We start from the raw sequence: 144179 nt of genomic DNA on the forward strand, positions 1-144179 counted from the left end.
CATTAGGATGGATACTACTTTGTGTAGGATAACAAAAGCAGTTTACTTTCAGTAAGTGACCATCCTGAAGAAAAACCACCTACCAAGAAGGTCCTAAAACCAGTAAAAGTAGAAGACATTAGATGTGAAGTTTCGTGCGGACCACCACTAAAAGAGCTGAGGAGAAGTGCCTTCCACAATCAGAACAAAAATTGAGACTAAATAAAGACAGGCAATTTAGATTATTTGAGAACAGCACTGTAGTACAGTGGAATATTATGGAGACAGATATCCAGAGATGCAAATGACATTATAATGCAGTACACCCTGTGTAGACTGCAAAGTCCTGGCCACATTTTATCTCCAGGAGGAAGTAGCTGGGCCCTAAGGGGTTAGAAGGTTTTTGTTTAAGTCTGTATCACTGTGTGGGTGGGTAACTACTCCTCTGCAGACAGTAATAAGTAGCAGCATCTTCAGCCTCCATGGAGCTGATTGTGAGAGAATAAGAGGTCCCAGACCCACTGCCACTGAAGCGATCTGGGACTCCAGAAGCCAGCTTGGATGTGTCATAAATCCAGGGTTTGGGGGAGGTGCCTGACTTCTGCTGGAACCAGTGCATGTAGCTTACACTTGAGCTGGCACGGCAGGTGATGGTGACCTTCTCTCCTGGAGATGCAGCCATGGTTGTTGGAGACTGGGTGAGCACAATTTCTCCACTGGACACTATGACTAGGACAAAGTGACATAGACAGGAGCAGGGTTAGTAGACATAGAGATACAAAAATAATTTCATACCATCTAATATTCAGAATAAATTAAAAAAGTATATTTTAGACTCAAATTTCCCAGGGAGAAGAATTTTCATTGGATTCTTTGCTCATACTCCATGACCTCATTACCTGTGATACTGATTAGCAGGAGGCTGAAACTCTGCACCTGAAAATCCATTGTGTACTTGAAGTTTGGTCTCTGGCTAATTGCTGCTATTCTTATAAGTACATCTCTTTAAAACAACTGTGAGAGGTTTGTGGTTTCTGAAAATGAAGTATGCAAATAGCAAGATATAATCTGAGCAGTTGTTGGCTTATAAACATGTGGTCTGTTAACTAAGCCAAAGTAAGTTAAACCAGGACAATATCTATTTATTTGTAGTCACAACAATGATAAAGAAGGAAATTTCTGTTCCCTTTTTCCATTGTTTCAGGGATAAAAGCTCTGTACTACCTATATGTTTCCAAAAACATATTGATCCATTAATCAGTGGATGTTCAGTTGAGTAGTTTGAGGTATATTACTCTCATAATAAAGGTATAATAAGAATGACTGTAATGGTCACACAAAGCTTTATCTGCTTCTTGTTTTTTTTTGAATGCTGCTCATTAGTATCTAACCTACTGATTTCAATCTGTTCAGATGATCATTCACACAAAGTTAAAGGAAAAATATCCTTCAATTGTCATATGGATCACAGGTGAGCTGGATACATTTCTTCAGTTGTCAAGTACTGAGGCCATTCCAAGAAAGATAGAAAAAGAACACTCCCGATGAAATCAATGAAAACACTGGTACTGCTGGATTTAAGAGAACGTGAGGTAGAGATTCATGAAGATGCACTCAACTAAAACAACTTTGAACAGTCTCCATTCTCAGTGTTCACTGTACTGTGAGACTGATTCATTCATATTCTATTTATATTAACTAAAATATATGAAAGAACATTTCAAATAAATTACATTTTAGTTATTAAAAATTGTTAACAGATTAAGATGCTGTTATAAATAAGAGTGCTATGAACATAGTGGAGTATGTGTCTTTGTTGTTTTTTGGAGTATCTTTTGGTTATATCCCTAGGAGAGGAATAGCTTGTTCCTCAGGTAGTGGAATATCCAATTTTCTGAGTAATCTCCAGACTGATTAACAGAGTGGTTGTAGCAATTTACAATAATAGAAATATTGAGAGATTCTGGCCAAGAATTACTGAGTTCAAGGTAATTATTAATTCTGCTTTTCTGAGAACACAATTCTAACAAAATAGCTACTCTTCCTTCCAAAAAATGCATGGTCTCATCTCTCCTAGCATTTAGTAGCTAGTTGCTAGTCTTATTCTTGTTACTTCAGAATGAAAACTCTTTTGTTCTTTTTTGCAAATATGGGTTTTATATTTCACGAGTTAAAGATACTAAATCATCTTGGTTTATGCAATACAAATAAATTACCATATTGGTCAATGAACCACATTGTGGATAAAGAAAAGAAGGCCTTCATTACCATCACACTAAACCTGAAATTTGTGTTAGAAGCTGAGGAAAGTTTATAAAACAAAATAATGTTTATGTCTTTATTCTATTGAGACAGAAGGATAGAAGGTAATCTTTTTAGATTTATTTATTTTATTCTGTGTTTATGAGTAGTTTGCCTGCATGAATATATGTGCATAACATACTTGTTTGATACCCAAGGAAGTGAAAAGAAATCCTAAGGTACCAAGATACCCCAGTATTGGAGTGATAAATGAATATAGACTATCATGTAAATATCACCAATTGGGTACAGGTTTCTACAAAAGCAAGAAATGCTCTTTAATGCTAAGAGATTTCCTGATCCCTCAGAAATTATTAATAATTCAGTTTCCTCCAAGAACCATTAATATTATGACTGCATTGACTTTTATCTGAAGTAGGCAGAGATTGGAGATCTCATTGTGTGAAAAGGTAATCAAGAGCTTGGGAACTTATATTTTCCTTTCTTTTTTAAATTTAGTTGAATTATTTTATTTTACTTATTCACTTTCCATAGGGCTCTGTGTCCCCTCCTGCTACCCTTGCCACAAACCTTCCACCACAACACTTTAACTTTTCCTCTAAGCTTGTGGGGACCTGGTAAGTATCCCACATGAACTGACTCTTCAAGACTGTGATGTTAAGCAAGACAACCCAAATAGCAGAACACATCCCATGGTCCGGCAAGAGAGTTTGGAAAGTCTTCCCTCCAGCTGAGGTTCCAGCTTACATCTGCCAGAATGCATAAGATTGAAACTCCAGAAAAATCCCATGCTGACAATGTTTGGGGCCAGAGAACCTCCTTTATTTGTGGTGGGAGTTCAAACTTGTACAGCCATTTGGGAAAGCGATTTGGCATTTTCTCAGAAAACTGGGAACAGTTCTACTTCAAGATTCAGCTATACCACACTTGGAAATATATCCAAGAGATCCTCCAACATCTCACAAAGTTGGTTAACTACGTTTCTAGCAACTTTATTCATAATACCTAACAACTGGAGACACCCTAGATGTTCTTCAACTGAAGAATGAATAAAGAAAATGTAAATGTATACAAGGAAACACTGTTAAACTATTAAAAACCAAGACATCACGAATTTTCTAGGCAAATGGATGAAACTTGAATATACTATCCTAAATGAGGTAATAGTTTTCTAATATAACATGCATAGTATATACTCACTTATAAGCAAATATTACCCATTAAAACAGGTTCCATGCTACAGTCCGAAGGCCCAAAGAAGCATAACAATAAAGAAGACCAAACAAGGAAAAGTGAAACTTAATTAGGAACAAGGTGGCTGGGGTTAAATATTCATAAGAGGCAGATGGACCGTGAGATCTGGGACAGAGGGGTTAGGGACGGAAATAGTCATTCAGGAACACATATGAGGAAGGACAAAACTGATGGCTAGGTGGCCTTGAAATTGATTTGAAATCTGCCATTGAGAAGGGTGAAAAAGTCGGGGGATTCCCAGGACTAGACAGCGACATGAAATAAAGGAGGTGCCCAAGAATCAATGGAAGTGACCTTAGTTCATTTCTTCCTTTCAAATAAAAATCTTGGAAGCCAGAATTCTCAATGAAGTGTCACAAGGACATTTGCATACTTTATAATTTGACAGGGAGAGAATCTAGATTTATTATTTTCTAGCACAAACACATCAATGGGAAAAAATCTTTCCCCGATTCGTACCAACAACCAACAAGGTGGTTATTTCCAGCACCACTATCACTATTTTGACATAGCTATTTGTAACTGTGCCTCTGTAAGACTCATGAGTTTCAGTGTTTCATTCATATGATGCTTATGAATTATGGTCACCTTGAAATTATTTGCAGTAACCCAAATATATAATCTTTTGGCACAGCACTGAGATATCCACAGTTGAGGTGGATTTTAGACAGACTTGGGAGATAGTAGCTTGGTTATTTTAACTGAAGTGGAACAACTCACCCTCCAACTAGAAGGCAAAATATGAAGATTCTGAATGGAAAGGAGTAGTTTTTCAAAGATTGTCTCTACTTGCCCTCAAAACGTAAGGTTGAGATAATTTTGGACCCTCCTTTTTCTCTTTTTGCTTCTCTTGAGTTTATATTTTACACTGCCATAATCTTACTGCAGAGCTCATTAACTGCACTCCCTAATCTTGTATTGAGCTAATAATTTACCTCGTCTTTGACTTGATGCTGAATTCACCTACCACGTTGCTGTCACTGCATCTAACAATGGTGGATTATCCTTTGCTATCATCAGAATCCAGATTATTTTTATTCCACTTTTCTCCTACTCTTTTCTTTCTGCTGATACTGCATCTTCTGCTCCTCCTTTATCTTACTCTTCACCTTCCTCCTCTACTTTTTCTTTCCTCCTCCACTGCTTCCGTTATTCTTCTTCTTCTTTATATTATTCATCATGTTCTTTGTCTTCTATACTTTTTTCTTCTTCCCCACCTCACACCTTCTGCATGGCTACATCTTTCCTCAAGAATGTAAATGAACACAGTACAGTTCTGACTATGCTCTTTAAGGATAAAGACATTCCCTAAGTATTCCTGGATTTGAGATCTTGAGCTGAAATAGAATCTGTGATTCTAGAATATGGCAAGGAACATAGAATACACAATAGTTAAATGGAGAAAGGGTAGGAAACTTCATCCTTTCTGAAAACAGTGGAAACGTTAAGAGGGGGCAGAGAGCAGATCTATTATCTGAGGCATCTGAGAAATACCGTGGAGGAGAGTGTGAAATTGCAAGCTCATGCCATGGGATGTAAGAAAGTTCCTCATCCTAAATGACTTTGATGGAATTTTTGGAAATATCTTTGGTAAATGTATAGAGTCAATTGTAGCTGGATGACAGATACACATCTTCTCTATTACTGACAATTTTCATTTTTAAAAACACTTTTCATATTTCTCCAAAGAGTAACACTGAAACAAACCTAAAGTCAAGAAATTTTCTACTTAATAAACACATACCCACCCACCCTCAAAAAGTGAATAAAATTTCATCAGATTTCTGAGACGGTATCAGAAGGACAGTCACTAAACTTAATGGAAAAATAATCAAAATGCATGTACAGAAAAAAGAAATATTACAACTTCCACTCTCTTCTTCTTCGAGGATCCCACACTCATATATTTTTTTCTTCTTCTAATTTAATTTTTTTTACACTACAGATTTTATTGTCCTCCCTGTCCATCCCCCAACTGCTCCACATCCCATATTTCCTTATTGCCCTACTGCCCCTGTCCTCACGAGGATATCCCTATCTCCCATTTGGCACCCCATAAGACTTCTAAACTCTCTGGCATCTCCAGTCTCTTGAGTGCTAGGTGCATCTTCTCTGAAACAACTTAGATCCAGCAGTTTTTTGTTATATTGTGTTGGGGGCCTCATCTCAGCTAGTATATGCTCCCTGGCTGATGATCCAGTATATGAGAGATCTCAGGGTTCCAGGTTAATTGAGACTGTGGTTCCTCCTACAGTGTGGCCCTCCTCTTCAGCTTCTTTCGGCTTCTCCCTAATTAAACCACAGGAGTCAGCAGCTTCTGTCCATTGGTGGGGTGCAAATATGTGCACTTGAGTCTTTTAGCTGCTTGTTGGGTCTTTCATAGGACAATCATGATAGGCCACTTTTTGAGTGACCAAAAAGCCACAGTAATTATGTCAAGCCTTGGTGTCTACCCTTGAGCTGGTTCCCACTTTGGGCCTAACTATGGAACTACTTTTCCTCAGACTCCACTCCATTCCCATCCCTGTAATTATTTCAAACAGGAACAATTATGGATCAGAGTTTTGACTGTGTGATGGCAACCCTATCTGTTACTTAATGCCCTGTTTTTCTGCTGGGAACTGGCTCTATAAGTTAACTCTCATTCACTGTAGGACACTTCATGTAAGGTCCCTCCTTTTGAGTCCTTAAAGTTTCTCACCTCCCAGGTCTGTAGCACATTCTGAATGTTTCCCCAACCCCCTACCACCTGAGTTAGCCTGTTTCAATTCTTTCTGCTGGCCCTCATAGCTTCAGTTCTTTCCTTGACATAATATCAGATCATGTTCCCCTCTTCCCTCCCATCTCATTTCCCTCCCACTTCCCTCCTGCCCTTAAAATGATTGCTTTCTTCTCCCTTCCCAGTGGGACTGAGCTGTCCTCCTTTGGTCCCTTCAGCTTGATGAAATTTTTTAGTTCTTTGGGCTTTATCTAGGGTATTCTATCCCTTAATTTTGGCTAATATTCACCTATTGGTGAGTACATAGCATGCATGTACACTTGGGTAGAGTAACCTCTGTAAGAATAATATTTTCTTCGCTCTATCCATTTGCCTACAAAATGCAGGAAGCCCTCATTCGTAATAGCTGAGTTGTACGCATTAAGGAAATGAACCAAGTTTTCCATATCTATTCTTCTGCTGTGGGACATATGGGTTGTTTCTACTTCTGGCCATCACAAGTAAGGCCACTATGACCATAGTGAAACATTTGCCCCTGTGGCATTGTGGGGCATTTTTTGGGTATATTCCCAAGAGTGATATTGTTTTGTCAACAGGTAGATCTGTTTCCAATTTTCTGAAGAACCTTCAGATTGATTTCCAGAGTGTTTGCATCAGTTTACAATTCTACCTACAATGGAGGAGTGTTTACTTTCTCCATGTCCTCACCAACAAGTGTTGTTACCTGGATTACTTAAGTAAACTATCTTATCATCTGCAAATATTGATATTTTGTCTTTTTTCTTTCCAATTTTTATCCTTTGACCTCTATTATTTGTCTAATTGGTCTTACTAGAACATCAAGGACTATATTGAATAGATAGAAAGAGAGTGAGCATCCTTGTATAGTTCCTGATTTTAGTGGGATAGCTTCAAGTTTCTCTCCTTACCTATTCAATACAGTACTTGATGTTCTAGTCAGACAAATTAGACAAACAATAGCAGTGAAACGGATACAAATTGGAAAGGAAAAAGAAAAAGAGACCTAATATGAATCCAGTTCCAACTATTACACAAAGTAGAAAAGGAAGTAACATTACCCAATTAGTTCTTTGACGCAGGATAGTCCTAAAATTTGGAGAAATATCTCATATTCTTCCTACTTGTTTTCTATTCTATATAGTTGTGAGCCAACAGCTTGATTCATGCAAATTTTGACTTATATTGACTAATACTGAAACAATAAAATACTAACAGGATCAAATAACCTAAAATACAAATCAAACCAGACTCATGGGAAGTTACACAATTGTGTTGCAACAATCCTGTCTATTTTCAGACATTATTCTGGTTTTGTAGCATGTTACCACACTGTGTGCAAGATACCTTTGTTTTGTGGTCTGTCATGTAGATATATACATGTTGATTTGCAGTGAGGTAAGGCATATCTAGATAGAGTTTGAGATATTAAACTCACAAAAGCACAAATGAAGCCAATAGAGATGTATCCCATTCAGAGTATGTCTTGGTATAGATTCTTAATATGAACACCTGTTTCATAAATGTGATGAATCTTTTCTTTTGAAAATTTTGTTTTGTACCCAGTGTCAACAGCCATGGTAACAGAACAATAAAATAAGGAATTGCTCATTTTCCTATCTGTCATATCAGAAAGGTACTATTTAACACACATGGTGTGTGTTTGTGTGTGTGTGTGTGTGTATGTGTATGTCTGTGTGTGTATGTGTATGTCTATCTGTGTGTGTTTGTGTCTGTGTGTGTGTGTGTGTTTGTAAGTTTGTATGTGTAAATTATACATATAAAGTAAAGGAATTTTAGGTTATTTGGCCTTTCCTTTGATAAATAATTTTTCAGAACACTGATAGAAGGATAGTATTTTCTGTTATATCAGGCAACTTCCATGAGAAGGAGATTCAAGAAATTCTTTATCCCTTTTTCAGTCTCATGTGATATAAAGAGGAACAAAGAGCACAGAGCTGAGATGAAAATCGACTCTTGTTTGGAGAGGTCTATTCTACTCTAGGGAGTCTGTTTGTCCTCTGGTGAGGCAACAGTTTTAACTCTAAGAACTATGGAATCCCTAGGGGCCACTATGCAAAACACATTTAGTTAGAACTGGAAGTATATGGATATTCAGAAGACAACTTCTATTTCTATTCCTCTTCACTGTATTATTAGATATAACAAATTACACTTTCTCTAGTATACATGTCAAATTAGTTCATAGTGACAAAAGAATGAAACTGATTGGTTACATGATTGAAATATAGCTCACTGTAGACCCTCAGAGTTAATTGTAATAATGAATTCCAGGGGCATTTTACTAAACAATCTTAGAGTCATAATATAATAGTAATGAGGAACATATATATCTGTATAGATGTCTGAAGAATAAAAGTCACAAAGAGTAACTCTGAGAATTTATTCTTCCTTGATTAAATGGAGAAAAGTTAAAGGAATTATTTTGTATGTCACAATCTCACCTGAACACAAATGTAGCCTTAATTAATTATTTTAAGATGCATAGTGCATACTGGAGGAGTTACTATATAATACAAGACTCATAAAATTTCTTTTAAAAATGCAGTTTTTCCAAATAGTTTTTGCATCAAAGATCATTCACATCCAGTTATGATGACATACATCTATCACCCTAGAATTCTTAAAGGAAATTCAGGAGGATTACTGTTAATCTAAGAGTAACTTAGATTATGTTGTAATTTTTCAGGGTAGTAGGAAATTCAAAGTGATATATGTTGTCAGTGTTCAACCTCCTAAAGCATACCTTCCACCATGCCTTTTCCTTTGAGCTAAAATTTTTAATGAGATTCATTTTAAATCTGCATTCACTTAATCTCCCTTCTTCTTTTTAATTTTTACAATATGAAAATATCATTGTACTTTTCCTCCAGGAATCTGTGTGTTGAACTTCTTTCAGAAGTCTACTGCCAAACTTTTTGACACAACAGGAAGAAATAGGTAAAGATAAAGACTCTAGATATACAGGTCTTGTAGACTCTTTTGTAATTAACCTGTCTCATAGGTGAGCTAGGGTAATCTACATACCTGTGAATCTTGATTCCACATATAAATTCCAAAAGGATCTTGGTTTCTAACTCATCTCCATCGAGGATCAAAAGGAAAACTCTGGGGGATACTTATCAGTATCTTTCCACATGTTCATTTTATTCTAGTGGTGAACAGAGGACAGATTCCAGGACAAAGGGACAAATCTATTGTCATGTTTATGACAAAGAATTTTAAGAACAACACATAGAAAACATAGTCATACAGGCTGATGACATGAATAAATCACACTTGCTTACTGTGTTCAAATCCTAGGTTTCTTCTTGGAAACATAAATATTCAATTATTCACATCTCATATTAACAGAAGTTATTAAAGGCTCAAAATTGTGTGCAAAAAGGCAAAGTCTTCCAAAAGAACACATATTTTCAATGGGGTAGAGAGGAATCCTATGACTATTTCATTTTTCAGCTTTTATGTAGGTATATGCCTAGGAGTTTGGCTATTTGCTTGCTTGACATCATTTTGCATGTGATAAAAAGTATAGTACAACAATCTAAAGTCTTAAAACTAAAAGTTCCTAGATATTTCCTGTTTTATTATTTATTGAACATATTATATAGACAACTTTTGAACATTTTTAAGTAGGGTTCTTATCTAAAGTTTTATTTAGAAAGAAAAGAAACTGAATTCATTCTAAAACGTTGTTGAATTTATTTGAAAGAGTGAATTATAACTTCAAAGTATTATTCTATTTTTTGGCAGAGTATTTATCCTAATACTAATTTTTCAATTTTAATCACTTTTGGTGCCTTCTTACTCATTTTAGACTCTAATGCTTGAGCAGGATCTGAGCTTGAAGAAAATAAAATGAACACTAAAGTGGATGTCCACTTTTAGGTTGCAACCTTGCAAAAAAGATGAGAGAATCAAGAGGAAAAGAGCTCAATTCAAGAGTTTCTTCCCTGACATCATAGACGATCCTCAACTAAATGTCAGAACCTCTTAAAATTTTCAGATGAAGCCTTGGGCAATTGCACTTCACAAATAAAAAGCTGGAGATTTATTCCAGTTTGGTCAGCAGTGGACACTGTAATTTTTCACCACGCCCCATTTGCATCTCCCTGAACAACCACTTACTAGTGAAACATACATATAAACCTTACACTGTTCACCCAAAAAGATCACAAAATGTAGCATAAGCTAAAAGGTAAACTAGAATCCTATTGGTTTCTTACAGGACAAAGGTCACTGTGCATGTATTCATGAAAGGTCACACACACACAGCTACAACACAGTTCAACAGCTACAAGCATCAAAGCTCTAAGAGATAATGGTGAGTCAACTTGAAGAAGAAAACCATGCAGGGCCACAAACAAAATGATGGACACAGCAAGTTATCAAAATGGAACAGATGAGTGGATATGTCTGCATGCGACATAAAAGTGGTGTTAGAAATAATAGATTGACAATGAACAAGACAGCTACTTAACTAATAAAAACCCACTAGATATAGTTAAAATCTCAGTAGTCAGTAATACAGAATGTGGTTATTTGTCGGTTAAAAATAAAGACCTGCATTTTTGTAATACAATTAAAATAACAAGAGAAACTCATAGTTTACTTGGGGAAAGACAAGTTTACTTGGGGAAGTCTATGAATAAATAGGTAAATAAATAGTTGATATGTAGATGTGGAGACATTGTATTACAGCATATAAGAAATTACTCATTATCTTATAATTCAGTGTAAATTATGTTTAAATGACAATTCCCTCTATGGACTGATGATGTTACTTTAAAAAGCCATGGCATACTCAGCAAATTTTCTGTTTCAAAGTGTGGGAAACTTCCCTACGTACATCTCCAGGATGGCCTACGGGGCTCAAAGTATAGCAGGTTATTGCTATTGCTCTTTTCTGCCCAGCAAATGTTGATGGTAAGATTACATTGCTGAAGACACAGGAGACCTGAACAGACAACAATCACCTTTGAGACCTCAGAATGTCAATAATATTTACAGTAGTCATTTAGAAACATGTCTTGATAACATTAAGGGCATGTTTGTAGTGTCCCTAGGTTCCAGTGCAGAATTTTATGAGATATAACACTGTATAATTACATTGGTAGGTTTTGAATGAATTTTCAAGACTTGTGTCCAATAACTGGAGGTCTTTGTTTGGAACAACTTGGCTTTCGGTGTGTCAAATATAAAAATTAATTTATTCTGATATTGCCCATCTGCCTGAAAAAACTGGAAGAAAAATCATCTTTCTCCAGATGTTCTAATCTCTGACTCTCTTCATTTTTGAGTTAGAATAATTTATATATAGGGTAATGATAAATAATAACTGTCATGTGATTCTGTCATTGTATAACTTTTGAGAGCATCTATGGATGTTTCTTTCAGTGATCCGGATAACAGAAGACTCAACGTCTTCTTCTTTAACCTTCACTACTCATTTTTTCTTCTTGGTCATGAAGGGATATCTACCTCATAATCCCTCCACAGTTTTGACAGTTTTGAGAACCTCTTAGATTGTGATAACAACTCAAAATGGGGTTTCTCATGTATGAGAGAGACTTCTGATTGATTAAATAGTTTATGGTTTCTGGATAGAGCATAATTACCCCAAGTAACATAATGTTTTTCCTCTTTACTATAAATTATTTCTGCTCCATGAAGTAGCACAGTTTCGTTCCTTCCAAATAACAGTCTTGGAGGCTAGAATTCTCAGTGAAGTGTCACAAGGATATTTGCATACTCTTCCTGTTGACTGGGAGAGAAAGAAATTTATCGTTTTCTAGTTCCAGTGCATCAGTGGGAAAATAAATCTTTTCCTGATTTGTACAAACAAACAGCAAGGTGGTTATTCACAGCAGCACTATCACTATTTTGACATAGCTGCTTGTAACTGTGCCTCTGTAAGACTCATGGGTTTCAGTGTTTAATTCCTATGATGCTTATTAATTATTTTCACCATGAAAATACTTGCAGTAAACTAGTTAGATAAGTCTCTTTGCACACCAGTGAGATATCCACAGTTGAGGTGGATTTCTAGGCATGTTTGGGAGATAGTAGCTTGGTTGCTTAACTTAAGGGGGACAACTCACCCTCCAACTAGAAGGCATAATCTGAAGTTTCTTAAAGTATAGAAAATGTTTTTAAAGATTTTTTTTTGTGCTTGCCTTTGAAAATTATGGTTGGGGTAATTTTGGACTCTGTTTTTTCTCTTCTTTTTACTCTCTTGAGTTTATATTTTACCCTGTGCTCATCTTACTGCTGAGCTCATTATCTACATTCCCTCAACTTGTATTGTGCTAATCATTTTCCTTGTCTTTGCCATGATGCTGAATTCACCTACCATGTTGATGTCACTGGATCTACCAGTGGTAGATTATTCTGTGCTCTTAACAGAATGCAAATGTTTTCTCTTCCACTTTTCTTTCTTCTTCCTCATCTTCTTATTCTCTTTCTGGTGCTTCTGCTCCTGCTTTTCAAGCTTCTCTTTCTTCTTCTTCTTCTTCTTCTTCTTCTTCTTCTTCTTCTTCTTCTTCTTCTTCTTCTTCTTCTTCTTCTTCTTCTTCTTCTTCTTCTTCATCTTCTTCATTTTCTTCCTCTTTTTTCTATTCTCCATCTTCTTCCTCTTCTTCTTTGTCCATTTTGTGTTCATCCTCTTCTTTGTCTTACGTTTTTATATTTTTCTTCCCAACCTCACACTTCTTCTCTTCCTCTTCATCCTTCTTCAGTGTATGATGTGTATAAACATTATATGTATGTTTTACACAGTACACTTTAACAAGTTTGAAAAAAAGTTATCATATCTTCTCACGAATATTTGGAGCTCTAACTCAGATCATTTGGTTTTATGTTCTATGAAATTTATATATTAAGCCAGTTCTACAATCCCAACAACATTCTGTTATTTTTCTTCATTTAATTAAAGTTCAGCATATTTTATATACTTATATATTAGCAATTGAAATTGACAGCAAATGAAAATTGCCATAGAGATAGAGAAAGATAGACTAGTGACTGATCAGCATGATGTACTTTCTTAAAACTAAACATAAAATGATTAATGAAATAGTAATAGCGGAATCATTTACTGAAAGGAAGCTTCCCCAGCCAAGAAGAGAAGGTTTGTTGATGTGTCTACCCAATATGGACTTCATACCTTTCTTTTTCTCCAGAGAGACATGATCAAGAAAAACCTCACTTGACTCTTTCAGAATACGATTGAGTATACAATTGTGATTATCAGCAAAACAATCTTATATTTGGGGATCACCACAGTAAGAGGAACTGTATTAAATAATCACAATATCAGGAGGTTTGAGAACCTCTAGTATAGAGGAAGGATGAGGGAAATTACAGGAAGATGATATTAGTTCTCAATCGTTCTGGAAACAATTGATTCTGGAAGTCGAGGAATTAGTCGGAGGTTCACATTGTATACATTTTCTATGCTTGAAAGACAAACACACTTTTTATTATTTTACTCTATGTCTTTGTGTGTTCTGCTTGGATGTATATCTATGTACCACATTTATGTATTACACAAGGAGGACAAAAGATAGTGGTGGTACTCCTAGAACTAGCATTATAAATGGTTGTGTGCTGCCCACTGTGTGTTGATTGCTGAACCCAAGACCTCTGGAACAAAGCCAATGTTTTTAACTCATGATCATCTTTCCAGCTCTTGAAACAGAAAATATTGTTAAAATCACCAGCATTACTACTCACTCTAGGGTGAGTAATAGTAGAAAATATTGGTAAATGGAGAAGAGTGACAGTTATGATGACTTGGCCAAATATAAAAACTCAAACTCACATATGCAGTGCAGCCTATTCAGTGATTAATTAAGTATGATACTTGTATATTTTTTCCATGGAGGAACTGTAAATGAAATACACTTAAGATATATTTTAAAGATAGAGAAATAGAATAGGCAGTATTGATACTTGCCACTAAAATTGAAGACTAGCTTCCGTCTTTGTGACTTCCATGCCATAATGATTGAACTGGTTCCCTTATGTTGTCATCTGATGTACAAACAAACACACATGCATGCACTCACACACATACACACACACATACACAGACACACACACACAGACACACACACACAGAGAGAGAGAGAGAGAGAGAGAGAGAGATAATGAAATATTAATAAAATATTCAGTTTTGTCATAGTCCAGGATGGTTGGTATCCTATCCTATAGGTTTGTCTACCACATGTGTGCTGCTACATGTGCAGACTAGAAGGTGATACATCCCACTAAACTCTACCCTGAGATGAGGGTGAGCTGAATCTCCAACCTCATTCTCCATTCTCTCTGCAGTTTGAGTACCCAGGAAAACCAAGTTTGAAATTCTAGCTCCACATTTTTGCATCTCTGCAATTTATCTATTTATCTATTTATTTATTTATTTATTTATTTATTTATTTATTCATTTATTTATTTATTTACATCCCCAAAGCTTTCACTTCTTCATGTCCACCACACACAGGATCCCTCTACTGTTATGTGTTTCTCTTATGAGAAGGTGGGGCTCCCTTATGTATCACCACACTCTGTGTATCCTGTCTCTGCAGTATTGGGCATGTCCTTTCCCACTGAAGCCAGATGAGTCAGACTTGTCAGCCTATAGTTTCCAGGACAATTCTTCACATTAGTTGATCATGGACCTGCATGAAGACATAGCTGCATTTCTGTGTAATTTATATTATGACTTTAATTTCCAGGCTGATAGTGGCAAGTATGAATTCTGATAGATCCACTTACTCTGAAAGATTTAAAAAATACAATATATACAAAAGCATCACCAACAGAATAAGAAGATTATCTCAGAAGTTATAATATAACAAATCGATACATCAAACCAAAGAAATGCCAAATTGAAACGCTCGCTATGCAAAAGGACCCAAGAAATATGGGACTATGGAAAAACAAAACCTAAAAATAATAGAAAGAAGAAAAAAATAGTTTCCCAGCTCAAAGATCCATAAAATAATGTCAACAAGATAAAAAAAACCCTAATTTATGAAAGAGATGGATATAAACATATACTAAGCTTACAGAATATTCTTTACAATGCTCAATAATAATAAAAGGTCTTTGTTGTAACTCTTAAAAAGCAAGGGAACGACCTATATGACAAAGTTTCTTGTATCTACAGAAATAAAGTGAAGAAGAAATCCAAAGGTAAAAATATCTCCCATGATTATGGATCAGTAAGATTAACATAAAACTCATTGATAAGTGGATATTGGCCAAAACACTCAAATTACCCAAGATGCAATCTACAGACCACAGGAAGCTCAAGAAAAAGGTTGACCAATATTTGGATGCTCTTACTCCTTAAAAGAGGAAAAAATATTCACAGGAGGGGATATGGAAGCAATGTTTAGAGCAGCGATTCAAGTAAAGGCCATTCAGAGCCTGCCCCACATCTGGCCAATATATATACAGCCTCCAAAACTAGATAAGATTGATGAAACTAAAAAACGCATACTAAAAGGGACCGGATATAGATTTTTCCTGAGAGACAAATCCAGAACATATCCAATACAGAGGTCAATGCTAGCAACAAACCACTGAACTGAGAAAATTACCTCCTTGTGGGGAATTAGAGGAAGATTGAAAGAGTTTAAGGAGCTTGCAACCCCATAAGAACAACAATGCCAAGCAACCAGAGCTTCCAGGAACTAAGCCACTACTGAACGACTATACATGGACTGACCCAGAGCTACAACTGCATATGTAGCAGAGAACAGCCTCATAGGGGCAAATTGGAAGCCAAAGCCCTTGGCCCTGTGAAGGTTGGACATTCAGTGCAGGGGAATATGGGGTTGGGGGAAGTAAAGGGGATGAATGGGGGTAATACCTGTATGGGGCGAGGGGAGGGGGAGCTTATGACATGAAACTAGAAAAAGGAATAACATTTGAAAAGTAAGAAAAGAAATATATCTAATAAAAAATTGAAAAAAAGCCTAAAGTATTATTTCTCTACCTACTTCCCATCATATGATGAGACTATAGGGTAGGACTTTTTAATAGTAACAATGTTACCAAGGCAAGTACCTAATAAAACAAATTGTTGAATGTTCTATGTAGTTTTAAAAGAATGGCACCCTATTGGGGCGGTGTTTCCTTTTGTTGTCACATGGCTACCTGGGATTTGAACATTGCTCCTCCTACTCAGCATTCTTCAGGGAATAAAACTGATTCTATACAACAAGGTGTAGTAAAAGGTAAATACATGTAGTTAGAAATCAAGTTTCTGTTAAAAATGCAGTATTTCAGGTATCTTATGGAAGCTAAAAATAGTTGGCTGAACCACTGTAAGTTGTAACAAAGTAAGTTGAGGTCCTCAAAATCCCACAGACAACATCAAGACGCAGGCCGTTTGTCACATAAATGTTGATGAGATTTTTAAAAATTACATTTTCATAATAATAGCTCGCCTAACAACTTCATTGTAACCTATTCATGAATGCATGGATGAGTAGTCTCTCCATAGGTATATGGGTCTATAAAACAACTGATGAAATCAGTTGACATTCTGTTTTTTGTTAGCACTAAATTCTAAATGGCTAGGATGAGGAAACAAATAATCATCTTGTACAATTTTTTTCTTTTGTTCCACAGCCTTCTGGACACTGGAAACAAAAGGTCTCTGCTGAATGTTTCTATATTCTAATTGAAATTAAATTTATAATGTAGTTTCCTGAGATTCTGCATTTTCCAGATCTGCTAGTTTTAGATTCCCAGAAAGGAGACAGATTGCTAAGAGGAGATTCTGGATCTACAATCAAGATGGAATTTATTTTTACATGTTGAAATCTAAAAGTCTTTTATTACCTTACTGTCAATTTTCATCATTCTTTTAATCTGCATAAGAAGTAAGAATTTATTTGTGTTCTATCATAATAATTCTTCGAAATTATAATCACTTAATTTTCTCACTTCCTTTTTGTCCTTCCAGAAATTATTAACTACCCTCCCTGTGTAGGCCAACTACCACCCCCCACACACACTTATAAAGAAATATTTATAAAATATTCAGTTTTTTCTTAGTCTATGTATGGATGGTATCCTAGCCTGTATGTTTGTGTACCATATGTGTGCTGCTGCACATGAATGCTAGAAGAATAGTGACACATCCCAATAAACTCTACCTTGACATGAGTGTGAGCTGAATCTGCAACCTGGGTCCTATGCAAGAGTAACACATGTTCTTAACTGATGAGCCATGCCTTCCGCCCCATATCGTAAAGTATTTTATTGAAGAAAGATTGTTATTTTTGTATATAGACATCAAAATGCTTAATATAATAGGAAAAATACCAGTGCTGAGCTTTTATCTCAAATGATTTGAAACCTATTTGTATTTCTGAAATGTGTTCTAAGAATTACTTGAAATGAAAGAATTCCTCATGTAAATGTAAAAAAAAATACTTGTAAGAAGAGGTGAGGCATATTTTAATATTTACTATGGCTTGTGGAAAAATGGTGTTCTACCTAATCCTAATAAAACAGAGAAAAGGACTTTATACCTAAACATACATCCATTGCAATTTGGAAAAATCTACCAAAATTTATTTTATAATAAAATCTACCATTGACAGCAAATATCTGCAGTAACGTTACAGTAATCTGTTCTGACTTAAGACACTTAGACACAGAACAAGTGAATTGTTAAAATAAACCAGCCAACATCTGTCTCCAGCCCTGTCCAGGTAATGGTGATTTTCATGTGTCCATTTCACTTCTTAACAGTCTGGTCACACATAGGACTCAGTCCATATCAGGTCACAGCACAGACATTAAAACTCCCTCTCAGCTTTTTCTGATCTTAAGTTACTGCATCCCACGTAAAGAAGGATGTCATGGGAATCCATTTTACCCTTTGTAATCAGTGCTAACTGGAAATTCAGAGATGTCATTTCTACCATGATTGAACTGGTTTTATGTTTCCAATAACAGGTATGATATGTGACATTCAGATGACCCATTCTCATTCTTTTTTGTCTTCATCTCGAGGAGACAGTGTCAACATTATTTGCAAGACAGATAAGGATAAGTGATTGTTTAGCCTGGTATCAGCAGAAACAAGGGAATGTTCCTACACTCCTAATAAACCATTAATCTAGTGTGAAATCTGGAGTTCCTACAAGGTTTAGTGGCAGTGGATTTGGGACAGATTTTACTCTCACCATTATCAATCTGAAGCCTGATGGTGTTGCTAATTATTACTGTCAACAGTATTTTAGTATCCCTCCCACTATTAAATAAGCCATGATATAAACTACCAAAGAATGCAACAGAGTCTACAGCTGCCCCTCCTGTTTCCACCTGCTAATATTATTTCTCAGATACAGTCAAGCTGTGAAAGTTATTGTGAATTTAGTGATCAGTGACCCATAAAATATCCTCTGACCCTTGGTGCCTTCTTAGTCCCTTCTATCACAGCTGTGATAGAATTACTCAGGATGCCTTTAAGGAGATATATTAAACATGATACATGGTGATACATTTAAGATTATTATAATTGACTAAATCAATTTTGTAATTTAGTTCATGAGAGTACAAACTTTTTTAAATATATCAACCATATTCAAAAATATTCAAATATATACTTAATACTTTATATTCTTGTTTTCTATGTAGACCCAAAATTTAGTGGATTCATATGTGCTCACTGAGGATGAGTTGAGGTGACAGAACACTAGATGCACAGTACCATCTACTAGAAGTTTAGAATGCTTCTTTGAGTGGTTTTTATTTGTTTGTTTGTTTTTACTTTTTATTTTTCTTTTATTTGAATTTTATTTACATTTCAAATATTATTCTCTTTCCCAGTTTCCAGACGTAAGCCCCCTATCCCATCCCCCTCCTCTTCTATAAGGCTGTTCTTCTTCCCATCCAACACTCTTTCTGGCACCCTCCTGACATTCCTCTACACTGGGGATCAAATCTTTGCAGGACCAAGGGCTTCCCCTTCCATTGGTGCCCAACAAAGTCATCCTCTTCTGTACATGCAGCTATACCGTGGTTCAGTCTTTGGTTAGTGTTTTACTCCCTAGGACCTCTGGTCAACATTATTCTTATGGGGTTGTGAGCCCCTTCACCTCTTTCAATCCTTCTCTATTTCCTCCAACAGGGTCCTGTTCTCAGTTCAATGGCTTCCTGCTAGCATTCGCCTCATGACATGTTCTGACTGCATCTTTCAGGAGACATCTACATACGAACGAGTCCTGTCAGCCTGCACTTCTTTGCTTCATCGATCTTTTCTAGTTTTGTTGACTACATATATATGGGGCAAAGGTGGGGCAGGCTCTGAATGTTCGTTCCTTCACTCTCTGCTCCAACCTTTGCCTCTGTATCCACTCATATGAAGATTTTTCTTGCCCTTTCTCAGATGGAGTGAAGCATCGCACTTTGGTCATCTTTCTTTTTGAGCGTCATGTGTTCGGTAGCTTTAATCTTGGGTGATTAGAACTTTGGGGCTAATATCCACTTATCAGTGAATGCATACCCTGTGTTTTGTTTTCTGTGATTTTATTACCTCACTCAGGATATTTTCCATGATTATGGGAGATATGTCTATCTTCTGAGATTCTGTTCAATTTCCCAGGGTCTTCCTTATGGATCCTTTTCTTTGCTAGGTCTAAAGGTCAACTAACAGACTACGAAATAGATTTCTTGACAAATAATTACATCTTAATAACGTGCTAAATTCCCATCAATATCTTGACTTGCTGTGATGGCAACATTTTCTCCTAGAAATGCAGAAATGTAGCGTGTTAACTGTCTTTGAATATCATACCATGCAACTTAAATTGGAAAATTATAAACAAAATGTTACATAATTATTCCTGTTATCTTAAAAGATACTTTAAATTTAAATAAAATGTAATACATTTTATTGTAATTGTACATTTAAATATTTCCAATAATTTCTGTTTCTCTCTTTAGAATGATAAAATTTCCTTATGCATTTAATTATTGACAATAAGATATACGCAAATGGATATAGGAATACATAGATAGATAGATAGATAGATAGATAGATAGATAGATAGATAGATAGATAATAGTCTATTAGTTCTCTGTTGACCAATTTGTTTCTTTACTAGCAAAGTAATTACTTGTCATGAGAATAGAAAATTAATATGCATGACAGTCAATAGTTTGTTTTGTTTTGTTTTTTGAGACAAAATCATTTCAAGCACATATTAACAGGAAAACAGGGCAATGCAGTGAAAAAGAAGGTCTGTTAATAAAAACCCGAAGACACATTAAGATGGATACTTCTTTGTGTAGGATAACAAAAGCAGTGTACTTTGAGTAAGTGACCATCCTGAAGAAAACACACCTACAAAGATGATCCTAAAACCTGTAAAAGTTGAGAAATTAGATGTGAAGTTTCGTGCAGACCACCACTAAAATAGCTGAGGAGATGTGCCTGCCACACTTGCCTTCCACAATCAGAAAAGAATTGAGACTAAATAAAGGCAGACAATTTAGATTATTTGAGAACAGCACTGTAGTACAGTGGAATATCATGGAGACAATTATCCAAAGGTGCAAATGACATTATAATGCAGTACACCCTGTGTAGACTACAAAGCCCTGGCCACATTTTATCTCCAGGAGGAAGTAACTGGGTCCTAAGGGGTTAGAAGGTTTTTGTTCATGTCTGTATCACTGTGTGGGTGGGGTACTACTCCACTGGTGACAGTAATAAGTGGCAGCATCTTCAGTCTCCATGGAGCTGATTGTGAACGAATAAGAGGTCCCAGACCCACTGCCACTGAAGCGATCTGGGACTCCAGAAGCCAGTTTGGATGTTTCATAAATCCAGGGTTTAGGGGAGGCGCCTGACTTCTGCTGGTACCAGTACATGTAGCTTACACTGGAGCTGGCACGGCAGGTGATGGTGACCTTCTCCCCCGGAGATGCAGCCATGGTTGTTGGAGACTGGGTTAGCACAATTTCTCCACTGGACACTGTAACTAGGAAAAAGTGACATAGACAGGAGTAGGGTTAGTAGACTAGAGATACAAAAATAATTTCATACCATCCAATATTCAGAATAAAGAAAAAGAAAAAAGTATATTTTAGATTCGAATTCCCCAGGGAAAATAATTTTCATTGGATTCTTAGCTCATACTCCATGTCCCGGTTACCTGTGATACTGATTAGCAGGAAGCTGAAAATCTGCACCCGAAAATCCATTATGTACTTGAAGTTTGGTCTCTGGCTAATTGCTGCTATTCTCATAAGTACATCTCTTTAAAACAACTGTGAGAGGTTTGTGGTTTCTGAAAATGAAGTATGCAAATAGCAGGATATAATCTGGGCAGTTGTTGGCTTATAAACATGTGGTCTGTTAACTAAGCCAAAGAAAGTTAAACCAGGACAATATCTATTTATTTGTAGTCACAACAATAATAAAGAAGGAAATTTCTGTTTTCTCTTTCCTCTGTATTAGGGAGAAAAGCTTTGTTCTATAGTATTACTCATATGTTTCCAGAAACATTGATCCATTAAACAGTGGATGTTCAGTTGAGTATTTTGAGGTATATTACTCTCATAATAAAGGTATAATGAGAATGACCATCCGTAATATTCACAGAATGCATTATCTGCTTATTGGTTTTTCTGAATACTGCTCATTAGATATCTAACCTACTCATTTTAATCTGTTCAGATTATCATTCACACAAAGCTAATGGATAAATATCCTCCAAATGTCATATGGTGCCCAGGTGAGGTAGAGACATTTCTGCAGTTGTGAAGTGCTGATGCCATTCCGAGATAGATGGAAAAAGAACTCTCCCAATGAAATCAATGGAAACACTGGTCAGCTGGATTTAAGGGAACCTGAGGTGGAGATTTATGAAAATGCACTCATCTAAAACTACTCTGCACAATCTCCATTCTCAGTGTTCATTGTGCTCTGTAACTGATTCATTAATATTCTATTTATTAATAAAATATATATGAAAGAACTTTTCAAAGAAATTACATTTTATTTATTAAAAACTGTCAGCACCTTAATCTACAAAATCATGTATAATTTTGATCAAGAGTTTTACTTATAGCAAAGACTGAGGGATTGTGGCAGGACTTGCCTAAGCAGGAACTGGGAGGAGAGAAAAGGCAGATATAGGGTTAGAAAGTGAATAAATATATTTATTTTTTCTCTTTTTATTGGATATATTTCTTTATTTACATTTCAAATGTTTTTCCTTTCTTGGTTTCCTGTCCATAAGGCTCCTTTCTCCTCCTCCTCCCCCATAAGTGTGTACCTCCCAAAATCTCCTCCCTACATTCCCCTGCAGTTCGAGTCCAATCTTACAAGGACCAAGGGCTTTCTCTTCCACTGGTGCTCCAACAAGGCTATTCTTTGATATATATATAAAATTGTAGCCCAGGGTCACTACATGTATAGTCTTTGGGTAGTGGTTTAGTTCCTGGGAGCTATGGTTGGTTGGCATTGTTGTTCATGTGGGGCTACCAGTCCCTTTGATTCTTTCAATCCTGCCTCTAATTCCCCCCAAAAGGGGTCCCCATTCTCAGTTCAGTGGTTTGCTGCTGTCAATCACTTGTATATTGGACATGCTCTGGATGTATCTCTCAGGAGAGATCTGTATTCAGTCAATTTCAGCACGCACTTTTTAGCACCCTCAGTCTTATGTAGTTTTGGTGACTGTATATATATGGGCCACATGTGGGGCAGGCTCCAAAAGGCTGTTCTTTCAGTCTCTGCTCTAAACTTTGCCTATGTATACCCTCCTATGAACATTTTTGTTCCTGCTTTTAAGAAGGACAGGAAACATTCATATTTTGGTCATTCTTCTTCTTAAGCTTCCTGTGGTCTGTGGATTACATCTTTGATAATTCATGCTTTTGTGCTAATGCACACTTATCAAAGAGTGCATATCATGTGTGTGTTTCTGTGATTGGGTTACCTCACTCAGGATGATATTTTCTATTTCATTCCATTTGCCTATGAATTTCATGAAGTCATTGTTTTGGATTGCTGAGTAGTAATCCATTGTGTAGATGTACCACATTTTTTAATCCATTCCTCTGTTGAAGGGCATCTGGGTTCTTTCCAGTTTCTGGCTATTATCAATAAGAGTGCTATGAACATAGTGGGGTATGTGGTTTGTTGTATTTTAGAGTATCTTTTGGGTATACCCCCAGGAAAGGAATAGCTGGTTCCTCAGGTAGTAGAATATCCAATTTTCTGAGTAACCTCCAGACTGATTTCCAGAATGGTTGTACCAGTCTACAATCCCACCAACAATGGAGGAGTGTTTCTGTTTCTCCACATCCTCTCCAGCATCTGATGTTACTTGAGTTTTTTATCTTAGCCATTCTAACTGGTGTGAGGTGGAATCTCATGGTTGTTTTGATTTCCATTTCCCAGCTGACTAAAGATGTTGAAGATTTCTTTATTTGCTTCTCAGCCATTCAATATTCCTTAGCTGAGAATTTTTTGTTTATCTCTGTGCCCCATTTTTAATAGGTATATTTGGCTCTCTGAAGTCTAATTTCTTGACTTATTTGTATATTTTTGGACATTAGCCCTATATCAGATGTAGGATTGCTAAAGATATTTTCCCAATCTGTTGATTGTTGTTTTGACCTAATGAGAGTATCTTTTTCCTTATAGAAGTTTGCAGTGTTATGAGGTCCCATTTGCTGATTCTTGATCTTAGAGCATAAGCCATTGGTGTTTTGTTCAGGAACATTTCCCCAGTGCCCATGTGTTAGAAACTCTACCCTATTTTTTCATCTATTACTGTCACTATATCTGGTTTGATGTGAAGGTCCTTGATTCTCTTTATACAGGGTGATAAGAATGGATCGATTTGCATTCTTGTACATGTTGGCCTCCAGTTGAACCAGCACCATTTGTTGAAATTGCTATTCTTTTTCCAATGAATGGTTTTAGCTCCTGTGTCAAAGATCAAGTGAACATATATGTGGGTTCATTTCTGGGTCTTCAATTCTGTTCCACTGATCTATCTGCCTGTCTCTTTACCAATACCATACAGTTTTCATGACTATTGCTGTGTAATACTGCTTAGGGTCAGGGATGGTGATTTCCCCATAAGTTCTTTTATTGTTGAGTATAGTTTTCGCTATCCTGCATTTTTTTTGTTATTCCAGATGAACTTGGAATTTGCTCTTTCTATCTCTATAAAGAATAGAGTAGGAATTTTGATGGGAATTTCACTGAATCTATAGATTGCTTTTGGCAAAATGGCCATTTTTACTATATTAATTCTGACAATCCATGAGCATGGGAGATCTCTGCATTTTCTGAGATCTTCTTCAGATTTTCTCTTCAGAGACTTGAACTTCTTCTTTTTTTTTATTTTGGTTCTTTTTTTTCGGAGCTGGGGACCGAACACAGGGCCTTGTGTAGGCAAGCGCTCTACCACTGAGCTAAATCCCCAACCCCTAGACTTGAACTTCTTGTCATAAGGATCTTTCACTTGCTTGATTAAAATCACACCAAGATATTTTATATTATTTGGTTGTATGTCAATGCCTAATTTCTTTCTCAGCCTGTTTATATTTTGAGTAGAGGAAGGCTACTGATTTTTTTTAGTTAATTTTATATCCAGCCACTTTGCTGAAATTTTATTTTTATTTTTTTAATTTTTTTTCCGTTATCTTTGAATAAGGTCAAATTATCTTTCTATAGTTTTGAGTTAGCGTAGCCATGATGGTGTATGACTATGTCTCTAGATCTTCCTTAAGACTGACTTCTCATTTCTCTATTCATGATAATTTCTTCTGTTTTTATCAACAAAAAAAAAAAACAAATTAAGGACTCTATCAATAGATAGAAATATTGAGCGATTCTGACCAAGAATTATTGAGTTCAATGTAATTATTAAGTGTGCTTTTCTGAGAAAACTGTCTAACAAAATGGCTACTCTTCCTTCCAAATAATGCATGGTCTCATTTTTCCTAGCATTTAGTACTAGTTACTAGTCTTATTCTTGTTACTTCAGAATGAAAATGCTTCGTTCTTTTTTGTGAATATCGGTTTTATATTTCATGAGTTAAAGATACTAAATCATCCTTGTTGTTATCTAATACAGATAAATTAGCACATTGGGCAAAGAACCACATTGTGGATAAAGAAAAAAAGGCCTTCATTACCATCACACTAAACCTGAAATTAGTGTTGGAAGCTAAGGAAAATTTATAAAACAAAATAATATTTATGTCTTTATTGTATTGAGATAGGATATATAATCTTTTTAGATTTATTTATTTTATTCTGTGTTTAAGAGTAGTTTGCCTGCATGAATATATGTGCATAACATACTTGTTTGATACCCAAGGAAGTGAAAAGAAGTCCTAAGGTACCTACCATAACCCCATATTGGAGTAATGAATGACTATAGGCCATCATGTAAAAATCACCTATTGGGTCCAGGTCTTCTACAAAAGCAAGAAATATTCTTACATGTTAAGAGATCTCCTGATCCCTAAGAAATTATTAATAATTCAGTTTCCTCCAAGAACCATTAATATTATGACTACAATGATTTTTATCTGAAGTAGGCAGAGATTGGAGATCTCCTTGGGTGACAAGGTAATCAAGAGCTTGGGAACTTCCTTTTTCCTTTCTTTTTTAAATTTCGTTGAATTATTTTATTTTACTTATTCACTTTCCATAGGGCTCTGTGTCCCCTCCTGCTACCCTTGCCACAAACCTTCCACCACAACACTTTAACTTTTCCTCTAAGCTTGTGGAACTTGGTAGGTATCCCACATGTACTGACTCTTCAAGACTGTGATGTTAAGCAAGACAACCCAACAAGTAGAACACATCCCATGGTCCGGCAAGAGGGTTTGGAAAGTCTTCCCTCCAGCTGAGGTTCCAGCTTACATCTACCAGAATGGCTAAGAGTGACACTCCAGAAAGATCACATGCTGACAGTGTTTGGGGCCAGAGAAACTCCTTTATTTGTGGTGGGAGTTCAAACTTGTACAGCCATTTGGGAAATCGATTTGGCATTTTCTCAGAAAACTGGGAACAGTTCTACTTCAAGATTCAGCTATACCACACTTGGAAATATATCCAAGACATGCTCCAACATCTCACAAAGTTGGTTAACTACGTTTCTAGCAACATTATTCATAATACCTAACAACTGGAGACACCCTAGATGTTCTTCAACTGAAGAATGAATAAAGAAAATGTAAATGTATACAAGGAAACACTGTTAAACTATTAAAAACCAAGACATCTCGAATTTTCTAGGCAAATGGATGAAACTTGAATATACTATCCTAAATGAGGTAACAGTTTTCTAATATAACATGCATACTATATACTCACTTATAAGCAAATATTACCCATTAAATACAGGTACCATGTTACAGTCTAGAGACCCGAAGAAGCAAAACAAAAAGGAAGACCAAACAAGGAAAATTGAATCTTAGTTAGGTGGGGGAGATGTTAAATAATCATAAGAGGCAGATGGAGAGTGAGATCTGGGACAGAGGGGTTAGGGAAGGAAATAGTAATTCAGGAACACATATGAGGAAGGACAGAACAGATGACTAGATGGCTTTGAAATTTATTTAAAATCTACAATTGAGAAGGGTGAAAAAGTTGGGGGCTTTCCCTGGACAAGACAGAGATGTGAAATAAGGGAGTGGCCTAGGAATCAATGGACATGACCTTAGTTCATTTCTTTCCTTCAAATAAAAGTCTTGAAAGTCAGAATTCTCAGTTAAGTATCCCAAGGACAATTTGACTGGGAGAGAATCTAGATTCATTGTTTTCTAGCACCAGCATATCAATGGTAAAAAAAATCTTGCCCTGATTTGTACTAACAAACAACAAGGTGGTTAATTTCAGGCATCACTGTCACTATTTTGACACAGATATTTGTAACTGTGCCTCTGTAAGATTCATGTGTTTCAATGTTTCATTCATATGATGCTTATGAATTTTGGTCACCTTGGGATTATTGGCAGTAACCTAACTATATGATCTCTTGGCACAGCAGTGAGATATCTGCACTTGAGGTGGATGTAAGACAGGCTTGGAAGATAGTAACTTGGTTATTTTGACTGAAGTGGAACAACTCACCCTCCAACTAGAGGGCATAATCTGAATTTTCTGAACAGAAGGATTTCTGATAGGAGAAGGTTTTCAAAGATTGTCTGTACTTGCCTTCGAAACACAAGGTTGAGTTAATTTTGGATCCCGTTTTCTCTCTCTCTTTTTTTTTTTTTTTTGCTTTTTGAGTATATCTTTTACAGTGTCATAATCTTACTGCAGAACACATTATCTACACTCCCTCATCTTGTATTGAGCTAACAATCTACATTGTCCTTGACTTGACACTGAATACACCTACCACGTTGCTGTTACTGCATCTATCAATGGTGGATTATCCTTTGCTATCATCAGAATCCAGATTATTTTTATTCCATTTTTCTCCTCTTCTTCCTCTGCTTATCTTTCTGCTGCTTCTGCTTCTTCTGCTTCTCCTTTTTCTTCGTCCTCTACTTTTTCTTTCCTCCTTCACTGCTTCTTTTTTCTTCCTCTTCTTTATATTATTTGTCATGTTCTTTGTCTTTTATAATTTTTCTTCCTCCCCACCTCACACCTTCTGCATGGCTACATCTTTTTTTAAGAATGTAAAAGAACATGGTACAGTTCTGACTATGTTCTTCAAGGATAAAGACATTCATAAAGTATTCCTGGATTTGAGAACTTGAACTGAAATAGAATCTGTGGTGCAAGAATATGGCGAGGAACACAGAATACCCAATAGTTAAATGGAGCAAGGTTAGGGAACTTCATCATTTCTGAAAACAGTGGAAGCCTTAGGAGGGGGCAGGGAGCAGAATCTATTATCTGAGGCATCTGAGAAATACCATGGAAGAGAGTGTGAAATTGCAAGCTCATGCCATGGGATGTAAGAAAGTTCCTCATCCTAGATGATTTGATGTAACTATTTGGCAAGATCTTTGATAAATATAGAGTCATCTGTAGCTGGATGACAGATACATATCTATTATTGACAATTTTCATTTTTAAAAACACATTTCATGTTTCTCCAAACAGTAACACCAAATCAGTCCTAAAGTCAAGAAATTTTCTACTTAATGAACACATACCCACCCACCCTCAAAAAGTGAACACAATTTCATCAGATTTCTGAGATGGTATCAGAAGGACAGTCACTACCCTTAATGGAAATAATCAAAAGGCATGCAGAAAAAGAAGAAGTATTATAACTTCCACTCTGTTCTTCTTGGAGGATCCCACACTGATATTCTTTTTTCTCCTAATTTATTTTGTTTTTTTTTTTACACTACAGATTTTATTGTCCTCCCTTTCCACCATCCAACTGTTTCATATCCCAAACTTCCTTATTGCGCCCCTACCCGATCTTCACAGTCATGATAGGTCCCTTTGGTGAGTGCTAAATAACCACAGTAATTATGTCAAGCGTTGGGGCCTACCTTTGAGCTGTCTCCAACTTGGGGCCTCTCCATGGAACTACTTTTCCTCAGGTTCCACTCCATCTCCATCCTTGTAGTTGTTTGAAACGGGAACAATTGTGGGTCAGAGGTTCGACTGTGGGATGGCAACCCTATCTCTTACTTAATGCCCTGTTTTTCTCCTGGGGCCTGCCTTTATAAGTTAATTCTCCCACACAGTAGGGTATTTCATGTAAGGTCCCTCCCTTTAAGTTCTGAAAGTTTCTCACCTCCCAGGTCTGTAGTACATTCTGGAAGGTCCCCCAACTCCCTACAACCTGAGGTAGCCTGTTTCAATTCTTTCTCCTGGAACACAGGTCTTCAGTCCTTTTCTGAACACAATATCAGATCATCTTGCCCTCCCATCTCCTTTCCCTCCCTTTTCCCTCCTGCCCCTACAGTTATTGCTTTCTTCTCCCTTCTAAGTGAGCTGTCCTCCTTTGATTCCTCCAGCTTGTTGAACTTTTTGAGTTTTTTGGACTGTATCTTGGATATTCTCTCCTTTTATCTTTGGTAATATCCACCTATTCATGAGTACATATCATGCATGTAGTTTTGGGTTGAGTTACCTTTGTAAGAATAATATTGTCTTTGTTTCTATCCATTTGCCTTCAAAATGCAGGATGCCCTCATTCTTAATAGCTGAGTTGTACTATTTAAGTAAATGAACCAGTTTTTCTGTATCTATTCCCCTGTTGTGGGACATATGGGTTGTTTCTACTTCTGGCTATTACAAGTAAGGCCAATATGACTATAGTGAAACATGTGCCCCTATGGCATGGTGGGACATTATTTGGGTATAGTTCCAAGAGTCATCTTGTTCGGTACACAGGCATTTCTATTTCCAATTTTCTGATGAACCTTCATATTGATTTCCAGAGTGTTTGCATCAGTTTACAATTCCACCAGCAATGGAGGAGTGTTTACTTTCTCCATTTCCTCACCAAAATGTGTTGTTACCTGGATTACTTAAGTAAACTATCTAATCATCTGCAAATAGTGATATTTTGTCTTCTTCCTTTCCAATTTGTATCCCTTTGACCTCTATTGTTTGTCTAATTGGTCTGATTAAAACATCAAATAGTATACAGAATAGGTAGGGAGAGAGTGAGCAGTCTTGTATAGTTCCTGATTTTAGTGTGATAACTTCAAGTTTCTCTTCATTTAACTTGATGTTGGCTACTGGTTTGCTGTTTATTGTTTTACTATGTTTAGTTACAGGCCTGAGTTCCTGATTTTCCTAAGGATTTTAACATGAAAGTGGTGTTGAACTTTGACAAATGCTTTCTCGCCATCTAATGAGATGATTATGTGTTTTTCTTTTCCTTTGAGTTTGTTTATATCATGTATTACATTATAGGATTTCTTTATATTGAACCATCCCTGAATTCCTGGGATGTAGCTTACTTGATTTTGATGGATGATTATTTTGATGTCTTTTTGGAATAGTTTGCAAGAATTTTATTGGGTATTTTTGCATCATTATTCATGAGGGAAGTTGGTCTGAATTTCTCTGTCTTTGGAGGGTTATTTTGCGGTTTAGGTATAAGTGTAATTGTGGCTTCAGAGAACGAATTGGGTAATGCTACTTCCATTTCTACTTTGTGGAGTAGTTGGAACAGGATTGGTATTAGGTCTTTTTTTATTGGATATTTTGTATTTACATTTCAAACATTATTCCTTTCCCTGGTTTCCCTTCACAAGTCCCATACCCTCTACCCTACCCCTATCATCTGTGTTGCTGTTCCTCTTCCCCAAACACACACCACTTCCTCTTTCACCACACAGATATTCCCCAACACTCAGCAGGTCCATCTTTGGCAGTAGCAAGGGCTTATCCCCCCATTCGTGCCCAATAAGGTCATCTTCTGCTACGTATGCAGCTGTAGCCATGGTTCTGTCCGATTCTAGACTTTGGGTAATGATTTAGTTTCTGGGAGCTCTGGTTCGTTGGTATTGTTGTTCTTATGGTGTTGCAAGCTCCTTCAGCTCCTCTAATACTTTCCCTAACTCCTCCAATGGGGACCCAGTTCTCAGTTCAATGGTTTGCTGTTATAATTCATGTCTCTAAGCCATGCTCTAGCTGAGCCTCTCAGGACATGGCGGTATCAGGCTCCTCTCAGCATTCACATTTGATTCCATCAGGATTGTCTAGTTTTGTTGGCTGTATGTGTATGTGTGTGTCTGTACACACACACACACACACACACACACACACACATGGGCTGTATTTGTAAGTGGGGCAGCCTCTGGCTGGCCATTCCTTCATTCTGTGCTCCCAACTATTTCTCCAAATCTCCGCCTATGAATATTTTCCCCCTTTTAAGAGGTCTGAAGCATCTGCACTCCTCTTGAGATTCATGTGGTATGTGGGTTTTACCTTGGGTAATCTGAGCTTTTGTGCTAATATCCACTTATCAGTGAGTGCATACTATGTGTATTTTTGTGTGTGATTGTATTACCTCACTCCAGATATTTTCTAGTTCCAACCATTTGCCTATGAATTTAAAAAAGACATTGTTTTTGATAACTGCATAGTTAATTGGGTCTTTTTTGAAGAGCTGGGAAAATTGTGTACTATATCCTTCTGGTCCTGTGCTTTTCTTTAGCTTTTTGGTTGGGAAAGTTTTAATGATTGCTTCTATTTCTTTAGGTGTTATGAGACTGTATATATGGTTTATTTGATAATGATTTTACTTTAGTTCCCACTATCTGTCTAGAAAACGGTCATTTCCTCCAGATTTTGCAGTTTTCTTGAGTAGAGGATTTGTAGTAAAATCTGATGATTTTCTTTTTCCTTCCTATTCATACCTTATTTTATTAATTTGTATAATGCCTCAGTGCCATCTGGTTAATCTGGCTAAGGGTTTATATATTTTGTTGATTTTCTCAAAGATCCTCTCCTGGTTTTCTTGATTCTTTGTATAGTTCGTTTTGTTTCTACTTTGTTGATTTCAGCCGTGTTTTTGATAATTTCCTGCTGTTTATTGTGCTTGAATGTATTTGCTTCTTTCATTTCTAGAGCTCCCAAGTGTGCTATCAAATTGTTAGTGTGTGTTCTCTCCAGTTTTTTTTTTTTTGGAGCCACTCAGCTTAAGTTTTCCTCATAACACTGCTTTCCTTAGGTCCTATCAGTTTGGGTAAGATATGCCTTCATTTTCTTTAAAATATGAAGTCTTTTAATTCTTTATTTATTTCTTCTTTTACCTTGTTACTATTGAGTAGAGCATTGTTCAGTTTCTACGTATATGTGGGATTTCTGATGTTTTTTGCTGATGTTGTTGAAGCCTGAGTCTGATGAGACTTGATAGGATGCATGGGATTCTATCTATCTTCTTATATTTTGAGGCCTGTTTTGTGACTAATTATATGGTCTGTTTTGGAGAAGATACCATGAGGTGCTGAGAACAATATATAATATTTTGATTTTTGGATGAAATATTCTATAGATGCTTTACAAAACTGTTTGGTGTGGAACTTCTGTTAGTTTCACTGTGTCGCAATTTAGTTTCTCTTTTCATCATCTGTCCATTGAGCAAAGTGGAATGTTGAAGTCTCCCACTATTATTGTGTGAGATACATTATGTGCATTGATGTTTAGTAAAGTTTCTTTTATGAATGTGGGTGACTTTGCATTTGGAGACTAGATATTCAGAAATCTTATGAATTTACCTTTGATGAGTATGAAGTGTTTTTATTCAATTTTCGATAGCTTTTGGTTGAAATTCTATTTTATTCAATATGATAATAGCTACTATACTTTATTTCTTGGGACTATTTGCTTGGAAAAAAATTTCCCAGACTTTTAGATTGAGATAGTGTCTGTCTTTGTCAGGGGGTGTGATTCTTGTATACAACAAAATGCTGGGTCCTGTTTATATATCCCATCTGGTAATCTATGTCTTTTTATTAAGAAATAGATTTCATTGATTTCAAGCTATATTATGGATAAATGATTGTTCTTTCCTATTATTTTTGTTGATGTAGGTGGAATTATGTTTGTGTGGCTATCTTCTTTTGGTTAGTTGAAAGATTACTTTCTTGCTTTTTCAATAGTGCAGTATCCCTCCTTGTGCTGAAGCTTTCCATCTATTATCCTTTGTAGGGCTGGATTTGTGGAAAGATAATATGTAAATTTGGTTTTGTCATGGAATATCTTGGTTTCTCCATGTATATTAATTGAGAATTTAACTGGATGTAGTATCTGGGCCTGGCATTTGTGTTCTCTTTGGGTCTGTATGACATCTCTCCAGGATCTTCTATCTTTCATAGTCTCTGTTGAGAAGTCTTGTATATTTCTGATAGTTCTGCCTTAATATGTTACTTGACCTTTCCCCCTTACTTCTTTTAATGTTCTCTTTATTTTGTGCCTTTGCAGTTTTGACTATTATGAGATGGGAGGAATTTCCTTTCTGGTCAAATTTATGTGGCATTCTGGAGGCTTCTTGTACGATTATGGGTATCTCTTTATTTAAGTTAGGAAAGTTCCCTTCTATATTTTTGTTAAAGATATTTACTGTCCCATTAATTGCCAATATTCACTCACTTTTATACCTATAACCTTAGCTTTGATCTCATTGTGTCCTGTATTTTCTGGATATTTTGGAATAGGAGCTTTTTGCATTTTGCACTTTCTTTCATTGTTGTTTCATTGTTTTCTATGGTATTTTCTATCCCTGACATTCTCTCTTCTATTCTTGTATTCTCAGGTGTTGTTCTTCTGACTCTTGTTCTCTTTTCTAGGTTTTCTGTCTCCAGGGTTATCTTACTTTGTGATTTCTTTATTGTTTCTATTTCCATTTTTAGATCCTGGACAGTTTTGTTCAATTCCTTCACCTGTTTAATTTTGTTTTCCTATAATTGTTTCAGAAATATTAGTGTTTCCTTTTTAAGGCCTTTTACCCTTTTACCTGTGTTGTCCTGTATTTCTTTAAGGGAATTATTTATGACCTTCTTGAAGTCCTCTACCATCTTGATGAGATCTGCTTTTGAAAACATTCTTGCGTTTCTGATGTGTTGGTATATCCAGGACTTGCTGTGTTGGGAGAACTAATTTCTAAAGATGCCAAGGGACCTTGGTTTCTGTTGCTTATTTTCTTGCGCATATCTCTCAAAATATGATTATCTTTGGTGAGAGCTGGTCTTGTTGTCATTGACAGTTCCTTTTCCTTCCTGTAAGCCTGTGTGTCAGCAGTCCTCAGAGACCAGCTCTCTGGTGGGATTTGTGTATAGAGAGCTGTGGCACTGGGTCAGCTCAGGCCCAGTTGGAAACCCGAAAGATCCTTTCCAGATTACTCTGCATTCCATGTGTCTTGAGTGTTTTGGTCAGATACCTCAGAACAGAAGTAGCAGTTCCACCTGTACTATCAGTTTTGCCAGCATTCTTGGGAGACCAGCTCTCTCCTGGTGGGATTAGAGTACATAGAGCTGTGGCACAGGATCAGCTTCAGGACCTGATGGAAACAGGAAGAATCCTGTGAGATTGCTCCTAGGTTTCTCTGTCCTGAGTTGTCAGGGCAGGCCTCTCTGAGCAGAAATGGTGGTTTTACCTGTGTTTTCAGATTTGTCAGCATGCTTGGAGACCAGCTCTCTCCTGGTGGGATTTCGGTACAGAGAGCTGTGGCAAAGGGTCACCTCTGTGCACAGACCAATATTTCTCCTTTTTATCTCAAAGTGAACTTATTTCATGGAGACTTATTTGAGATTCCCCACTACTTAGAGTTCCTAAGTTTGGATCCCAAGGAAAGAGACAGTTTGTGAAGTATGGATTTTGGTTATATAATCCTTATGATTTTTTTTATGTATTTTCAAATGGAATTTTTATTATGTTATTGGTAATTTTATCATCCTTTTAATCTTAAAGATGTAAGAAATCAGTTGATTGCTATTATATTTTTGCAAATTATACCATAACAACATAATTTTCCCACTTTCTTTCCATCCCTGCAAATATTTGGATCTATGTTGCTTGTGTGTTTAAAATTTACTTTTTGGAAACTAATCTCTTTTTCTACTAAACATTTCCACTGCCCTATATCTCATATTAACGTATATTCACTTTGTCATTTCTAGTTCTTGGTTTTTTCCCATGTGTGAAGTGTGTATATGTGCTTCAACAGTAAAACACATCCAGTTCCATGAGAGAAATGGAAGAGAGTTGGAGCTCTTTCACGTGACTATGCTGTCTCACAAGTTTCTTGAAACCATAAACTACCATCTGTCTTTCACCAAATTCTTCACTAATTCATGCTTTCTCTATTCTGGGACCACCATTGGACCTCCTTAAATATCCCATGGAACTTCCTTACCTTTTTTTTTACAGCATAAGCATACAATGGAGCTCAGAGCCTGGTGTCTGATCTTTAAAATCATATGCATAGCTGCCTATCTCCTTAAATGTGAAAATGAACCCAATATTTATACTGCTTTTCGAGTATGAAGACATTCCCCATTAGTTCCTGCCATTGATAACTTTATTTTATTGGGTACCTGAACAGTTTTTGTGATGGTAAAATATGATAAACAACATATGGTAACCAATGTTTAAATGGGCACCCCTTAAACAGTTTCTTCATAGTCAATTAGGTGTCTGAACAGAATCTGTTATGGTAAAATATGATAAAGAACATATGATATTCAAATGATTATATGAATACCTTCTAAAAAGTTTCTTCATTTCTGAAAAGAATGATTATTCCAAGAGGGAGCTAAGAACAGAATCAGTAAACTGAGGTATCTATGAGGTACCAGGATTAGATTTGTGCAATTTTCAATGTCATGATATGTTGATGAAAAGTGGGAAAGTTCCTGGTCTTGGATTAGTTTGATCAATCTAATTTGACAGAGCATTGATAAATATAATCAGGCTTAGCTGGATAACTGATTTGTCCCTTCAGTCTTATTGAAAATTGCTCAATTTGTATTTTCATCTCCTTTTAATATTCATCCCAAAGCACCACTAAAAAATCATTAATAAGCAAGTTACTGTCAAGATACGGTAGAATATAGAGGAACCAGAAATTTTCTTTGTACCACATAAAGGAACATGTGGGTGTTTTTTTATTTGTGTGTTTGTTTGTTTTTTGTTTTAGTAAGTATACCTGATCTACTCTTTGTTTTGGGAGCCAACTTGAATGCTTCAGTATGTGGTAAGCCACAGAGATGAACATAGGGATTACCAAATCTGAAATAAGACATGTTCTTTTTCTACTTATTTCCATTTGTCCATAACACAGTAAAGTGCCCTGAAGATTTCTTAATAGCATGCTCCTACTGTCTTTAGGAGTCAGTGCTAGCCAGAACACACCATAGACAAAAGTGATATTGCTTAGTCATTGGATTCCTACTCTTCAGATTTTCAGGTGGAAGAAAAATGTACTAGGGATTTTTGCATTCTGGTAACATATGCACTGTTCGTGTATTCAGGGATTAGCCATGTGTATTTGTGATATATTTCCTATGTCAGGTGTGAGATGTTACATCCCAATAATCTACTCTCCCATCATACCTCTCCATAACTCTGAGACATAGTCCCAATCACTGATTGGCCCTAGTCTGGTATTAACAAAAACTCAAAGGAGATTCTGTCTCCATTCCAAGGCATTCCAATTTAAAACATTTTGTAAAGAGAGCCAGATTCAGTGGCAATCTATCTCAAACAGATTTCACTCCTATGATAAACAGCATGGAATTTGAGGACAATGCAACTGAATATCTCTCTCACCAAGGGTCAGTAGATAGAAGCTACCATACTTAAACTAGAACTGTCTCCAGTTGACAAACACGCAAAGGAAAATTCATTTTCTCCGAAGTCTTACTGGGTATATAAACCACAATTAAGGGTAGACCAATTGTTCAACAGTAGATAGCAATTCAAAATTAACTCAAGATGGTCTGTCTCATAAAGCTTTGTTGGTTTGTTTGTTTTCTTAAATGTATTGTACTTACATACTATGATTTATGATTATGTACTTTGGTTATATAATTTGTGTGAGTGTGTATGTGTGTGTGTGTGTGTGTGTGTGTGTCCATGCAAATGTGCTTCTTCTATTTTAGCTTTGTTTTTTTCATTTTGTTTTGTTTTTGTCTCTCTCTGAGAATTTTGGTAGTTTCTGGAAAGTATAGACTGAGAAAGCAATTCACAGGGTAAAGGTATTTGACTTCATATTTTCTTTGGCCATTTTTTCTTGTTCTGTCCTTCTGAACCCACTAAGAAGCATTAGATGCCACCCTTGGTGGATTGAAACCTCTGAAAATGTTAGGCAATGAGTTCTGTACTAGACCAATACTGTTGTCAAATATGTGCACCAGTAGGAACAATTGGGACAACACAGTGTTATACTGTTGCGTAGCTTGGTGTTTTATGTTAGACTTATCTCATTGTGTCAAACATGTTGACAATAATTAATAACATCGTCAGACTCTATACATTGATAGTGAGAGAATACTCCACACAAGATCTAGGCAACTCCATTTGCCAAGCAAGATGTCTCATACATTTGGAGATTGGTAATCTTCTCTGGTTTCTGCTGATACCATATTAATGAGCTATCAGTTTAATATGAGACCGTAGTATGAGAAATTATGGTGAATTTTTCACCCAGAAATTCAGAGAGGGAAGATCTAGTCTGGGTTGTCTGCACATCTCATATGGCACCAAGCAAAAAAAAATAGCCCACATGATTGAGCATTTTTTTTTAATAAAGGACATTTTCTGAAGAGCTGGGAAACAGTGACCTAAGATAAGCAAATACCTAACTGCTGTTCTAATTTAACTGGGCGCCAGAACAATAGCAGTCCCCTAGCCAAGTTAATGCAGTATCCTGAGTCCAGATGATTTCTGTAAGACTATGAGCATGCAAATTTATTGGGACTAGGCACAGCTACTAGCTCAGCTCATTTCACTAAGAACTCAGCAGGGTCCACCGCCCACAATTGTCTCCCACCACCAACCAGGATGTGAAAGTTTTTCTACAAAAACTATTTGAGTTTCTGGTGGCAGAAAGGAAGGACTCTCGTGTTCTATAAAAGCCCCATTTTTTAATAGTTCTAGGTTTAGTTGATACTCTCCCTATTATTTCCGAGAAATAGGACACATTCAGCATGGCACAAATATAAAAATATAAGGTGCTTTCTTTCTATTGTTCTATTTAAGACAGACACTGTTTATTATAGGACATTGTTATAATTTATGCAAATTAGAGGCTTCCTTCATGGTTGTCTGTCAAGACTCTTGGTCACTCTCCCTTTTATTTTTACTCTATCTTCCCTATATGCTTGAAGTGAAATATAAATGCTAATAACCTCCAGAGGCCTAAACAACACAGTGACATGTGGTTAACACAGAAGAATAGTATTCATTATGATCACATATTTTATCCAACTGGAAAAATTGTATTACTTCTCATGTTATAGTTCTCACAAGCTGCTTCCACTGTGGTCAATAAAATTCAGGGATTTTCTTCTTTTCCCTTCAGTTTCTAAACAGGATATTTTGTAGATCCCAGAAGCCATTGCTTCTGCTATCTGTCCAGTCTGAATATAAATCATTGTCTTCTGGGTTAGAGATCTTACAAGTCCATGACAATACTCTGTTCTCTAAACCTGAATATTTATGCCACCTCAAAATCCCTTTCAACTAACAGAAATAAATTGTCAATTTGAGTCACTAGAATTAGGGCCCAAACATTGTGAAACGAGAAAAATATGGCATGAAATATGGGTGCTTTTGATAAGGAAGTGCAGATTCATGTGTCCAAGGTATTTCCTCGCATGGAAATATAAGAAATTGTTGGAGTGTGATTAAGAGTGATGGGCAGAAGGGGCTGGGGATTTAGCTCAGTGGTAGAGCGCTTACCTAGGAAGCGCAAGGCCCTGGGTTCGGTCCCCAGCTCCGAAAAAAAAAAAAAAGAACAAAAAAAAAAAAAAGAGTGATGGGCAGAGAAGAATAATGTCATGGGTGGTTTCAATAGCCATGGCTCTTCTTAGTCACAGAATTCATAGAATGAAACTCTCTGTGTCCCTGTGTCTCTCTGTCTTTCTGTCTTTCTCTCTCTGTCTCTCTGCCTCTCTCTGTCTCTGTCTTTGTTTCTGTATCTGTTCCTCTCTCTCTTCCTGTTTCACTCTCTTTATCTCTATCTTTCACTCTCTCCTCTCTCTCTCTCTCTCTCTCTCTCTCTCTCTCTCTGTGTGTGTGTGTGTGTGTGTGTGTGTATGTGTGTATGTATGTGTGTGTGTGTGTGTGTGTGTGTGTGTGTGTACGTGTGTGTAGTTGCTCAGTTCTAAACAAGAATGTCTTGGGTATTCATCAGTATATACTAGAATCCAAAAATAGAAGGTTTCCATGTCATTGAAAGATTGGATTTACTATCAAGACAAGGAAAAGCAAGCCAAGAGCAAAGACAAACTTATTCCATATCCTTAGACTTCCAGCAAAACAGAAAGCCCAAATTAAATATATATTATTCTTGACTCGATATCTAGATCAAAGTAATGCCTTTTCATGTTTCAAAAGTCTGCACTGGAAGTAGATTCATCCAACTTTTCTTTATTTACATCCCAAATGCTGTTTCCTCAAAGTTTCCCCCTCACAGAGGCTCTCTTCACACTCCCCTGAGATTCAGGGAAGGTGGGATGCCCTGAGTACCTCCCACCCTGGAATACCAAGCCTCTGACAGATAACATGCATACTTTCTGATTTAGGCCAGACATTGCAGCCTTGTTGTGAACTGGCACTAAAGTCAGGCTACAGATTTAGGGAGAGTGTCTATTCTAGTTGTTAGAATTCCCACATGGAGGGGCTGGGGATTTAGCTCAGTGGTAGAGCGCTTACCTAGGAAGCGCAAGGCCCTGGGTTCGGTCCCCAGCTCCGAAAAAAAGAACCTTAAAAAAAAAAAAGAATTCCCACATGGAGACTGAGCTTCACTTCTTTTTTGAGGTTCCATTCCAGGCCATGTGAGCTTTCACAGGTCCAGTGGACATGACACTGTTGATTTTTGTGTGGAGTTCCTGTCCCCATCAGGGATTTCAGTCCTTCCCTCAGGTCTTTCATAAGAGTATATGACCTCTGTCCAATGTTTGGTTGTGGGTATCTGTGAATAGAAGTTAGACACAAACAAATCAAATCACCAAATTTAAAAACAGCATACATAAGCCCTATACTGGATGTTGGGTTTGTGAAGATCTTTTCCCAAACTGTAGGCTACTGTTTAATCTTGTTGAAAATATCTTTTGCCTTACAGAAAATTTTCAGTTTCAAGAAGTCCTCCCCCAAAAAGTCTCGTTCACTGGGGGTTCAGTCTTGGCAGGACCAAGGGCTTCCCCTTCCACTGGTGCCCTTACTAGGCTATTCATTGCTACCTATGCAGTTGGAGCCCAGGGTCAGTCCATGTATAGTCTTTGGGTAGTGGCTTAGTCGATGGAAGCTCTGGTTTGTTGGCATTGTTGTACATATGGGGTCTCAAGCCCCTTCAAGCTCTTTCTGTCCTTTCTCTGATTCCTTCAACGGGGGTCCCGTTCTGAGTTCAGTGGTTTGCTGCTGGAATTCGCCTATGTATTTGCTGTATTCTGGCTGTGTCGCTCAGCAGAGATCTACATCTGGTTCCTGTCGGCCTGCACTTCTTTGCTTCATCCATCTTATCTAGTTTGGTGGCTGTATATGTATGAGTCACATGTGGGGCAAGCTCTGAATGGGTGTTCCTTCTGCCTCTTTTCTAAACTTTGCCTCCCTATTCCCTGCCAAGGGTATTCTTGTTCCCCTTTTAAAGAAGGAGTAAAGCATTCACATTTTGGTCATCCGTCTTGAGTTTCATGTGTTCTGTGCATCTAGGGTAATTCAATCATTTGGGATAATAGCCACTTATCAATGACCGCATACCACGTGTGTTTTTCTGTGATTGTGTTACCTCATTCAGGATATATTTTTCATGAGCACAGGAGGTATTTCCATCTTCTGAGAACTTCTTCAATTTCCCATGATCATCTTTATGCATCCTTTGCTTTGCTAGGACTAGGTCAAACAACAGACAATGAGAAAGTTTTCTTGACAAATAATAATAGATTAATAATTTGCTAAAAACTTAGCAATATCTTGACTTCCTATGATGGCAACACTTTCTCCTAGAAATGCAGAAAAAATAGGCTGGAAACTGTGTCTTTGGATTTCATACCAAGCAACTTAAATTGTAAAATTGAAAACAAAATATTACATAATTATTCCTTTCTTATTAAAAGTAAGTTAAATATAATTAAATGTAATAAATTTCAAATGCAATTGTACATTTAAATAGTTTAAATGTTTCTGTATTTAGAATGATAAAATTTCCTTATGAATTTTATTGTTGACAATAAGGTATACACAAATGGATATGTGGATACATAGATAGATAGATAGATAGATAGATAGATAGATAGATAGATATAAAGAAAAATAATGTATAGTTATTAGTTCTCTGTTGCCTAATTTTTTTCCTTATTAGTGGACTGTTTCAATTCCTCTTCATGAGAATAGAAGATAATATGCATGAGTGTTGAGAGATTTTTTTTTATTGGAGAGAAAATCATTTCAAGCATATATTAACAGGACAATGTAGTGAAAATAAGGTCTGTTAATAAAAATCTGAAGACACAATAGAACAGATACTACTTTTTATAGGATAACAGCAGCAGTGTACTTTGAGTAAGTGACTATACTGAAGAAAAAACACATACAAATAAGATCCTAAAATCAGGGAAAGTAGCAGAAACTAGATGTGAAATTTCATGTGGACCACCAGTAAAATAGCTGAGAAGTGAAGTGCCTCCCACATTTGCCTTCAAAAAAAACAGAGAAAAAGTGAGACTAAACATAAAACAGGCAAAGTAGATTATTTGAGAAAAACACTGGCATACAGTGGAATATTGTGATAGTTATCCAAAGATGAAAATGACACTGTAAAGCAGTACACCATGTGTAGACTATTGCAATCAAACACTTGGCTGCATTTAGTCTCTAGGAGTAAGTTGCTGGGCCGTAAGGAGTTAGGTTATTGTTCATGTCTGTATCACTGTGTGGGCGGGGTACTACAACACTGCTGGCAATAATAAGTGGCAGCATCTTCAGTCTCCATGGTGTTGATTGTGAGAGAATAAGAGGTCCCAGACCCACTGCCACTGAAGCGATCTGGGACTCCAGAAGCCAGTTTGGATGTGTCATAAATCCAGAGTTTGGGAGAGGTGCCTGACTTCTGCTGGTGCCAGTTCATGTAGATTCCACTGGAGCTGGCATGACAGGTGATGGTGACCTTCTCCCCAGGAGATGCAGCCATGGTTGTTAGAGACTGAGGGAGCACATTATCTCCACTGGACACTAAGACTAGGGAAAAGTAACATGTGGGCAGTTAGTAGATATAGAGATAAAAAAGTACTTTCATACCATCCAATATTCAGAATGAAGAAAAAGAAAAAAGTATATTTTAGATTCAAATTCCCCAGAGAAAAGAATTTTCATTGGATTCTTAGCTCATACTCCATGTCCCGGTTACCTGTGATACTGATTAGCAGGAAGCTGAAAATCTGCACCCGAAAATCCATTGTGTACTTGAAGTTTGGTCCCTGGAAATTGCTGCTATTCTCATAAGTACATCTCTTTAAAACAGCTGTGAGAGGTTTGTGGTTTCTGAAAATGAAGTATGCAAATAGCAAGATATAGTCTGGGCAGTTCTTGGCTTATAAACATGTGGCCTGTTAACTAAGGCAAACCAGGTTAAACCAGGACAATATCTATTTATTTGTAGTCGCAACAATGATAAAGAAGGAAATATCTGTTTTCTCTTTCCTCAGTTTTAGGGGGTAAAGGTCTGTTCTATAGTATTACCAATGTTTCCCTAAAGACAAGAGTTATTTGATCCATTTAACAGTGGATGTTCAGTTGAGTCGTTTGAGGTATATTACCCTCATAATAAAGTTTTATCAAGATCCACTGTTTGTAATGATCACTGACAGCCTTATCTGCTTCCTGCTTTCCTGAATGCTGTTCAATAGATACCTCACCTACTGATTCCAATCTGTTCAGGTTATCATTCACACAAAGATAATGAAAAAAATATCCTCCAAATATGACATGGAGACCAGGTGAGGTCAGAGAGTTCCTGCAGGAAGTACCATCCCGAGAAAGATAGAAAAAGAACTGTCCCAATGAAATCAATGGAAACACTGGTACTGCTGGATTTAAGGGAACCTGAGGTGGAGATTCATGAAAATGCACTCATCTAAAACTACTCTGAATAATCACCATTCTCAGTATTCACTGTGCTCTGTAACTGATTCATTCATATTCTATTTATTAACTAAAAATATCTGAGAGCACTTTTCAAATAAATTACATTTTATTTATTACAGTTTATCAGCACCTTAATATCCAAAATCATGTATAATTTTGATCAAGCATTTTACTTACAGCAAAAACAAAGGGAGTATGGGAGGACTTGCATATGGAGGCACTGGGAGGAGAGGAAAGGCTGATATAGAGTTATAAAGTGAATGAATGAATTTATTTTTTCTCTATTTTTTATTGGATATCTTTCTTTATATACATTTCAAATATTATTCCCTTTCCCGGTTTCCTGTGCATAAGTCCCCTATCTCCTCCCCCTCCCCATAAGTGTGTTCCCTCCAATCTGAACCCCCAACATACTCCTTTAGTGGGGATCCAACCTTGGCAGGACCAAGGGCTTCCTCTTCCACTGATGCCTCTACAAGGCTATTCTCTGCTACATATGCAGTTGGAGCCCTGGGTCAGTACATGTATATAATTTGGGTAGTGGTTTAGTCCCTGGAAGATCTGGTGGGTTGGCATTGTTGTTCTTATGGGATTGCAAGTTCCTTAAACTCTTTCAATCCTATCTCTAATTCTCCCAAAGTGGTTACCATTCTCAGTTCAGTGGTTTGCTGCTGACATTCATGCTCTGGAGGTTTCTCCCAGGAGAGATTTATATCTGGTACCTTTCAGCATGCACTTTTTGCCTCCTCAATTTTGTCTAGATTTGGTGACTGTATACATATGGGTCACATGTGGGGCAGGCTCCGAATGGCCATTCCTTCAGTCTCTGCTCTAAACTCTGCCTCCATATCCCCTCCTATAGATATTTTTGTCCCCCCTTTTAAGAAGGAGTGGGAGCAGCTGCAGTTTGGTCATCCTTCTTCATGAGCTTCCTGTAGTCTATGGATTGCATCTTGATTAATTTGAGGTTTTGGGCTAATATCCACTTATCACTGAGTGCATACCATGTGTTTTTTTTTCTGTGATTGGGTTACCTCACTCAGGATGATGTTTTCCAGTTCATTCCATTTGCCAATTAATTTCATGAAGTCATTGTTTTTGATTGCTGAATAGTATTCCATTGTGTAGGTGTACAACATTTTTTGAGTTCATTCCTCTGTCGAAGGGCATCTGGGTTCTTTCCAGCTTCTGGCTACTATAAATAAGGCTGCTATGAACATAATGGAGCATGTGTCTTTGCTGTATGTTGGAGTATCTTTAAGGCATATGCCCAGGAGAGGTATAGTTGGACCCTCAGGTAGTGGAATGTCCAATTTCCTGAGAAAACTCCAGACTGATTTCCAGACTGCTTGTACCAGTTTGCAGTCCCACCAACAATGAAAGAGTGTTCCTCCTTTTCCACATCCTTACCAGCATCTGCTATCACCTGAGATTTTTATCTTAGCCGTTTTGACTGGTGTGAGGTGGAATCTCAGGGTTGTTTTGATTTGCATTTCCCTGATGACTAAGGATATTAAACATCGCTTTAAGTGCTTCTAGCCATTCAATATTCCTCAGCTGAGAATTTTTTGTTTAGCACTGTGACCCATTTTTTAATAGGGATATTTGACTCTTTGGAGTGTAACTTCTTGAGTTCTTTGTTTTTTTTTGGGGGGGGGGATACTAGCCCTTTATCAGATATAGGATTGGTAAAAATATTTTCCCCATTCTGTTGGTTGTTGTTATGTCCTAATGACAATGTCCTTTTCCTTACAGAAGCTTTGTAGATTTATGGGGTCCCATTTGTCGATTCTTGATCTTAGAGCATAAGCTATTGACGTTTTGTTGAAAAACATTTTCCCAGTTCCCATGTGTTTGAGACTCTTCCCCACTTTTATTTCTATTACTTTCTGTGTATCTGATTTGATGTGGAGGTCCTTGATCCACTTGGACTTAAGCTATGTACAGGGTGAAAAGAATGGAATGGTTTGCATTATTGTACATGTTGACCTCCAGTTAAACCAGCACCATTTGTTGAAAATGCTGTCCTTTTTTCCATTGGATGGTTTTACCTCCTTTTCAAAGATCAAGTGACCATAGGTTTATGGGTTCATTTCTGCATCTTCAGTTCTGTTCTACTGATCTATCTGCCTGTCTCTGTATCAATACCATACAGTTTTTATGACTATTGCTCTGTAATACTGCTTAGAGTCAGGAATGGTGATTCTCCCAGACTTTTTTTTTAATTATTGAGTATAGTTTTGACCCTCCTGGTTTTTTTGTTATTCCAAATGAATTTGTAAATTGCTCTTTCTATCTCTATAAAAAATTTAGTAGGAATTTTGATGGGGATTGCATTGAATCTGTGGATTGCTTTTGGTAAAATGGCCATTTTTACTATATTAATCCTGGCAATCCATGAGCATGGGACATCTTTCCATCCTCTGAGATCTTCTTCAATTTCTTGAAGTTCTTGTCATAAAGATTTCTCATTTGCTTGGTTAAAGTCACACTAAGGTTATTTCATATAATTGGGGACTATTATGAAGGGTGTCATTTCCCTAATTTCTTTCTCAGCTTGTTTATCCTTTGAGTAGAGGAAGTTTACTGAATTTTTGAGTTAATTTATACCCAGCCATTTTTCTTAAGTTTTTTTATTTTTTATTTTTATTTTTAAAAAATAGTTTTACATTACCTTAGGAAAAGGTCATATTATATTCCTATAACTTCAAAGTTAGCATAGCCATGATAAAACATGTTTTTTCTCTAGATCTTCCTTAAGACTTATTTCTCATTTCTCCCTTAATGATAAACTTCTGTTTTTATCAACAATTATGAAAAACAACTTAAGGACTCTGTCAATAGATAGACATATTGAGAGAATCTGACCAATTATTGAATTGTTGAGTTCAAGGTAATTATTAAGTATGGTTTTGTGAGCACACATTTCTAACAAAATGGTTACTCTTCCTTCCAAATAATGCATGGTCTCATTTTTCCTAGCATTTAGTAGCTAGTTGCTAGTTTTTTTTCTTGTTACATTGGAATGAAGAGTCTTCTATTATTTTTTGTGAATACATGTTTTGCAATACAAATAAATTAGCATATTATTCAATGAAAAAGAAAAGAACACCTTAATTATCATCACACTAAACCTGAAATTAGTGTTGGATACTGAGGAAACTTGATAAAACAAAATTATATGTGTGTCTATTCCATTGAGAGAAAAGGATATGTAATCTTTTTTTGGATTTATTTATTTTATTCTGTGTTAATGAGAAGTTTGCCTGCATGAATGTATGTGCATAACATACTTGTTTGATACCCAAGAAAGCCCCCCAAAAAAGCTTAAGATACCTAAGATACCCCAGTATTGGAGTAATGAATGACCATAAACTATCATGTAAATATCACCAATTGGGTCCAGGTCTTCTACAAAAGCAAAAAAGGCTCTTAAATGCTAAGAGATCTCCTAATCCCCCAGCAATTGTTAATAACTCAATTTCCTCCAAGAGCTCTTAATATTATGATTAAAATGACTATCATCTGAAATAGGTAGAGATTGGAGATCTCCTTGAGTGACAAGTGGATCAAGAGCCTGGGAACTTCTTGATTCCTTTATTTTTTAAATTTACTTGAATTATTTTTTGAATTATTTTATTTTACTTATTCCATTTGCCTCTGGCTCTCTGCCCACTCCTGCTTCCTATCCACAAACCTTCCACCACTACACTGTGACTTTTCCTCTATGCTGGTTGGGACCTGGTAGGTGTCTCTCATGTACTGGCACTTAAAGACTATGTGAGGCCAGGCAAGGCAGCCCAACTAGTAGAACATAAACCATGTGCCAGCAAGAGGGTTTGGAAAGTCTCCACCTCAGCTGAGGTTCCATCTTACATCTATCAGAACGGCTAGGATTGAAACTCCAGAGATAGAACAGGCTGACAATGATTTGGAGCAAGAAACACTCCTTCATTTGTGGTGGGAGTTCAAATTTGTATAACCATTTTGGAAATCGGTTTGGCATTTTCTCAGAAAGCTGAAACAGTTCTACTTCAAGATCCCGCTATACCATATCTGGGCATATACCCAAAAGATGCTCCAACATCTCACAAAGTTGCTTAACTATGTTAATAGCAATTTTATTCATAATGGCTAGCAACTGGAAACACCCTAGATGTTCTTCAGCTGAAGAATGAATAAAGAAAATGTAAATGTACACAATGAAACACTGTTCAGCTCTCAAAAACCAAGACATCATGAATTTTCCAGGCAAATCGATGAAATTTGAAAATATCCTAAATGAGGCAACATTTTTCTAAAACAACATGCATAGTATATACCCACTTAGAAGCAGATATTAGTCATTACATACAGGTATCATGTTACAGTTCACAGACTCAAAAAAAGCAAAACCATAGGGAAGGCCAAAACAAGGAAAATTGAAATTTAATTAGGAGAGGAAGTTAAAATAGTCATAAGAGGCAGATGGAGCAAGGGATCTGGGACACGGGAGTTAGGGAAGGGAATAGGCATTCAGCATCCATATGTGAAGGGACAGAACAGATAGCTAGATGCCATTGAAATTGAATTGAAATCTACAAGTGACAAAGGTGAAAAGGTGGGGGGGGCATTCCCATGACTAGACAGGGATGTGAAATAAGGGAGGTGCCGAAGAATGAATGGAGGTGACCATAGTTATTACTCACTACATTAGGATATGAAACCTGAATAGCCCATCTCCTTTAGCCAGACAGGAAACACAATGGAGAGATAGAGACACTAACTCATCTACAAAACTTTCATTCCCAAATTTATCCTGTCTACAGGTAATTTAGGCACAGGGGATGGAGCAGAGACTGAGGGAATGGCCAACCAACAACTGGGCCAAGTTCAGACACATCACATGGACAAACATCAATTCCTAACACGATTAATGATACTCTGCTACACTTGTAGACAGGAACATGCTGTCCTCTGAGAGGCTCCACCAAGCAGCTGACTCAGACAGATATAGACATGCATAGCCAAACAGTGGATTTAAGCTGGGGATTCTTTAGGAAGAATAGGGGAAGGATTGTAGGCCTGAAGGTCATAGGAACACCACAGGAAGTCCAAGAGAGTCAACTAACTTGTATTCTTGGATTTATGAGTTTAAACCACCAACCAAAGTATATTCAAATACTGGACTTATGCTAGCTCATGTGTAGCTTGACCTCCATAAGGGTCCTACACAACTTCTTGTTTTCTGATTTTAAAGCAATTGAATGTGTAAGACTGGTGATATTGACTGAATAGATAATGGAAATGGGGTACATTTACACAGCACTAAAAACAATGATTTTATGAAACTCTAAGGCAAATGGATGGACCTTGTAAATATCATCCTGAGTGTGGTAACCCAATCTCAAAAGAAAACACATGGTGTTTTGTAATAAGTGGATTTTTACTCTAAAGCTCAGAATATCAAACATAAAATTTACAGACCAGATGAAGATTAAGAAGAAGGGAGACCAAAGTGTAGATGCCTCAGTTCTTCTGAGAAGGGGTAATACATTACTAATGGGAAGTAGAGGGTGGGCGGGACTTGGGAGGAAGGAAGAAGGGGGAAAGGAAAAAGAGGGGCAGGATCAGGTATTAGAGGACACCAGAATGATATACAGGGACAGAAATTTGAACAGAACTGTGTTGCAAGAGAGGATGGAGACTTGGTGTAGCTATCAGAAAGTCCCAGATGCCAATAATGCAAGAGGCACCCAGGAACCAACAGGCATGAGGTTATCTGAAATGCCCAACAAAGGGGAGGAACAAACTGTAGAGGCCATATCCAGAGGTTAGGAATATACCCTGGTTGGAGGAAAGAGCCACCAACTCATCTCCAAATTTTTAACACAAAATGACTCCTGTCTAAAGGAAATCAAGAGACAAAATGTGGAGCAGACAGAAGAAAAGGCCATCCAGAGACTGCCCCACCTGGGGATTCATCCTATATACAGACACAAAATTCAAACATTGCTGCAGATGCCAAGAAGTGCTTACTGACATGAGCCTGACATAAGTGTCTCCTGAGAGGCTCTGTCAGAGACTAAAAAATACAGAGGCAGATGCTCGCAGCAAACAAGTGGGCTGAGCACAGGGACCCTAAAGGAGGAGTTAAAGAAAGGACTGAAGGAGCTGAAGGGGTTTCCAACCCCATAGGAAGAACAGCAAGATCAATCAACCAGACATCCCAGAATCCCAGGGACTAAACTACCAACCAGAGGGTACACAAGGAGGGACCGATGGGTCCAGCCACATATGTAGCAGAAGATGGCCGTATATGGCGTCAATAGAGGAGGCCCTTGGTCCTGTGGAGGCTCAATGCCCCAATGTAGAGAAATGCCAGAGTGTAGAGGCAGGAATGGGTGGGTGGTGAAGCAACCTCATAGAAGCAGTGCGAGAGGGGAGAGGACAGGAGGTTTCAGAGGGGAAGTCAGGAAAAGAGATAACATTTGAAATGTAAATAAATAAAATACCCAGTAAAAATAAATAAGTAGATAAATATTAAAAAAAAGAAAAAGAAACGCGTTTATGGGGTTTTAAACTCCTTCAGTTCTTTCAACCCTTTCTTTAATTCCACCAATGGGGATCCCTTCCTCAGTTCAATGGTTTGCTGCTATCATTCGCCGGTTCATTTGACCTGAAATGTAACTAAAAAAGAATCCAATAAAATATAAAGAAGAAAAGAAATGTGTTAGTGCAACCATCGACTGTTAAGTTAGCCAAAATGAAGACAGGTTTGCATAATGTGTGTTTTAGAGTGTAGAAGAAAATCTACACTCACAGTGATGCATGCCCAGAGTAGTGTGTTTAGGAAAAAAAAGTATTTTGACAAGAAGAGAATGGATTGGTTCTTTACTTTCAGTGGTTATAAGCAATGAAAAATAATGTACATAGATTCAGACACACTCACATGTATACCACATTCTTGTCATTATGAAATGGAAAAATATAGATGCTACCTATTCTCTCTGTTTTACTTTGAGGTTACAATTATGTAAAATGACATAGAACCTATTTATGGTAATGATAGTGGCAGGTCATTTAATATAAAGAAACAATATAACAAACTGTAGAATATCCGACATACTTTTAGAAGGAAGGCACACAATGAAATGATATTGTAATCCTATGGATGCTTTTGAGTTATAGATTCTTGCTACTGCTCAGACTCTAAGAATCATAGCAATAACATATACAATAGTATAGTAAGTTCTAAATATTTGCAATTTGAAATCAGGTTTCCCTTGAAAATGCAATATTTTGGTGACGTTAAATATATAAAATGTTACTCACCTGAACCACCAAATGTACTATTAATAAGTTGAGAAACATGATATTGAAAATCTCTATCATTTCAATACCAAATGAACATGTTTTTTATAGGTCTCATTGAAATTCCCCACCTTTACCAGTCCTACCTCTGATAGACAGCTAATAACCAAAATATAAAAAGAACACAAGAAGTTGGACTCCAGAGAGCCAAATAACCCTATTAAAAAATTGGGCACAAAAATAAAAAAAGAAAAAAAATTCTTAGCTGAGGATTATTGAATGGTCAAAAAACACCTAAAGAAATGTTCAACATGCTTAGTCATCAGGGAAATGCAAATCAAAACAACCCTGAGATTCCACTTCACACCAGTAAGAATATCTAAGATAAAAAACTCCGGTGATAGCAGATGCTGGTGAAGATGAGGAGAAAAAAGAACACTCCTTCATTGTTGGTGGGACTGCAAACTGGTACACTATGGAAATCAGTCCGGAGGTTCCTCAGATAATTGGACATTCAACTACCTGATTATCCAACTATATCTCACCTGGCATACACCCAAAAGGTGCTCCAAGATACAACAAAGATATATGCGCCACTATATTCATAGCAGCCTTATTTATAATACACAGCAGCTGGAAAGAACCCAGATGCCCTTCAACAGAGGAATGGATTAAAAAAATGTGGTACATTACATAAAGGAGTATCTATCAAAAACAATGACTTCATGAAATTCATAGGCAAATGGAATGAACTAGAAAATATCATTGTGAGTGAGGTAACCCAATCACAGAAAAAGACACTTGGTATGCACTCATCTTGAAGTGGATTTTAGCCCAAAAGCTCAAATTACCCAAGATGCAATCTACAGACCACAGGAAGGTCAAGAAGGATGCACAAAATGCAGATGCTCCCACTCATTCTTAAACGGGGAAAAATATCCATAGGAGGGGATATGGAAGCAAAGTTTAGAGCAGCGACAGAAGGAATGGATTTCAGAGCCTGCCCCATATGTGGCCCATTATATATATATATATATATATATATATATATATATATATATATATATATATATGTGTGTGTGTGTGTGTGTGTGTGTGTGTACAGCCACCAAAACTAGATAAGATTGATGAAGATAAAAAAATGGATGCTGAAAGAGAATGGATATAGAACTCTCCTGAGAGACACATCTAGATCTTGTCCAATACAGAGGTCAATGGTAGTTCCAAACCACTTAAATGAGAATAGGATCCCCTTTTGGGGAATTAGAAGAAGGATTTAAAGAGTTGAAGGAGCTTGCAACCCCATAAGAACAACAATGCCAACCAACTAAAGCTTCCAGGGACTAAACCACTACCCAAAGACTATACATGGACTGTCCCAGGGTTCCAATTGCATATGTAGCAGGGAATAGCCCTGTTGGGTCACCAGTGGAAGGAGAAGCCCTTGGTCCTGTCATGGTTGAATCCCCAGTACAGAGGAATATTGGAGGGACAGTAACGAGGATGGATGGGGGAATACACATATGGGGGAGGGGAGGGGATGGGGGTGTTTATGGAAAGGAAACCTGGAAAGAGAAGAACATTTGAAATGTAAGTAAATCCCACCAACAATAGAGAAGCATTCCTGTGTCTCCACATCCTTGTCAGCCTCTGCTGTTACCTGAGATTTTTATCTTAGCCATTTTGGCTGGTGTCAGTTGGAATCTCAGGGTTGTTTTGATTTGCATTTCCCTGATGACTAAGGATATTAAACATCGCTTTAAGTGCTTCTAGCCATTCAATATTCCTCAGCTGAGAATTTTTTGTTTAGCACTGTGACCCATTTTTTAATAGGGATATTTGACTCTTTGGAGTGTAACTTCTTGAGTTCTTTGTTTTTTTTTTGGGGGGGGGATACTAGCCCTTTATCAGATATAGGATTGGTAAAAATATTTTCCCCATTCTGTTGGTTGTTGTTATGTCCTAATGATAATGTCCTTTTCCTTACAGAAGCTTTGTAGATTTATGGGGTCCCATTTGTCGATTCTTGATCTTAGAGCATAAGCTATTGACGTTTTGTTGAAAAACATTTTCCCAGTTCCCATGTGTTTGAGACTCTTCCCCACTTTTATTTCTATTACTTTCTGTGTATCTGATTTGATGTGGAGGTCCTTGATCCACTTGGACTTAAGCTATGTACAGGGTGAAAAGAATGGAATGGTTTGCATTATTGTACATGTTGACCTCCAGTTAAACCAGCACCATTTGTTGAAAATGCTGTCCTTTTTTCCATTGGATGGTTTTACCTCCTTTTCAAAGATCAAGTGACCATAGGTTTATGGGTTCATTTCTGCATCTTCAGTTCTGTTCTACTGATCTATCTGCCTGTCTCTGTATCAATACCATACAGTTTTTATGACTATTGCTCTGTAATACTGCTTAGAGTCAGGAATGGTGATTCTCCCAGACTTTTTTTTTAATTATTGAGTATAGTTTTGACCCTCCTGGTTTTTTTGTTATTCCAAATGAATTTGTAAATTGCTCTTTCTATCTCTATAAAAAATTTAGTAGGAATTTTGATGGGGATTGCATTGAATCTGTGGATTGCTTTTGGTAAAATGGCCATTTTTACTATATTAATCCTGGCAATCCATGAGCATGGGACATCTTTCCATCCTCTGAGATCTTCTTCAATTTCTTGAAGTTCTTGTCATAAAGATTTCTCATTTGCTTGGTTAAAGTCACACTAAGGTTATTTCATATAATTGGGGACTATTATGAAGGGTGTCATTTCCCTAATTTCTTTCTCAGCTTGTTTATCCTTTGAGTAGAGGAAGTTTACTGAATTTTTGAGTTAATTTATACCCAGCCATTTTTCTTAAGTTTTTTTATTTTTTATTTTTATTTTTAAAAAATAGTTTTACATTACCTTAGGAAAAGGTCATATTATATTCCTATAACTTCAAAGTTAGCATAGCCATGATAAAACATGTTTTTTCTCTAGATCTTCCTTAAGACTTATTTCTCATTTCTCCCTTAATGATAAACTTCTGTTTTTATCAACAATTATGAAAAACAACTTAAGGACTCTGTCAATAGATAGACATATTGAGAGAATCTGACCAATTATTGAATTGTTGAGTTCAAGGTAATTATTAAGTATGGTTTTGTGAGCACACATTTCTAACAAAATGGTTACTCTTCCTTCCAAATAATGCATGGTCTCATTTTTCCTAGCATTTAGTAGCTAGTTGCTAGTTTTTTTTCTTGTTACATTGGAATGAAGAGTCTTCTATTATTTTTTGTGAATACATGTTTTGCAATACAAATAAATTAGCATATTATTCAATGAAAAAGAAAAGAACACCTTAATTATCATCACACTAAACCTGAAATTAGTGTTGGATACTGAGGAAACTTGATAAAACAAAATTATATGTGTGTCTATTCCATTGAGAGAAAAGGATATGTAATCTTTTTTTGGATTTATTTATTTTATTCTGTGTTAATGAGAAGTTTGCCTGCATGAATGTATGTGCATAACATACTTGTTTGATACCCAAGAAAGCCCCCCAAAAAAGCTTAAGATACCTAAGATACCCCAGTATTGGAGTAATGAATGACCATAAACTATCATGTAAATATCACCAATTGGGTCCAGGTCTTCTACAAAAGCAAAAAAGGCTCTTAAATGCTAAGAGATCTCCTAATCCCCCAGCAATTGTTAATAACTCAATTTCCTCCAAGAGCTCTTAATATTATGATTAAAATGACTATCATCTGAAATAGGTAGAGATTGGAGATCTCCTTGAGTGACAAGTGGATCAAGAGCCTGGGAACTTCTTGATTCCTTTATTTTTTAAATTTACTTGAATTATTTTTTGAATTATTTTATTTTACTTATTCCATTTGCCTCTGGCTCTCTGCCCACTCCTGCTTCCTATCCACAAACCTTCCACCACTACACTGTGACTTTTCCTCTATGCTGGTTGGGACCTGGTAGGTGTCTCTCATGTACTGGCACTTAAAGACTATGTGAGGCCAGGCAAGGCAGCCCAACTAGTAGAACATAAACCATGTGCCAGCAAGAGGGTTTGGAAAGTCTCCACCTCAGCTGAGGTTCCATCTTACATCTATCAGAACGGCTAGGATTGAAACTCCAGAGATAGAACAGGCTGACAATGATTTGGAGCAAGAAACACTCCTTCATTTGTGGTGGGAGTTCAAATTTGTATAACCATTTTGGAAATCGGTTTGGCATTTTCTCAGAAAGCTGAAACAGTTCTACTTCAAGATCCCGCTATACCATATCTGGGCATATACCCAAAAGATGCTCCAACATCTCACAAAGTTGCTTAACTATGTTAATAGCAATTTTATTCATAATGGCTAGCAACTGGAAACACCCTAGATGTTCTTCAGCTGAAGAATGAATAAAGAAAATGTAAATGTACACAATGAAACACTGTTCAGCTCTCAAAAACCAAGACATCATGAAATTTCCAGGCAAATCGATGAAATTTGAAAATATCCTACATGAGGCAACATTTTTCTAAAACAACATGCATAGTATATACCCACTTATAAGCACATATTAGTCATTACATACAGGTATCATGTTACAGTTCACAGACTCAAAAAAAGCAAAACCATAGGGAAGGCCAAAACAAGGAAAACTGAATCTTAATTAGGAGAGGAAGTTAAAATAGCCATAAGAGGCAGATGGAGCAAGGGATCTGGGACACGGGTGTTAGGGAAGGGAATAGGCATTCAGCATCCATATGTGAAGGGACAGAACAGATAGCTAGATGCCATTGAAATTGAATTGAAATCTACAAGTGACAAAGGTGAAAAGGTGGGGGGGGCATTCCCATGACAAGACAGAGATGTGAAATAAGGTAGGTGCACAAGAATAAATGGAGGTGACCATAGTTATTACTGACTACATTGGGGATATGAAACCTGAATAGCCCATCTCCTTTAGCCAGACAGGAAACACAATGGAGAGATAGAGACACTAACTCATCTACAAAACTTTCATTCCCAAATTTATCCTGTCTACAGGTAATTTAGGCACAGGGAATGGAGCAGAGACTGAGGGAATGACGAACCAATAACTGGGCCAACTTCAGACACATCACATGGACAAACATCAATTCCTAACATGATTAATGATACCCTGCTATACTTTTAGACAGGAACATGCTGTCCTCTGAGAGGCTCCACCAAGCGGCTGACTCACAAAGATATAGACATGCATAGCCAAACAGTGGATTTAAGCTAGGGATTCTTTAGGAAGAATAGGGGAAGGATTGTAGGCCTGAAGGTCATAGGAACACCACAGGAAGTCCAAGAGAGTCAACTAACTTTTATTCTTGGATTTATGAGTTTAAACCACCAACCAAAGTATATACAAATACTGGACTTATGCTAGCTCATGTGTAGCTTGACCTTCATAAGGGTCCTGTACAACTTCTTGTTTTCTAATCTTAAAGCAATTAAATGTGTAAGACTAGTGATAATGACTGAGTAGATATAGAAAATGGTGTACATTTACACAGCTATTAAAAACAATGATTTTATGAAATTCTAAGGCAAATGGATGGAACTTGTAAATATCATCCTGAGTGCGGTAACCCAATCTCAAAAGAAAACACCTGGTGCTTTCTAATAAGTGGATATTTACTCTAAAGCTCAGAATATCAAACATAAAATTTACAGACCAGATGAAGATCAAGAAGAAGGGAGACCAAAGAGTAGATGCCTCAGTTCTTCTGAGAAGGGGTAATACATTACTCATGGGAGGTAGAGGGTGAGAGGGACTTGGGAGGAAGAGAGAAAGGGTAAAGGAAAAAGGGGCGCAGGATCAGGTATTAGAGGAGAACGGAATGATATACAGGGACAGAAATTTGAACAGAGCTGTGTTGCAAGAGAGGATGAAGACTTGGTATAGCTATCAGAAAGCCCCAGATGCCAAGAAAGCAAGAGGCACACAGGAACCAACAGGGATGAGGTTAGTTGAAATGTCCAACAAAAGGGAGGAAGAACCTGTAGAGGCCATATCCAGAGGTTAGGAATGTACTCTGGTTGGGGGAAGGGGCCACCAACTCATCTCCAAATTTTTAACACAGAATGACTTCTGTCTAAGGAAATCTAGAGACAAAATGTGGAGCAGACACTGAAGAAAAGGCCATCCAGAGACTGCCCCACCTGGGGATTCATCCTATATATAGACACAAAATTCAAATATTACTGCATATGCCAAGAAGTGCTTACTCACAGGAGCCTGACATAACTGCCTCCTGAGAGGCTCTGTCAGAGACTAAAAAATACAGAGGCAGAAGCTCGCAGCCAAAAACTGGGCTGAGCACATGGACTCTAAAGGAGGAGTTAGAGAAAGGATTGAAGGAACTGAAGGGGTTTCCAACCCCATAGGAAGAAAGCAAGATCAATCAGCCAGACATCCAAGAATTCCCATGGACTAAACTACCAACCAGAGAGTACACAAGGAGGGACTGATGGGTCCAGCCACATATGTAGCAGAGGATGGCCATATATGGCGTCAATAGAGGAGGCCCTTGGTCCTGTGGAGGCTCAATGCCCCAATGTAGAGAAATGCCAGAGTGTTGAGGCAGAAATGGGTGGGTGGGGAAGCAACCTCATAGAAGCAGTGAGAGAGGGAGAGGACAAGAGTTTTCAGAGGGAAAGTCAGGAAAAGAGATAACATTTGAAATGTAAATAAATAAAATACCCAGTAAAGATAAATAAGTAGATAAATAGTAAAAAAGAAATGTGTTTATGGGGTTTTAAACTCCTTCAGTTCTTTCAATCCTTTCTTTAATTCCTCCAGTGGGATCCCTTCCTCAGTTCAATGGTTTGCATTCGCCTCTTCGTTTGACCTGAAATGTAACTAAAAAATAATACAATAAAATATAAGGAAGAAAAGAAATGTGCTATTGCAACCATAGACTGTTAAGTTACCCAAAATGAAGACAGGTTTGCATAATGTGTATTTTAGAGTGCAGAAGAAAATCTACACTCACAGTGATGCATGCCCAGATTAGTGTGTTTAGGAAAAAAAAGTATTTTGACAAGAAGAGAATGGATTGGTTCTTTATTTTCAGTGGCTATAAACAATGAAAAATAGTGTACATAGACTCAGATACCCTCACATGTATACCATATTCTTGTCATTATGAAATGGAAAAATATAGATACTACCTATTCTCTCTGTTTTACTTTGTGGTTAAAACTATGTAAAATGACATAGAACCTATTTATGGTAATGATAGTGCCAGGTCATTTAAAATAAAGAAACAATATAACAAACTGTAGAATATCCGACATACTTTTAGAAGGAAGGCACAGGATGAAATGATATTGTAATCATATGGATGCTTCTGAGTTATAGATTGTTGCTACTGCTCAGACTCTAAGAATCGTAGCAATACCATATACAATAGTATAGTAAGTTCTAAATATTTACAATTTGAAATCAGGTTTCCCTTGAAAATGCAATATTTTCGTGACCTTAAATATATAAAATGTTACTCACCTGAACCACCAAATGTACTATTAATAAGCTGAGAAACATGATATTGAAAATCTCTATCATTTCAATACCAAATGAACATGTTTTTTATAGGTCTCATTGAAATTCCCCACCTTTACAAGTCCTACCTCTGATAGACAGCTAATAACCAAAATATAAAAAGAACACAAGAAGTTAGACTCCAGAGAGACAAATAACCCTATTAAAAATGGGGCACAAACTAAAAAAAAAAAAATTCTTAGCTGAGGATTATTGAATGGTCAAAAAACACCTAAAGAAACGTTCAACATGCATAGTCATCAGGGAAATGCAAATCAAAACAACCCTGAGATTCCACTTCACACCAGTAAGAATATCTAACATAAAAAACTCCACTGATAGCAGATGCTGGTTAGGATGAGGAGAAAAAAGAACACTCCTTCATTGTTGGTGGGACTGCAAACTGGTACAAACACTATGGAAATCAGTCCGAAGGTTCCTCAGATAATTGGACATTCAACTACTACCTGATTATCCAACTATATCTCACCTGGGCATATACCCAAAAGGTGCTCCAACATACAACAAAGATATATGCATCACTATATTCATAGCAGCCTTATTTATAATAGACAGCAGCTGGAAAGAACCCAGATGCCCTTCAACAGAGGAATGGATTAAAAAAATGTGGTACATTACATAAAGGAGTACTACTCATCTATCAAAAAAAAATAACTTCATGAAATTCATAGGCAAATGGAATGAACTAGAAAACATCATGTTGAGTGAGGTAACCCAATCAAAGAAAACGACACTTTGTATGCACTCATCTTGAAGTGGATATTAGCCAAAAGCTCAAATTAACCAAGATGTAATCTACAGACCACAGGAAGGTCAAGAAGGATGCCCAAAATGCAGATCCTCCCACGCTTTTTTTTGAGGGGGTATAAAAATTTTTTTATTAACTTGAGTATTTCTAATATACATTTCGAGGGTTATTCCCTTTCCCGATTTCCAGGCAAACATCCCCCTCCCCCTCCCGTTTTTATGGGTGTTCCCCTCCCGATCCACCCCCCCATTGCCGCCCTCCCCACAACAATCTAGTTCACTGGGGGTTCAGTCTTAGCAGGACCCAGGGCTTCCACTTCCACTGGTGCTCTTACTAGGATATTCATTGCTACCTATGAGGTCAGAGTCCAGGGTCAGTCCATGTATAGTCTTTAGGTAGTTGATTAGTCCCTGGAAACTCTGGTTGCTTGGCATTGTTGTTCATAAGGGGTCTTGAGCCCCTTCAAGCTCTTCCAGTTCTTTCTCTGATTCCTTCAACGGGGGTCCTATTCTCAGTTCAGTGGTTTGCTGCTGGCATTCGCCTCTGTATTTGCTGTATTCTGGCTGTGTCTCTCAGGAGAGATCTACATCCGGTTCCTGTCAGCCTTCACTTCTTTGCTTCATCCATCTTGCCTAATTGGGTGGCTGTATATGTATGGGCCACATGTGGGGCAGGCTCTGAATGGGTGTTCCTTCTGTGTCTGTTTTAATCTTTGCCTCTCTCTTCCCTGCCAAGGGTATTCTTGTTCCCCTTTTAAAGAAGGAGTGAAGCATTCACATTTTGATCATTTGTCTTGAGTTTCATGTGTTCGATGCATCTAGGGTAATTCAAGCATTTGGGCTAATAGCCACTTATCAATGAATGCATACCATGTGTGTTTTTCTGTGATTGGGTTACCTCACTCAGGATGATATTTTTCAGTTCCAACCATTGTCTATGAATTTCATAAAGGCATTGTTTTTTATAGCTGGGTAATATTGCATTGTGTAGATGTACCACCTTTTCTGTATCCATTCCTCTGTTGAAGGGCATCTGGGATCATTCCAGCTTCTGGCTATTATAAATATGGCTGCGATGAACATAGTGGAGCACGTGTCTTTTTTATATGTTGGGGCATCTTGTGGGTATATGCCCAAGAGAGGTATAGCTGGATCCTCAGGTAATTCAATTTCCAATTTTCTGAGGAACCACCAGACTGATTTCCAGAATAGTTTTACCAGTCTGCAATCCCACCAACAATGGAGGAGTGTTCCTCTTTCTCTGCATCCTCACCAGCATTTGTTGTCACCTGAGTTTTTGATCTTAGCCATTCTCACTGGTGTGAGGTGAAATCTCAGGGTTGTTTTGATTTGCATTTCCCTTATGACTGAAGATGTTGAACATTTCTTTAGGTGTTATTCAGCCATTCGGCATTCCTCAGCTGTGAATTCTTTGATTAGTTCTGAACCCCCATTTTTAATAAGGTTATTTGTCTCCCTGATCTAACTTCTTGAGTTCTTTGTATATTTTGGATATAAGCCCTCTATCGGTTGTAGGATTGGTAAAGATCTTTTCCCAGTCTGTTGGTTGCCATTTTGTCCTAACCGCAGTGTCCTTTGCCTTACAGAAGCTTTGCAGTTTTATGAGATCCCATTTGTCGATTCCTGATCTTAGAGCATAAGCCATTGGTGTTTTGTACAGGAAATTTTTTCCAGTGTCCATGTGTTCGAGATGCTGCCCTAGTTTTTCTTCTATTAGTTTGAGTGTATCTGGTTTGATGTGGAGGTCCTTGGTCCACTTGGACTTAAGCTTTGTACAGGGTGATAAGCATCGATAGATTTGCATTCTTCTACATGTTGATCCCCAGTTGAACCAGTACCATTTGCTGAAAACGCTATCTTTTTTCCATTGAATGGTTTTGGCTCCTTTGTCAAAATTCAAGTGCCTATAGGTGTGTGAGTTCATTTCTGGGTCTTCAATTCTGTTCCATTGGTCTATCTGTCTGTCTCTGTTCCAATACCATGCACTTTTTATCACTATTGCTTTGTAATATTGCTTAAGTTCAGGGAGAGTGATTCCCCCTGAAGTCCTTTTATTGTTGAGAATAGTTTTAACTATCCTAGGTTTTTTGTTATTCCAGATGAATTTACAGATTGTTCTGTTTAACTCTTTGAAGAATTGGTTTGGTATTTTGATGGGAATTGCATTGAAACTGTAGATACCTTTTGGTAAAATGGCCATTTTTACTATATTAATCCTGCCAATCCATGAGCATGGGAGATCTTTCCATCTTCTTAGGTCTTCTTCAATTTCTTTCTTCAGAGTCTTGAAGTTCTTATTGTACAGATCTTTTACTTGCTTGGTTAAAGTCACACCGAGGTACTTTATATTATTTGGGTCTATTATGAAGGGTGTAATTTCCCGAATTTCTTTCTTGGCTTGTTTCTCTTTTGTATAGAGGAAGGCTGCAGATTTATTTGAGTTAATTTTATACCCAGCCATTTTGCTGAAGTTGTTTATCAGCTTTAGTAGTTCTCTTGTGAAACTTTTGGGATCACTTAAATATACTATCATATCATCTGCAAATAGTGATATTTTGACTTCTTCTTTTCCAATCTGTATCCCCTTGACCTCCTTTTGTTGTCTGATTGCTCTGGCTAGAACTTCAAGAACTATATTGAGTAAGTAGGTAGAGAGTGGGCAGCCTTGTTTAGTCCCTGATTTTAGTGGGATTGCTTCAAGTTTCTCTCCATTTAGTTTAATGTTAGCAACTTGTTTGCTGCATATGGCTTTTACTATGTTTAGGTATGGGCCTTGAATTCCTATTCTTTCCAGGACTTTTATCATGAAGGGGTGTTGAATTTTGTCAAATGCTTTCTCAGCATCTAATGAAATGATCGTGTGGTTTTGTTCTTTCAGTTTGTTTTTATAATGGATCATGTTGATGGTTTTCCATATATTAAACGATCCCTGTATGCCTGTGATGAAGCCTACTTGATCATGGTGGATGATTGTTTTGATGTGCTCTTGGATCCGGTTTGCCAGAATTTTATTGAGTATTTTTGCATTGATATTCATAAGGGAAATTGATCTGAAGTTCTCTTTCTTTGTTGGGTCTTTGTGTGATTTAGGTATAAGAGTAATTGTGGCTTCATAGAAGGAATTCGGTAATGCTCCATCTGTTTCAATTTTGTGGAATATTTTGGATAGTATTGGTATGAGGTCTTCTATGAAGGTCTGATAGAATTCTTCACTAAACCCATCTGGACCTGGGCTCTTTTTGGTTGGGAGACCTTTAATGACTGCTTCTATTTCCTTAGGAGTTATGGGGTTGTTTAACTGGTTTAACTGTTCCTGATTTAACTTCAGTACCTGGTATCTGTCTAGGAAATTGTCCATTTCCTGAAGATTTTCAAGTTTTGTTGAATATAGGTTTTTATATTAACATCTGATGATTTTTTGAATTTCCTCTGAATCTGTAGTTATGTCTCCCTTTTCATTTCTGATTTTGTTAATTTGGAAACACTTTCTGTGTCCTCTTGTTAGTCTGGCTAAGGGTATATCTATCATGTTGATTTTCTCAGAGAACCAACTTTTGGTTCTGTTGATTCTTTCTATGGTCCTTTTTGTTTCTACTTGGCTGATTTCAGCTCTCAGTTTGATTATTTCCTGTCTTTTATTCCTCCTGGGTGTATTTGCTTCTTTTTGTTCTAGAGCTTTGAGGTGATCTGTCAAGCTGCTGACATATGCTCTCTCCTATTTCTTTCTGCAGGCACTCAGAGCTATGAGTTTTCCTCTTAGCACAGCTTTCATTTTGTCCCATAAGTTTGGGTATGTTGTACCTTCATTTTCATTAAATTCTAAGAAGTCTTTAATTTCTTTATTTCTTTCTTGACCAGTTTATGATTGAGTAGGTCATTGTTCAACTTCCACGTATATGTGGGCATTCTTCCCTTATTGGTATTGAAGACCAGCTTTAGGCCGTGGTCATCTGATAGCACGCAAGGGATCATTTCTATCTTTCTGTATCTGTTGAGGCCTGTTTTTTGACCAATTATATGGTCAATTTTGGAGAAAGTACCATGAGGAGCTGAGAAGAAGGTATATTCTTTTGCTGTAGGATAGAATGTTCTATAAATATCTGTTAAGTCCATTTGGTTCATGACTTCTCTTTGTCTGTATACGTCTCTGTTTAATTTCTGTTTCCATGATCTGTCCATTGATGAGTGTGGGGTGTTGAAATCTCCTACTATTATTGTGTGAGGTGCAATGTGTGTTTTGAGCGTAAGGTTTCTTATACGTATGTAGGTGCCCTTGTATTTGGGGCATAGATATTTAGGATTGAGAGTTCATCTTGGTAGATTTTTCCTTTGATGAATATGAAGTGTCCTTCCTTTTTTTGATGACTTTTAGTTGGAAATTGATTTTATTTGATATTAGAATGGCTACTCCAGCTTGCTTCTTCCAACCATTTGCTTGGCAAGTTGATTTCCAGCCTTTCACTCTGAGGTAGTGTCTGTCTTTGTCTCTGAGGTGTGTTTCCTGTAGGCAGCAGAATGCAGGGTCCTCATTGCGTATCCAGTTTGTTAATCTATGTCGTTTTATTGGGGAGTTGAGACCATTGATGTTGAGAGTTATTAAGGAATGGTGATTATTGCTTCCTGTTATATTCATATTTGGATGTGAGGTTATGTTTGTGTGCTTTTCTTCTCTTTGTTTTGTTGCAAAGACAATTAGTTTCTTGCTTTTTCTAGGGTGTAGCTTGCCTCCTTATGTTGGGCTTTACCATATATTATACTTTGTAGTGCTGGATTTGTAGAAAGATTTTGTGTAAATTTGGTTTTGTCATGGAATATATTGGTTTCTCCATCTATGTTAATTGAGAGTTTTGCAGGATACAGTAACCTGGGCTGGCATTTGTGTTCTCTTAGGGTCTGTATGACATCTGTCCAGGATCTTCTGGCTTTCATAGTCTCTGGTGAAAAGTCTGGTGTGATTCTGATAAGTCTGCCTTTATATGCTACTTGACCTTTTTCCCTTACTGCTTTTAATATTCTTTCTTTATTTTGTGCATTTGGTGTTTTGACTATTATGTGTCGGGAGGTCTTTCTTTTCTGGTCCAATCTATTTGGAGTTCTGTAGGCTTCTTGTATGCCTATGGGTATCTTTTTTTTTTTTAGGTTAGGGACGTTTTCTTCTATGATTTTGTTGATGATATTTACTGGTCCTTGAGCTGGGAGTCTTCACTCTCTTCTACACCTATTATCCTTAGGTTTGATCTTCTCATTGAGTCCTGGATTTCCTGTATGTTTTGGACAAGTAGCTTTTTCTGCTTTACATAATCTTTGACAGTTGTGTCAATTATTTCTATGGAATCTTCTGCTCCTGAGGTTCTCTCTTCTATCTCTTGTATTCTGTTTGTGATACTTGTATCTATGGCTCCTTGTCTCTTCCTTTGGTTTTCTATATCCAGGGTTGTTTCCATGTGTTCTTTCTTGATTGCTTCTATTTCCATTTTTAATTCCTTCAATTGTTTGATTGCGTTTTCCTGGAATTCTTTCAGGGATTTTTGTGATTCCTCTCTATAGGCTTCTACTTGTTTATTTATGTTTTCCTGGAATTCTTTCAGGGATTTTTGTGATTCCTCTCTGTAGGCTTCTACTTGTTTATCTATGTTTTCCTGTGTTTCTCTAAGGAAGTTCTTCATGTCTTTCTTGAAGTCCTCCAGTATCATGATCAAATATGATTTTGAAACTAGATCTTGCTTTTCTAGTGTGTTCGGATATTCCGTGTTTGCTTTGGTGGGAGAATTGGGCTCCGATAATGCCATGTGGTCTTGGTTTCTGTTGCTTGGTTTCCTGCGCTTGCCTCTCGCCATCAGATTATCTCTAGTGTTACTTTGTTCTGCTATTTCTGACAGTGGCTAGACTGTCCTATCAGCCTGTGTGTCAGGAGTGCTGTAGACCTGTTTTCCTGTTTTCTTTCAGCCAGTTATGGGGACAGAGTGTTCTGCTTTCAGGCATGTAGTTTTTCCTATCTACAGGTCTTCAGCTGTTCCTGTGGGCCTGTGTCTTTAGTTTACCAGGCAGGTCGCATGGAGCAGGAAGGTTTGTCTTACCTGTGTTCCCAAGGCTCAAGTTTGCTCATGGGGTGTTGCTTATGAGCTCTCCACAAGGGCAGCAACCAGGAAGATCTGCGCTGCCCTATTCAGGAGCTTCCATGCAACAAGATTCCAGATGGCTTTTGGTGTTTTTCTCTGGAGTCAGAGATGTGGGCAGAGTGTAGTCTCTTCTGGTTTCCCAGGTGTGTCTGCCTCTCTGTATGTTTAGCTCTCCCTCCCACGAGATTTGTGTGCAGAGAACTGTTTGTCCCTTCAGGTTCGGCAGTGTCTCAGATGCTGCTCCTGTGCCCTTATCCAAGGGAACCTAGAGGCAGTATACCGTTTTCTCTTGGGCCAGGTATGTGGGCAGGGGTGGGCAGTGTTGGTGGTCTCTTCTGCTCTGCAGTCTCAGGAGAGCCCACCTGTCTTGACGTTGAGCTTTCTCTCCCACGGGGTTTGGGAGCAGTGAGCTGGAGACAGGGAGCGGGAGATTGGGACTCCTGTTAAAAATACTCCCACTCCTTCTTAAACAGGGAAAAAATATCCATAGGAGGGGATATGAAAGCAAACTTTAGAGCAGCGACAGAAGGAATGGATTTCAGAGCCTGCCCCATATGTGGCCCCTTTTATATATATATATATATATATATATATATATATATATATATATATGTGTGTGTGTGTGTGTGTGTGTGTGTGTGTGTGTGTGTGTGTGTGTGTGTGTATACAGCCACCAAAACTAGATAAGATTGATGAAGCTAAAAAATGCATGCTGAAAGAGAATGGATATAGAACTCTCCTGAGAGACACATCTAGATTTTATCCAATACAGAGGTCAATGGTAGTTACAAACCACTTAAATGAGAACAGGACCCCCTTTGGGGGAATTAGAAGAAGGATTTAAAGAGTTGAAGGAGCTTGCAACCCCATAAGAACAACAATGCCAACCAACTAAAGCTTCCAGGGACTAAACCACTACCCAAAATCTATACATGGACTTTCCCAGGGTTCCAACTGCATATGTAGCAGGGAATAGCCCTGTTGGGTCACCAGTGGAAGGAGAAGCCCTTGGTCCTGTCATGGTTGAATCCCCAGTACAGAGGAATATTGGGGGGGCAGTAACGGGGATGGATGGGGGGAATACCCATATGGGGGAGGGGAGAGGATGGGGGTGTTTATGGAAAGGAAACCGGGAAAGAGAAGAACATTTGAAATGTAAGTAAATCCCACCAACAATAGAGGAGTGTTCCTGTGTCTCCACAACCTTGTCAGCCTCTGCTGTTACCTGAGATTTTTATCTTAGCCGTTTTGGCTGGTGACAGTTGGAATCTCAGGGTTGTTTTGATTTGCATTTCCCTGATGATTAAGTAGGTTGAACATTTCTTTAGGTGCTCTATGACCATTCAATAATCCTCAACTGAGAATGTCTTGCTTAGCTCTATGTCCCATTTTGTAATAGGAATATTTGCCTCTCTGGAGTCTATGTGAGTTCTTTGTATAATTTGTACATTAACTCTTTATCAGATGTAGGATTGGTAAACATCTTTTCCCAATCTGTTGGTTGCAGATTTGTCCTATTTGCCTTACAAAAGTGTTCCAGTTTTATGATGTCCCATTTGTTGATTCTTGATCTTAGAGCATACACCATTGGTGTTTTGTTCAGTACATTTTCCCTAGTGTCTTTGAGTTCAAGACACTTCTCCACATGTTTTTCTATTAGTTTAAGTGTATCTGGTTTGATGTGGAAGTCCTTGATCCATTTGGACTTAAGCTTTGTACATGGTGATAAGAATGGATCAACTTGCATTCTTCTACATGCTGACCTCCAGTTTAACCAGTACCATTTGCTAAAAAGGCTATCTTTCTTATATTGGAATGTTTAGCTCCTTTGTCAAAGATCAAGTGAGCATAGGTCTGTGGGTTAATTTCTGGGTCTTCAATTCTGTTCCACTGATCTATCTGTCTGTCTCTGTACCAATTCCATACAGTTTTTATGACTATTTATCTATAAAACTGCTTAGAGTCAGGGATGGTTATTTCCCCAGAAGTTCATTTACTGTTTAGTATAGTTTTTGCTTTCCTGTGGTTTTTTTCTTATTCCAAATGGATTTGCAAATTGCTCTTTCTATATAAAGAATTGAATAAGAATATTGATGGGGATTGCAATGAATCTGTAGATTGCTTTGTGAAAAATGGCCATCTTTATATAATAAACCTGCCAACTGAGCGTGGAAGAACTTTCCGTCTTCTGACATCTTCCTCAATTTCTTTCTTCAGAGACCTGAAGTTCTTTTCATACACATCTTTCACTTACTTTGTTAAAGTCACACCAGGATATTTTATATTGTTTGGGACTATTGTGAATGGTGTCATTTCATTAATTTCTTTCTCAGCCTGATTATCCTTTGAGTAGAGGAAGGCTACTGATGTGTATGAGTTAATTTTACACCCCGACACTTTGCCGAAGTTGTTTATCAGGTTAAGTACTTCTCTGGTGTAACTTTTGGTGTCAATTAAGAACACTATGTTATCATCTGCCAATGGTGATATTTTGATTTCTTCCCTTCCAATTTGTATTTCTTTGACCGTTTTTTGCTCTCTGAATGCTCTGGCTTGGATTTTGAGAACTATACTGAATAAGTATGGAGAGAGTGGGCAGCCTTGTCTAGACCCTGATTTTAGTGGTTTTGCTTCAAGTTTCTCTCCATTTAATTTGATGTTAGCTACTGGTTTTCTGTATATTGCTTTTACTATGTTTAGTTATGGGTCTTGAATTCCTGATCTTTTGAGGACTTTTACCATGAAGGGGTGTTGAATTTTGTCAAATGAATCTTTGTCAGCATCTAATGAAAAGATCATTAAACTATCCCTGCATCCCTGGGATGAATCTTACTTGATCATAATGGATGATCCATTTATGTGTTATTGGATTCGATTTGCAAGAATTTTATTGAGCATTTTTCTGTTGATATTCATAAGAACAATTGGTCTGAAGTTCTCTTTCTTTTTTGGGTCTTCTTGTGTTTTTGGTATAAGAGTAACCGTGGCTTCATAGATGGAATTTGTAATGCTCCCTCTGTTACAATTTGGTGGAGTAATTTGGACAGTATTGGTATGAGGTCTTCTATGAAAGTCTGATAGAATTCTGCACTGAAACCATCTGGACCTGGGCTCTTTTTGACTGGAAGGCTTCTAATAACTGCTTCTATTTCTTTAGGAGTTATGTCATTGTTTAGATGGTTTATTTGTTCCTGATTTTACTTTGGTACCTGGTATCTGTCTAGAAAATTGTCCATTTCCTCCAGATTTTCCAGTTTTGTTGAATACAGGCTTTTTTTGTAGTAGGATCTGATGATTTTTTTTTAATTTCTTCAGATTCTATACTTATGTCTCCCTTTTCTTTTCTGATTTTGTTAATTTTGATACACTCTCTGTGACCTCTGGTTTGTCTGGTTAAGGGTTTATCTATCTTGTTGAATTTCTCAAAGAAACAGTTCCTGGTTTTGTTGATTCTTTGTATAGTCCTTTTCATTTCTACTTGGTTGATTTCAGCTCTGAGTTTGATTATTTCCTGCCTTCTACTCCTTTTCTGTTTATTTATTTCTTTTAATTTAGAGCATTTAGGAATGCTGTCAAGCTGCTGGTACATGCTCTCTCTGTTTCTTTCTGCAGGCCCTCAGAGGTATGAGTTTTCCTCTTAGTACTGCTGTCATTGTGTTCCATAAGTTTGGGAATGTTGTATCTTCATTTTCATTCAATTCTAAAAAGTCTTTAATTACTTTCTTTATTTCTTCCTTAACTAAGTTGTCATTGAGTAGAGCATTGTTCAACTTCCATGTATGCATGCTCTTGCTCTCATTATTTTTGTTATTGAAGACCAGTCTTAGTGCTTGGTGATGTGCTAGAATGCATGGGATTATTTCTATCTTCCTGTATCAGTTGAGGCCTGTTTTGTGACTGATTATATAGTCAATTTTGGGTAAGGTTCAATGAGGTGCTGTGAAGAAGGTATATCCTTTTGACTTAGGATGGAATGTTATATAAATATCTGTTAAATCCATTTATTTCCTAACTTCTGTTAGTTCTCTATGTCTCTGTTCTATTTATGTTTCCATGATCTGTCTATTGATGAAAGTGGGATGTTGAAATCTCCTACTATTATCGTGTGAGGTGTCCCACATACGACGTGCGCACGCGCGCGCGCACACACACACACACACACACACACACCCATCAAAACTAGATAAGATTGATGCAGCTAAAAATGCATGCTAAAAGGAACCAGATATAGAATTATCCTGAGAGACACATCCAGAACATGTCCAATACTGAGGAAAGTGCTAGAAGTAATGGGGAATTAAAGAAGTATTGAAAGAGTTGAAGGAGCTTGAAACCCCATAAAAACAACAATGCCAGCCAACCGGAGCTTCCAGTTACTATACTACTCCCCAAAGACTATACGTGGATTGACACAGGGCTCCAACTGCATATGTAGCAGAGAACAGCCTTGTTGGGGTACAAATGGAAAGGGAAGCCCTTGGTCATGCCAATTTGGACCACCAGTGTTGGGGAAAATGGGAGGGTGGCAGTAAGGGGGAGGCATGGGGTGAATACACATATGGGGGAGGGAGAGGGGAAGGGATGGGGGCTCATGAACAGGAAACCATGAATGGAAATAACATTTGAAATGTAAGTAAAGAAATAAAAAATTAAAAAAATATATAAGTAAGATTTATATATATATATATATATATATATATATAATTCACAAAAACAAAAAAAGAACAAAAAAAGGAAAAGAAGAGAAAAGAAAAGAAAAGAAAAGAAAAGAAAAGAAAAGAAAAGAAAAGAAAAGAAATTCCTCACCTTGCCTTGCTGTTGTTTGTTACTCTCAGAGGGGAACCAGATTGCCAAAAATGTACAGTGCACAGTCACTGCAGTTTTTCAAATAATCAAAAAGACAAATTAAGTAATAAACACAACAATCAAAATGCAGAGATTAGGAGACCACGTTTGAACAGGCCCAAATGATCCAACTACAACACATTTTCCCTGTAGCCCAGGGACCATTTTAGAATTGGTAGAGGCATTTTAAGAGCTAGCAAAACTGGATATTTGCTCTAAGATTGTGTGATGATTTGAATATGATTGGCACAGGAAGTTGATATATTAGGAGGTGTGGCCCTGTTGGAGCAGGTGCGTCACTGTGGCATGGGCTTTATGCCACATCCTAGCTTCCTGAGAGACAGTATTCTACTAACAGCCTTCAGAGGAATATTTAGAATTCTCAGCTCCTCATGCAACCTGCTGCCTGGATGCTGCCATGTTCCCACATTAATAATTGTGGACCACATCTGTGAACCTGTAAACTAGCCCCAATTAAATGTTGTTCTTATAAGAGTTTTCTTTGTCATGTTATCTGTTCACAGAAGTAAAACCCTTGCTAAAGCCGATTGTGTCTCCTACAAATGTCAGACAAGCAGCATACAAGTGGTCTACTGGCTGGTGCTTAAACAAACTTCAACAAGGATGAATCCAGCACATATGCAAACATTGACATGGGCAATATTGAGGGGATTTCATCCTAGATAAAGAACTTTGGGTAACTGTGGAAACTTTGAGAGTAGGAAAAATGATTTTATATGGCTAGATTCCCTGAGATTGATGACCTTCAGAAAAGGCTTCAGAAAATGACTCAGAACACTCCTGAAAAAGCAACTTTGAAGATTCCGTAGGATAATCAACCACACCAGACTCATTTTCCCAAGAACTTGATAGCTATACAGGGCCAATCCAGGTGTTATGGTTGCTCATGTGACAACATTGAGCAGGTGATGCTAATTACCTTCAAGCTTGAGGACGTGAGAATGAATTGGGGGAAGCCATCTTGCCAATAAACCCAAGAAAATCCACTAGAAATTAAAATCCTCAAACCATTACTCTCTTTGGTCATTAGGTGAGTTTTACAAAAATTCTCAATTGAACAAAACAAATAATTCATTCACAGAGGTTAATGAATGATATTCCTTTTCAATTTGGGTACCTGACACACATCAAGGGAGTAAATAGCTAAGAAAGGTTCAGGCACATTGGTTAGGATAGCGTAAAAAGGTTATGTGCTTTTATGAGACCATTAATAGAATTAGAGCAGAATAATGGGCTCAGAACTGGTTTCAGTTTTGTATTTATGAGAGTAGAAGTCAAAATCTCACAGGGAACTCTGGATCTCAATAAGTAGGTTCCAGGTATTAACCCTCATCTTGGTTCCACTAAGTACAAAGCAATTACTCTGCTATTTTACTACTCCCTCAAACTTTCAGTAGCACAAAAATGAATTGAATACGTTTATATGAAATGATAGAATAAAATGAATTTTAAGAAATATACTTCCTCATGAGTTAGTGGTAATGGGAACTTGGTATTGATTACTTGCAGTCTTTGGTTATCATTAGATCACATCAGCACCAGAACAGATAAGAATTAAATTAATATGTAACAATAGATTAAAAAGAAAACACAGAGTAAAGCTTATTTTCTTGATATATGTAAGAGGGTCCCATAGTTAGTAGGGCCCCAGGTCTTAGCACACCTGAGGCTGTACTTAGTGGAAAGTTGAATCAAATCCTTTTTTACCTGTTACTACTCATCTTTTACTCTTGGTCATGAAAAAGTATTTACCACACATTACCTCCATATTTTTGACAGTTTTGAATACCTTTTTTGTGATAACAATTTAAAATAGGGTTTCTCATGTATGAGACTTGTGATTTATTAAATAGTTTATGGTTCCTGGGTAGAGCATTATCACCCCTAGTGACATAAACCTTTTCCTCTTTGCTTTGGATCATTTCTGCTCCATATATTCACATAGTTTCTTTCCTTCCAAATAAAAGTCTTGGATGCCAGAATTCTCAGTGAAGTGTCTCAAGGGCATTTGCATATTCTTCAAGTTGACTGGGAGAAAAATCTTGATTTATTGTTTTCTAGCTCCAGCGAATCAATGGGAAAAATGTCTTACCCTGATTTGTACCAACAGGGCTCACAAGCAACACTATCACTATTTTGACATAGCTACTTGTAACTGTACCTCTGTAAGATTCATGGGTTTCAGTGTTTCATTCATATGATACTTATGAATTATGGTCACCTTGAAATTATTTGCAGTAACCCAACTATATAAGTCTCTTGGCACAGCAGTGAGAATCCACAGTTGAAGTAGATTTTAAACATGCTTGGGATATGGAATCTTGGTTACTTTAACTGAATTGGAACAACTCATGCTCCAATCAGAAGGCATAAACTGGAGTGTCTCATCGTCTAGGAAAAGGTTTTCCAAGTCTTTCTGAACTTGTCTTTGAAACTTAAGGTTGAGGTCATTTTGTACCTTGCTTTCTGTCTTTTTTTTCTCTTGAGTTCATCCTTTATCCTTCACTCATCTTACTGCAGAGCTCATTTTCTCCACTTTCTCATCTGGTGTTGAGCTAATCATCTACCTTGTCCTTGCCTTGATGCTGAATTCACCTACCATGTTGTTGTCACTGCTTCTACCAATGCTGGATTACCCTTTGCTATCATCAGAATCCAGATTATTTTTATCCTACTTTTCTCCTCCTCTTCCTATTTTTTCTTTACACTATTTTCCTTCTGCTTCTCCTTTTTCTTCCTCTTCATCCTCTTCCTCTTCTTTTTCTCTTCCTCCTCCTCTGCTTCCTTTTCTTCTCCCTCTTCCTTTTATTATTCCTCATGTTCTTTTTCTTCTATACTTGATTTTTCTTTTTCACCTCACACCTTCTTCTTCTCATCCTCTTCATCATTCTTCAGGTTATGATGTATACAAATATTGTATGCATGTTCCACAATGTACACATACATTTCAAGATACTTATTACACTTTCTCACAGATATTTGGAGCTCAAACTCAGATCACTTGGTTTGTATGTTCTAATAAATGTATGTACTGAGACAGTTCGACAGCCCCAACAACATTCTATTAGTTTTCTTCTTTTAATAGAGGTCCAGTACATTTTTATCTACTTACATATATATTAGCAATTAAAGTTTACAGCCAATGAAAATTGCCATAGAAATATAGAAAGAGAGACTGGTGACTTATCAGCATGATGTACTTTCTCAGAACTAAACATAAAATGATTAATGCAATTGTAATACTTCATAGCAGAGTCCTTAACTGATAGGAAGCCTCTCCAGCCAAAAGGAGAGGGTTTGCTGATGTGTCTCCCCAATATGGACTTCACAGCTTTCTGTTCTCCACAAAAACATGATTAAGAAAAAAATTATTTGAATCCTTCAGAATATGATTGAGTATATAGTAGTGGTTCTCAACAAAATAATTTTATATTTGGGGCTAACAACAATAATAGGAACTGTATTAAATATTCAAAACATTAAGAAAATGGAGAACCTCTAGTATAGAAGAAAGATGAAGGAAAATACAGGGAACTGATCTTAGTCCTCTTTCTTGTTGGAAACAATTGATTCTGGGAGTTCAGGAATTACTCAAAGGTTGTTTTATTGCTCCCAAGTATGTCTATGTACCACATTTATGTAGTACCTAAAGAGGCCAGAAGATGGTGGTGGAACTCCTAGAACTAGGGTTTGAAATGTTTGTATACTGCACCCTGGGTGTTGGTTGTGGAACACAAAACCTGTGGGAAAAAAGCCAGTGCTCCTAATTTATGACCATCTTTCCAGCTCTTGAAGCAGAGAATTTTGTTAAAGTCACCAGCATTACTACTCCCTTTTATGTAATGAGTAACTGTAGAAAATATCAGTAAATGGAAAGGCGTGTTAGATATAATGACTTGACCAAATATAAAAACTCAAACTCAGATATGAAGTGCAGCCTATTCAGTGATTGGTTAAGGATGATACATATAGATTTTGTCATTGAAGAACTATAAATGGCATGCACTTAGGAAATATTTCAGGGATACAGAAATAGAAGAGGCAGTATCAATACTTGGCACTAAACCTGAAGACAGAACTTCAGTCCTTGTGACTTCCATGCCATAATAATTGAACTGTCTCACTTATGTTGCCCTCTTAACTACAGACAAACACACTCACATGCACACACACACACACACACACAAACACACACACACATTTTTTATAAAAGATTTTTTTGTGTCTTCTGTGTGAGGGTATTTAGTGTGCATGTATTTGTGTGTACTAGGTCTGTCCCTGGTGTTTACAAAGGCAAGAAAATGGTGCTGTATTCTTCTGACCTGGCATTACAAAGTTTTCTGACAACATGTTCGTGCTGGAAATCTATCTTGAGACCAAGCAAGAGTGACAAGTACTGATAAATGCTGTGCCATGTCTCCACTTCTTGTAATGAAATATTTTTTAATAATTTTGTGTATTGACAGCAAAATATTTAGTATAATAAGCAAAACATTGCTAAAGGGTTATCAAAAATATTTCAAATCTATTTCTGTTTCAGATAAGTATGTTATAATGATTGTTTCAAGTGGAACAATTCCTTATAAATTATGGAAATAAATATTTGAGAGCTACATTCTAATATTTTTTATAGCTTGTTTAAATTGTTGTGTTCTGATCCTGATCATGATAGACTGGAGAAAATGAATTAACTCCTGTTCTTATAGATTGCAATGCTTAAAATGTTTTAAAGTAATTTTTGTAAGAAAGTACACCATTGGCAGTAGCAAAATATGCAATATTCAGGTATGGTTTGGGACACCTGGCACACTCAGCTGAGTAACTGAGATAAAACAGCTGTCCCCAGCACTGCCCAAGCTTCAATGATTTGTATGGAGCCATTGAACTTACACAGAATATGTTAGTAGTCTGACCACATCCAGTGCAGAAGGAGACAGTCAATATCTGTGTACAGCAGAGACATGAAGGCTTCATTCCTCTTTCTGCTCTTCCTGCGATTTGGGATCCCAGGTAAGGAAGGATGGTATTGGAATTAATTTCCCCCTTTCTAATCATTGCTATTTTGAACTTGAGGAAACTAATTCTATAATGATTAATCACATACATTTTTTGCATGTTTCCAATTACAGGCATGATATGTGACATCTAGATGACACAATCTTTATACTCAGTGGTTTTATCTCTAGGAGACAGAGCCACCATTATTTGCAAGGCAAGTGAGGGCGTTAATAATTGGTTAGCTTTGTATCAGCATTAACCAGGAAATGATACTAGGCTCTTAATATCTAATACTACCATGTTGGGATCTGAGGTTCCTTCAAGATTCAGTTTCAGTGGATCTGGGAGAGATTACATAATCACCATTAACAGCAACTCACAAAATTAGAAGCTGCGTATATAAAATTTTGTTTTATATTTTAGTCACCTTTTCAATTTTTTTAAAAAAAATTGTTGCAGTATTGTGGATAATACCATTCTGAGCTCTTAGAAAAAGAGATCACACATCTTATCCAGGGAGAAAAAGAATAACACCGAAAAGATATTCTATTGGATCCAATAAAGAAGCAAGGAGGACAAAGATTTACCTGTGCATGTTTCATTAACAGAATCTCAGAGAATATTAAAATAAGGAGTCACCCATTTTGAGTTTTATACTTTGGATGATGAGGTTGTATGTACTTAAACATTGGAACACAGCCCTTTTCATGATATAAGTGGGAGAACAGCCTACCTGCCTCAAGAAATACTAGAATACCCACGCTTTCTTCTATGTTCCAGTGCATTCATTTTATTTCCTGACACTTTCATTTTGAGGCAACCATTAGGACACCATAAGCATCCCATGTTACAACCTCAGTTTTGCTTTTTAAGATAAACACACTTCAGAGCTCAGAGACTGGTGATGTCTCCTTAAGAAATTCTGCCTGGAGACACTGCCTGGACCTGAAGGGATGCAGTCAACAGTTCTCTGCACTCAAATCCCAGGGGAGGGAGAGCTAAACCTTCAGAGGGGCAGACATGCCTGGGAAGCCAGAAGAGACTACACTCTGCCCACACTTCTGACTCCAGAGGAAAACACCTAACTCCATCTGGGACCCCGGTGTAAGGGAGCACCCTGACAAGGCGACGCAGGCTCTCCTGGTTGCCACCCTCACAGAGAGCTCAAAAGCTGCCCCCCACAAGCAAACTTGAGCCACACGGGACCACAGGTAAGATCAACTTTTCTGCTCCAAGCGACCTGCCTGGAGGACTCAGGACACAGGTCCATAGGAACAGCTGAAGACCAGTAGAAAGGAAAGACTACACGCCTAAAAGCAGAATACACTGTTCTCATAACTGGCTGAAAGAAAACAGGAAAACAGGTCTGCAGCACTCCTGACACACAGGCCTATAGGACCATCTAGCCACTGTCAGAAATAGCAGAACAAAGTAACACCAGAGACAACCTGATGGCAAGAGGCAAGCGCAGGAACCCAAGCAACAGAAACCAAGACTACATGGCATCATCAGAGCCCAATTCTACCATCAAAGCAAACAATGAATATCCAAAAACACCAGAAAAGCAAGATCTAGTTTTAAAATCATATTTGATCATTATGCTGTGGGACATCAACAAAGACATGAAGAATTCCCTTAAAGAAATGCAGGAAAACATACATAAACAAGTAGAAGCCTACAGAGAGGAATAACAAAAATCCCTGACAGAATTCCAGGAAAACACAATCAAACAATGGATGGAATTAAAAATGGAAATAGAAACAATACAGAAAGGACACAGGGAAACAACCCTGAATATAGAAAACCAAAGGAAGAGACAAGGAACCGTAGATACAAGCATAACCAACAGAATACAAGAGATAGAAGAAAGAATCTCAGGAGCAGAAAATTCCATAGAAATCATTGACTCAACTGTCAAAGATAATGTAAAAGGGAAAAAGCTAGTGGTCCAAAACATACAGGAAATCCAGGACTCAATAAGAATATCAAACCTAAGGACAATAGGTATAGAAGAGAGTGACAACTCCCAGCTCAAAAGACCTGTAAATATCTTCAACAAATCATAGAAGAAAACTTCCGTAACGTAATGCGATGCCCATAAACATACAAGAAGCCTACAGAACTCCAAATAGATTGGACAAGAAAAGAAACTCCTCCCATCACATAATAGTCAAAACAACAATTGCACAAAATAAAGAAAGAATATTAAAAGCAGTAAGGGAAAAAGGTCAAGTAACGTATAAAGGCAGACCTATCAGAATCACATCAGACTTCTCCCAATAGAGTATGAAAGCAAGAAGATCCTGGACAGATGTCATACAGACCCTACGAGAACACAAATGCCATCCCAGGTTACTGTATTCGGCAACACTCTCAATTAACATAAATGGAGAAACCAAGATAATCCATGACAAAACCAAATTTACACTATATCATTATACAAATCCAGCACTACAAAGTATAATAAATGGTAAAGTCCAACATAAGGAGGCAAGCTATACCCTAGAAGAAGCAAGAAACTAATCATCTTGGCAACAAAACAAAGAGGAGAAAAGCACACAAATATGATCTCACATCCAAATTGAATATAACAGGAAGCAATAATCACTGTTCCTTAATATCTCTCAACATCGATGGTCTCAACACCCCAATAAAAAGACATAGATTAACAAACTGGATACGCAAAGAGGACCCTGCATTCTGCTGCCTATAGGAAACACACCTGAGAGACAAAGACAGACACTACCTCAGAGTGAAAGGCTGGAAAACAACTTTGCAAACAAATGGTCTGAAGAGCAAAGCTGGAGTAGCTATTCTAATATCGAATATAATTGATTTTCAATTAAAAGTCATCAAAAAAGATAAGGAAGGACACTTCATATTAATGCAAGAAAAATTCACCAAGATGAACTCTCAATACTAAATTTTTTTTTCACTTTTTTTTTATTAACTTGCGTATTTCTTATATACATTTCGAGTGTTATTCCCTTTCCCGGTTTCCGGGAAAACATCCCCCTCCCCCCTCCCCTTCCTTATGGGTGTTCCCCTCCCAACCCTCCCCCCATTGCCGCCCTCCCCCCATAGACTAGTTCACTGGGGGTTCAGTCTTACCAGGACCCAGGGCTTCCCCTTCCACTGGTGCTCTTACTAGGATATTCATTGCTACCTAAGGGATCAGAGTCCAGGGTCAGTCCATGTATAGTCTTTAGGTAGTGGCTTAGTCCCTGGAAGCTCTGGTTGCTTGGCATTGTTGTACTTTTGGGGTCTCGAGCCCCTTCAAGCTCTTCCAGTTCTTTCTCTGATTCCTTCAATAGGGGACATATTCTCAGTTCAGTGGTTTGCTGCTGGCATTCGCCTCTGTATTTGCTGTATTCTGGCTGTGTCTCTCAGGAGAGATCTACATCCGGCTCCTGTCGGTCTGCACTTCTTTGCTTCATCCATCTTGTCTAATTGGGTGGCTGTATATGTATGGGCCACATGTGGGGCAGGCTCTGAATGGGTGTTCCTTCAGTCTCTGTTTTAATCTTTGCCTCTCCCTTCCCTGCCAAGGGTATTCTTTTTCCTCATTTAAAGAAGGAGTGAAGCATTCACATTTTGATCATCTGTCTTGAGTTTCGCTTGTTCTAGGGATCTAGGGTAATTCAAGCATTTGGGCTAATAGCCACTTATCAATGAGTGCATACCATGTATGTCTTTCTGTGATTGGGTTAGCTCACTCAGGATGATATTTTCCAGTTCCAACCATTTGCCTACGAATTTCATAAACTCGTTGTTTTTGATAGCTGAGTAACATTCCATTGTGTAGATGTACCACATTTTCTGTATCCATTCCTCTGTTGAAGGGCATCTGGGTTCTTTCCATTTTCGGGCTATTATAATTAAGGCTGCGATGAACATAGTGGAGCACGTGTCTCTTTTATATGTTGAGGCATCTTTTGGGTATATGCCCAAGAGAGGTATAGCTGGATCCTCAGGCAGTTCAATGTCCAATTTTCTGAGGAACCTCCAGACTGATTTCCAGAATGGTTTTACCAGTCTGCAATCCCACCAACAATGGAGGAGTGTTCCTCTTTCTCCACATCCTCGCCAGCATCTGCTGTCACCTGAGTTTTTGATCTTAGCCAATCGCACTGGTGTGAGGTGAAATCTCAGGGTTGTTTTGATTTGCATTTCCCTTATGACTAAAGATGTTGAACATTTCTTTAGGTGTTTCTCAGCCATTCGGCATTCCTCAGCTGTGAATTCTTTGTTTAGCTCTGAACCCCATTTTTTAATAGGGTTATTTGTTTCCCTGCGGTCTAACTTCTTGAGTTCTTTGTATATTTTGGATATAAGGCCTCTATCTGTTGTAGGATTGGTAAAGATCTTTTCCCAATCTGTTGGTTGCCATTTTGTCCTAACCACAGTGTCCTTTGCCTTACAGAAGCTTTGCAGTTTTATGAGATCCCATTTGTCGATTCTTGATCTTAGAGCATAAGCCATTGGTGTTTTGTTCAGGAAATTTTTTCCAGTGCCCATGTGTTCCAGATGCTTCCCTAGTTTTTCTTCTATTAGTTTGAGTGTGTCTGGTTTGATGTGGAGGTCCTTGATCCACTTGGACTTAAGCTTTTTACAGGGTGATAAGCATGGATCGATCTGCATTCTTCTACATGTTGCCCTCCAGTTGAACCAGCACCATTTGCTGAAAATGCTATCTTTTTTTCATTGGATGGTTTTGGCTCCTTTGTCAAAAATCAAGTGACCATAGGTGTGTGGGTTCATTTCTGGGTCTTCAATTCTATTCCATTGGTCTATCTGTCTGTCTCTGTACCAATACCATGCAGTTTTTATCACTATTGCTCTGTAATACTGCTTGAGTTCAGGGATAGTGATTCCCCCTGAAGTCCTTTTATTGTTGAGGATAGCTTTAGCTATCCTGAGTTTTTTGTTATTCCAGATGAATTTTCAAATTGTTCTGTCTAACTCTTTGAAGAATTGGATTGGTATTTTGATGGGGATTGCATTGAATCTGTAGATTGCTTTTGGTAAAATGGCCATTTTTACTATATTAATCCTGCCAATCCATGAGCATGGGAGATCTTTCCATCTTCTGAGGTCTTCTTCAATTTCTTTCCTCAGTGTCTTGAAGTTCTTATTGTACAGATCTTTTACTTGCTTGGTTAAAGTCACACCGAGGTACTTTATATTATTTGGGTCTATTATGAAGGGTGTCGTTTCCCTAATTTCTTTCTCGGCTTGTTTCTCTTTTGTATAGAGGAAGGCAACTGATTTATTTGAGTTAATTTTATACCCAGCCACTTTGCTGAAGTTGTTTATCAGCTTTAGTAGTTCTCTGGTGGAACTTTTGGGATCACTTAAATATACTATCATGTCATCTGCAAATAGTGATATTTTGACTTCTTCTTTTCCAATCTGTATCCCCTTGATCTCCTTTTGTTGTCTGATTGCTCTGGCTAGAACTTCAAGAACTATATTGAATAAGTAGGGAGAGAGTGGGCAGCCTTGTCTAGTCCCTGATTTTAGTGGGATTGCTTCAAGTTTCTCTCCATTTAGTTTAATGTTAGCAACTGGTTTGCTGTATATGGCTTTTACTATGTTTAGGTATGGGCCTTGAATTCCTATTCTTTCCAGGACTTTTATCATGAAGGGGTGTTGAATTTTGTCAAATGCTTTCTCAGCATCTAATGAAATGATCATGTGGTTCTGTTCTTTCAGTTTGTTTATATAATGGATCACGTTGATGGTTTTCCGTATATTAAACCATCCCTGCATGCCTGGGATGAAGCCTACTTGATCATGGTGGATGATTGTTTTGATGTGCTCTTGAATTCGGTTTGCCAGAATTTTATTGAGTATTTTTGCGTCGATATTCATAAGGGAAATTGGTCTGAAGTTCTCTTTCTTTGTTGTGTCTTTGTGTGGTTTAGGTATAAGAGTAATTGTGGCTTCATAGAAGGAATTCGGTAGGGCTCCATCTGTTTCAATTTTGTGGAATAGTTTGGATAATATTGGTATGAGGTCTTCTATGAAGGTTTGATAGAATTCTGCACTAAACCCGTTGGGACCTGGGCTCTTTTTGGTTGGGAGACCTTTAATGACTGCTTCTATTTCCTTAGGAGTTATGGGGTTGTTTAACTGGTTTATCTGTTCCTGATTTAACTTCGATACCTGGTATCTGTCTAGGAAATTGTCCATTTCCTGAAGATTTTCAAATTTTGTTGAATATAGGTTTTTATAGTAAGATCTGATGATTTTTTGAATTTCCTCTGAATCTGTAGTTATGTCTCCCTTTTCATTTCTGATTTTGTTAATTTGGACGCACTCTCTGTGTCCTCTCGTTAGTCTGGCAATACTAAATTTTAACGCTCCAAATACAAGGGCACATACATACATAAAGAACGTTACTAAAGTTCAAAACACACATTGCAACTACACAATAATAGTAGGAGATTTCAACACCCTACTCTCATCAATGGACAGATAATGGAAAGAGAAATTAAACAGAAACTTAGACAGACTAAGAGGAATCGTGAACGAAATGGACTTAACAGATATTTATAGAACATTCTATCTTAAAGCAAAATGATATGCATTCTTCTCACAACCTCATGGTATGTTCTCCAAAATTGATCATATAATCTGTCATAAAACAGGCCTCAACAGATACAGAATGATAGAAATAATTCCATGTGTCCTATCAGACCACCGCGGGCTAAAACTGGACTTCGATAAAAATAAGGGAAGAATGCCCACATATACATAGAAGTTGAACAATGATCTACTCAATGATAACCTGGTCAAGGAAGAAATAAAGAAAGAAATTAAAGACTTCTTTGAATTTAATGAAAATGAAGGTACAACATACACAAACTTATGGGACACAATGAAAGCTGTGCTAAGAGGAAAACTCATAACTCTGAGTGCCTGCAGAAAGAAACAGGAGAGAACACATGTCAGCAGCTTGACAGATCACCTCAAAGCTATAGGACAAAAAGAAGCAAATACACCCAGGAGGAGTAGAGGAAGGAAATAATAAAACTAAGAGCTGAAATCAAGCATTAGAAACAAAAAGGACAAAGAATTAACAGAACCAAAAGTTGGTTCTTTGAGAAAATCAACAAAATACATAAACCCTTAGCCAGACTAACAAGAGGACACAGAGAGTGTGCCTAATTAACAAAATCAGAAATGAAAAGGGAGACATAACTACAGATTCAGAGGAAATTCAAAAAATCATCAGATCCTTCTACAAAAGCCTATATTCAACAAAACTTGAAAATCTTTAGGAAATGGACAATTTCCTAGATAGATACAAGGTTCCGAAGTTAAATCAGGAACACATGAACCATTTAAACAATCCCATAACCCCTAAGGAAATAGAAGCTGACATTAAAGTTCTCCCAACCACAAAGATCCAGGGTCCAGATGGGTTTAGTGAAGAATTCTATCAGACGTTCATAGAAGACCTCATACCAATATTATCCAAACTATTCCACAAAATTGAAATTGATTGAGCACTACTGAATTCCTTCATTGAAGCCATAATTACTCTTATACCTAAACTACACAAAGACCCAACAAAGAAAGAGAACTTCAGACCAATTTCCCTTATGAATATCGACACAAAAACACTCAATGAAATTCTAGCAAACCGAGTCCAAGAGCACATGAGAACAATCACCCACCATGATCAAGTAGGCTTCATCCGAAGCATGCAGGGATGGTTTAGTTTATGGAAAACCATCAATATAATCCATTATATAAACAAACTGAAAGAACAAAACCACACGATCATTTCATTAGATGCTGAGAAACATTCGACAAAACTCACCACCCCTTCATTATAAAAGTCCTGGAAAGAATAGGAATTCAAGGCCCATACCTAAATATAGTAAAAGTCATATACAGCAAACCAGTCGCTAACATTAAAGTAAATAAAACTTGAAGCAATCACACTAAAATCAAGGACTAGAAAAAGCTGCCCACCCCCCTACATATTCAATATCGTTCTTGAAATTCTAGCCAGAGCAATCAGATAACTAAAGGAGATCAAGGGGAGAGAAATTTGAAAAGAAGAAGTCAAAATATCACTATTTGCAGATGATATGATAGTATATTCAATTGATCCCAAAAGTTCCACCAGAGAACTACTAAAGCTGATAAACAACTTCAGCAAAGTGGCTGGGTATAAAATTAACTCAAATAAATCAGTAGTCTTCCTCTACACAAAAGACAAACAAGCCGAGAAAGAAATTAGGGAAATGACACCTTTCATAATAGACCCAAACAATATAAGGTACCTCGGTGTGACTTTAACCAAGCAAGTAAAAGATCTGTACAATAAGAACTTCAAGATTCTGAAGAAAGAAATTGAAGAAGACCTCAGAAGATGGAAAGATCTCCCATGCTCTTGGATTGGCAGAATTAATATAGTAAAAATGGCCATTTTACCAAAAGGTATCTGCAGATACAACGCAATCCCCATCAAAATACCAATCCAATTCTTCAAAGAGTTAGACAGAACAATTTGCAAATTTATGTGGAATAACAAAAAAACCATAATAACTAAAACTATCCTCCGCAATAAATGGACTCCCGGGGGAATCACTATCCTTGAACTCAAGCAGTATTACAGAGCAATAGTGATAAAAACTGCATGGTATTGGTACAGAGACAGACAGATAGACCAGTGGAATAGAATTTAAGACCCAGAATTGAACCCACACACCTATGGTCACTTGATTTTTGACAAAGGAGCCAAAACCATCCAATGGAAAAAGGTAGCATTTTAAGCAAATGGTGCTGGTTCAACTGGAGGGCAACATGTAGAAGAATGCAGATCCATCCATGCTTATCACCCTGTACAAAGCTTAAGTCCAAGTGGATCAAGGACCTCTACATCAAATCAGATAAACTCAAACTAATAGAAGAAAGAGCGGGAAAGCATCTTAAACACATGAACACTGGAGAAAATTTCCTGAACAAAACACTAATGGCTTATGCTCTAAGATCAAGAAAGGACAAATGGGATCTCATAAAACTGCAAAGTTGTATAAGGCAAAGGACACTCTTGTTATGACAAAACCGAAACCAACGATTGGGAAAAGATCATTACCAATCCTACAGCTGATAGAGGGCGTATATTCAAAATATACAAAGAACCCAAGAGGTTAGACTGCAGGGAGACAAATAACCTTATTAAAAATGGGGTTCAGAGCTACACAAAGAATTCACAGCTGAGGAATGCCCAGTGGCTGAGAAACACCTAAAGAAATGTTCAATATCTTTAGTCATAAGGGAAATGCAAATCAAAACAACCCTGAAATTTCACCTCACACCAGTGAGAACAGCTAAGATCAAAAACTCATGTGACAGCAAATGCTGGCAAGGATGTAGAGAAAGTGGAGCACTCCTCCATTGTTGGTGGGATTGCAGACTGGTACAGCCATTCTGGAAATCAGTCTGGAGGTTCCTCAGAAAACTGGACATTGAACTACCTGAGGACCCAGCTATACCTCTCCTGGGCGTATACCCAAAAGATTTCCCAACATATAAAAAGACATGCTCCATTATGTTCATAGCAGCCTTATTTATAATAGCCAGAAGCTGGAAAGTACCCATATCCCCTTCAAGAAAGGAATGGATACAGAAAATGTGGTACATCTACACAATGGAATATTACTCAGCTATCAAAAACAATGACTTTTTGAAATTCATAGGCAAATGCATGGAACTGGAAAATATCATACCATGTGAGGTAACCCAATCACAGAAAAACACACATCGTATGCACTCATTGATTAGTGGCTCTTAGCCCAAATGCTTAAATTACCCCAGATGCCCAGAACACATGAAACTCGAGAAGCATGACCAAAATACGAATGCTTTACTCCTATTTTAAAAGGGGAACAAGAATACCCTTGTCAGGGAATAGAGAGGCAAAGGTTAGAACAGAGGCAGAAGGAACACCCATTCAGAGCCTGCCCCACATATTGCCCATACATATACAGCCACCCAGTTAGATAAGATGGATGAAGCAAAGAAGTGCAGGCTGACAGGAACCGGATGTAGATCTCTGCTGAGCGACACAGCCAGAATACAGCAAATACATAGCCAAATGCCAGCAGCAAACCACTGAACTGAGAACGGGACCCCCTGTTGTAGGAATCAGATAAAGGCCTGGAAGAGCTTGAAGGGGCTCTAGACCCCATATGAACAGTAATTCCAAGCAACCAGAGGTTCCAGTGACTAAGCCACTACCCAAAGACTATAAATGGACTGACCCTGGGCTCCAACCTCATAGGTAGCAATGAATAGCCTAGTAAGAGCAGCAGTGGAAGGGGAAGCCCTTGGTCCTGCCAAGACTTCACCCCCAGTGATTGTGATTGTTGGAGGGCAGTCGGTAATGGAGGGAGGATGGGGAGGGGAACAACCTTATAGAAGGGGAAGGGGAGGGGTTGGGGGATATTGCCCCGGAAACCGGGAAGGGGAATAACAATCGAAACGTAAATAAGAAATACTCAAGTTAATATAGATAAAAAAAAGAACTTCTGCACGGCTACATCTTTCCTCAAGAATGTAAATGAACACAGTTCTGACTATGCTCTTCAAGGATAAAGAAATTTCCTAAGTATTCCTGACTTTGAGAAGTTGAGCTGAAATAGAATCTGCGATGATAGAATATGTCAAGGAACATAGAATACTCAACAGTTGAATGGAGAAATGTTAGGGCACTTCTTCATTTCTGAAAACAGTGGAACCGTCAAGAGGGGACAGAGAGCAGAATCTATAATCTGAGTCATCTGAGAAGTACCAGGGAGGAGAGTGTGCAATTGCAAGCTCACGCTGTGGGATGTAAGAAAGTTCCACACCCTAGATGATTTTGATGGAACTATTTGGGAAGATGTTTGATAAATGTAGAGTCAAATATAGCTGAATGATAGATATGTATCTTCTCTATTATTGATTATTTTTCATTTTTAAAAACACTTTTCATGTTTCTCCCAACAGTAACACTGAATCATTCCTAAAGTCAAGAAATTTTCTACGTAATAGACACATACCCACCCAACCTCAAAAAGTGAATACAATTTCATCAGATGAAATTTTTCTGATGGTACCAGAAGAACAATCACTAATCTTAATGGAAAAATAATCAAAAGGCATGTAGAGAAAAAAGAAGTATTACAACTTACACTCTATTTTTCTTGGAGGATCCCACACTCATTCTTTTTTCTCCTTCTTATTTAATTTTTTTTGTACACTACAGATTTTATTTCCTTCCCGGTCCACCTTCCAACTGTTCCCATACTTGCTTATCGCCCCCCTCCACCTGCCCTGTCCTCACAAGGATATCCCTAACCCCATGCTGGACCCCATCAGACTTCTAAATTGTCTGGGGCCTCCAGTCTCTTGAGGGTTAGGTGCATCTTCTTTGAAAGAATTTAAAACCGGCATTTTTTTGTTGCCTTATGTTGGGGGCCTCATTTCATCTGGTATATGCTGCCTGGTTGCTGATCCAGTGCATTAAAGATCTCAGGGTTCCAGGTTAATTGAGACTGTGGGTCCTTCCACAGCATAGCCCTCCTCTTCAGCTTCTGTCAGCTTTTCCTAATTTAACCACTGGAGTAAGCAGCTTCTGTCCATTGGTTGGATGCAAATATGTCCTCTTGACTCTTTTAGGTGCTTATTGAGTCTTTCATAGGGCAATAATAATAGGTCCCTTTCGTGAGTGATAAATAGACTCAGTAATTATGTCAAGCCTCGGGGCCTACGTTTGAGCTGGTTCACACTTTGGGCCTGTCCATGGAACTTCTTTTCCTCAGACACCATTCCATTTCCATCCCTGTAGTTCTTTCAAACAGGAACAATTATGGGTCAGGATTTTTACTGTGGGATGGCAACCCTATCTCTTACTTAATGCCCTGTTTTTCTGCTTGGTCCTGGTTTTAAAAGTTAACTCTCCCTCACTGTAGGGCATTTCATGTAAGGTCTCTCCCTTTTAGTCCTGAAAGTTTCTCACACCCCAGGTCTGTAGCACATTCTGAAGGTTCCCCCAACCCACTACCACCTCTTTCAATTCTTTCTGCTGGCGCTCAGGGCTTCACTCCTTTCGGGACACAATATAAGACCATGTTCCTCTCTTTACTACCATCTCCTTTCCCTCCCGGTTCCCTCCTGCCCCTACAGTGATTGCTTTCTTCTCCCTTCAAAGTAGGACTGATCTGTTCTACTTTGGTCCCTTCAGCTTGTTGAACTTTTGAGTTCTTTGGACCATATCTTGGGTATTCTCTCCTTTCATCTTTGGTGAGTATCCACCTATTTGTAAGTACATACCATGCGTCTATTTTTGGCTTGAGTTATCTCTGTAAGAATAATACTTTCTTCGTTCTATCCATTTGCCTTCAAAATGCAGGATGCCCTCATTCTTCATAGCTGAGTAGTATTCCATTATGTAAATGAAACACTTTTTTCTGTATTTATTCTCCTGTTGTGAGACATTTGGGTTGTTTCTGTTTCTGGCTATCACAAGTAAGGCCACTATGACCATAGTTAATCATCTGCCCCTGTGGCATGGTGGGGCATTATTTGGGTACATTCCCAAGAGTGGTATTGTTTGGTCATCAGGTAGATCTATTTCCAATTTTCTGAAGAACCTGCAGATTGTTTTCCAGAGTGTTTGCATCAGTTTATAGTTCCACCTGCAATGGAGGAGTGTTTACTTTCTCCATGTCCTCACCAACAAGTTACATGTTTTACTTAAGTAAACTATCTTATCACCTGCAAATAGTGATATTTTGTCTTCGTCCTTTCCAATTTGTATCCCTTTGACCTCTATTGTTTGTCTAATTGCTCTGACTAGAATATCAAGTACTATGTTGAATAGATAGGGAGAGAGTGGGCAGCCTTGTGTAGTTCCTGATTCTAGTGGGATAACTTCAAGTTTCTCTCCATTTAATTTGATGTTGGCTACTGGTTTGCTGTATATTGTTTATACTGTGTTTAGATATGGGCCTTGAGTTCCTGAATTTCCCAAGAATTTTTACATGAAAGTGGTGTTGAACTTTGACAAATGCTTTCTCAGCATCTAATGAGATGATTATGTCTTATTTCCTTTGAGTTTGGTTATATCATGGATTATGTCATAGGATTTCCGTATACTGAACCATCCGTGCATACCTTTGATGAAGCTTACTTGATCTTGATGCATGATCATTTTGATGTCTTTTTGGAATAGGTTTGCAAGAATTTTATTGAGTATTTTTGCATCATTATTCATGAGGGAAATTGGTCTGAATTTTCTGTCTGTGTAGGATTATTGTGTAGTTTTTGTATAAGTGTAATTGTGGCTTCAAAGAACTAAGTGGCTAATGTTACTTCTTTTTCTATTTTGTGGAATAATTGGAAAGCATTGGTATTAGGTCTTTTTTTTTAATTGGATATTTTTTATTTACATTTCAATTATTATTCCTTTTCCTTGTTTTCCTTCCATAAGTCCCATATCCTCTCCCCCTCCTCCTTCTTCTATGAGGCTGTTTCCCCTCCCCAAACACATACCCCTTCCTACCTCCCTGCACAGATATTCCCCTACACTGATCCGGTCCAGCCTTTGCAGGGCACAGGGCTTCTCCTACAATTAGTGCCCAATAATATGTTCATCCTCTGCTACATATGCAGCTGGAGCCATGGGTTTGTCCATGTTTAGACTTGGGGTAATGATTTAGTTTTTGGGAGCTCTGATTGGTTGGTATTGTTGTTCTTATGGGGTTGCAAGCTCCTTCAGCTCCTTTAATCCTTTCCCTAACTCTTCCAATGGGGACCCAGTTCTCAGTTCAATGGTTTGCTGATATAATTCACCACTATTTTTTTCAGGCTCTAGCTGAGCCACTCAGGACATGGGTGTTTCAGGCTCCTCTCAATATTCATTTCTTTTCTCCATCAGTATTGTCCAATTTTGGTATACATGTGCTGTATCTGCAAGCGGGGCAGACTTTGAGTGGCCATTCCTTCAGTCTGTGCTCCAAACTTTTAAGGTGTCTGAAGCATCTACACTCTGGTCATCATTCTTCCTGAGATTCATGTGGTCTGTGGATTGTACCTTGGATAATCTGGGCTTTTGTATTAATATCCAATTATCAGTGTGTGCATACAATGTGGATTTTTTTGTGATTTGGATACCTCACTCCAGATGATACTTTCTAGTTCCATCCATTTCCCTATGAATTTCCTGAATACATTGTTTTTGATAACTGCATAGTAATTAGGACTTTTTGTGGAGATCTGGGAGAATTCTGTACTAAATCCTTCTGGTTCTGTATTTATTTATTTATTTATTTATTTATTTATTTATTTATTTTTGTTTGGGAAAGTTTTAATCACTGCTTCTATTTCTTTAGGTGTTATGAGACTGTTTATATGGTTTATCTGATCATGATTTTACTTTGTTACCTAGTATCTGTCTAGAAAATTGTCTATTTACTCCAGATTTTGCAGTTTTGTTGAGTATAGACTTCTGTAGTAGGATCTGATGATTTTTTTGAATTTTCTGTTCTCTTTGCCTCTCTTTTCATTTCTTATTTTATTAATTTGTTTACTGTCCTAGTGCCTTCTGGTTAATCTGGCTAAATTATCTTTTTGATTTTCTCAAAGAACTCTCTACTGGTTTGCTTGATTCTTTGTATAGTTCTTTTTCTTTCTAATTGGTTGATGTCAGCCATGTTTTTGATTACTTCCTGCTGTCTGCTACTTTTGGATGTATTTGCTTCTTTTTGTTCTAGAGGTTCCTGAAGTGCTATCAAGTTGTTAGTGTATGCTCTCTCCAGTTTCTTTTTGGAGGCACTCAGAGCTTTAAATTTTCCTCATAATAATGCTTTCAGTAGGTCCTATCAGTGTGGGTATGATATGCCTTCCTTTTCATTAAATAACAAAGAGTTTTTAATTCTTTCATTATTTCTTCTTTGACCAGGTTATCATCTAGTAGAGCGTTCTCCAGTTTCTATGTATATGTGGGATTTCTGATGTTTTTATTGTTGTTGAAGCTTTGGTCTGATGAGATCTGATAGGATGTATGGGATTTTTTCTATCTTCATCTTACATTTTGAGGCCTGTTTTATGACCAATTATACTGTCAAATATGGAGAAGATACCATGAGGTGCTGAGAAGAAGATATATTTTGTTTTTAGATGAAATATCCTATAGATGCTTGTCAAATCCATTTGGTTCACAACTTTGGTTAGTTTTACTGTGTCTCTGTTTAGTTTCTGTTTTCATTATCTGTCCACTGATACAAGTGGAATGTTGAAGTCTCCCACTATTATTGTGTGAGGTATTTCTGTGCTTTCATATTTAGTAAAATTTCTTTTACGAATGTGGGTGACTTTGCATTTGGAGAATAGATATTCAGAAATCTTGTGGATTTACTTTTGATGAGCATGAGCTGTTTTTCTTTACTCTTGGAAAACTTTACTTTTGAAACTGCTGTAGTTCCAGCTTGCTAGAGTGTGTGCCATCATGTTCTTGTTGTTGGTAATATACAGTCAACTTAGTAGAGTCTGAGTTCCAAGAAACTAATCTATTCCTGAACTTGCTTTCTCTTCTCTGACCCTGTCATCATCTAGTATTATAACTTGTAAGTGTGACTTTCCTTCCTTGTAAGCAAAGAAATGAATCAACATTTAAAGGAATAAAACCTCCTTTCTCTTTACACTCAGCTGTGAGAGCTAGTAACTAAAGACACAGAAAGGAGAAATGTGAAACCACCAAGAGACTGTTTATTTAAATGTCTTCAGCCACAGCTTTTGACAGAGTGAGAAAGAATACTTTGCCTTCTGTCAAAAGATACACATAGAATGGGAGAATCCTTTCAGAGAACAGAGGAAATCAGACATTTTCTGTGATTAAAACCACTCTCAATCCTAAGATGAGCCCCATTTTGGTCTTCTAACTAGTTCCTACAATATCAGTAGAATCAAGGAATACAAGTCGAGTATCTTACTGTTCTCAAGTTGAGAATTGTTATTGAGGTAAAATCAAGGAGTAAAACTACTGTGTTCCTCCAGAGAGCCAGAATAAATAATCAAAATTCTGATTTTACATGAGTATTTTACTCTGTATATTCCCTATTCAAAACCCTTTCCTTTGCTCTAGCACATTCTTTATTGCCTTGCCCTTTCTGATGATGGTCCCCAGTTAATGGCAGAACATTATGATTATATTTATTCTACTATATTATTTCAGTATGAATTCACATATCAAAATCCCTAGCTGATCACATTTGCCAAATCCCATTTTCCACATAATATGCATGGAATTCAACAATTAGGATATTTTGGCTCGTAGAATTGTGTTGTAGCAGGCAGTGAAACATACCCTGATTTCTGGGAGAGATAGGTTGAATCCCTGGGAGGCATTAAAAAGTACAACAGGTGCATTCCCATTCTCACAGAATATCTAAACCTCAGGTAGTTGTGCCTCCCAAAGACCCCTGTAGATAGGTTTGAGACAGACCAGTCATGCAGGGCAATGCTCAAGCTCCTCCTATACAAGTGAGGATATGCCCACAGGTTACATAGGCCCAAGACAGATCAGTCACAGAAGAAAATGCCCCAAACCCCTCCTCCACAGTGAGGGCATGACCACAGGTCATGTAGGCTCAAAACATATCAATCATAGAAACAGGATCACGCCCCTGAATATGTAGATGAGGTCTGACCCATCCAAAAACATATTTATCTTTCTTATTCAGAATTAAACGTGTGCAGGAATTACTCAGTCATCTTAGAGCCTCTGTCATAAGAGCTATAAAACTATACTTGAGGAAGAGTTCTGCTCTCTCTAAAATTGCTGCCAGAAGCTCCCCTGCACTGGTCTCCTTCTAGTCAGTCTTCTGCAGTCTCAGCCAGGACAAGCAACCAAAGCACCAGGCAGCAGCTCAAAGGAGAAGGACAAGAAGCTAGGGGTAGCAAACGCTGCCCCCCTCTTAAGAGGTTCTTTCCCGGTTGACCAAACCCACACAACTAGCTGGGCAAGAGGTCAAGGTGAAGAGTACCAGGAGCCAGAGCCCTACAGTGAACCACTATGTATGTGCCAACAACTTTAATCATATGCTATCCACATTATTCCTAAACTGTCTTCCATTAAGGGGAACTGAATCTCTCAGAGGCAGATTTCTGACAGAGTAAACGATGGGAGAAATCCAAGTCTTAGAGACATCTGCTAAGTGAAACTAAGGGCTGGAAAAGCTTCTGATATGTGTAACATAGACTTCATGTTTCATCTGATAGTGAAACCACTTAGAGAAACCTGTGATTTTGTGTGATAAGAATGCATGGTAAGGGAGAGTTGTTGCTTCATTCTATCTGATTTCCCAAAGCAGTTAGGTATTTACTAATTTTTTCTTCCTTTCTTAATAAATAAAGCAAACAATCAAATCAACAACAACCAAACAATGAACAAATTAACCAAATAAAAGTAATTTCATACATCATGATATATATATATATATATGTATATATATATATATATATATATATATATATCCTTGGGTTACAGCCTGAGGTTATCTTGGGCCATCTTTATGACTTCACTTGACAAAGAATAGAGCTAATGAGAAAAGAAAAGAAAAGAAAAGAAAAGGAAAGAAAAGAAAAGATTAAAAAATGAAAGAGGAAAGGAAGAAAGAAAGAAAGAAAGAAAGAAAGAAAGAAAGAAAGAAATAGAGAAAGTGAGAAAGAAAAAGAGAACAGGAAGAACAGAAAGAAGAAAGTATTAGTCATTTTAACACTGAAAACAGGAAAATTAAAGTTCCACCATTCTCCCAGGAAACAAACTACAGATGGTATTACCTTGCCTCATGAAAGACAGGTGGGTATTTAGTAACCATAAGTAAGTGGTTTAATAATGGCACTTAGATTTTACAGATCTAACAATATAAATTTATCATTGGGAGAAGTTGCCCAAATTGTTAACAATAGACTCTAAAAGCTTTATGTACAAAGTCTTGGACATGTGGAATAGAGACATTCAGGTAAGAGTTTGTTGATTATCTGATGCTTCCCTAAAGTCAGATTCTTTATCTAGGTTGGAATCTCCTGCCCCAAACTTTCCAGTGTGAGCATGCATGTTTGAGTCACCTTTTTTCAAGTCTTCTTTAGGCAGCTGTCATTAGCCTGCAAGAAGGCATCTTCTCTGACATGTCTAAGAGAGATAGGAAGCACCATCTGTGGATTACTACAATTAAACCCTTGGCTACACTTCTCTAGAGGAAATATCTGGACCCCAGTGAGTTACAGGGTTCTTGTTCTAGTCTGTATCACTGTGTGGATGGGTAACTACTCAAGTGCTGGAAGTAATAAGTGGCAGTATCATCAGCCTCCATGGTGCCGATTCTGAGAGAATAAGAGGTCCCAGACCCACTGCCACGGATCCGATCTGGGATTCCAGAAGCCAAGTTGGACGTGCCATAAATCCAGAGTTTGGGGGAGGTGCCTGACTTCTGCTGGTGCCAGTGCATGTAACTTACACTGGAGCTGGCAGGGCAAGTGATGGTGACCTTCTCTTCCGGAAATGCCGCCATAGTTGTTGGAGACTGAGTGAGAACAATTTCTCCATTAGACACTATGAAAATGGAAAAGCGAGAGAAAGAGAGAGAGAGAGAGAGAGAGAGAGAGAGAGAGAGAGAGAGAAATTAATATACTAATATATACACAAAACATTTCATTTAATTCAATGTTCAGTGGAAATAAAAATGTTTATCTTAATTTACCAAATTTCCCCAGGGAAAAATACCTTGGTTTCTGAACTCAAACTCCTACCCATCACTTACCTGGGACACTGATTAGCAGGAAGCTGAAAATACATTGTGTTTTTAATCTCAGTCTCTGGCTAATTATTTCTCCTTCTATATGTACACCCCTTGAAAGGAACTGTGAGACATTTGTGGTTTCTGCAGTTGAACTATGCAAATTTCAAAATGTAGTCCTGCGAGTTCTCCATTTATAAACACATATGGTCTGTTAACAAGGGCAAATCTGAATAATCCAGGACAATGACTACTTGTTTCTTGTCACTACATTTACAAGGAAGAAAATTTCTGCTTTTCTTTTCCTCCTTTGTGGTACATAATTCTGTCATAAAGTATTATTCATGTATTTCTCTGAGGACCAGCTTGATTTGATCCACTGAAAAGGGAATGTTCAATTGAGTAATTTAAGTTATATTTTTCTTGTGATAAAGTTGGTTCAAGGATGAAGGTTTATAATGTTGTCAGAGAACCTTGTCTGCATGTAGTCTTCTTGAAGCTGCTTAGCAAATATTTACTCACCTATTTCAGTTTATTCATATGACCCTGTCCACAATACACTCCAAAAGACAGCATCTACAGTCTAGGTGTGCTCATAAACATTTTATGAAATCATCAATCGTCCATCCCTAGGAGAACAGAAAAATACACTCTCACATTAAAATAGATAAAAACATTGGTACTGATTTTTAACACAACTATAATTTGTCAAGGATAATACCTTCTGCTGGATTTCAGTGTTTACCATAAAGATGCACTCATCTGAAAGCCATCCTCAGTAAGCATTGTGCTCCATTATTGCTTTATTCATGAAATAACAATATCTGAACAAAATTTTCAAATAAATTACATTTTAATTATTAAAGAATGACAGCTTCAGAATCTCAAAATTCAGTATAAGTTTATTCAAATTTTTACTTTACCTTACAGCAAATTTCTATAATATTCTTGTAATTAAAACTTAATTCAACTATGAGGAACCATAAGAATGTCTGTAAATCTTCAATAAAATTGTATTTCTCATTCTTCCCTTCATAAAAGACTCACTCCATTGTGTATCACCAACTAGAAAAAATAACTGAGAGACTCTGAATAGATTCACATATTGAGAGATACTGATCTAGCAACTGTTAAATTAAAGTGAATGTTTGGATGAAAGTTCTTTTATTGAAACAATGATTTATAGATGTTCTTGTTAGTTTTAAGCATTGACAATTAGGAGTACATTCAGCTTTAACTTTCATTACAGTTCCTTTGTGGATCAAGAGGCATGACTGCTTGGTTATACCCTGAGTACACTAAACTGTGTAAGAAATTACCAAATTGTCGTCATGTTAACAAGTTAATCATGTTGCATTCTTACCAACAGTGTATGACAACCCTTCTTTTTTTTTGTTATTGTCAGCTTCTTGGCTATCTTGCTGGCATCACAATTGCCATTTTTTCTTTTTTTATCGGATTTTTTATTTAATATTTAGATTGTTATTCCCATTCCCAGTTTCCAGTACATAAATCCCTTACCTCCCCCTTCTTCTATCATGGTGTTGGCTCTCCTCAACCACACAACCCTTTCTGCCTCCTGACCCTGAAATTCCCCTACACTAGGGGGTCCAGACTTGACAGGACCATGGGCTTAACCTCCAATTAGTGCCCCCAAAAGCCATCCTCTGCTACATATGCAGCTGGAGCCATGGGTCTGTCCCTGTGTACTCTTTCGATTTTAGTTTAATCTCTGTGAGTTCTGGTTGGTTGATATTGTTGCTCCTCCTATGGGGTTACAAACCCCTTCAGCTCCTTCAATCCTTTCTCTAACTCCTCCATTGCAGACACCATTATCAGTTCAATGATAGGGTGCCAGCATTCACCTCTTTATTTGTCAGACTCTGTCAGAACCTCTCAGGAGACATATATATATATATATATATATATATATATATATATATATATATATTTATCAGGATCCTGTCATCATGCACTTCTTGGCATCAGCAGTATTGTCTGGGATTGGTACCTGTATATGAGCTGGAAACCCCAGGTGGGGCAGTATCTGAATGGGTTTTTTTTTCAGTCTCAGCTCCAAACTTTGTCTTCATATTTCCTCCTATGAATATTAAATTTTTTTTTTTGCCCTTCAAGGAAGGAATGAAGCATCCATGCTTTGGTAGTACTTCTTTTTGAGCTTCACGTGGTCTGTGGATTGTATCATAAGAAATCTTTTGGGTTAATATTGACTTATCAGTGAGTACATACTGTGTGTGTGTATGTGTGTGTGTGTGTGTGTGTGTGTGTGTGTGTGTGTGTGTGTGTGTGTGTGTTTTCTGATATGGTTACCGCATACAGGATGATATTTTCTAGTTCCATCCATTTACCTATGAATATCATGAACTCATTGCTTTCAATAGGTGACTAGTACTCCGTTGTGTAAATGTCCCACATTTCTCTATTCATTCCTCTGTTGCGGGACATCTGAATTGTTTTCAGATTCTGGCTATCATAGATCAGGCTGCTGTGAACATAATGGAGCATTCATTCTGAATATATGTTGGAGCATCTTTTGTGTCTATGCTGAGAATTGTTATAGCTGGGTCCTCAGGTAATACTATGCCCAATTTTCTGAGGTAGTGCCAGACTAATTTCCAGAGTGTTTTTACCAGCTTGCAGTCCTGCCAACAATGGAGGAGTATTTCTCTTATTCCACATCCTTCCGAGCAACTGTTTTCAGCTAAGTTTTCGAACTTAGTCAATCTGACTGATCAGAGGTGGATTCTCAGTGTTGTTTTGATTTACATTTCCCTGATGACTATGAATGTTGAATATTTCCTTAGGTGCTTCTCCTCCATTTGGTATTCCTCAGTTGTAAATTTTTCATTTATCTCTGTACTCCACTCTTTTAATATGATAATATAATTGTCTAGAGTCTAAATTCTTTAGTTTTTGGATATACTGGACATTAGCCCTCTATTTGATGTAGGATTGGTAAAGATATTTTCCTAATTTTTGGATACCTTTTGTACTAATGGCAGTGTCCTTTTCCATACAAAAGATTTGCAATTTTATGAAGTCCCATTTGCCGATGTTTAACCTTAGAGCATAAACTAACAGTTTTCTGCTCAGGAATTTCTCCCAGTGCCCATCTATTCAAGGTGCTTCCTGAGTCTTTCTTCTATTAGAATGAGAGTATCTGTTTTTATGTGGAGATCATTGATCCACTTGGACTTGGGATTTTTACAGGTCAGTAAGAATGGATTGATTTGCATTCTTCTACATGCTCACCCCCCAGTTGAACCCACATTATTTTTTAAAGTTGTGTTTTTTCCAGTGTATGGTTTTAGCTCATTTGTCAAAGATCAAGTGCCCATAGGTGTCTGGGTTCATTTCTTGTTCTTCAATTCTATTCCAATACCATACAGGTTTTATCACTATTGTTCTGTAACACAGCTTGAGGTCAGGGATGGTGATTTCCCACGAATTTCTTTTATTGTTAAGGATAGTTTTCGGTATCCGGGTTTTTTGATATTCCAAATAAATTTGCTAATTGCTCTCTCTAAATCTATGAAGAATTGAGTTGGAATATTTATGAGGATTACATTGAATCTGTAGATTGCTTTTGCCAAAATCGCCATTTTTACTATATTATTCCTGCCAATATATGGGCATGGGAGGTTTATCCATCTTTTGAGATCTTCAATTTCTTTCTTCAAAGACTGGAAGTTCTTCAGATATAGATCTTTCACTTACCTATTTAGAGTCACACTGAGGTATTTTATATTATTTATGGCTTTGTGAAGGGTGTTGTTTCCGTACTATCTTTATCCATGAAGCACAGGAAGGCTACTCATTTGTTGAGTTAATTTGCTCTCCAGGCTCTCTGCTGCAGTTGATTATAAGGCTTAAGATGTCTCTGGTGGAAATGTTGAGGTCACTTAAATATACTATCATGTCATCTGCAAATAGTGATATTTTGACTTTTCCCTTTTCAATTTGTATCCCTTTGATCTGCTTTTCTTGTCTGATTGCTCTAGCGAGGACTTCAAGTACAATGTAGTGGGATTGTTTCAGTTTTCTCTCCATCTAGTTTGATGTTGTCTATTGGTCTACTGTATATAGTTTTTACTATGTTTAGATATGGGCCTTAAATTCCTGATTTTTCCAAGACATGTAAAATGGAGGGGCTTTGAATTTTAATATCGAATGAGAGGATAATGTGGATTTTTTTTTTTAGATTTGTTCATATAGTGGATTTTGTTGATGAATTGCCATATATTGAACATCCCTACATCCGTAGGATAAAGCATACTTGGTCATAATGGATGATTGTTTTGATGTGTTCTTTGATTCAGTTTTCGAGAGTTTTATTGAATATTTTATCATTGATATTCATAAGGTTATTTGATCTGAAATTCACTTTCTTTGTTGGGTCTTTTTGTGGTTCATATATATGTGTAATTGTGGCTTTGTAGAAGGAATTGGGTAGTGTTCTATCTGCTTTGATTTTTTGAAACAGTTTAGATAGTATTTGTATGAGATCTTTTATGAACTCTCCACCAAACCCATCTTGTCCTGGGTTTTTTTGTCTGTTTGTTTGTCTAATTTTGTTTTTGTTTTTGTTTTCTATATTTGTTTGGGAGATTTTAAAAAAACTGCTTCAATTTCTATGATTTATGGAAATGTTTAGATGGTTTTTCTGATGCTGATTTAACTTTGATACCTGGAATCTGTCTAGAAAATTGTCCATTTCATCCAGATTTTCCAGGTTTTTTGAGTATTGTTTTTTGTAGTAGGATCTGATTATTTTTTTTTAATTTCCTGAGTTTCTGTTGCTATGTCTCCCTTTTCAAGTATGATTTTGTTAATTTGGATACTGTCCCAGTGACCATTGCTTAATCTGGCTAAGGGTTTAATCAATTTTGTTGATTTTCTCAAAGAAACATCTTCTGGTTTTGATGATTCTTTGTATAGTTCTTTATGTTTTTACTTGGTTGATTTCAGCCATGAGTTTGATTATTTCCTGTTGTGTACTTCTCTTGGGTGTATCTGATTATTTTTCTTGTAGAGCTTTTTGGTTTGTCATCAAGTTGCTAGTGTATGCTCTCTCTAGTTTCTTTGGGAGGCACTCGGAGCTATGGTTTTCATCTTAGTGCTGCTTTCCTTGTGTTTCATAAGTTTGGGTATGCTCTGCATTCATTTTCATTTAATTCTCAGAAGTCTTAAATGTTTTTATTTCTTCCTCGAACAATTTTTCATTGAGCAAAGCGTTGTTCACCTTCCATATGCTTGTGGGCTTTCTGTAATTTTTGTTGTTATTGAAGTCCACCCTTTTCTGTGGTGATCTAATAGGATACATGGGATTATTTCAATCTTCTTGTACTTGTTGAGGACTCTTTTGTGACCAATTATTTGGTCAATTTTGGAGAATGTAACATGAAGTGCTAAGAAGAATTTATATTGTTTTGTTTTGTATGAAATGTTCTGGAAATATCTGTTAAACCTATTTGGTTCATAACTCTGTTAGTTTCTCTATGTCTCTTTTTAGTTTCTGTTTCTGTGATCTATCCATTGATGAGAATGGCATGTTGAAGTTTTCCACTATTACTGTGTGGTTTGTAAAATGAAATATTAAGATGCTTTTCTTTTTTCCCTTTTCTTTTTTATTTATTAAAATATTATATTTATATACATTCCAAATGTTGCCCAAATTTGTGGTCTGCCCTGTCAGAGTTCCCCACCACATGCATTCCTTGCACCCAATCCCCACAAACTCACCTTCCCCCCAGCATCCCAGTTCCATGGGGCAGCAAGTCTCTACAGGATCAGAGTCATCCTCTCCCAGAGACCATACCAGGCAGTCAGTTGCTATATATGTGTCTAGGGCAATAGACATGCTCATGTATGCTCTTTGGTCAATATCTTAGTCTCTAGGAGCTCTGAAGGTCCAAGTTAGTTGATACTGTTGTTCTTCCTATGGGGTTGTCCCCTTCAGCTTCTTCAACCCTTCCACTAACTCTTCCATTATTGTCACTGACCTCTAATGGTTGGCTGTAAGTACGAACATCTGTCTTAGTTACTGGTAGAGGCTCTCAGAGGACAGTCAGGCTAGATTCTTATTTGCAAGCACAGCATGGCATCAGTAATAGTGTCAGTGTTTGATGCAGGCCCATGGGATTGGGCAGATCACTGGATGGCCTTTCCTTCACTCTCTGCTCCATTTTTAATTCATGCACCTCTTTTATACAGGGATAATTCTGGGTTAAATTTTTGAAGATGGATGGGTGGGCCCATCTGTTTTGGGTATATGTTCATGAGTGGTATAGCTGGGTCTTTAGGTAGATCAATTTTCAATTTCCTGAGTAACTGCCAGAATGATTTCCAGAGTGTTTAGACCAGTTTGCAATTGAACCAGCAGTGGAGGAGTGTTCCTCTTCTTCCACTTCCTCACCAGCATGTGTTGTCACTTAAGTTTTTGATCTTCACCATTATGATTGGTGTAAGATCAAACCTTGATCATTTTGATTTGCATTTCCCTGATGACTAAGGATGTTGAACAATTCTTTAAATGTTTCTCAGCCATTCAAGATCCCTCTGTTGAGAATTCTCTGTTTAGCTCTGTCCCCGTTTTTTTTTTTTTTCCTCGGAGCTGGGGACCTAACCCAGGGCCTTGCGGTTGCTAGGCAAGTGCTCTAGCTAAATCCCCAACCACTCTGTCCACGTTTTTAATGGGGTAATGTGTTTTGGAGAGCTCAACATAAAGCCAGGTACACTGAATTTAAAAGCAGAGATACTAGATATAGCCTCAAACTCATTGGCACAGGGGAAGATTTTCTAGACATAAAACCAATCTAAGATCAAAAATAGATAAATGTGACCTTATAAAACTGAAAAGCATCCGTAAGGCAAGGACACTGTCAATAGAACAAAACATCAACCTACAGATTGGGAAAATTTCTTCTCTAACCCTTTATCCAATAAACAAGTAATATGCAAAATATATAAGAACTCCAGAAAAGAGAGCCCCTGGGCAGCACCCCACGAGCGAACCTGAGCCTCGGGACCACAGGTAAGACCAAATTTTCTGCTGCAAGAAAGCTGCCTGGTGAGCTTGGGACACAGGGAAGCAGAACTTCTCTAGGACCAGGCACGTTCTGTGTTTAACGGAAGTCCCACACCCGCGGATCCCGGCCCGCAGCAGCTCTCTGCTCCCAGACCCTGTGAGAGAGAGACCCAACCGCCTGGTCAGGTGGACACTCCTGAGGCTGCAGAGCGGAAGAGACCACCAACACTGCTCACCCCTGCCCACATCCCTGGCCCAAGAGGAAACTGTATAAGGCCTCTGGGTTCCCATAGGGGAGGGCCCAGGAGCGGCAGGACCCCTGCCAGAGACACCGCCGGACCCTGAAGGAAACAGACCGGATAAACAGTTCTCTGCACCCAAATCCCGTGGGAGGGAGAGCTAAACCTTCAGAGAGGCAGACAAGCCTGGGAAACCAGAAGAGACTGCTCACTGCACACACATCTCGGACGCCAGAGGAAAAAGCCAAAGACCATCTGGAACCCTGGTGCACTGAAGCTCCCGGAAGGGGAGGCACAGGTCTTCCTGGTTGCTGCCGCTGCAGAGAGCCCCTGGGCAGCACCCCACGAGCAAACCTGAGCCTCGGGACCACAGGTAAGACCAAATTTTCTGCTGCAAGAAAGCTGCCTGGTGAACTCAAGACACAGGCCCACAGGAACAGCTGAAGACTTGTAGAGAGGAAAAACTACACGCCCGAAAGCAGAACACTCTGTCCCCATAACTGACTGAAAGAGAGGAAAACAGGTCTACAGCACTCCTGACACACAGGCTTATAGGACAGTCTAGCCACTGTCAGAAATAGCAGAACAAAGTAACACTAGAGATAATCTGATGGCGAGAGGCAAGCGCAGGAACCCAAGCAACAGAAACCAAGACTACATGCCATCATCGGAGCCCAATTCTCCCACCAAAACAAACATAGAATATCCAAACACACCAGAAAAGCAAGATCTAGTTTCAAAATCATATTTGATCATGATGCTGGAGGACTTCAAGAAAGACATGAACACACTTAGGGAAGCACAGGAAAACATTAATAAACAAGTAAAAGCCTACAGGGAGGAATCGCAAAAATCCCTGAAAGAATTCCAGGAAAACACAATCAAACAGTTGAAGGAATTAAAAATGGAAATAGAAGCAATCAAGAAAGAACACATGGAAACAACCCTGGATATAGAAAACCAAAAGAAGAGACAAGGAGCTGTAGATACAAGCCTCACCAACAGAATTCAAGAGATGGAAGAGAGAATCTCAGGAGCAGAAGATTCCATAGAAATCATTGACTCAACTGTCAAAGATAATGTAAAGCGGAAAAAGCTACTGGTCCAAAACATACAGGAAATCCAGGACGCAATGAGAAGATCAAACCTAAGGATAATAGGTATAGAAGAGAGTGAAGACTCCCAGCTCAAAGGACCAGTAAATATCTTCAACAAAATCATAGAAGAAAACTTCCCTAACCTAAAAAAAGAGATACCCATAGACATACAAGAAGCCTACATAACTCCAAATAGATTGGACCAGAAAAGAAACACCTCCCGTCACATAATTGTCAAAACACCAAACGCACAAAATAAAGAAAGAATATTAAAAGCAGTAAGGGAAAAAGGTCAAGTAACATATAAAGGGAGACCTATCAGAATCACACCAGACTTCTCGCCAGAAACTATGAAGGCCAGAAGATCCTGGACTGATGTTATACAGACCCTAAGAGAACACAAATGCCAGCCCAGGTTACTGTATCCAGCAAAACTCTCAATTAACATTGATGGAGAAACCAAGATATTCCATGACAAAACCAAATTTACACAATATCTTTCTACAAATCCAGCACTACAAAGGATAATAAATGGTAAAGCCCAACATAAGGAGGCAAGCTATACCCTAGAAGAAGCAAGAAACTAATCGTCTTGGCAATAAAACAAAGAGAATGAAAGCACACAAACATAACCTCACATCCAAATATGAATATAACGGGAAGCAATAATCACTATTCCTTAATATCTCTCAATATCAATGGCCTCAACTCCCCAATAAAAAGACATAGATTAACAAACTGGATACGCAACGAGGACCCTGCATTCTGCTGCCTACAGGAAACACACCTCAGAGACAAAGACAGACACTACCTCAGAGTGAAAGGCTGGAAAACAACTTTCCAAGCAAATGGTCAGAAGAAGCAAGCTGGAGTAGCCATTCTAATATCAAATAAAATCAATTTTCAACTAAAAGTCATCAAAAAAGATAAGGAAGGACACTTCATATTCATCAAAGGAAAAATCCACCAAGATGAACTCTCAATCCTAAATATCTATGCCCCAAATACAAGGGCACCTACATATGTAAAAGAAACCTTACTAAAGCTCAAAACACACATTGCACCTCACACAATAATAGTGGGAGATTTCAACACCCCACTCTCATCAATGGACAGATCATGGAAACAGAAATTAAACAGTGATGTAGACAGACTAAGAGAAGTCATGAGCCAAATGGACTTAACGGATATTTATAGAACATTCCATCCTAAAGCCAAAGGATATACCTTCTTCTCAGCTCCTCATGGTACTTTCTCCAAAATTGACCATATAATTGGTCAAAAAACGGGCCTCAACAGGTACAGAAAGATAGAAATAATCCCATGCGTGCTATCGGACCACCACGGCCTAAAACTGGTCTTCAATAACAATAAGGGAAGAATGCCCACATATACGTGGAAATTGAACAATGCTCTACTCAATGATAACCTGGTCAAGGAAGAAATAAAGAAAGAAATTAAAAACTTTTTAGAATTTAATGAAAATGAAGATACAACATACTCAAACTTATGGGACACAATGAAAGCTGTGCTAAGAGGAAAACTCATAGCGCTGAGTGCCTGCAGAAAGAAACAGGAAAGAGCATATGTCAGCAGCTTGACAGCACACCTAAAAGCTCTAGAACAAAAAGAAGCAAATACACCCAGGAGGAGTAGAAGGCAGGAAATAATCAAACTCAGAGCTGAAATCAACCAAGTAGAAACAAAAAGGACCATAGAAAGAATCAACAGAACCAAAAGTTGGTTCTTTGAGAAAATCAACAAGATAGATAAACCCTTAGCCAGACTAACGAGAGGACACAGAGAGTGCGTCCAAATTAACAAAATCAGAAATGAAAAGGGAGACATAACTACAGATTCAGAGGAAATTCAAAAAATCATCAGATCTTACAATAAAAACCTATATTCAACAAAATTTGAAAATCTTCAGGAAATGGACAATTTCCTAGACAGATACCAGGTATCGAAGTTAAATCAGGAACAGATAAACCAGTTAAACAACCCCATAACTCCTAAGGAAATAGAAGCAGTCATTAAAGGTCTCCCAACCAAAAAGAGCCCAGGTCCAGACGGGTTTAGTGCAGAATTCTATCAAACCTTCATAGAAGACCTCATACCAATATTATCCAAACTATTCCACAAAATTGAAACAGATGGAGCACTACCGAATTCCTTCTACGAAGCCACAATTACTCTTATACCTAAACCACACAAAGACACAACAAAGAAAGAGAACTTCAGACCAATTTCCCTTATGAATATCGACGCACAAATACTCAATAAAATTCTGGCAAACCGAATTCAAGAGCACATCAAAACAATCATCCACCATGATCAAGTAGGCTTCATCCCAGGCATGCAGGGATGGTTTAATATACGGAAAACCATCAACGTGATCCATTATATAAACAAACTGAAAGAACAGAACCACATGATCATTTCATTAGATGCTGAGAAAGCATTTGACAAAATTCAACACCCCTTCATGATAAAAGTCCTGGAAAGAATAGGAATTCAAGGCCCATACCTAAACATAGTAAAAGCCATATACAGCAAACCAGTTGCTAACATTAAACTAAATGGAGAGAAACTTGAAGCAATCCCACTAAAATCAGGGACTAGACAAGGCTGCCCACTCTCTCCCTACTTATTCAATATAGTTCTTGAAGTTCTAGCCAGAGCAATCAGACAACAAAAGGAGATCAAAGGGATACAGATCGGAAAAGAAGAGGTCAAAATATCACTATTTGCAGATGACATGATAATATATTTAAGTGATCCCAAAAGTTCCACCAGAGAACTACTAAAGCTGATAAACAACTTCAGCAAAGTGGCTGGGTATAAAATTAACTCAAATAAATCAGTTGCCTTCCTCTATACAAAAGAGAAACAAGCCGAGAAAGAAATTAGGGAAACGACACCCTTCATAATAGACCCAAATAATATAAAGTACCTCGGTGTGACTTTAACCAAGCAAGTAAAAGATCTGTACAATAAGAACTTCAAGACACTGAGGAAAGAAATTGAAGAAGACCTCAGAAGATGGAAAGATCTCCCATGCTCATGGATTGGCAGGATTAATATAGTAAAAATGGCCATTTTACCAAAAGCAATCTACAGATTCAATGCAATCCCCATCAAAATACCAATCCAATTCTTCAAAGAGTTAGACAGAACAATTTGCAAATTCATCTGGAATAACAAAAAACCCAGGATAGCTAAAGCTATCCTCAACAATAAAAGGACTTCAGGGGGAATCACTATCCCTGAACTCAAGCAGTATTACAGAGCAATAGTGATAAAAACTGCATGGTATTGGTACAGAGACAGACAGATAGACCAATGGAATAGAATTGAAGACCCAGAAATGAACCCACACACCTATGGTCACTTGATTTTTGACAAAGGAGCCAAAACCATCCAATGGAAAAAAGATAGCATTTTCAGCAAATGGTGCTGGTTCAACTGGAGGGCAACATGTAGAAGAATGCAGATCGATCCATGCTTATCACCCTGTACAAAGCTTAAGTCCAAGTGGATCAAGGACCTCCACATCAAACCAGACACACTCAAACTAATAGAAGAAAAACTAGGGAAGCATCTGGAACACATGGGCACTGGAAAAAATTTCCTGAACAAAACACCAATGGCTTATGCTCTAAGATCAAGAATCGACAAATGGGATCTCATAAAACTGCAAAGCTTCTGTAAGGCAAAGGACACTGTGGTTAGGACAAAACGGCAACCAACAGATTGGGAAAAGATCTTTACCAATCCTACAACAGATAGAGGCCTTATTTCCAAAATATACAAAGAACTCAAGAAGTTAGACCGCAGGAAAACAAATAACCCTATTAAAAAATGGGGTTCAGAGCTAAACAAAGAATTCACAGCTGAGGAATGCCGAATGGCTGAGAAACACCTAAAGAAATGTTCAACATCTTTAGTCATAAGGGAAATGCAAATCAAAACAACCCTGAGATTTCACCTCACACCAGTGCGATTGGCTAAGATCAAAAACTCAGGTGACTGCAGATGCTGGCGAGGATGTGGAGAAAGAGGAACACTCCTCCATTGTTGGTGGGATTGCAGACTGGTAAAACCATTCTGGAAATCAGTCTGGAGGTTCCTCAGAAAATTGGACATTGAACTGCCTGAGGATCCAGCTATACCTCTCTTGGGCATATACCCAAAAGATGCCTCAACATATAAAAGAGACACGTGCTCCACTGTGTTCATCGCAGCCTTATTTATAATAGCCAGAAGCTGGAAAGAACCCAGATGCCCTTCAACAGAGGAATGGATACAGAAAATGTGGTACATCTACACAATGGAATGTTACTCAGCTATCAAAAACAACGAGTTTATGAAATTCGTAGGCAAATGGTTGGAACTGGAAAATATCATCCTGAGTGAGCTAACCCAATCACAGAAAGACATACATGGTATGCACTCATTGATAAGTGGCTATTAGCCCAAATGCTTGAATTACCCTAGATCCCTAGAACAAACGAAACTCAAGACGGATGATCAAAATGTGAATGCTTCACTCCTTCTTTAAATGAGGAAAAAGAATACCCTTGGCAGGGAAGGGAGAGGCAAAGATTAAAACAGAGACTGAAGGAACACCCATTCAGAGCCTGCCCCACATGTGGCCCATACATATACAGCCACCCAATTAGACAAGATGGATGAAGCAAAGAAGTGCAGACCGACAGGAGCCGGATGTAGATCGCTCCTGAGAGACACAGCCAGAATACAGCAAACATAGAGGCGAATGCCAGCAGCAAACCACTGAACTGAGAATAGGTCCCCTATTGAAGGAATCAGAGAAAGAACTGGAAGAGCTTGAAGGGGCTCGAGACCCCAAAAGTACAACAATGCCAAGCAACCAGAGCTTCCAGGGACTAAGCCACTACCTAAATTCTATACATGGACTGACCCTGGACTCTGACCCCATAGGTAGCAATGAATATCCTAGTAAGAGCACCAGTGGAAGGGGAAGCCCTGGGTCCTGCTAAGACTGAACCCACAGTGAACTAGTCTATGGGGGGAGGGCGGCAATGGGGGGAGGGTTGGGAGGGGAACACCCATAAGGAAGGGGAGAGGGGAGGGGGATGTTTGCCCGGAAACCGGGAAAGGGAATAACACTCGAAATGTATATAAGAAATACTCAAGTTAATAAAAAAAAAAAAAAAAAAAAAGAGTTGGTCGAATCTTTAAATAGTGATTTGTTTCTAGAATGTGGATAGGCCATTGAAAAAGCACCCTAAGAATAAATTACTGTAACTCCTGTATTTCCAATAAATGGAAACACAAAATCAACTCCGTGTATCTCACTATATGTCCCATAGCTATGATTATCTTTTCTATTACTTGTGCTTCATTATAATACTTAGAACCATAAGAAGAGAGATTTACTTAACTTGCAGAATAGGAGGCTGGGCATATAAAACTTTGTATTCTCATTTATCAGTCTTTGTTGGTAAATCTTTGAAAATGTAACGACATGATGGATAAACCATGCTTGGTTCTTTTCAGGAAAAGAAATCATGTTGCATAGTTAGAAAGAGACTGACACACAATGGACATTGTGATTGTTCTGTGCCTAAAATACCATCATTAAAGATAGTATTTTTGCATCCCTACTGCATTTACAACATCTCAGACTATTAGAAAGGAGCCACCCACCTTCTGTTTCATTCCATGTTAGGTGATGAGCTTGTATGTATTTAAACATTCAAACAACTACTTCCATGTGAGAAATGGAAGAGAATTAGAGCTCTTTCACACAACCATGCTATATTTGGGTGACCTTCCTTCACATGTGTAAACATGTTTCATGATATTTTATTTTTATGATTAATTTATTTATTTACACCTCAAATGATGTTCCACACCTCCAAGTATCCTCTCACAATTTCTTCCCTATCCTTCTTCCCTTGTCCTCTGAAAGGTTGCCCCATCCCCCAGCTATCACTCACACAGACACATAAAGTCCACTATGGCCTAACAAGTAATCCCTAAGTGCCAGGGCCCTCAGTCCAGCCTGTATATGCTCTTTGGTTGGTGGCAATTTCTGAGAGCTGCCAAGTGTGCAAGTTGATTGAATCTGCTGGTCTTCCTATGGCGTTCCTATCCTCTTCAGGGCTTTCAATCCTTCCTCCAATCTTCTTTAAGAGTCCCCTACCTCAGTCAATGTTTAACTCTGGGTAACTATATCTGTTTCAGTCCCTTGTTAGATAGAGCCTATCAGAGAACAGTTATGCTAAACCCTGCCTGAAAGCATAACAGAGTATCATTAATAGAATCAGGGATTGGCACTAGCTGCTGAGATGGCTTTCAAGTTCTTGTTATTGGTTTGCTATTCTCTTGATCTCTGCTCCATCTTTGTTTCTGAATTGTTTTTAAACAGGGACGATTTTTGAATGAGAGATTTTTTTGGTGAGTTAGTTTCTTTATCCCTCCCCCCACTGGGGGTCATGCTTGTTTACAGGAAGCAGCCTTTTCTGTACATTCCCAAAATATCAATTGTTAATTCTGTACCAGCAGAAAGTTATGTGCTAGCAGAATTTTGGTATTTCATAGCTATGGCCTATAACTAGCTTTCTCTTTGTAACAACTGTCAAAATCTTAGATAACCAAAGAGATGTATCAGCTGTGAAGCTACTTATTGGTAATAATAAAGAACTGAAGATCAAAAGCTGGGACAGGAAGCAGGAGGTCAAAGCTTCCAGGGTGACAGACTGATCCAGAAAGAAGACAAAGGGAGAAAATTGAGATTAGACATTGAGGGGATAAGACAAGGACTGGACCTAAGCAGAGGTATAGATCTACCCACATGGAGGTCATAGCCTGGATAGTTAGTTTAAGTTTGAATGTTAGCTGTCACCATGTTCAACTGAAAGTCCTTAAAGCTTATTAGCAGCCTCTGTCCTATTTATAATTGTGGTGAATCCAAGAAAGTCCCATTGTAATACTCTGTTTCAGAAGGTGATTGAAACCACTGAAGACAAAGTGTGCCTCATGGCATTTATCCTTGATTCATGACTCTTCTACTCTGGAACCACAATTGGAGCACCTCAAATATCCTATGGAATATATTCAAATTTTCTTTTCAACAGAAGCCTACAGAGGACCTTGATGCCTGGTAACTGCTCCTTATGATCTTCTCCCTGACTGCCTCTCTCCACTTCTCATCAAAATATCATCAGCTACATCTGTACATACACAACCTTGGTGTTCCTTAGGTGCCTCTAATTATTGACCCTGCCTTTGGTTCCCTCTTGACATATCCATTGTTTTCAGAAGTGTACAACCTCTTTTAAAAGTAACCATTTAACTAGTGGATTTCATATGATCTTTGCCATATTCTACCAACAAAAAATCTGTTCTAGCTCCTAATGGAACAGTTCACAATGGCAGAGTCTAATTGGGCATGTATTCATCCTGGAAGATGAATAGAACTAGAAAATATCATCCTGAGTGAAGTAATCCATATTCAAAAAGACATGCATGGTAGGTATTCAATGATAAGTGGATATTATTCAAAAAGTACAGAGTCCTGTGATACAACTCATAGACATAAGGTTTAACAAGATTCAAGTGAGGGTGTATTAATTCCATTCAGAAGGGTGAACAAAAAAATCATGGGAGGGAGATGGAACAAGGAATCTGGATAGGAAGGGGAAGGGTAGTATGATCAGGTATGGGTAGAGATAGTAAAGAAGCCCAGTGGGCCATAAGAAGGATGGAAGCTATGCAGCTGCTGAGGTTGTTAATTGAGAAGAACATCTAGAAAGTCCCAGAGACCTGAAATGTGAGATACTCCTAGGACTCAGCATGAATGACCTTATCCAAAATAACCAAAAATGAAATCAAACCTGAAGAGACCATTTCCAGTTGACAGATGAGACCACCCACCCATCTTCAACATTTTTGATCCAGAACGGTTCCTGTCTAAAGGAATAGCAGGTTCAAATATGGAACCCTGCCTGAAGGAAAGGCCACACACTCACCAGCTTAGCTTGGTATGCATCTCATGTGCACACACCAAGTCCTGACACTATTACTGATGCTATGTTGTGCTTGCAGACAGGAACCTAGCAAACCTGTCCGTTGAGAGGATCTACCAGCAACTAACTGAGACAGATGCACATACTTACAGATGAACATTGGTCTGATATCAGGGACCCTTCTGGAAGAGTTTGGGGAAGGATTGAAGGAGGAGCTGAAGGCAATGGCAACCTCATAGGAAGAACAACAGTACCAACTAACCTGGACTTCTGGGAGCTCACAGAAACTAATCCATCAACCAAAAAGCATGCATGGGCTGGTTTATTTCACCTGGCACAAATGTAGAAGAGGATTGCCTTTTCTGGCATCAGTAGGAGAGGATGGACCTATATCTGCAGAACCTTGATGGCCCAGGGAAGGGGAATAATGTAAATTGGGGTGGAGAGGGGGGAATGGGTGGGGGCATATCTTCTCAGAGACCTAGGGGTGGGGGATAAAGAACTCTGGAAGGGCAGACTGTAAAGGAGGACAGCATCTGGAATATAAACAAAATAATATAATAAAAAATTAAGAAATTCCCTAATAAAATATTTTTTATAAATTTCCATGAACATGGTGTCCTTTTCCATGATGACAATTCCCCACCCACCTCCACAAAAAAAAATAAAAATCCAAGCTTCATATTTTCCGTCTTTTCAGCTGACATTTCCTTATTGATCTCAGTCTAATCAAATTAATCAACTTTCAAATCTAATTAAAGTTTGAACCCGTAAGGCACTGGGAAAACTTGCATCTCATTTTGGTATCTGGATTCTAGGAATATTTGGATAAAACATTGATTCTATTCAGAGATGAAAAAGGAAATACTATTCCTCTTCTCTGAAATTCAGAGACCTCCACATTGCTTTTGTGGCTGTTTTTATTTATCATGTTTTCTACCCCATGCTTTAAAAAGAATCTGGAGTGAAGTGGTACAAGATGACAAACTCATATTAAATAACTACAATGAACAATATCAGCTTGAAAATATTATGTCAGAGAAGAATTGCCCTGTATGTTATATTATTATAGTGAATAGGGTTTTTTTCCCTAAAATATCGCTTGGAGTAGAATTTGCATTCTGCACCCAAATCCAGTCTGGACTGGTTTGAGCAGCAGCCACTATTTTATTATCTTTCAGGGAGCATTTTTTTAATAATTGAGTCACTACATGTTGCTATAATGTCATGAGTTTCCATGAAAGGGAGTAATAACCATGGGCTAGATACAGGTGCTGTTCCAGGTTGCTAAGTATTTCAGCATGGGTAATCAAGTTGGTAGTGGTATTGCATGTTCAACACAAGACACTAAAGACTCTAGGAAACTAATCAACCTATTCCTAAACTTGCCTGCCTCACTCTGACTTAATCATCTCCTGCAGTATGATAACTTGTTAGTTTGACTTGCCTTCTTAATATGTGACAGAAAAAAAAAAAAAAAACAACATTTAACTGTAGAAAACCTGCAGTCTCCTTCAACCTCAATGCATTGAGCACCAACCATAAAATAGAAATGGAAACAGTGGGTGTGTCACCAAGAGAGACTGTTTACCTGAGATATCTTTGGTGGCACCTTTTCTCAGAATGAAATGATCTATGTCTTCTACCATAAGACATACATGTATAAGAAGGGTACAATCCTTCCAGAGAATAACCATTTTCTGTGATGTAAAATCACTCTCCATCCTTGGGTGAAAACCACTTTGCTCTTCAAACTAAGTCCTATAGTATCTGTGAAATCTAGCAATTCAATTTGAATATCTCAATATTCAATGTAGGTGAGAGTTCTGTTTTTGAAGTGGATACTTTATTTACATTTCAAATGTTTTCTCCTTTCCCTGTTTCCATTCTGGAGTCCCCCATCTTATTTCCCCTTCCACTACTTCTGTGAGGGTACTCCCACACTGACCAACCCACGCCCTCCCAACTCCCTGCCCATACATTTCCCTACACTGGGGCATCAAGCATTCACAGGACAAAGGGATCTCCTCCCATTGATCCCCAACAAGGCTCTCCTCTGTTACATATACAACTGGAGCTATGGGTTGCTTAATGTGTACTCTTTGGTTGGTAGTTCAGTCCCTGGGAGCCCTGGGGTTCTGGTTGGCTGATATTGTTATTCTTCATATGGGATTGCAAACCCCTGCAGCTACTCGTGTTAGTTCCCTACCTCCTCTGAGGGACCCCATTCTCAGTCCAGTAGTTGGCTGTGAGCATGTGCCTCTCTATTTGTCAGGTTCTGGCAGAGCTTCTCAGAAGGTGAGAATTCATACAGAGCTAGGAGTTAGAAAGACTATGTTCCTCCAGAGAGTCAGAGGAAGCAATCAAAATACTGATTTTGCATCCAAAAAATTCCCTGTATATTTTCTACTCACAGCCTTCTTCTTCCCCCAGCATATCCTTTATTATCATGCCCTTTCTGATTATGATTTCCATCCCCAGTTAATGGTAGACCATTGTGGTCTCTGCTCCCAGATCCGTGGGAAAGAGACCTCACCGCCTGGTCAGGTGGGCACTCCTGAGGCTGCAGAGCAGAAGAGACCACCAACACTGCCCACCCCTGCCCACATCCCTGGCCCAAGAGGAAACTGTATAAGGCCTCTGGGCTCCCATGGGGGAGGGCCCAGGAGCGGCAGGACCCCTGCCTGAGACACCGCCGGAACCTGAAGGAAACAGACCGGATAAACAGTTCTCTGCACCCAAATCCCGTGGGAGGGAGAGCTAAACCCTCAGAGAGGCAGACAAGCCTGGGAAACCAGAAGAGACTGCTCTCTGTACATACATCTCGGACGCCAGAGGAAAACACCAAAGGCCATCTGGAACCCTGGTGCACTGAAGCTCCCGGAAGGGGCAGCACAGGTCTTCCTGGTTGCTGCCACCGCAGAGAGCCCGTGGGCAGCACCCCGCAAGCAAACTTGAGCCTCGGGACCACAGGTAAGACCAACTTTTCTGCTGCAAGAAAGCTGCCTGGTGAAATCGGGACACACAGAGGCAGAATTCCTCTAGGACCGGGCAGGTCCTGTGGTTACAAGAAGTCCCACACCCGCGGATCCCGGCCCGCAGCAGCTCTCTGCTCCCAGACCCCGTGGGAAAGAGACCTCATCTCGTGGTCAGGTGGGCACTCCTGAGGCTGCAGAGCGGAAGAGACCACCAACACTGCCCACCCCTGCCCACATCCCTGGCCCAAGAGGAAACTGTATAAGGCCTCTGGGCTCCCATGGGGGAGGGCCCAGGAGCGGCAGGACCCCTGCCTGAGACACCGCCGGAACCTGAAGGAAACAGACCGGATAAACAGTTCTCTGCACCCAAATCCCGTGGGAGGGAGAGCTAAACCTTCAGAGAGGCAGACAAGCCTGGGAATACAGAAGAGACTGCTCTCTGCACACACATCTCGGACGCCAGAGGAAAACACCAAAGGCCATCTGGAACCCTGGTGCACTGAAGCTCCCAGAAAGGGCGGCGCATATCTTCCTGGTTGCTGCCGCTGCAGAGAGCCCGTGGGCAGCACCCCACGAGCGAACTTGAGCCTCGGGACCACAGGTAAGACCAACTTTTCTGCTGCAAGAAAGCTGCCTGGTGAACTCAAGACACAGGCCCACAGGAACAGCTGAAGACCTGTAGAGAGGAAAAACTACACGCTGGAAAGCAGATCACTCTGTCCCCAGAAATGACTGAAAGAGAGGAAAACAGGTCTACAGCACTCCTGACACACAGGCTTATAGGACAGTCTAGCCACTGTCAGAAATAGCAGAACAAAGTAACACTAGAGATAATCTGATGGCGAGAGGCAAGCGCAGGAACCCAAGCAACAGAAACCAAGACTACATGGCATCATCGGAGCCCAATTCTCCCACCAAAACAAACATGGAATATCCAAACACACCAGAAAAGCAAGATCTAGTTTCAAAATCATATTAGATCATGATGCTAGAGGACTTCAAGAAAGACGTGAAAAACTCCCTTAGGGAAACACAGGAAAACATTAATAAACAAGTAGAAGCCTACAGAGAGGAATCGCAAAAATCCCTCAAAGAATCGCAAAAATCCCTGAAAGAATTCCAGGAAAACACAATCAAACAGTTGAAGGAATTAAAAATGGAAATAGAAGCAATCAAGAAAGAACACATGGAAACAACCCTGGATATAGAAAACCAAAAGAAGAGCCAAGGAGCTGTAGATACAAGCTTCAACAACAGAATACAAGAGATGGAAGAGAGAATCTCAGGAGCAGAAGATTCCACAGAAATCATTGACTCAACTGTCAAAGATAATGTAAAGTGGAAAAAGCTACTGGTCCAAAACATACGGGAAATCCAGGACTCAATGAGAAGATCAAACCTAAGTATAATAGGTATAGAAGAGAGTGAAGACTCCCAGCTCAAAGGAACAGTAAATATCTTCAAAAAATCATAGAAGAAAACTTCCCTAACCTAAAAAAAGAGATTCCCGTAGGCATACAAGAAGCCTACAGAACTCCAAATAGATTGGACCAGAAAAGAAACACCTCCCGTCACATAATAGTCAAAACACCAAACGCACAAAATAAAGAAAGAATATTAAAAGCAGTAAGGGAAAAAGGTCAAGTAACATATAAAGGCAGACCTATCAGAATCACACCAGACTTCTCGCCAGAAAATATGAAGGCCAGAAGATCCTGGACTGATGTCAAACAGACCCTAAGAGAACAAAAATGCCAGCCCAGGTTACTGTATCCTGCAAAACTCTCAATTAACATAGATCGAGAAACCAAGATATTCCATGACAAAACCAAATTTACACAATATCTTTCTACAAATCCAGCACTACAAAGGATAATAAATGGTAAAGCCCAACATAAGGAGGCAAGCTATTCCCAAAAGAAGCAAGAAACTAATCATCTGGGCAACAAAACAAGGAGAATGAAAGCACACAAACATAACCTCACATCCAAATATGAATATAACGGGAAGCAATAATCACTATTCCTTAATATCTCTCAACATCAATGGCCTCAACTCCCCAATAAAAAGACATAGATTAACAAACTGGATACGCAACGAGGACCCTGCATTCTGCTGCCTACAGGAAACACACCTCAGAGACAAAGACAGACACTACCTCAGAGTGAAAGGCTGGAAAACAACTTTCCCAGCAAATGGTCAGAAGAAGCAAGCTGGAGTAGCCATTCTAATATCAAATAAAATCAATTTTCAATTAAAAGTCATCAAAAAAGATAAGGAAGGACACTTCATATTCATCAAAGGAAAAATCCACCAAGATGAACTCTCAATCCTAAATATCTATGCCCCAAATACAAGGGCACCTACATATGTAAAAGAAACCTTACTAAAGCTCAAAACACACATTGCACCTCACACAATAATAGTGGGAGGTTTCAACACCCCACTCTCATCAATGGACAGATCATGGAAACAGAAATTAAACAGAGATGTAGACAGACTAAGAGAAGTCATGAGCCAAATGGACTTAACGGATATTTATAGAACATTCTATCCTAAAGCAAAAGGATATACCTTCTTCTCAGCTCCTCATGGTACTTTCTCCAAAATTGACCATATAATTGGTCAAAAAACGGGCCTCAACAGGTACAGAAAGATAGATATAATCCCATGCGTGCTATCGGACCACCACGGCCAAAAACTGGTCTTCAATAACAATCAATGAAGAATGCCCACATATACTTGGAAATTGAACAATGCTCTATTCAATGATGACCTGGTCAAGGAAGAAATAAAGAAAGAAATTAAAAACTTTTTAGAATTTAATGAAAATGAAGGTACAACATACCCAAACTTATGGGACACAATGAAAGATTTGCTAAGAGGAAAACTCATAGCGCTGAGTGCCTGCAGAAAGAAACAGGAAAGAGCATATGTCAGCAGCTTGACAGCACACCTAAAAGCTCTAGAACAAAAAGAAGCAAATACACACAGGAGGAGTAGAAGGCAGGAAATAATCAAACTCAGAGCTGAAATCAAGCAAGTAGAAACAAAAAGGACCATAGAAAGAATCAACAGAACCAAAAGTTGGTTCTTTGAGAAAATCAACAAGATAAATGAACCCTTAGCCAGACTAACGAGAGGACACAGAGAGTGCGTCCAAATTAACAAAATCAGAAATGAAAAGGGAGACATAACTACAGATTCAGAGGAAATTCAAAAAATCATCAGATCTTACTATAAAAACCTATATTCAACAAAACTTGAAAATCTTCAAGAAATGGACAATTTCCTAGACAGTTACCAGGTACCGAAGTTAAATCAGGAACAGATAAACCAGTAAAACAACCCCATAACTCCTAAGGAAATAGAAGCAGTCATTAAAGGTCTCCCAACCAAAAAGAGCCCAGGTGCAGACGGGTTTAGTGCAGAATTCTATCAAACCTTCATAGAAGACCTCATACCAATATTATCCAAACTATTCCACAAAAATTGAAACAGATGGATCACTAGGGAATACCTTCTACGAAGCCACAATTACTCTTATACCTAAACCACAAAAAGACACAACAAAGAAAGAGAACTTCAGACCAATTTCCCTTATGAATATCGACGCAAAAATACTCAACAAAATTCTGGCAAACCGAATCCAAGAGCACATCAAAACAATCATCCACCATGACCAAGTAGGCTTCATCCCACGCATGCAGGGATGGTTTAATATACGGAAAACCATCAACGTGATCCATTATATAAACAAACTGAAAGAACAAAACCACATGATCATTTCATTAGACGCTGAGAAAGCATTTGACAAAATTCAACACCCCTTCATGATAAAAGTCCTGGAAAGAATAGGAATTCAAGGCCCATACCTGAACATAGTAAAAGCCATATACAGCAAACCAGTTGCTAACATTAAACTAAATGGATAGAAACTTGAAGCAATCCCACTAAAATCAGGGACTAGACAAGGCTGCCCACTCTCTCCCTAATCATTCAATATAGTTTTTGAAGTTCTAGCCAGAGCAATCAGACAACAAAAGGAGGTCAAGGGGATACAGATCAGAAAAGAAGAAGTCAAAATATCACTATTTGCAGATGATATGATAGTATATTTAAGTGATCCCAAATCTTCCACCAGAGAACTACTAAAGCTGATAAACAACTTCAGCAACGTGGCTGGGTATAAAATTAACTCAAATAAATCAGTTGCCTTCCTCTATACAAAAGAGAAACAAGCCGAGAAAGAAATTAGGGAAACGACACCCTTCATAATAGACCCAAATAATATAAAGTACCTCGGTGTGACTTTAACAAAGCAAGTAAAAGATCTGTACAATAAGAACTTCAAGACACTGAAGAAAGAAATTGAAGAAGTCCTCAGAAGATGGAAAGACCTCCCATGCTCATGGATTGGCAGGATTAATATAGTAAAAATGGCCATTTTACCAAAAGCAATCTACAGATTCAATGCAATCCCCATCGAAATACCAATCCAATTCTTCAAAGAGTTAGACAGAACAATTTGCAAATTCATCTGGAATAACAAAAAACCCAGGATAGCTAAAGCTATCCTCAACAATAAAAGGACTTCAGGGGGAATCACTATCCCTGAACTCAAGCAGTATTACAGAGCAATAGTAATAAAAACTGCATGGTATTGGTACAGAGACAGACAGATAGACCAATGGAATAGAATTGAAGACCCAGAAATGAACCCACACACCTATGGTCCCTTGATTTTTGACAAAGGAGCCATAACCGTCCAATGGAAAAAAGATAGCATTTTCAGGAAATGGTGCTGATTCAACTGGAGGTCAACATGTAGAAGAATGCAGATCGATCCATGCTTATCACCCTGTAAAAATCTTAAGTCCAAGTGGATCAAGGACCTCCACATCAAACCAGACACACTCAAACTAATAGAAGAAAAACTAGGGAAGCATCTGGAACACATGGGCACTGGAAAAAATTTCCTAATCAAAACACCAATGGCTTATGCTCTAAGATCAAGAATCGACAAATGGGATCTCATAAAACTGCAAAGCTTCTGTAAGGCAAAGGACACTGTGGTTAGGACAAAACGGCAACCAACAGATTGGGAAAAGATCTTTACCAATCCTACAACAGATAGAGGCCTTATATCCAAAATATACAAAGAACTCAAGAAGTTAGACCGCAGGGAAACAAATAACCCTATTAAAAATTGGGGTTCAGAGCTAAACAAATAACTCACAGCTGAGGAATGCCGAATGGCTGAGAAACACCTAAAGAAATGTTCAACATCTTTAGTCATAAGGGAAATGCAAATCAAAACAACCCTGAGATTTCACCTCACACTAGTGAGAATGGCTAAGATCAAAAACTCAGGGGAAAACAGATGCTGGCGGGGATGTGGAGAAAGAGGAACACTCCTCCATTGTTGGTGGGATTGTAGACTGGTAAAACTATTCTGGAAATCAGTCTGGAGGATCCTCAGAAAATTGGACATTGAACTGCCTGAGGATCCAGCTATACCTCTCTTGCGCATATACCCAAAAGATGCCCCAATATATAAAAAAGACACGTGCTCCACTATGTTCATTGCAGCCTTATTTATAATAGCCAAAAGCTGGAAAGAACCCAGATGCCCTTCAACAGAGGAATGGATACAGAAAATGTGGACATCTACACAATGGAATATTACTCAGCTATCAAAAACAACGAGTTTATGAAATTCGTAGGCAAATGGTTGGAACTGGAAAACATCATCCTGAGTGAGCTAACCCAATCACAGAAAGACATACATGGTATGCACTCATTGATAAGTGGCTATTAGCCCAAATGCTTGAATTACCCTAGATGCCTAGAACAAATGAAACTCAAGACGGATGATCAAAATGTGAATGCTTCACTCCTTCTTTAAAAGGGGAACAAGAATACCCTTGGCAGGGAAGAGAGAGGCAAAGATTAAAACAGAGACTGAAGGAACACCCATTCAGAGCCTGCCCCACATGTGGCCCAAACATATACAGCCACCCAATTAGACAAGATGGATGAAGCAATGAAGTGCAGGCAGACAGGAGCCGGATGTAGATCGCTCCTGAGAGACACAGCCAGAATACAGCAAATACAGAGGCGAATGCCAGCAGCAAACCACTGAACTGAGAATAGGTCCCCCGTTGAAGAAATCAGAGAAAGAACTGGAAGAACTTGAAGGAGCTCGAGACCCCTTATGAACAACAATGACAAGCAACCAGAGCTTCCAGGGACTAAGCCACTACCTAAAGACTATACATGGACTGACCCTGGACTCTGACCTCATAGGTAGCAATGAATATCCTAGTAAGAGCACCAGTGGAAGGGGAAGCCCTGGGTCCTGGTAAGACTGAACTCCCAGTGAACTAGACTGGTGGGGGGAGGCTGCCATGGGGGGAGGGTTGGGAGGGGAACACCCATAAGGAAGGGGAGGGGGGAGGGGGATGTTTGCCCGGATACCGGGAAAGGGAATAACACTCGAAATTTATCTAAGAAATACTCAAGTTAATAAAAAAATGGTAGACCATTGTGGTTGCATTAATTCCACTATATCATTTCAGTATGAATGCTACATATCAAAATCCCTAACTAACCATCATTGTTAAAATCTAATATACCATGTAACAAGTAGAGAATTCAAAAACTAGGATGCTTTTGGGCATGGACAACCATATATGCTTCAAGAAATGTTCTCATATGGTATAAACACAACTGATAAACTCTCTTCCTCTAGATGGAAATAACACTCCTGCAGGACAGAATAATGATAGAAGAAATGGTGGGAGAAATGTAAGCCTTAAAGACATCAGTTATGTTAGACTATACAATAGGGAAACTTCTGATATGTGTAACATAGACTTTAAGCTTCGCATGAGAATGAAGACACAGAGAAATGCCTGTGATTTTGCATCACAGGGTTGGAGTAGTTATAGAAGGGTGTGGCTTCATTAAAATAATGAGAGATTTGAGGGTAATTAGGCATTTCTTAAATTTTGTCCCTGCTTAAAAACTAAAACCAAAAACCAAAACCAAACCAAACCTACCAAACACATAAACAAACAAAAAAAGGATAGGATTTCATACATCATGATACATCCTTTGATTAGTGCCATTTGTTATCCTGGGACATCCTTATGATACCACTTCAAGAAGAAAATAACTAATTATCAAAAAAATTTAAATTTTTACCATCAGACAGAAAAATTAAATTTTTTCCATCCTTGGAATGCAATCTGATGTCTTCTGCTGTGTCTGAAGAGAGTGACAGTGTATTCATACTAATAAAATTTAAAAAATTCTTTAAAAGAATTAGAATGTGATTTGGAAAAAAAATCAAGGATTGTCCAAAAAAAATTCTCCATTCTTAGCTTCGTGACTAAGACATGGTATTACCTTACTTCATGAAATTAAAAAGGATGTATAGTATCCATCAGTAATTGATTTTTTATAGCACTTAGATTTATAGATCTAATAATTAAAATTATCATAAGAAATTTTGTGCAAATTAGAATCTAATCTCTTAACATCCAAAGACTTAATCATGTTGCATAGATATTCATGTGAGTGTTGGTTGATTTTTTAGTTCTTCCTGAGAAGTTAAGTCTTACCTGAAATTGATAATGAGGGCTGTCTAACCAATTTTCCCAACATTTACCCAGAAATACCAGGTGAGATGTTGATGTGCTTAGGCGTGTATGGTATCTCTGTGTGTGCTTTCTAGTCTTTTTCCCTGTCCATATCTTCTTACAGGTTTCAATGAACCTTGAATCATCCTTTTCTGATTTAATATCTCATAGTACTGTTAATCAATAAGCATGTTTACAGAAAAATAAGTAAAGGAAATAAAGATCCTGACTAAGGTCTTTCTAGAACATACGACATCAAGTGAGAACTGGTGAACTGACTTGCTGTTTCACTGTTGCCTCACAACTCAAAATATCTCAAGTTTCTACTCTAGATATGTAGATTTCTTGGATATATTATATTGCTGTGGAGAGATACCATAACCACAAAAACTCTGTTAAAGGAAAGCATTTGTTTGGGACTTTCTTAGAGTTTAGTTCATTATATTCATGTTGGAATCATGGTTCCACAAAGGCAGACTTGAGAGATGAGAGTTTGACATCTGGATCACCAAACGACAAGAAAATAAATATACTGGCCCTGGATTAGGTTTTTAAAACCTCAGAGTCCAAACCCAGTGTCACAATCCTCCAACGAAGCCAAATACCCTCCAAAACCTATCAAATAGGCCACTTCCTAAGCATGTAAATATATGAATCTATAGGGGCTATTCTTCTTCAAACATCCATAGATGGTATAGCACTAACCAGAAATAAGTACAACGCACTAAATTCCCTTTGGTGTTTAGCAATACATAAGTGTAAAAGAGTTTCCTTTTTAGTTTAGATAGGTACAGATTTTGAAGTAGTGTACTTCTGTGCAGTCAGAACTGCTCTTAAGCCCAGAATCCTCTTTATGCAGCATTTACTATGATTAAAGGTCAAACAACAGATTCTGAAAAAGTTTTCTTGACAAATTATAATATATTAACAATGTGCTAAATACCCATCAATATCTTGACTTCCTGATATGGTGCCACTTTTTCCTAGAAACACAGATTGGAAGTTGGTAATTGTGTCACTGGATTTCATTCCAAGCACCTTAAATTGAAAGTTTAAAACAAAATGTTACATAATTATTATTGTTATTATTAAATGTAATTTAAATGTAATATAAATGTGATTTAAATTTAAATATAATTGTACACTTAAATATTTTAAATAATTTGTTTCTCTATATAGAATGATAAAATTAAATTATGAGTTTCATTATTCACAGTAAGCTATACATACACAAATGAATATATGTATACATAGAATGATTGCTATAAAGAAAAATTAATGTCCATTTATGAGTTCTCTGGTGCCTTATTTCATTCGTTATTAGTGGAGTGTTTCAATTACTTGTCATGAGAATAGAAAGATAATATGCTTGACTGCCAAGAGGTTTTGTTTTGTTTGTTTGTTTGTTTGTTTGTTTGTTTTTTGGAGAGAAAATCATTTCAAGCACATAATAACAGGAAAATTTTGTGAAACAGAAGGTCTACTAATAAAAATCAGAAGACAGATTAGGATGGATACTACTTTTTGTAGGATAACAACAGCAGTGTACTTTGAGAAGGTGACCATCCTGAAGAAAATCACCTACCAAGAAGATCCTAAAGTCAATGAAAGTAGCAGATGCTAGATGTCAAGGTTCATGGGAACCAGTAGTAAAATATCAGGGGAGAAGTGCCTGCCACACTTGCTTTCAACAAACAGAATAAAAATTGAGAATAAATAGATACAGAGAAAGTAAATAATTTGAGAGCAACACTTGAGTACAGTGGAATATTATGGAGACACTTATCCAAAGACGCAAATGACACTGTAAAGCAGTACACCATGTTAGAATACTGCATCAAACCCTTGGCCACATTTTATCCCTAAGAGGAAGTAGCTGGGCCCTAAGGAGTTAGGAGGTTTTTGTTCAAGTCTGTATCACTGTGTGGGTGGATAATTCCACTGCTGGCAGTAATAAGTGGCAGCATCTTCAGCCTCCACGTTGTTGATTGTGAGAGAATAAGAGGTCCCAGACCCACTGCCACTGAAGCGATCTGGGACTCCAGAAGCCAGTGTGGATGTGGCATAAATCCAGGGTTTAGGGGAGGCGCCTGGCTTCTGCTGGTACCAGTGCATGTAACTTACACTGGAGCTGGCATGGCAGGTGATGGTGACCTTCTCACCCGGAGATGCAGCCATGGTTGTTGGAGACTGAGTGAGCACAATTTCTCCACTGGACACTGTGACTAGGAAAAGCAATATAGAGAGGAACTGGTTAGTAGACATAGAGATACAAAAGTAATTTCAATATTCAGAAGAAAGAAAAAGAAAACAGTTTAGACTCAAGTCCCTTAAGAAAGAATTTTGGCTCAATTCTGAGCTCAAACTCCCTGACCTCTGTTACCTGTGACACTGATAAGCAGGAAGCTGAAAATCTGCACCCAACAATCCATAGTGTATTTGAGATTTGGTGTCTGGCTAACTACTGCTATTCTCATAGGAATATCTCTTTAAAACAACTATGAGAGGTTTGTGGTTTCTGAAAATGAATTATGCAAATAGCAAGATATAATCTGGGCTGTTCTTGGCTTATAAACATGTGTTCTGTTAACTAAGGCAACCCAGGTTTAATCAGGGCAATATCTACTTATTTCTAGTCACAATAATTCTCATGAAGTATATTTCAGTTTTTTCTTTCCTCCATTTTAGGAGGAAAAGCCCTGTTCTATAGTATTACTCATATATTTCTCTAAAGACAAGATTTATTTGATCCATTAAATGAGGGATGTTCATTTGAGTACTTTAAGGTATAATTCTCTCATAATAAAGGTGTATCAACAATGACTGTCTATAATGATCACAGAGCCATGGGCTATCTGCTGAGGAAAGCTGCTTACAGGGAGTGGAAACGGCTCAGGAGAAATAACTTTGTTGCAGTCAACAAAGATGAAAAAGGAGGTGAAGATCCGAGGACCATTTTAACATCAGACATGGAGATGTCAGAGTTTGAAGTTTGCCCAGCTGGTTGCCTGTCTTAATTCAGGCATTACAGTTAAATGATTAGATGGATATCAGTAGAGGCTTTGAACTATTAACAATGTTGTTACTGCTATAGAATATGGAACTTTGGAAGTTGGACGAAATGTCCTTTTTTTAGTATAATAAGTTTAGATATGGCCTACATAGAAACATGTGCTTTAAAAAGCCTTTGGCGTCAGGGAGTAGAATGTGATGGTTTGCATATTCTTGGTCCAGGGCTGCATAATTAGAAGGTGTGGTCTTGTTGGAGAAAGTGTGCCACTGTGGGGGTGGGCTTGAAGACCCTCCTCCTAGTTGCCTGAGGATGCTCAATTTGTTCCTGGCTTCCTTCCTGTGAAGATGTAACACTCAGCTCCTCCTGTACCATCCCTGCCTAGATTTGCATGCTCCCACCTTGAAGATAATGGATTGAACCTCTGAAACCATAAGCCAGCCCCATTAAATGTCCTTTATAACACTTGCATTGATTGTGGTGTCTCTTCACAGCAATAAAACCATAACTAAGCCAATAGAAAAAAAAAGATTTACTTCTCATTTCTCCCTTCATGAAAAACTTCCATTTTTATTAACAATCATGAAAAACAACCTAAAGACTCTGTCAATAGGTAGACATATTGAGAGATACTGACCTCAGAATTGTTCAAGGAAATTTTTAAGTATGTCTTTATAAGCACAAAATTCTAACTAAATGGCTACTCTTCCTTCCAAATAATTCATGGTTTCATCTTTCATTGCACTTACTAGCTAGTTGCTAGTCTTGTTACTTCAGGATGAAAATCTTCCATAACTTTTTATGAATATGGGTTTTATATTTCACTAATTAAGGGTACTAAATCATCCTGGGTTTTATCCAAGACAAATAAGTTGCCATATTGGCCAATGATCCTCATTGTGGATAGAGAAAAGGATGCCTCCATTAATATCACGCTAAACCTGAAATTAATGTTGGATGCTGAGGAAACTTTGTAAAACAAAATAACATTTATGTCTCTGTTCTATTGAGGTAGAAGGATATATAATAGTTTTAAGATTTATTTATTGTATTTTGTGTTTATGAGTAGTTTGCCTGCATGAATATATGTACAAAGCATACAGGTTTGATACGCAAGGGAGTCAGAAGTGTGCTTCAGATACCTGGATATTGGAATAATGAATGACTGTAGGCCATCATGTAAATATCATCAATTGGGCCCAGATCTTCTACAAAAGCAAGAAATACTCTTAAATGCTAAGTAATATCCTTATCCCTCAGAAATATCCAAGTTTAAATTCTTAATAAATCCATTTCTTCAAACAACCTTTAATATTATGATTATAATGACTGTTATCTGTTATCTGATGTAGCCAGAGATTGGAAATCTCCTTGGGTGCCAAGTGTATTCTTTTCTGTTTTTCAATTTTTTTTTTTTACTTCTTCACTTCTATCTGACTTACTGCACTCTCCTGTTCCCTCTGCCACAAACTTTCTACCAACACATTGACTTTTCCTCTGAGAGTGTGGGAACTCCACAGGTATCCAATTCATCCTAGTACTTCAAGACTCTGTGAGGCTAGGAAAGACAGGCCAGCTAGTAGAACATATCCTATGTGCAGGCAACAGTTTTTGGGACAGCCCCCCACTACAGCAGAGGTTCCAACTTACATCTATCAAAATGACTAAGATTGAAACTCCAGAGATAGAACACACTGACGAGGATTTTGGCAAGAGAAATACTTCATTTGAGGTGGGAATTCAAACTTGTACAACCATTTTGGAAATCAATTTGGCATTTTCTCTGAAAACTTGGAACAGTTATACTGCAATAACCAGCTATACCACACCTGGGCATAAACCCAAAAGATGCTCCAACTTCTAACAAAGATGTTTAACTATATTCACAGCAACTTTATTTATAGTAGCTAGCAGCTGGAAACACCCTAGATGTTCTTCAACTGATGAATGAATAAAGAAAATGTAAATGTAATCCAGGACTCAGTGAGAAGATCAAACCTAAGGATGGTAGGTATAGAGGAGAGTGAAGACTCCCAGCTCAAAGGACCAGTAAATATCTTCAACAAGATCATAGAAGAAAACTTCCCTAACCTAAAAAAAGAGATACCCATGGGCATGCAGGAAGCCTACAGAACTCCAAATAGATTGGACCAGAAAAGAAACACCTCCCGTCACATAATTGTCAAAACACCAAACGCACAAAATAAAGAAAGAATGTGGAAAGCAGTAGGGGAGAAAGGTCAAGTAACATGTAAGGGCAGACCTATCAGAATCACGCCAGACTTTTCGCCAGAAACTATGAAGGCCGGAAGATCCTGGACAGATGTCATGCAGACCCTAGGAGAACACAGATGCCAGCCCAGGTTGCTGTATCCTGCAAGACTCTCAATTGGCATGGATGGAGAGACCAAGATGTTCCATGACAGAGCCAAATTTACACAATATCTTTCTACAAGTCCAGCACTACAAAGGATAATAAAGGGTAAAGCCCAGCATAGGGAGGCAAGCTATACCCTAGAAGCAAGAAACTGATCATCTTGGCAACAAAACAAGGAGAATGAAAGCACACAAACATAACCTCACTTCAAAATATGAATATAAGGGGAGGCAATAATCACTATTCCTTGGTATCTCTCAATATCAATGGCCTCAACTCCCCAATGGAGGGACATAGATTAACAAACTGGATACGCAACGAGGACCCTGCATTCTGCTGCCTACAGGAAACACGCCTCAGAGACAAAGACAGACATTGCCTCAGAGTGAAAGGCTGGAAAACAATTTTCCAAGCAAATGGTCAGAAGAAGCAAGCTGGAGTGGCCATTCTAATATCAAATAAAATCAATTTTCAACTAAGAGTCATCAAAAAAGATAAGGAAGGACACTTCATATTCATCAAAGGAAAAATCCACCAAGATGAACTCTCAATCCTAAATATCTATGCCCCAAATACAAGGGCACCTACATATGTAAAAGAAACCTTACTAAAGCTCAAAACACACATTGCACCTCACACAATAATAGTGGGAGATTTCAACACCCCACTCTCATCAATGGACAGATCATGGAAACAGAAATTAAACAGAGATGTAGAGAGACTGGGAGAAGTCATGAGCCAAATGGACTTAACGGATATTTATAGAACATTCTGTCCTAGGGCAAAAGGATATACCTTCTTCTCAGCTCCTCATGGTACTTTCTCCAAAATTGACCATATAATTGGTCAAAAAGCGGGCCTCAACAGGTACAGAAGGATAGAGATAATCCCATGCGTGCTATCGGACCACCACGGCCTAAAGCTGGTCTTCAATAACAATAGGGGAAGAATGCCCACATATACGTGGAAATTGAACAATGCTCTGCTCAATGATAACCTGGTCAAGGAAGAAATAAAGAAAGAAATTAAAAACTTTTTAGAATTTAATGAAAATGAAGGTACAGCATACCCAATCTTATGGGACACAGTGAAAGCTGTGCTAAGAGGAAGGCTCATGGCGCTGAGTGCCTGCAGAGGGAGACAGGAGGGAGCGTATGTCAGCGGCTTGACAGCACACCTAAAAGCTCTAGAACAAAGGGAAGCAAGTGGACCCAGGAGGAGTAGAAGGCAGGAAATAATCAGGCTCAGAGCTGAAATCAACCAAGTAGAAACAGAAAGGACCATGGAGGGAATCAACAGAACCAAAGGTTGGTTCTTTGAGAAAATCAACAAGATAGATAGACTCTTGGCCAGACTGGCGAGAGGACACAGAGAGTGCGTCCAAATTGACAAAATCAGAGATGAAAAGGGAGACATAACTACAGATTCAGAGGAAATTCAAAAAATCATCAGATCTTACTATAGAGACCTATATTCAACAAAACTTGAAAATCTTCACGAAATGGACAATTTCCTAGACAGATACCAGGTATCGAAGTTAAATCAGGAACAGATAAACCAGTTAAACAACCCCATAACTCCTAAGGAAATAGAAGCAGTCATTAAAGGTCTCCCAACCAAAAAGAGCCCAGGTCCAGACGGGTTTAGTGCAGAATTCTATCAAACCTTCATAGAAGACCTTATACCAATATTATCCAAACTATTCCACAAAATTGAAACAAATGGAGCCCTACCGAATTCCTTCTATGAAGCCACAATTACTCTTAAACCTAAACCACACAAAGACCCAACAAAGAAAGAGAACTTCAGACCAATTTCCCTTATGAATATCGACGCAAAAATACTCAATAAAATTCTGGCAAACCGAATTCAAGAGCACATCAAAACAATCATCCACCATGATCAAGTAGGCTTCATCCCAGGCATACAGGGATCGTTTAATATAAGGAAAACCATCAACGTGATCCATCATATAAACAAACTGAAAGAACAGAACCACATGATCATTTCATTAGATGCTGAGAAAGCATTTGACAAAATTCAACACCCCTTCATGATAAAAGTCCTGGAAAGAATAGGTATTCAAGGCCCATACCTAAACATAGTAAAAGCCATATACAGCAAACCAGTTGCTAACATTAAACTAAATGGAGAGAAACTTGAAGCAATCCCACTAAAATCAGGGACTAGACAAGGCTGCCCACTCTCTCCCTACTTATTCAATATAGTTCTTGAAGTTCTAGCCAGAGCAATCAGACAACAAAAGGAGATCAAGCTGATACAGATCGGAAAAGAAGAGGTCAAAATATCACTATTTGCAGACGACATGATAGTATATTTAAGTGATCCCAAAAGTTCCACCAGAGAACTACTAAAGCTGATAAACAACTTCAGCAAAGTGGCTGGGTATAATATTAACTCAAATAAATCAGTTGCCTTCCTCTATACAAAAGAGAAACAAGCCGAGAAAGAAATTAGGGAAACGACACCCTTCATAATAGACCCAAATAATATAAAGTACCTCGGTGTGACTTTAACCAAGCAAGTAAAAGATCTGTACAATAAGAACTTCAAGACACTGAGGAAAGCAATTGAAGAAGACCTCAGAAGATGGAAAGATCTCCAATGCTCATGGATTTGCAGAATTAACATAGTAAAAATGGCCTTTTTTTTTTTTTTTACCAAAGGCGATCTACAGATTCAATGCAATCCCCATCAAAATACCAATCCAATTCTTCAAAGAGTTAGACAGAACAATTTGCAAATTCATCTGGAATAACAAAAAACCCAGGATAGCTAAAGCTATCCTCAACAATAAGAGGACTTCAGGGGGAATCACTATCCCTGAACTCAAGCAGTATTACAGAGCAATAGTGATAAAAACTGCATGGTATTGGTACAGAGACAGACAGATAGACCAATGGAATAGAATTGAAGACCCAGAAATGAACCCACACACCTATGGTCACTTGATTTTTGACAAAGGAGCCAAAACCATCCAATGGAAAAAAGATAGCATTTTCAGCAAATGGTGCTGGTTCAACTGGAGGGCAACATGTAGAAGAATGCAGATCGATCCATGCTTATCACCCTGTACAAAGCTTAAGTCCAAGTGGATCAAGGACCTCCACATCAAACCAGACACACTCAAACTAATAGAAGAAAAACTAGGGAAGCATCTGGAACACATGGGCACTGGAAAAAATTTCCTGAACAAAACACCAATGGCTTATGCTCTAAGATCAAGAATCGACAAATGGGATCTCATAAAACTGCAAAGCTTCTGTAAGGCAAAGGACACTGTGGTTAGGACAAAACGACTACCAACAGATTGGGAAAAGATCTTTACCAATCCTATAACAGATAGAGGCCTTATATCCAAAATATACAAAGAACTCAAGAAGTTAGACCGCAGGGAAACAAATAACCCTATTAAAAAATGGGGTTCAGAGCTGAACAAAGAATTCACAGCTGAGGAATGCCGAATGGCTGAGAAACACCTAAAGAAATGTTCAACATCTTTAGTCATAAGGGAAATGCAAATCAAAACAACCCTGAGATTTCACCTCACACCAGTGAGAATGGCTAAGATCAAAAACTCGGGGGACAACAGATGCTGGCGAGGATGTGGAGAAAGAGGAACACTCCTCCATTGTTGGTGGGATTGCAGACTGGTAAAACCATTCTGGAAATCAGTCTGGAGGTTCCTCAGAAAATTGGACATTGAACTGCCTGAGGATCCAGCCATACCTCTCTTGGGCATATACCCAAAAGATGCCTCAACATATAAAAGAGACACGTGCTCCACTATGTTCATCGCAGCCTTATTTATAATAGCCAAAAGCTGGAAAGAACCCAGATGCCCTTCAACAGAGGAATGGATACAGAAAATGTGGTACATCTACACAATGGAATATTACTCAGCTATCAAAAACAACGAGTTTATGAAATTCGTAGGCAAATGGCTGGAACTGGAAAATATCATCCTGAGTGAGCTAACCCACTCACAGAAAGACATACATGGTATGCACTCATTGATAAGTGGCTATTAGCCCAAATGCTTGAATTACCCTAGATCCCTAGAACAAAGGAAACTCAAGACGGATGATCAAAATGTGAATGCTTCACTCCTTCTTTAAATGAGGAAAAAGAATACCCTTGGCAGGGAAGGGAGAGGCAAAGATTAAAACAGAGACTGAAGGAACACCCATTCAGAGCCTGCCCCACAGGTGGCCCATACATATACAGCCACCCAATTAGACAAGATGGATGAAGCAAAGAAGTGCAGACCGACAGGAGCCGGATGTAGATCGCTCCTGAGAGACACAGCCAGAATACAGCAAATACAGAGGCGAATGCCAGCAGCAAACCACTGAACTGAGAATAGGTCCCCCGTTGAAGGAATCAGAGAAAGAACTGGAAGAGCTTGAACGTGCTCGAGACCCCAAAAGTACAACAATGTCAAGCAACCAGAGCTTCCAGGGACTAAGCCACTACCTAAAGACTATACATGGACTGACCCTGGACTCTGTCCCCATAGGTAGCAATGAATATCCTAGTAAGAGCACCAGTAGAAGGGGAAGCCCTGGGTCCTGCTAAGACTGAACCCCCAGTGAACTAGACTATGCGGGGAGGGTGGCAATGGGGGGAGGTTTGGGAGGGGAACACCCAAAAGGAAGGGGAGGGGGGAGGGTGATGTCTGTCCGGAAACCGGGAAAGGGAATAACACTTGAAATGTATATAAGAAATACTCAAGATAATAAAAAAAATAAAATAAAATAAAAAAAAAAATTAAGTATATTATTATTTTAACATGACATTACTGGACAGAAAAGAAAAAAAATGTTATGTAAGTTTCAGATATGAAAGGGGTCAGAGAGAAATTAAAATTGTTATCAACAACCTCTCTGTTGTTACTCATAAATTCTTACATAAATAAAAGTATTGTTCTCCAAACAAAAAAAAAGAAAATGTAAATGTACACAATGAAATACTATTCAGCTACTAAATGCTAAGATATCATGAATTTTCCATGCAAATGGATGAAACTTGAAATATCATCCTTAATGAGGTAATGTATTTCTAAAACAACATGTATAGTATGTACTTACTTATAAGCAAATATTAGCCATAAAATAAAGTTACTTATTACAGTCTACATATCAAAAGAAGCAAAACAATAAGGAAGGCCCAAACAAGGAAGATTGAATCTTAATTAGGACGGGGCATAAAATAGTCATAAGAGGCAGATAGAGGGAGAGATCTGGGACACAGGGGATAGAGAAGAGAATGGGCATACAGGATCTCTTATGAGGAAGGACAGAACACATGGCTAGATTGCCATGAAAATTAATTGAAACCTACAACTGGCAAGGGTGAAGGGGATGGGACATCCCCAGGACTAGACAGAGGCATGGAAAAGGGAAGTGCCAAAAAATAAATGGGGGTGACATCAGCTGTGATTCACTACTTTGGGGATATGAAACTTGAAGAGCCCACATCCTTTAGCCAGACAGGAAACTCAGTGGAGAGATAGAGACACCTTCCCATCCACAAAAGTTTCAGTCCCTAATTTATCCTCTGTATTGGTAATGGAGTCACAGGGGAGGGAGCAGAGACTGAGGGGATGGCCAACCAAAAACTGGGCAAACATCAGACACATCCCATGGAAAAATTTCAATACTTAACACTACTGATGATATTCTGCTATGCTTACAGACAGGGAAATGCTGTCCTCTGACAGGCTCCACCAAGCAGCTGACTCAGACAGATACAGACATCTGACATCCACAGCTAAATAGTAGATGGAAGTCAGGAACTCTTATGAAATGATAATATGAGGGAGGATTGTAGGCCTGAAGAGCATAAGACCTCTACAGGAAGACCAACAGATTCAACTAACCCGGACTCTTGAAGTTCTGAGTTTGAACCACCAACCAAAGAACATTAAAAAGACTAGACTTGGGCCAGTTCATATGCAGCTGATTTGTAGCTTGTACTTCATGTAGGTCCTGAACCACTTCTTATTTTCTTTTTTTTCTTTTTTTCTCTTTTTTTCTTTTCTTTTTTTTCTTTTCTTTTCTTTTCTTTTTTTTTCTTTTTTTTATTAACTTGAGTATTTCTTATTTACATTTCGAGTGTTATTCCCTTTCCTGGTTTCCGGGCAAACATCCCCCTAATCCCTCCCCCTCCCCATCTCTTTGGGTGTTCCCCTCCCCATGCTCCCCGAATTGCTGCTCTCCCCCCAAAAATCTAGTTCACTGGGGGTTCAGCCTTAGCAGGACCCAGGTCTTCCCCTTCCACTGGTGCTCTTACTAGGATATTCATTGCTACCTATGAGGTCAGAGTCCAGGGTCAGTCCATGTATAGACTTTAGGTAGTGGCTTAGTCCCTGGAAGCTCTGGTTGCTTGGCATTGTTGTTCATAAGGGGTCTCGAGCCCCTTCGAGCTCTTCCAGTTCTTTCTCTGATTCCTTCAACGGGGGTCCTATTCTCAGTTCAGTGGTTTGCTGCTGGCATTCGCCTCTGTATTTGCTGTATTCTGGCTGTGTCTCTTAGGAGCGATCTACATCCGGCTCCTGTCTGCCTGCACTTCTTTGCTTCATCCATCTTGTCTAATTGGATGGCTGTATATGTATGGGCCATATGTGGGGCAGGCTCTGAATGGGTGTTCCTTCTGTGTCTGTTTTAATCTTCGCCTCTCTATTCCCTGCCAAGGGTATTCTTGTTCCCCTTTTAAAGAAGGAGTGAAGCATTCACATTTTGATCATCGATCTTGAGTTTCATTTGTCCTAGGCATCTAGGGTAATTCAAGCATTTAGGCTAATAGCCACTTAGCAATGAGTGCATACCATGTGTGTTTTTCTGTGATTGGGTTGCCTCACTCAGGATGATATTTTCCAGTTCCAACCACTTGCCTACGAATTTCATAAAGTCATTGTTTTTGATAGCTGAGTAATATTCCATTGTGTAGATGTACCACATTTTCTGTATCCATTCGTCTGTTGAAGGGCATCTGGGTTTTTTCCAGCTTCTGGCTATTATAAATAAGGCTGCTATGAACATCGTGGAGCACATGTCTTTGTTATATGTTGGGGCATCTTTTGTGTATATGCCCAAGAGAGGTATAGCTGGATCCTCAGGCAGTTCAATGTCCAGTTTTCTGAGTAACCTCCAGACTGGTTTCCAGAATGGTTGTACCAGTCTGCAATCCGACCAACAATGGAGGAGTGTTCCTCTTTCTCCACATCCTCGCCAGCATCTGCTGTCACCTGAGTTTTTGATCTTAGCCATTCTCACTAGTGTGAGGTGAAATCTCAGGGTTGTTTTGATTTGCATTTCCCTTATGACTAAAGATGTTGAACGTTTCTTTAGGTGTTTCTCAGCCATTCGGCATTCCTCAGCTGTGAATTCTTTGTTTAGCTCTGAGCCCCATTTTTTAATAGGGTTATTTGTCTCCCTGCGGTCTAACTTCTTGAGTTCTTTATATATTTTGGATATAAGGCTTCTATCTGTTGTAGGATTGGTAAAGATCTTTTCCCAATCTGTTGGTTGCCGTTTTGTCCTAACCACAGTGTCCTTTGCCTTACAGAAGCTTTCTGAGCCCCATTTTTTTTTGGATTTTTTTTTTTGGTTTTTTTTTTTTCAGAGCTGGGGACCGAACCCAGGGCCTTGTGCTTCCTAGGTAAGCGCTCTACCACTGAGCTAAATCCCCAGCCCCCTGAGCCCCATTTTTAATAGGGTTATTTGTCTCCCTGCGGTCTAACTTCTTGAGTTCTTTGTATATTTTGGATATAAGGCCTCTATCTGTTGTAGGATTGGTAAAGATCTTTTCCCAGTCTGTTGGTTGCTGTTTTGTCCCAACCACAGTGTCCTTTGCCTTACAGAAGCTTTGCAGTTTTATGAGATCCCGTTTGTCGATTCTTGATCTTAGAGCATAAGCCATTGGTGTTTTGTTCAGGAAATTGTTTCAGTGCTTATGTTTTCAAGACTCTTCCCCACTTTTTCTTCTATTATATTGAGTGTATCTGGTTTGATGTGGAGGTCCTTCATCCACTTGGATTTTAGCTTTGTACAGGGCTATAAAAATTTATCGATTTGCATTCTTCTACATGCTGACCTCAGGTTGAACAAGTACCATTGGTTGAAAATACTATCTTTATTCCATTGGATGGTTTTTGCTCATTTGTTAAAGATCAAGAGACCATATGTGTGTGAGTTCATTTTTGGGTATTCAGTTCTATTCCACTGATCTATCTGCTTGTTTTTTTTTGTACCAAAAACTTAAGAGTTTTTATCACTATTGCTCTGCAATATTGCTTGAGGTCAGAGATGGTGATTCCCCCATAAGTTCTTTTATTGTTGAGAATAGCTTTAGCTATCCTGGATTTTTTGTTATTCCAAATGATTTTTCAAATTGTTCTTTCTAATGCTATAAAGAATTGAATTGGAATTTTGATGGGGATTGCATTGAATCTGTAGATTGCTTTTGGTAAAAAGCCCATTTTACTATAATAATCCTGCCAATCCATGAGCACAGAGCTCTTTCCATCTTCTGAGATCTTCGTCAATTTCTTACTTCAGAAACTTAAAGTTCTTGTCATACAAGTATTTCACTTGTGTGGTTAGCATCAAACCAAGGTATTTTATGTTATCTGTGACTATTGTGAAGAGTGTTGTTTCCCTAATTTCTTTCTCAGCTTGTTTATCCTTTAAGTAGAGAAAGGCTATTGGTTTGTTTCAGTTAATTTTATATCGAGCCACTTTGCTGGAGTTGTTTATCAGGCTTACTAGTTTTCTGGTGTAACTTTTGTGGTCACTTAAGTATGCTACCATATAATCTGCAAGTAATTATATTTTGACTTCTTCCTTTCCAATTTGTATCCCTTTGACCTCCTTTTGCTATCTGATTGCTCTGACTAGGACTTTGAAAACTATATTGAATAAGTAGGAAGAGAGTGGGCAGCCATGTCTAGTCCCTGATTTTAGTGGGATTGCTTCAATTTCTCTCCATTTAGTTTGATGTTAGCTATTGGTTGCTGTATATGGCTTTTACTTTGTTTAGGTATGGGCCTTCAATTCCTGTTCTTTGCAGTACTTTTATCATGAGGGGGTATTGATTCTTGTCAAATGGTTTGTCAGCATCTATTAACAGGATCCTGTGGTTTTTATCTTTGAGTTTGTTTATATAGTGGATTACATTGATGGATTTTCGTATATTGAACCATCCCTGCATACCTGGGATGAAGCCTACTTGATCATGATGAAGGATTGTTTTGATGTGTACTTGGATTTAGTTTGCAAGAAATTTATTTGAGTATTTCCATGTCAATCTTTACAAGGTAAATTAGTCTGATGTACCCTTTCTTTGTTGGGTCTTTGTGTGGCTTAGTTTTAAGAGTAATTATGGCTTTACAGAAAGAATTTGGTAGTGCTCTGTTTGTTTCTATTTTGTGGAATAGTTTGGACAGCCTTTGTATGAGGTCTTTTATGATCGTCTGATAGACTTCTGCAGTGAACCTATCTACTCCTGGGCTCTTTTTGGTTGGGAGACTTTAATGACTGTTTCTATTCCTTCAGGAGTTATGGGGTTTCTTGATAGTTTTTTATTCCTGATTTAACTTCAGAACCTGCTATTTGTCTAGTAAATTGTCCATTTACTCCAGATTTCCCAGTTTTGTCAAATATAGGCTTTTGTACGAGAATCTGATGATGTTTTGAATTTCCTCAGATCTTATTGTTGTGTCTCCCCTTTCATTTCTTATTTTGTTAATTTGGACACACTCTCTGTGCCCTCTGCTTAGTCTGGCTAAGGGTGTATCTATCTTGTTGAATTTCTCAAAGAACCAGCTCTTGGCTTTGTTGATTCTTTGTATAGTCCTTTTTTCTACGTGGTTGATTTCAACCCTGGGTTTGATTATTTCTTGCCTTCTACTCCTATTAAAAAAGGAGTATAGAGCAAAATGATGAATTCTCAATCAGAGGAATATCAAATGTTTGAGAAGCACCTAAAGAAATAGGTTATCAGGGAAATGCAAATCAAAAATTCCCTGAGATTCTACCTCACCCCAGGCAGGATGGCTAAGATCAAAATCTTAGGTGACAACAGATGCTGAGAAGGACATGGAGAAAGAGGAAGACTCCTCCATTGTTGGTGGGATTGAAAGCTGGTACACACACTCTGGAATTCAGTCTGGCAGTTCCTCATAAAATTGGCCATAGTACTACCTGAGGACCCAGTTATACCAATACTGAACATATACCCAAAAGATACTCCAAAATATAACAAGACCCATGCGCCACTATGTTCATAGCAGCCTTATTTATAATAGCCAGGAGCTCAAGAAAACCCAGATGTTCCTCAACAGAGGAAGGGATAGAGAAATGTGGTATATTTACACAATGGATTACTACTCAACTATTAAAAGCAATGACTTCATGAAATACATAGACAAATGGATGGAACTAGAAAATATCATTCTAAGTAAGGTAATCCTATCATAGAAAAAGACACACATGAAATGCACTTACTGATAAGTGGATATTCATCCAAAAGCTCAGATTACCACTGATATTATCTACAGACCACATGAAGCTGAAGAAGGACTGCCAAAGTGTGGATGCTTCAGTCCTTCCTTGAAAGATGAACAAAATATATTCATAGGAGGAAAATGGAGACATAGTTTGGAGCAGAGACTGAAGGAAAGGCCATCTCGTTACTGTTCCACCTTGGGTTTCCAGCCCATATACACCCACCAAACCAAGCTAATATTGCGGATGCCAAAATGTGCATGACTACAGAAGCCTGCTACTCTCCTCAGAGGATCTGACAGATTTTGAAAAATACAGAGGTGAATGCTGGCTGCCAACCATTGAACTGAGAATGGTGTCCTCAATGATGGAGTTAGAGAAAAGATTGAAGGAGCTGAAGGGTTTGCAACCCCATAAGAAGAAGAAAAAAATCAACCAACCAGAACTCCCAGAGTCTAAACCACCATCCAAAGACTACACAAGGACAGACCCATGCTCTAGCCACATATGTGCCAGAAGATGGCCTTTTAGGGCAGTAATAGGATGAGGAGTCCTTGTTTCTGACAAGACTTGATGCCCCAGTGTAGAAGAATATCGGGGACAGAGACAGGAATGCATGGGTGATTGGTTGGGGGACCACCCTCATATAAGCAAGGTTATGGGGGATTGGATGGGTGAATTTATAGAAGCAAAACTGGGAAAGGGAATAGCATTTGAAACATAAATTTAATAATCCAATAAAAAACTACTTCATATAATGCTTAGCCAAATTGATGGAACAAGAAAATATCATCCTGAGTGAGGTAACCCAATCACATAAGGAACGCAAAAGATATTCACTAACTGATAAGTGGATATTAGCCCAAAATTTGTGAATACCTAAGATACAATTCACAAACCACATGAAGCTCAAGAAGAAGGAAGAACAAATTTTGCATGCTTCAGTCCTTCTTAGATAGGGGAACAAAATACTCACAGGAGGATAAAATGGAGATAGTGTGGAGCAGAGACTGAAGGAAAGTTTTGGTATCAGGAATTGCCTTCACCTCTTGCAGCAACGCCATTTGGTATCCGTTGCCATGGCAATGCCCATATATTCCCAGTATACCTTTTGCGTCAATTCCCAACTCCACCTGGGAGCACTTACGTCACATTCCAAAAAACAAAAACAAACAAACAAAAAAAAAAAAGAGAGGCAGTCATCTTCTGCCCTCTCTCTTTTTTCTTTTTTCTCTCATCCCTTCCTCTTGTACCATTCTCCCATTAAATCTCTCCATGTGGAACTGTGATGGCTTGTTGTGTTTAATCCAGGCATGGGCCAATATTTAAACAAAACCAGAAAGGCTCTCCACAGACTGCCCACCTTGGGATTCATCTCTCATACAACCACCAAACCCAGTCATGATAGCTCATGTAAAGAAGTGCTTGCTGCAGGAGCCTGATATGGATATCTCCTGGCAAATACAGAGGTGGATGTTTACAGCCAAACATTGAACTGAGAACAGGGTCACCAGTGGAGGAGTTAGTGGAAAGCCTGAAGGAACTGAAGAGTGTGCAACCCAATAGAAAGAACAAACTATCAACCAACCAGACCTACCAGAGTTCCCAGGGACAAAACCACCATGCAAAGGGAATGGATGGACCCATGACTCCAGCTTCTTATGTACCAGACGATGTCCCTGTTTTCAATTGGAGGGGAGGCCCTTGGTCATGTGAACTCTTGATGCCCCAATGTAGGGGAATACGTGGGGAGGGGAGGGAGAAGTGAGTGGGTAGGTGGGTGGGATAGCATCATCATAGAAGCAGGTGGTGCTAGTGGAATATTGAGTTTCTTGAGAGGAAATTGAGAAAAGGGATAACATTTGAAATGTAAACAAAAATTGTCCAATAAAAGAAAAAAATAAGTTCCACCATTGGTAAAAATAGTATGCAGCAAAAATATCAAGATTCTGGTATTGTTTGGCAAACCTAGATATAGCACCACTGAATTACTAAGAAAATCTAGCCCCTCTCAGGCTCTGAATATTTGCATGTGTCCACTATTCTCACTCAGAACTTGTTTTTAGTCTGGTTGCATTCTATATAAGCATCAATCAGTGCCGGGTCACAGTGCAAACATAAAGACTCCCTCTCAGCTTCTGGTGATCTTGCCGTTTTGGATCCTAGGTATCAAAAGATGACTATAGTTATTTTTTAGCCATTTGTAATCAAGGATACTTGGAACTTGAGAGTAGTCATTTCTATCTAGATTAACCATGTATGTTTCCAATCAGAGCCATAATATACGGCATCCAGTTGAACGAATCACCATCCTACTCATCTGCATGTGTAGAAGAGAGAGTCTCCATTTCTTATATCGAAGTGAAAAGATTACTATATCATTAGCCTGATATCAGCAGAAACCAGGAATGTTCCTAAACTCCTGGTGTACCATACAACCAAGTTGAAATCAGGGGTTACTTCAAGGATTAGAAGCAATGGAGCAGTTTGTACCTTCATTGTTTTACCAATTTTTATCTGACATAGTATAAGGATACCTTTAGTAATAAAAATCAATAGCAATAATATGGAGGTGATGTTACCTCAAATCAAAGACAAACATTGTATAGTGATTATGTGATTATGCCTAAGGTTCCATATTTTGTAAATTTCATGATATTCTGGGATTATGGAATAATGGAAGATTTCCTTTAAGAATATGAGATTGTGATGTACAGGCTACAGAGAAATGGAATTATTGCAGTTCATTCTAACCCACCAAATGGGGATGATGAGTGCCAAACCTAGTTCCTCAGCATGAACAACTAGCTCTCTGTATTCTCTAATCATCTATCACTTCATTCTCAATACATCTATGTGGATGAGCAATGGGTTTATCCTTGTTATTTACCTAGTACTTGAGGCAGTATAGTTCTAAAATTTGGAGAAATGCTTCATGTACTTCCTACTTGTTTTCTATTCTATATAGTTGTGAGCTCACAGCAGGATTCATGCAAATTTTGACTTATAATGACTAATACTGAAACAATAAATTACTAACAGGATCAAATAAACTAACATACAAATCAAACCAGACCCATGGGAAGTTACACAATTGTGTTGGAACAATACTGTCTATTTTCAGATATTATTCTGGTTTTGTAGCATTTTACCACACTGTGTGCAGGATTCCTTTGACTTTGTGGTCTGTCATGTAGATATTTACATGTTGATTTGCAATGAGGCAAGGCCTCTCTAGATAGAGTTTGAGCTATTAATCTCACAAAAGCACAAGTGAAGCCAATAGAGATGTATCCCATTCAGAGATTTACTATTATGTCTTGCTATAGATTCTTAATAAGAAAATGTGATTAATCTTTTCTTTTGAGAATTTTGTTTTGTACCAAGTGTAGATAGCTAAGGTAACAGAGCACTAGACTAAGGAATTGCTCATTTTCATATCTGTCATATCAGAAAGGTACTATTTAAAACATATGGTGTGTGTGTGTGTGTGTGTGTGTGTGTGTGTGTGTTTATGCTTGTGGGTGTGGATGTGTGTATGTTTGTGTGTTTGTGTTTGGGTGGGTGTGTTTGTGTATGTATATGTGTGAATGATATATGTAAAGAGAAGGGATTTGAGACTTTTTGGTTTTTCCTTTGATAATTTCTCAGAACACTGATAGAAGGATAGTATTTTCTGTTATCGTTCAGGTAACTTCCATGAGAAGGAGATTCAAGAAGTGTTTATCCCTTTTTCAGTCTCACATGATATAAAGAGGAACAAAGAGCACAGAGCTGAGATGAAAATCATCTCTTGTTTGGAGAGGTCTATCCTACTCTAGGCAGTCTGTTGGCCCTCTGGGGAAGCAACCATATTAACTCTAAGAACTATGGACTCCTTCGGAGCCCTTATGCAAAACACATGTAGTTAGAACTGAAAGTATATGGTTATTAAGAAGACAACTTCTGTTTCCATTCTTCTTCACTGTATTATTAGATATAAAATTACACTTTCTCTAGTATACATGTAAAATTAGTTCATAGTGGAAAATGAATGAAATGTATTGGTTATATGATTGAACTACAGCTCACTGTATATACTCAGTTAATTGTAATAATGAATTCCAGGAGCATTTCTCTGAACAAATATTAGAGACACAAGATAACACTAATGAGGATCATATGTACAGATTTCTGAATAATAAAAGTCACAAACAGTAATTCTGAGAATTTATTCTTCCTTGAATAAATGGAGAAGAGTTAAAGAAATCATTTTGTATGTCACAGTCTCACTTGAACACAAATGTAGCCTTAATTAAATATTTTAAGTTGCATAGTGCATACTGGACGAGTTCCTATATAATATAAGACTCATAAAGCTTTCTTTTAAAAATGCTGTTTTTCCAATAGTTTTTGCATCAAAGATCATTCATATACAGTTAAGATGGCATACATCTGTCATCCTAGAATTCTTAAAGGAGAGTCAGAAGGATTACTGTGAATCTAAGAGTAGCTTAGATTATGTTGTGATTTTTCAGGGCAGTGGGAAATTCAAAGTGATATATGTTGTTAATGTTCCACCTCCTAAAGCATACTTCAGACCATGCCTTTTCCTTTGAGCTAAATATTCTAATGAGATTCATTTTTAAATCTGCTTTCACTTAATCTCCCTTCCTCTTTTTAATTTTTACAATATGTAAATATCATTGTGCTTTTCCTCCAGGTATCTTTGTGTCGAGCTTCTTTCAGAAGTGTACTGCCAAACTTTTGGCACAACAGGAAGAGGTAAAGATAAAGTCTCTAGATATGCAGGTCTTGTGGACTCTTTTATAATTAATCTGTCTTATGCGTGAGCTAAGGAAGTCTGCATACCTGTGAATCTTGATTCCACATACAAATTCAAAAAGAGTATCTTAGTTTCTAAGTCATCTACATAGAAGAACAAGAGGAGAACAATGGGGAATACTTATCGGTATCTTTCCACATGTTCATTTTATTCTAGTGGTGAATAGGTGACAGATTCCAGGACAAAGCGACAAATCCATTGTCATGTTTGTTACAAAGAATTTTAAGGACAACACATAGAAAACTTAGTCATACAGAATGGTGATATGAATAAATCACACTTGCTTACTGTGTTCAAATCCTACTGTTTCTTCTTGGAAGCATAAATATTCAATTATCCATATCTCATATTAACAGAAATTATTGAAGGCTCAAAATTGTGTGCAAAGGGAAAAGTCTTCCAAAAGAACAGATATTTTCAATTGGGTAGAGAGGAACCCTATAACTATTTCATTTTTCAGCTTTTATGTTGGTATGTGCCTAGGAGTTTGGCTACTTGCTTGCTAGACATTTTTTGCAGGTGACAAAAAATATAGTACCACAATTTAAAATCTTAAATCTAAAAGTTCCTGGATATTTTCTGTTATTATTTATTTAACATATTATATAAGCCACGTTTGAACATTTTTTTAAGTAGGGTTCATAACTAAAGTTTTATTTAGAAAGAAAAGAAACTGAATTCATTCTAAAACATTATTGAATTTATTTGAAACAATGCATTATAACTTCAAAGTAATATTCTATTTTTGGCAGAGTATTTATCCTAATATTAATTTTTGGATTTTAAGCACTTCGATGGCTTTTTCTTATGCATTTTAGACTCTAATGCTTAAGCAGGATCTGAACTGGAAGAAAATAAAATGAGGACTAAAGTGGATGTCCACTTTTAAGTTTCAACCTTGTAAAGAAGATGAGAGAATTAAGAGGAAAAGAGCTCAAACCAAGATTTTCTTCCCTGACATCATAGATGATATTCAACTAAATGTCAGAACCTCTAGAAACTTTCAGATGAAGCTGTGTGCAATTGTACTTCACAAATAAAAAGCTGGAGATTTATTCCAGGTTGGTCAGCAGGGGACATTGTAATTTTTCACCATGCCCCACTTTCATCTCCCTGAACAACCACTTACCAGTGACACATACATATAAACCTTACATTGTTCACCAAAAAAGATCTCAAAGAGTAGCATAAGCTTAAAGGTAAACTAGAATCATATTGGTTTCTTACAAGACAAAGGTCACTGTGCATGTTTTCATGAAAGGTCACACAAGAAGAGTTCAACAACTACAAGCACAACACTCTAAGAAATAATGGTGAGTCAACTTGAGGAAGAAAACCATGCAGGGTGGCAAACAAAATGATGGACACAGCAAGTTATCAAAATGGAACAGATGAGTGGATTTGTCTGCAAGAGAGATAAAAGTGGTGTTAGAAATAATAGATTGACATTGAACAAGACAACTAAACTAGGAAAAACCCACTAGATATAGTTAAATTCTAAGTAGTTAGTAATAGAGAATGTGGTTATTTGTTGAAGTTAAAATGAAGAACTGTATTTTTGTAATACAACAGAAACTTATAGTTTACTTGGGTAAAGACATGAAGTCTATGAATAAATAGGTAAATAAGTAGATGATATGTAGGTGTGGAGACATTGTACTACAACATATAAGAAATTGCTCATTATCTTATAATTCAGTATAAATTATGTTTAAACGACAATTCCCTCTATGGACTGATGATGTTACTTTCAAAAGCCATGTAATAATCAGCCAAACATTCTGTTCCACAAAATGTGAGAAACTTCCCTACATACATCTCCAGGATGACTTAAAGGGCTCAAAGGAAAGCAAGTTATTGCCATTGCTCTTGGCTGCCTACCTAATGTTGATGGTAAGATTACATTGCTGAAGACATAGGAGACCTGGAGAGACACCAATCACCTTTGAGACATCAGAATGTCAGTAATATTTACATTAGTCATTTAGAATCATGACTTGCTAAAATTAAGAGCATGTTTGTAGTGTCCATAGGTTTCAGTGCAGAATTTTCCCATGAGATATAACACTGTATAATTACATTGGTAGGTTTTGAGTGAATTTTCAAGACTTGTCTCCAGTAACTGGAGGCCCTTGTTTGGAACAACTTGGCTTTCTGTGTGTCAAATATAAAAGAAATCTATCTTGATATTGCCCATCTGCTTGAAAAGACTGCAAGAAAAATCATTTTGCACCAAATGTTCTAATCTCTGACTCTCTTCAATTTTGAGTTAGAATTATTTGTATATAGGGTAATGATAAATAATGACTGTCATGTGATTCTGTCATTGTATGACTTTTGAGAGAATCTATGAATGTTTCATTCAGTGATCCAGATAAGAGAAGACTCAGCATCTTTTTTTAGTCTTCACTACTCATCTTTTCTTCTTGGTCATGAAGGAATATCTACTACATAATCCCTCCAAAATTTTGACAGTTTTGAGAACCTCTTGGATTGTGATAACAACTCAAAATGGGGTTTCTCATGTATGAGACTTGTGATTTATTAAATAGTTCATGGTTTATGGATAGAGCATTATTACCCCAAGTGACATAATGTTTTTTCTCTTTACTATAAATTATTTCTGCTCCATCAAGTAGCATAGATTCTTTCCTGCCAAATAATAGTCTTGGAGGCTAGATTTCTCAGTGAAGTAGCACAAGGATATCTGCATACTCTTCCTGTTGACTGTGAGAGAATTCACATTTATTGTTTTCTAGCTCCAGTGGATCAATGGGAAAATAAATCTTATCCTGATTTGTACCAACAAACAACAAGGTGGTTGTTCACAGGCAGCACTATCACTATTTTGACATAAGTAAGACTCATGGGTACCAGTGTTTAATTCCTATGATGCTTATGAATTATTGTCACCATGAAAATACTTGC

At 38.0% G+C, this 144179-nt stretch overlaps 1 pseudogene and 2 gene segments (V, D, J or C); all 3 read right to left on the reverse strand.

Moving 5' to 3' along the window:
• Nucleotides 1–397: 397 nt before the first annotated feature.
• Nucleotides 398–927, reverse strand: LOC120102538 (Ig kappa chain V-VI region NQ2-48.2.2 pseudogene; annotated as a pseudogene).
• Nucleotides 928–19072: 18145 nt separating this feature from the next.
• Nucleotides 19073–21554, reverse strand: LOC120102300 (Ig kappa chain V-VI region NQ2-48.2.2-like). The segment is given in 2 exon segments: nt 19073–21267; nt 21442–21554. Coding segments are annotated over 2 exon segments (405 nt in total).
• Nucleotides 21555–41321: 19767 nt separating this feature from the next.
• LOC102556171 (Ig kappa chain V-VI region NQ2-17.4.1-like) lies at nt 41322–92883 on the reverse strand. The segment is given in 3 exon segments: nt 41322–42146; nt 42316–42449; nt 92820–92883. Coding segments are annotated over 2 exon segments (360 nt in total).
• Nucleotides 92884–144179: the final 51296 nt, after the last annotated feature.

Source organism: Rattus norvegicus, chromosome 4 (assembly GCF_021556685.1).
Source record: "Rattus norvegicus strain SHRSP/BbbUtx chromosome 4, alternate assembly SHRSP_T2T, whole genome shotgun sequence".
NCBI lineage: Eukaryota > Metazoa > Chordata > Mammalia > Rodentia > Muridae > Rattus > Rattus norvegicus.